Below are 140325 nucleotides of genomic sequence, written 5' to 3'. Positions count from 1 at the left end.
TTAGATGCTGTGCTTAACACGAAGTGAAAGTACATGTTCTATTTTCAGCAAATAATGCATTCAAATTGCTATAACCTGTCTTACTGGAAATGTAGCTTTATTGTTACATTTTGTAATTGGCTGAGTTTTAAAACAGACAACACCCTCATAGCTGCAGACGGTGACATGATGTGACCTACAGTAACTCTCTGGAAATTCCAACCTTATTTCTCCACGATTCAAGTTTATCCATCCGTTTGCAAAGACCAGAAATTAGACGATTTTTCTTTTCTTTCTTTAATTTTGCAAGTAAGTAGCTATAATTATATTTTTTTCTTAAAAATAGTGCAGGAGGGTTCAGTTTCTATAGTTCAAATAAAAAATTAACTGTATTATTCTGAAATGGCTTATAAGCAGGATTTGTGGTGACACACCATTACAGATGCAGTAAACATAAACAAGTGATCAATGATAGTTCAGAAAAGCCTTCAGTTTACAGTTTACCTCCTATTAATCTTTAGTGTTTAAAATGAAAGACATTGTACAATGAATAAATTTCAGCTTTATATATATATATATATATATATTAGGGGTGTAACGATACGCGTATTCGTATTGAACCGTTCGGTACGAGGCTTTCGGTTCGGTACGCGGTACGCATTATGTACCGAACGGTTCGTTGGACTAATTAATTATATTTGCAAAATAAATAAAAAATTGTGAAATATAATGATATGCGTTCAACAAGGTAGCTCAATAACCCAAACGACGTAACAGGCAACGCCCCTGACACTCCCGAAGAAAAAAAAACACCATATGTTATATAGGCTACTCAGTCAGGCGCTCGCTCACTCAGTACGCGCTGAAGGCTCGTTGCAAAATGGCCAATGCGTTTAACAGACCAGAAATATAAGATCCTCCAATAACCAACAGGTCTGGTGTTTGGGTGCACTTTACCAATCGATCGGGGCATCCGAGCAAGCACGGAAATCAAAATGGACTAGTACTGTACTGTATCGGAATTTCCTGAGTAGTACGATACAATTAACAGGCCTGCACGTTATTAGATAGAACAACTGTTATAAATAGAACGTATGCACGGGCAGTTTTGAAAACTCCACCTACTTTGCTCTTGGCATAGTGCAGCCCAAATCGCGTTGTATCTGAAGGGCAACGCTGAGCCCAGGGTCCAGCGCCGCGCGTACTGAGTGAGCGAGCGCGCTCTGTAGTGGAAAACGCAGGTTTTAAGAATATGCTTAATGTAATTGAGCCCCGTTACAATATTCCTTCACGAGCTAATTTCAGCCAGACCGTAATTCCTGCTTTGTGCCAAAAAACAAAAGCCCTATAGAGAACCAATTGAGTAAAAACACACTCAATATAAAGAGTTATAGAGTTCCATATAAAAAGTTACATCTTTGTATTTGTTCATAACTACTACAACAATAATATAAAATTTTAAAAAAATTTTTATAAGGAGCTGTTTTTGTTTTATACAGTATGCTACTAAGAAAACACCATAGAAGATGGGTAAAGAATAGCTCCATCATTGTTCAATGTAAAATAAACATACTTTGTTAGTTTTAATAAATATATTTTTTTTAAATCAAGGAAATGTATCTGCCAATTTTTTCTTTTTGCTGTATCTAAAACGTACCGAACCGTACCGAACCGAACCGAGACACCAGTGAATCGTATCGAACCGAACCGTGAATTTTGTGAACCGTTACACCCCTAATATATATATATATATATATATATATATATATATATATATACATACATACTGTTTTTGCTAATTCATTATTTAAGTTGGTATGAAGATGACGTTAAAATGTGGTCCATTTTCTTTCACTGAGATTTAAGTTTCTCTTGGAAGCCCAAACACCTCTTACATATTTGAGTTAAGGCTAATGAAATTGGGTGTGCAGAATTTGCATAGCTGGCCACAGCCCCTACATATGGGTATAAATAGGACAGCTTGGTATCTGCTCACTTGTTCCATTTTTCGGAGCTGAATGCAGCATCTCTCATTGAGAAGTTGCGATCATTCACCTCCCATTCCTCATCACTGGATCTAAGGCACAGTCAGTGGTCTCTCCCTATTCATACACAGATAAGTGTTGTGAGAGCACCCCTGGGCAAATTTCCTCCAAAAGAGAACAATATCTTTGAAAGAGCTACACGGGTTGAATTGTGTGTTTCATCATGCCTTTCTGTCTGTATGTTTCTGGTTGAGGTTGGCACATCTCAAAAGACGAACAGCATGAGCATTGTATTCAGTGTTTGGGCCATGCTAATCCTATTGCCAAAAATGTATTTGCCAAAAGACCCAGAGCTGCTTGCCACTCTGGTCCTTCTACTTCCTGGTATAAGGCTGCAGCAGTGTAGCAGGAATCTCGGAGATGTGGCATCAGATCTGTGCTCTCCTTCCTCCAAGGAGGCCTGGACAGGCACATGTCTGCTTCTACACTTAAGGTTTGCCACAACTGCAGCTAACCATGACACCGTGGGAGGCACTGTGGGGAAGCACGATCTGGTTATTCCTCAGAGGCGCCCGGAGGTTGAACCCTATGCTTCATTCCCTCTTTTGATCTCACTGTGGTCTTGCAGGCCTTATAGAGAGATCAGTTTGAGCCCCTTCAGTCAGTTGTGGTCAATGCCCTATCTATGAAGACGGCCCTCTTGACTGTGCTCACTTCTATCAAGAGGGTGGGGGATCTCCAAGCCCTTTCTGTTAACAAATCATGCATGGAGTTCAGGCCGGCAGACTCTCACGTTGTCCTGAGACCTCTGCCTGGATATGTGCCCAAGGTTCCCACAACTCCTTTCCGGGATCAGGTGCTAACATTACAAGCTATCCTCTTCCAATAAGGAGACCCCAACCTGTCTCTGTTGTGCTCAGTGCGAGTCCTACGCACATACCTTGCACTCAGTTTGCACTCCATCCATCAGGGAACAAGGGTTTCCATACGAAACAGAGATCTTTTTTTTCTACGCTAAATAAGAAACACAGCATTTATCTGTAATGGAAACCTTCCACAACGACATTATACTTTACTGTCCATTTTGCATTCTGGCTAAATAAGAAGACAAAAAACAAAAACAAGGCCAAACTAGATGAAGACTTACGACGACTCTCGAGAGTTCACCTCGTCTGATGCTCATTGTCAGGTTGTAAATGGTCACAGTCAAATTCTTGATGTTCGAAACCCTTGTATGTTTCTAACCTGCTCATTCTGTGTGTACACAGAAAAATTCACCAACCCTCCTCCAGCTCGATCACATGCATAATCTTAAAAAAAAAAAAAATACAGTTAGTTACTTATGGCAGAAAGTGGCATTTCTCCACGAGTGGACCATGATATTTTGACTCTGACATGCGGATGCGTAGGCTGCCACTGCATCGCACAGCACAATTCTCTTGGTAAGCTCCAGGATCGATCTGCTTATGACATTCTCTGAAGGGCCTTGTCCGGTTTGTGATGATCTCACAATAGCGCTGGGCATTCTCTCTTTGGTTCGCATTGCAGGTTGAGCATCCAGCACCAAGACAACCGGCTGAGGAAAAGCCAGCTGCTGCAGCAACCTGCCAGCTCTGTCCCAGACACATACTATGAATGCCAGGGTGTGACTTTTTTATTATTATTATAGATCAGAACTGACAGGAAGTGGTATGGGAAGGTCCTCAAGTCAGGATTTGGACTCCCATAGTGCAACAGCATTATACAGTATGTTGATGCATTGCCCACAAGGCCATCAGCACCAACCAGAGTATGAATTCTTAACAGAACCAAAAATCAAGTTTTGTTTTATATAATTATATTTATTCAAATATAACTGAATATGAACAAGAATGTTCCTCAATCCTATAGTATATAATGTGAGACTGTACTCACCAGTAATCGATACGGATGTTCTCTGGTCAGTGTGATGGTGAATCCATTCACAGTCACACTGACAGTGTAAGTGAAGCTCACTGCATTGTTCCGATGATGATCATTCTTAACGGTCACATTAAAAGGTACAAGACTCATATTATCAATGCACAGGGCTGCTAACAGGTACATACACGTGCCCTGGAACTCAAAATGGAATCGTTCGAATGTGTGATGATGTGGGTCTAATGAGCCTATGCATACAGTGCATTCACTGGTTGGCAGCTGCGACTTCCATTAACAACTGTACAGCTCTCACAGACAGCACAGGAAGAATAACGACCCACCAAAGCACTTAAGTTACTGTCACATGCGCAAAGCCAATGGCACTGCTCATCTGCCAAGAAAGTTTGGCCTTGCTGGCAGTAGCCACCTTCGTAGAAGCAGCCACATTGATTGGTGGGACAATCTACTGTCACACTCACAGGCTTCCACACAGGTATCAGTGCAATTCGGCTGCTGATTTGGGTATGGACACGTTGCTGGACACGAAGACGGACAGGCCTCATAATGACTGTTGGGTGGGCAACTCATAGCTGTAAAAGAACAAGAAGAGGTCCATGGTTAAAGTTAAGCATACAAACATATGCTCTATGAGAGTTTAAACAAACTTACATCAATTAAATCTTTCTCTCCAATCTGTAATAACGACACCCTCTTGAAGATACTGTTGGACGTATGTCTCCAGAGCCTGACAGATAAATTTTCGGTCTCCGTTATTGAAGAAGAGAGATCGTACACACAGCTTTGCTGGAACACCTGTGGGTACACTTTAGCATGACATGCACTAAACACATTCTGGCCTATATATGTCAGGACACCACAGAAATGTCTGTTTCGTAGAGGGCACGTTGATCAGGAGGGCAAGCAGAGCAGTCGGTCTCGTATGCATCATGACACACTGATGTGATACTGTCTTCTGCTCTCCAGCTCTTTGCCCTCTGGTACAGACTGGGCAGAAGGTTTCCAGCAGGGTCTCTCAGCTCATCTCCACCGTTACCGTTGAAATTACCACACAGGCCACACACAGCTCATAGTAACTACTGGTCAGATGCAGATCAACACTCCGTGCCCCAGATAAAAGAGACGCATACCAAAGTCAGTTTCCAGCATAGCAACTCTGTCTCACCTTCACTCGACCATCATGATGGTCAAAAGAAGATAAAATCACAAACCATCCACCTACATAAGAAACACAGAATGAAAGTGCTTTTTAATGTAAATACATTTTGATAACACTTTACCATAGGGTGTTATTTTATATTTATGATTACCAATTGTTTTATTATTGCGGGTAAAATATTTTTATATCTGTCATGAACTGGGAGACGTTTTTTAGCCAGGACCTCATAAGCAGGAAGACTATTATTTTGCTGGCAGTTCCTGGTGACAGCATAAGTGCAAGTGCTCATGAAGTCAAAATAATGCCAGTCAAATGTGTTATAGTGAGGGTCACCTGTTGCCCAACAGATTCCAAAAGGTTTCTTCACACATCTGGCACTCCTCATCCTCACTACAACAGTGACGTGCTAGGAATTCTACTACAAATGGAGAAGATATACATTACATTTTAAGCAGCATAAACATAGAGTCAGTTAAGCTATTACCAAAATCGGAACATTTAATTATTCTGCTGTAATTAAGACTACTGTCTTACTCATTTAAAAATACATTATTGGATAGGGATTTTCTTAGCTTCAGACTGGTTGTATCAACACATATGTTTTAAAACTGAAGGAAGAATGTTTCATTGACGTACCTGGATCAATGCATGCAGCTGGGGCTCCGTACCCATTCACTTGCTGTTGTCCCACACTATAGACTCCAAAAGAAGCATTTGGATGGGTTAATTTGTGCCCACCTGCCCCAGGTTGGTAAACCAGCTCAGTCTAAGAGTACTCACAGTTTTAATGACCCTCCACTGAAGGTTTCCAGGTAAAGGCAAGCTATCAAAATGAATCACTGCTTGTTCTTTGGTAGAAACAATCAGAAGAGCTTGGATGTCAAAGCCAGCTATCCCATCAAGCGCATACGAAGAACAAAACTGGTCGTTGGGCAGAACATTTATAAGAAACGGGTCATATATGACACCATGGGATGTTTGAACACCATTAAACAGAAAAACACCTGGATTCCATTGTCAGCAACAATGTTGAGACCATTTGGAAACTGGATTTTGTACTCTTGGTTGAGTGTGAAGCTGTGAATGTATGTGTGTTCCCGTAAGATCTCCTTGGCTTTGGATTTATGGATTTTCAAAAGGATCCATAACCACAACTTGTTTACTGCCAGCACTGTACAAATGTCCTTTGAACTGGACCACTCGAAGGAACAGACTCCTTCAGCATGGATGGAGGGGAGCTGGTGGGGGTGAACACAAAATATTCAGTACCCCTTTTGTTCATGGGGTAGACCAGGGACGTATCCACCGTGAACTGCTTTGAGTTTAGCAAGGAAACCGTTATGTCATCAGATGCCTGAATGAAGACCTCCTGGTGCCAGACAGCTCAATTGTTTTGGGGAGAGTCACAGTGAAGCCCTGACCTGCAGTCCGTTGCACATCCTGGTTAAAGTTGAGACTGGGCACACTGACCTTCACCAGGCAATTAGAATTCAGAGAGGTGATGTAAAGCTCAAAGAGCGACAGGTCAGAAGAGGAAACACAGTTCTGCATGAACGCGGTGCAAACTCTTGTCCTGCAGATCAAGCCTGGCCGCCATCTTTAAGCAGTCAAAAGAGAAAGACTGAGAGAATTAATGCAACAACTACAAAAATATGTTTGGAAATTTTTTTGCATTACATGGCAGTGCATCCAATCTTTATAATTTAACTGGTTAAATAATAATAATAATAATAATTTAATATTTTAAAATAACAATTTCATAATTTTCAACATTTCATAATTAATTTGTCTCAATAAATTATTTTAAATAACATATATTTTTACTTTTAGTTTTTTTTTTAAATGCATCATGAAGAAATAGCATCATCCACTAAATAAAAAATAAATAATATATGGTTATATTATTTATATAATATCAATATCAATATCAATCTCTCTCTCTCTCTCTCTCTCTCTCTCTATATATATATTTATATATATATATATATATATATATATATATATATATATATATATATATATATATTCTTTTGAAAAATAAACTAAATTATACTTCTTATGCCACATTTAAAATAAGTTTTTAATGCTGCTTTCTTCCATGGGAATCAATAATTATACAGTCTATCCTATGCAGTTTTTTAAATCAGACATCCCAACCTGCAAAAAGTCATTTCAGGGAGGTATCCCGAAGACACCCCCCCCCCCAACAAAAAAAGGAAGGAAATACATCTCAGCTGTAGTCACCTTCTCAGTGAGACTTTGCCTATCTGAATGGGAGAACTTCCCTGCGCTTAGCCTCCCTAACATGTTGTGGTCCCTAAAATATATAGCATAAAATATTATTTCTATAAGCTATAGGCCTATGTAATTATTTGTTATTTATGTTTAAATATGTAGATTACTTTTACTATTTATATAATCTGCTTATACTATTTATGTAAACTGCTTTTATTTATTTTCCATTGCAACTTTAAACAGGTCTAAAGAGTTTGTTGTTTTCATGTAGCCTTGGCAACTAGCCTGAATAATATGCAGATGAAATGAAACTTGTCAACTCACCTCAACATGCCTTTTGCAATAATTTAACCTCCCATGGGCAATGCTTGAGCAAGACTGTCATTATGTTTTACATATATAAGACAGGGGTACACTTTCGTGTAGTCTGCCGTAAAATGTGTCTTATACTTTTTTTTTTGTGGCACTTTCCCTCTGCCATGGTGCTCCTGTTTCTAGATATACATAACCAGGGCTGTGCAGAGACCTTTGGAGGGGCAGGTGCTCAAAGTATAAAAGGGGCACATGGAACAAGGCTTTAAATAGCACGGTTCAAAATAGCAATACAGCAATATATTGTGATGCATTCCTTGCCGATTTGCGTATTGATATGGATGATTATGTATTGATACAGCAGCAAATGCTGTGATGCAGTTTTGAAAAAGAAAAAGATTAGTAGAGACAATTTTAAGTTTAAAAGGAAAAAAAGAAAAAAAATCCAACTAATAATAGCTCTGGGATGAGAAACTGAAATGTCTTAAATTGTCCCAGCCTGATGGCTTTTTCTTCTCTGTTCTACAGAATAATTAAGAACAGCTGTTATAGTAAAAACTACAGAAAACACTACATTTTCCTCTTTCTAACCAGCCTCTGTCTCCTGGCTTGCTTACCTGCTCTTTCTGTCTTTATTCAAAACAATTCCAAACATGCTTAATATATCAGGAAATATCTCGATTCTCAAACGTGTAAGTAAACGCGTTTTGCACATTTATAGATTGTTATTTGATCAATAAATGGAAAGTAATCTATTAACTACAAATAAAACACCGACTTTTTACTTATGTGCCATATCATGCCATAAAATATTTTTAATACGACTGAATTTGTATTTAATGTGAATTTTAATAACAATATTGTAAGTTACTTATTTTAACACTTTCATTTTACAGAGAGTAAAGAACATTTACATTATCAAATAACATTTTCATTCAGTCTAGCCAGAGTTCAGGCACTCTCAAAAACTACCATTACAATCACTGAAGCACTTTACAGTACATTATGCACATCAGGATTTTTTAAAGTTTTTTCTCTCTCTCTCTCTGAAGAAACATAGACAGTAAAAGAAATGGACACAGCGACCCCATTGGAACTCAATTGAGACAAGTGAAGCCCATTTTTAGCGTTTTTTAGCACTTCCGTTTCTGACGCGCAGACTCAAACGAAGCTTGACGACGTCAGCAACCTGTCTGACAGATGTAAATCTTCTAAGTGGCTGTGCGTGCAAACTGCCATCGTTAATCTTGCAGAGACGGCGAGCTTGAGCGGGGAGTTCTTTGTCGTGAGTGAGCAGGAGTAAGTATTCTGATTAATTATTTTGTATAGTATTTTAAAATGTAACGCCAGTACGCCATATTAAGTTAATTGCCTGCGAGCTTCTCCTCCTGTCTGTACGGTAATGCGACAGAAAGCCGAGTGGTTATGACGCAATCGTTAGCCTATTTTTTACAAAAACTGTTTATACGGGGCCATAGTGTAACATAGAAGGTAATGGAGCCCTTTATACATTGTTGTGTATCTTTAGAAATAAATAATGGACAAACGGAGTCTTTAAACGCCTCAGATGTAAAGTTATTCGCTGTCAAAGTGACGCCAAAATGAATGGGAGTCAATGGGAATGCTAACGCAAGTGAAGTTCTGCTAAAAGATGGCAGCCCCCACCCGACTTCAACTTCCGGTCGAGTTCCTTGCCCCCTGTGAAGAAAGAATTCGCTAAATAATTCAGTCAGCTAGCAAGTGAACAAAAACAGCGCGTTTCATGATGACTCTTCTGCACGTCTCCCATTGGCCATTGTATTCGCGCAACAGAACCATTGATTGGTTATCATGAAGCGTTGTACGAACGTCTCTGGCTCAGCGCCAGCCAGCGAACACAGATTTGAATTTAGCAGCTGATGCTGCACTGAACGATCTAATCACAACAGTGTGATTATATAAAATATATAAAAAATATTATTCTGCTGTTTTTTTTTTTTGGTCGTTTGGAAGCTGCATTTAAAATCAACTTGGCTCAGAAATCTTTGAATGGGCATGAAGCCTCTGCCCTCGATGCCTGTGAAACGTTTCTCCCTACAACAGCACGCTAACGTTACTCTACACTACAGGCTACACACGGCAATATAAACAACATATCTGCATGTTCTCACATCACGTCGTTCTTGTAAAATAATAATAAGTAAATAAATATAAAAATCACTTCGTTGAGAATGAAACACCACTTACCAGCTTCCGCGGTGTTGAAAATATCCTCTGACAATTAAAAAATTCGCGTGCGGCGTGACGAATCGTCCTGGTCAGATGAGGAGGTCGTCGTCGTCAGGTCATAGCTCATCATGTTGGTCATTTTATTGACGGCTAAATTATTATTAAAAATTTTACTAATATTTATATTGGGCATGAGCAGGTATTCAAAGGAAACGTTATGACAAAAAAAAAAATTAGAGGAAATTTTGCTTTGACAAAAGGGCACTTTGGGCACCAAAAGGCAAAGGGGCAGGTGCTCAAGCACCCAACGCCCCCCCCCCCCCCCGGAACTTCCGGAAGACTTGGGATGTTTAAATACCTATTATCCCAAATCTTAAAACCATCAGAGCACTGCCACGTTTGGATCCTGGAACTGGGGACATGACCTATTTATATTAATATATACAAAAAAAAAAAAAACATTTTCTTGAGGAATGAATAATTTGTATTAAACTGCAATATCATTTCTGAGAACATGCGATCTTTGTATCTGTGTTTTATTTCTGAGCACACAACAAATTACACTGTTAAGTCATACAAATAACATGTATGTACACTGTAACACTGATATAACAATTGCAATTGTGCAAATAAACAACAATGCAGAACATGAGAAATGCTATGCAGCATTTCCGAAACATTTGGGCTTGTGATGGTAAATGATGCAAATTATGTGGGTTTGGTTTTCATCAGAATAAAACAATTACATAATATTTAAAATTCACCAGGCTTCTACAGCAATCTGTCTCCGTCTAAAATATTCCTTTACTAAAAGCATCTGTTTGCACCTCTCCATGAATACTTTCTAACAACTGTTGATTAAATTAGGTTTTCTGTTTCTGTCAAAGCCTGCAAACAAGGCAGCATTACAAACTTATAATCTGTCTTATAAAACAAGCATAACATTCCTTTTTCTAAATGTTAGTCTTTTATTATAGTGCAGAACAAGACTAATGGTCTCATAAAAATATTTGCAGGACTCTCATTTTTCATGAGATCTTATTCAGATTTGAAATAGAAACTCATGAAACATGTGACTTTCAACCCAAATACTTTTCTAGATTGCTCCAGGACTCATTTCATGTATTTTTATATCAAATAAAAAAGTATATTTAAGTGTGATATAACTTTTAATATTTTTGAGCATTATCAAATCTGGTTGATAAAAAGGTAAAGCCCAAAGGGTCTTCTTTCCAAAGACACCAAAATAATGTTTGTAACACACTGAAGTAGGAAACTGTTACAATTGTAAGTTAGGTAAAGCACTTCAGCTGTGAGTCCCATAATAGGGGGTGCTTTAAAAATAAATAAAATAGACAATATTTATTATTAATGTTATCTAAAAAGTACTTAACACACACAAAACTACATGATTTTTATAAAAAAATATATAATCCAGAAATATTTTATAGAAAATACAAATGTTTGTTTTCAGTTTTGTTTAATTAGTATTTAATTATATGCAATTTCTCGTAGTTGAAAAGAAGGTGTTTGCAGAAGGCAATGCAGAAGTGTATAATTTCCGTGTGGTTACCACTTCCTGAAGAGCCTTCTGTAGTTTCAACATTCATGTGCATCTTCACACACAGCATATCGGTCTACAGAGAAAGCTTTTTTATTTGACCTTCGTACACACATGTGCACAAATTGCATGCAATGATTAATCAACGCTTCTAGGTTTTCCATAGTTTGATGTCTCTGGAAAGATCAGTGGGTGAGTAAGGAAAAAACTTTCTTTCTAATTAACCTCTGAGTTTTGTTTATGCTTTTGCTGATCAGAGCTGAGAACCAGAAGTTCTGATGCAAGTGGTGAAGTCTGCCAGTTGCAGTCTTATTGGTCTTACTGTCCAGTGTGGATCTGAATAAAGAGAAAAACAGAATCAAATACTGATCAATGCAAAAAAAAAAAAAAAAGGGAAAAGAAAAAAGGCAATTTATAAGAGATTAACATCCAGCAAAGAATAATAAACATACAGTTAGGCTATTTAAAAGTGTCTTTAAAACCTGTAAATCAAAATCAAAATATGTAAATAAAGTTAGAATGCTATTAATTAATAATCACAATAAGTACTTACAAAGAGCCCAAATCCTCCACTTACAGTTCTCAATACTGTACATTGGGCCAACACTGCCATCTAGTGATGATATAGCTTAGGTCTACACAACTCCATTTAGGCTTTATTGGCTGCTCTGTGAATAGAAAATAGATGCCAGGATGAAATTGCTAATCTAAATACTTGCCTGTCAATAAAGGTGGTGCATTAAGAATGCATTGCACAAAGCCGCCAGAGCTCAGATCTGAATACAAATAGCCCAAACATACAGTTTAGTGGCATTTACTCTGCACTAGTGCCATCAATATCATCATATAACACATCCCATAGTGGCTTCCCTTGACACGGTTTCATTTGGCAATATGCCATGCATAAATAGCTCAATATGGTGCAATTAATGCTTCAAACTTGCTGCGGGTTGCATGAATATGAATGCGGACAGAAAAAAAAAGGTCTTGCCATCAATACAGTGAGGAGTGATCTGCTGCATAAGGCTGTTCCTATCTTGTTTACCTTCATTGAACTAATACAAACATCTTCACCATCATTTGTCCAAAACACAGGACCGCCCATCGCTATATGATAAAAAGCCATCCTAGACTGCTGATAATATTAATGGAATAAAACTGATTATTTTGAAGAATGGTAAACAACATAGCAAAAGAGGGAAAAAGAGTTTTCAGATTATTATAAACATATTTGTTAGGTTTTATGAAGGTAAAATGTAGCCTTTTTTTGATTGAGTAAATATCTTGTATGAACAATGCACTTCCAATAAATCTCAATTACTTTTTAATAAATTTTACAATAAACAAACAAACAATCAAACAAAAAACACTTATGTTTTGAATATATCTGCTCCCAAACACTATGCAAATTACTTTTAGTGTACCTTCTGAACACTCTGCAAAGAAAGTTCTCCATCAGTATTTTTGTTTTGATTTCCAGTCTAAATATCTAAAGAAAATACTAAATTACTTGAAGCAAAATGAAATTAGTCTTTTTTTATGATTTAAAAAAAATATGATTTTTTTTTTTTTTTATGAATAATTGATCAAAATGAAGTGTTCATGATTAAAACATGGACAAATATCTGCTAAAGTGCAGAAAAATAAACTTAATTCGAACGGATCCGATCAGAAGTTTCTTCTTGGTTTAAGCATATCTTGCTTCATTTTATTTTTATTTTTTTTACTTTCCAGAAAACAAGACTTCAAATGTTCAGTTTGCATGTCAAGGAAATGTATCTTGATTTAAGGATGTTTAGATTTGTCTTGGAAAACATAATAAAAACACTGAGGCGGATTTTCTCTCTTTTTATGGCAGCGCATGCAGCATTCACATTTTGAATTTAAATTCAGATGTTCCGTTCTGTTCAGATAAAGAAAAAACACACACATTTGACAAATTAAAACTTTTAAAAATATATAATATTTATAATATGCACATTTTATTACACTTATTTCAAAAGTGAAATTCAGCAACAGGTGTAGTTATTCTACCTGCACATGTGTTTCTAGGACTACTTCAACCCTTCAGATTACCTTTACATCAGTTGCAGTTCCCACAGAGGCCACAGGGAGCAGCAGAGCATTAGTTAAAGAACACAAGACTGCCTCTCCGTCCCAGATATTCAAAACATTATACGTCTCATACATCTTCACTATCTCTAAAGAACAAAGACTTTCTATCTCCAGCCTAAACATTTACATAGTAGGGCAAACTGAAAGGTACAGGTTCAGGCTGGAGATGATTAGAATTGCAAACATTCCCTCTAACTATGACTAACTCGTTCCTCCTCTGGCCGTTCACCTGGATAGATCAGGTTAGAGGACATGCCATATTTCACTCATAGTAACCCAATACAAGACTTATCTAAGACAAAATCCTGCCTGAGGAATTTAATATAGAAATAATAACTGCATAAACACTAATTTAAGTTAAAACAAACAAAACAACAACATTAGCAGGTCTATTCATACTTATCCAATAAATAAGGCATTTAATAATTTACATTTGGGAAATGTTTAATCCATTTCTTTTGTTAAATGTTCTTCCTTCTTCTCAGACCTCCGCTGAAATGCTTTGGGCTGTTGTTCATACTTTTGTCTCTAACCGTGAACTAATTGTTTAATGAAGCGCTTTAACATCTGAATGTCAGTGCATTTACCTGTGTGGATCACCTTAGGCTCAGTCAAGGGATCATGGAAATATGTGACCCGTTTTTCAACTCGGCTTTTGAACACTCTGACCCTGTAAACCTTTGTGTTCTTGAACATACAACAAGCCCATTTGCGCTGGAACCTGTTAGTTATGATGCAACCATTGCAATTCGAAACAAGCTGCCCCCATTCTTGCCTCGTCGTCCCTTGCCCACACCTCCACTGCACACAAACACACAATTGAACACATTTGTGTTTGTGATGACGGCGGGAGCATATCCAGACAACACCCCTCTAGCCTACTGAATGGTTATGTGGTCTTTGGGTAATAGAGTGTGAAGAGTTTGCACGGTGGAGACAGTTTTTAGATCCTGATCGTTCTCAAAACAACTGGTGTGCACCATATCAGTCCATCAAAGCTACAATGTGGGCTCTTCGAAGACTAGCGTGTTGCACATCTGTGTACTTTTAGTGCAAGTCCGTTTTGAGGTCATGCTAGTGAACTCCTAAAAGTTTATAAAATTGCTACAACATTACATTATATTATAATTATGCTTCTCATTGTTAAAAACAGACCATGAAGATTCTCATCCTGCACCAAACAGATTTGAGGCCAATCAAAAGTAGTATGGCAATGTTCCACCCATAATGACTAGCAATTGCAAAGAGCAAATAATTGCTTAGCTGTAACAAAAAGCTACTTCTCTTGTTTCTTTTTTTGATCAACTTTTTATTGTCTTTTAACAGCTTTTTCCTGTTTCAGTATCAAATATGGAAGCACAGAAAAGAAAATCCAACACATAAAAAAAACTGTCATTAAGGGTAAGCTTATGCTAAGATATAAAACGGATGTGCTAAAAATAAATAAGATGAGAATAAAATAATACAAATATTATTATGAAAATGTCAATAATTTGAAATCATGAAAAACATAAAAAATTATGTTGAAATTATAAGAATAAAACTTTCACAATATAAGATTCTGATGGAATCTGTAGTATTGCTAAATAATTTTATGTGTCATAAATAAATATACACTATATTTCAAAAGTTTGGGTTCAGTAAGGTTTTACATTTTCTTCCAGCCAGGATGCTTTCAGTTTATAAAAAATAACAGTAAAGCCATTTATAATGTAAAAAAAAAATATATATATATATATATATATATATATATATATATATATATATATATATATATATATATATATATATATATATATTAAGCAAGAAAATGTTTCTGGAGCACCAAATCAGCATATTAGAGAGATTTCTGAAGGATCCTGTGACACCAAAGACTTAAGTGGTCAAAATAACAAATTACATTTTACAATATATTTATTAATTTATATTACTTAATAATAAAAAATATTTTATAATTTAATTATTTTATGTTTTTATACCAATAATACTATTTCCCCCTTTATTTTTCATCAAATAAATGCAGACTTGTACATAAGAGACTTAAATGTAAAAAAAAAAACAAAAAAAAAAAACTTTCCGGTCCCAAACTTTTGAACAGTTATGTATAATTATTTATTTTAATACAACACTAAAACATCATTATATTTAATATATATGTATATATAAAAAACATCAATATGACCGAAACAGCAACAGTATCTAAAAAAAAAAAAAACTTTAACATTATACTAATTTATATCATAGATTCCAGGGTGATTGATTAACTCAGAGAATACAGCAAATATCTCAGATAGTTCCCATACTTAGAGACTTTATTTTATTCCTTTACAAGTCATAAACTGTGCCGAGCACCTTTTCAACTGTCTATCAGATCACCTGTAACTCACAGAGCATGTGTCCAAGAGTGACCAATAACAACGCATTTTGTAAAGTCACCTTTCAAACAAGTGTGGGCCTACCATTACTGGTTATGTAGCTTCACAATAGTCTTCACAAAATGCTAGCAGAAACCAGTCGTTCCTTTGCTGACTTCAGCTGAAAAATCCGCTAGAAAGGGCACAGGCGGAGGCCTCAGGGTAAGTGTTATTTCGGCTCTGTAATGTAGCTAAGGAGTAACACCTTTGCCTACAGGTCTTCAGCAATCCTTCGTCAGCCAACTAGAAGAAAGAGAGACGTGAGTGAGTCAGATACATGACCAATACTCAAAACAAGATCATATGATGCCATCAAGGAGCCAGGTAGACAAATATACAAACCTTCAAGGATCATATTTTCTCAAAGCGTACCATTTAGAAATGCAGATTTAAAAAAAAAAAAAAAAAGAAATAGTTCTGTCATAGTTTACTCTTTCTCATGTCTTTAAAACCTTTTAAAACTTTATTTATCGTAAGCAATACAAAAGGAGAGGTTTAGAGCACATGTTCAAGCAGCTCTTTTACATACATGGCTTGAAAGTGAATGGTGACCAAACATTTCATGTGAGATTTTTAGTGAATAATGGTCTGGGTCCTTACACAAACCTATTGTAAGACTTTGCAATTGTAAAAGTCATATAGGCTGCTTTCATGATCCTTTTGAAGCTTGACAGCCTCTGGTCACCATCCACTTCCACTGTATGAAAGAACGCAATTTTGACACCCTCTCCTTTGCTGTTCTACTGCAATAAGAAATCCACTGCAAACGCTGTGAAGATCTGATTCAGAAGAATCATTTGCTTAGACATTGTGTCCGTGCATATGTTATAATGGGAGTTGGCTGGGCAAGTCAAGGCTTGACTACACATTTGAAGGACATGAGGATTGTTCCTTCGTTTAGGTGGATTATATGTGCCTAATCCAACCTTTAACCTGTTTGTTGACAGCTAAAAGTCAAGAAATCAATCAAACATTCAAAATGTTCACAGCTTTAAATTACTTTCAGGTGTGACCCCTATTTAACATTGTAAAGCCGATATATGAAACAATAGTCAGAAAATTGTGTTATTTACTGGACAGTTTGCATGTGTTTTATATTTTAAACAGCATCATATGATACATCGGGCTCATATAGCATAATATAGTGAGAACATGGAGCTCACACTGAAGAACAGTTGTTATTTACAATAATATATGAATCACATTTGACATGATTTTGAATTGGACTTTTTTTTATCTAAAAGAAAACGTATGTTTGGATAATTAAGTTGCTCCAGTCCTTCATCAAGGTTATGCTTTACTTGGTAGACAAATATGGACTATTTATCAGAAGGCAGAAGGTATGTAGAATATTGTGTAACCTACACATATTTTTCAGCAAAGTTTTGATCACATTAATAATTCAGAGGTCTTGTGAATGAATGTATCAAATATGATACAGAAGGCTTTATATGGGTAAGCATAATTATATAGTTTTTTGTGTGTATAAGTGTGTGTATGTGTGTGTGTGTGTGTGTGTGTGTGTGTGTCTGGTTTTGCTTATTATACAATGCTTAGCCTACATAAGCAAGAGGTTAAAATCAGGCAGCCTAACGCACACTTCAGATTTTACTTGTCAAGTGCACATATATTTTCACTAACACGGTTCTAAATAAACCCACAGAAGTTTCTGACAAGAAATGGCAATGGTGACTCAGTGTAATAAGACATGGTGAGCTAGTTACTGGACATACGACCTGAAAACCAGCCCGAAAGCTTGAGAAGGCCTGAGTAGAGTTTGAAATATAAAAAACCCCCCCGGACAATTCTTCTTTCCGTTTTACAGCTGTGGGTGGCTAGGTGCACTTCCGACACCCGCTGGGCTGGAGCGTGAAACAGAGATGGAGGAAAAAAAGAAAAGGAAAAAAAGACCTCCTATATATTATTGACCAATGCTGACTGACATACTCTGTAAAAGTTCTGAAGAATTTTGTGTTTTGTTCACGAGTGAATCAAATCTTTTTAGTGAATGAGACGAGTCATATGTTCCCAAACGAGGGTCTGCATACTTGTTACAATGTTTTTTCTATATGTTACAATAAGATAAGAGAGAATTTTTTATGTGTTGATGATAATATTTAACTTAAAAAACTCTTAGCTAGTGTCTTTATAGGTTAAAATAATGTCTATTGTTTGCTTAAAGCTATCCAGCAGAGGGCAAAATAGAAGAGCAAATAATACATTTGTTTTGTTGACAATTGTGGGAAATGGTCATGACGCTTAAACACTCTGTCTCTTTTTTAATAAAGGATAATTAGATTAATTTAGTCTGGGACTTCAGAATGAGTTAATGGCGCAATCATAACATGCAAAGGCTTGCAGCCACCTACTGGCATAATGTAGCTTACTGCAGGGTCATTAAAGGGTACTCCACCCCGAAAGGAAAATTTAGTCATTAATCACTTACCCCCATGTCTTTCCAAACCCGTATAAGCTTTGTTTGTCTTCAGAACACAATTTAAGATATTCCATTGACTGCCAAGTAAACTGCCCTGTCAAGGTCCAGAAAAGTATGAAAGACGTTGTCAGAAAAGACATATGACACAAGGATATGTTTTTCTGTATTCACGTTTTGATTTAAATGAAAACAGCGCACGCATCCGTGCAGCGTGGCTGACACAGAAAGGTAAACGCTGCTTGCGTTCAGCAGATGGTCTCCAAAATGACGCTACAGTTAGAGATAAAAACTATTTTGACAATGTCTTTCATATTTTCGTGGACCTTGACAGTGCAATTTACTTGGCAGTCAATGGGACAGTCACAAGCCTCCCGGTTTTCATCCAAAATATCTTAAATAGTGTTCCGAAGACAAACAAAGCTTTTACAATATGGGGGTAAATGATTAATGACAAAATGTTCATTTTATTGTGGAGTATCCCTTTAAATGGATTCAAAAGATTCGAGTCGCTGAGATGAATCAAAATCCTTCCACCTGAGCAACCCGAGTGAATCATTTACTGCTGAATGATTCAGCTCTGACTCCTGCTCAGATCCTTATTCATCGAAAAGAACTGATTCAAAAGAGTTAATCATTTCCGAATGAAACGGGCTTCATTTGACGGAGTACAATGTAAACATGTTTTTATTGGTGAAATATTATCAAAGTGTTACATTTTATTGCTTTACATGCAACACGGTACTTAATGTATATAGTTCACAGTAGATGAAAAACATTTAATAAAACACAATGTATAACAAAAAAAAACAGATAACCTTACAAGTTGTATTACTGGTTGCTAAAACACAAACCAGTGACACCTTTAATATTCTGTAAAAAGTGAAACAATAATATTTTTTAGCATACAGAATCAGTGCATAAAACAGTCAGTGAAATAATAATGCTTTATGTTATTTACTGTTGAGCAAACGAATGACCAATACAATATAATCAGCCAGGTCTGGATCTTGACAGATCTTGTAGGCTACAGAAGGCAATGTGAGGACAGGAAAGAGGCTGGTTCCCCTGAAATGATGTTGAGCAGATGAAAGATAGAAGTAACTCATTGTGATATTCATCATTACATTCAACGCCCGAGGGGTCCAGCCAATCCCAGTTCTTGTCAAACATGTAATTCATACAAAAAGTACAACGCTCCTGAAACATCAATTCATATTCATTTGAGATTCATGGAATCTTTTCCCCCAGCATTTACAACTATACTATATAAATCATTCATGCGAAAATGCTGACTGCAAAAGAGAGAACCAGAATTTAAACTGATATATGATACAGAATAGGCCCCTCCATAAATGTCAATAATGCACTCTGTACAAATCCACACTTTTGCAGTCTGCACGGTGTAGGTGAGACTCATGCAGGTGTCAGATTTCATGTGGAGCGTCAGCCAATGAGACATTCACATCACGGCCCTGTCAAATGCACACAGGGTTAAGACAGCCAGGAAGTTCCTATTCTGCCAGGAAGGTTGACAAAGGAGCTCATGTAAGAATAGAGACAGTCATAAGCGCAAGTGAATGATACCTCCAGCAGAGGACTACAATTTGGTAAGTGGGACTGTTTTCTTCACAGCTTCTTACAGCACGGCAGGAGTAGTTGTCTCCAAAGCTATAGCCCTTTTTATTTCTCTTTATTAAAACATTTAGGTTACCTCAGGAAAATGAAGAATGGTAGCCTATCTCTTGAATTAAAACAGTTTTCAGACATACATTTCTATGCTATGCAATACAGAGTAAATGGAGACATGCTACAAGAATAATAAATGTCTGACAGCATGTTTACAGGCTACTGCAAATTTCATTTGTGGCTACTTTGCAGAATCCTGCAGGTGCTCAAAGAACTGCTAGAGATTGCATCACATGCCAGGATGTATATTTAAAGTGCAATCAGGCAACATGAATGCTCAAATAAAGAAGTCTTAGTTCACTGAGATAAAATTAGTCAGACGTTACATTGCTGACAGTCAGTGGTCTCTGTGACTGTTAACAGTTTCCACTTGCTTTCTATGTCCAAACCATTGCTTTAAACATGCGTGTCAGTATCAGCTTACTGGTCTCAGTTTTAACCTGTGTTTTACATATTGCATGGATTTATGTTTGAATTTTCTGTCAAACATTGACAAATCTATCTAGTAAAAACAGCAACATGGAGAACTTCTCCAATGTCAATAGGCTTTAAAACAGAAACATCCTCATTGCATCCTCTTTTTTTATTATTATTCCCTGTATATGTTTCCACTTGACATGGTGGTGCCACTTCAAAAGCTCCTCTGTGTGTGTGTGTTTGGGATGTGTTAAAATGCTCGACTTAACAGTGGAGCTTTGAGAATTTCTTTTAAATTCTAGTTGCTGAAAGAGGTAAAGACTTGCTATCACACTTAGAGATTTTAACACTTGTTATCAAGGAAATCTAGAAGTGTGCGCGGGAAATGCATTTCACACTGAACACAGAAGTGCTGTTTGCCACACGCACACGCGCCTATTACAGATATATGCATTTTATCATTAATAGCATGTATATTGTTATTATCATCATTTGATATTATGCATGTATCCTCCTGGAGGAATTTTAGATATGACTCGTGATACCCTGGTCCGCGCTCAGTTTCCAAATGTTTAATGCATGAAACTCACATATTGACAGCTTTCACTTATTAGTGCATCAATCTAAAAATAATTCACGGTACAGTGGCACATTTAAAGCTTTTATGGTTTCATTCCGCTGCTAAACATTACTCCCCCACATAAGATTCCCTTTTATGTTCTGCTTCGGCAGGTGAAGTGAAACTCGCGCACACAGAGCGCCGATCTGCAGCTACCTTTGGCACGCTCTGGTATCAAAGGCAACCACTCATTGGCTTGTTGTATCTAATCGGATAATAAATTCGGTTGACACTTACAGATTTAACCACGTTTGAATCTTCAGTTTTTCTTTTAGAAATATCATTATTACTGACAAAACTTTGTGGGGAACTGAAACAACACTGACACGCTATTTTGTTTTGTGGCACCTTGTACAAAATCTACCAAAATATATTGCATTAGACATGGACATAGACATGGTGTGCTTCAGAATATGGTCTTTGCACGTATAAGGACTTGCAGTGAAAAAGTTGAGCACCACTGGTGTCGTTTTTTTTTTTTAGCACATGTAGGATGACGTACATAGTGTAGATCTCACAGAATGACTGTGCTGCTCTCAGCTTAAGTCAGCTCAGCTTCCTGTCCTATTCAGTGCGGCAGTGGCCAAGGAAGTGGTGAGTCTGTGATTAAACGTTTATTATAAATATTTTATGCCCATGCAGAAGGCTTTATAGTAGTTGCAGTGTTTCATTGTCTGTTGGATGTTTCACTAGTGATGTTTATTTGCAGTTGTAGTGAAAGCCATATGGTCTGTGCAGATATTAAGAACAAGAGCAGAGAGAGTGAGAGAGAGAGAGAGAGAGAGAGAGAGAGAGAGAAAATACAAGAGCTGTATATGTTTTTACCACCAATGTGAAGACAGGTTTTTGTACAAAACAAACTTTGTCAGGCACTTTTTTTCCATGTTAAACAAACTGATCCTTCATATTATTACTTCTACCATTACTAGTGATATCACTTTTAGATTTGGGCTACCATTGCGGTTACTGCTTTCACAAGTATTTAAAAAGTCTGCATTGCATGGAAACGAATGCTTAAAGGGGTTTTCTGACTCAAAAGCTCTTCTTAAACAGATTCATTCTGAAAATATACTAGTTTATTTTGTAAATGCAACAGTGCATCTCTGTAAAGCAAGGCAACCTGTGGTCTAGCCACGGCTGGCCCAAGCCTTTATGGGGTCCTAGGCAGAATTTTATTTAGGGGCCCCTCACCCCCTTATTTAGGGGTGTTCCCAATGCAAATGATTATTGTCAATGCTTGACTATTCAGACACTATAAATCTAACTCAGCCATTATCAGTTTTAGTATTTGTTGTGGCTGTGTTGCTTACACACCAATGTTTTTACTGCTCTGTGATTTTTAATTGTCACAGTAGAAAACCCACAAGTGTGGTCAGGTGTTAATTTGGACTTTAACATTCAGTCTTACAGTACTAAGTGGTATGTAATGTGGTGTACTGAAAAGTAGCTAAATAAACCAGCAGACAATCCACAACAACAACAAAAAATTTATAATTTTCAAATCATTAAATGGATGCCACCTGATTGGGACAATAAAGACCTCCCTACTCCTACCTTAACCCTACCCAATTCTTTTTTTGTAACTTTTTGATTTTCGTTGAAAATAAATTCTAATAAAAAATTAATAAAAATAATAAATAAATAAATCAATCAATAAATAAATATACATTTATAAATATCTAAATATGAAATAAGTGCTTTTCTGATGTGATCTGAAATTTTAAAAGGGAGAAAAAAAATTAGCCAAAAGGTGGAATCGCACCCAAGTTGATTGTATCAAAATGAGTAAGCCCCATTTTTACCATCTGTGCCACAGCAAGATGAGGATCGTTGGCTGTCTTTTGTAGTGTTCACTAGCCGAGACACACATTGTTAGGTGGAGTTAATGTAAATAGCTTTGGCCAACAAGGCAGGCGGGCTATTTGCGCTTCGTGTAAATAGATACTCCTAAAAAAAATTCAATCCATTTCATGTACTCTTGGGGTCCCCCGTTGTCCACGGGGCCCTAAGCAGCCCCTACATTTGCTTATGCTTTGGGCAGGATCTCGGTCTAGTAGAGCTTGGTTTGGAGGGAAAACCTGCTATGCAGACTTGTTTCTTTAAACGTTTTCTCTCAATTTGACCAGAATGTTGTTTGACTGTTTGCATATCATGTCAGCTTCCAGATACTGAAGAAAGATTGTGCAATATGTTTTCAAGAACATTCTATCACACGTCATGTTTGTGAACGTTAAGTTTTGTGTTCCGTTCAGTTTCAGCAGACGACCTAAATGACGTCACACTTTCAGAGAATGTCAAACCACTACTCGCCAGACCTGAAGTTTCATGTGAAGTGCTAAACTTTTCAGCAAATTTCCCTTCTACCAGCACCGCAGTCTCTGAGCCGCCTCTTACTTGGATACTTTGGGGGGGATTTTTTTGCATGTTTGCGTATCTTGTCACACGTTTTTGCCAAGACCTCCATCAGCAAATACCGTGTAACATAAACCTTATGCAATCATAACCATATCCTTATTATATGAGCTCCATGTGGTTGGCTGCTGCGGTTAAGTTTGCAACTGAGGATGTGTTTTCATGTGCTGCTTTATAATGTGACCCTATGATGAATGTTTGATGTCCCTACTTTCGTATTGTAGGTCCTGTCTACCATCATTGCTCTTTTGTATCGTCAACCCTGTCAAACCTCAAAAAAAAAAAAAAAAAAAAAAAAAAAAAAAAAAAATTCTGGTACCATTTACTCACCCCAATGCCATTCTAACTTCCATTCTTATTTGAAATACAAAAAGAAAATTGCAATGTATAATGTGCTGGTCACTCTTTTCTATTCAATTTCTATGAATAATGACTATATGATTATTGCATGACTTTAGAAATCTATTAGAAGTAGTAATTTTATACTATTTTTATGGTGCTCTGGAGTTTTTCAGTTTTCAGTGTAGAACAAAGAGACTCTATTTCCACAGAAAAATGTAAAACTAGGGTTAGGTAAATGATGAGAACATTTGTGGTAAAATTTGGCTTTAAATCTCAATCAAACTGTCCGACTTCCCTCTTAATCCTAATAATTTCTCTTGTATCTGTGCATTTACTGAATGTCTCTCACTCACCATTTAAAGGAAACACGATCAAAGCAGGATTTCAAACCTCCTGTTTATCAGCTTCTATCTCAAGCAGTTGCACCTGTGAAACATTTGTTTGTGTGTCTTGTATAAACTATGTTTTTACTACTCCACATGTCTTTCACTTTCAGTTCAGGCCAAATTTAAACATTTACCAAAACCAGCTCCATTAACTTTAGTCACATATCTGTGGCGTTGAGGTTTTTGGTTGACACAAAGTGTTGGCAGTGAGAAACTGTAGATAGATCAAAAGACAGTTGTCTATGATTAGAATCTTTGCTGCGATACATAACAGGTCACGTTAAGCCAGATGTGAAAGTGTGAAATAAAGAAAAGAGCTATCAGAAACAAGAATTCACACTTTGGAAACTGGCATTTAATGGGGAATAAAGCAACAATATGTTAGTTAAAAATAATTAGAATTTTAGCAGCTAATGACTAAAAAGGAAATTCAGCCTGTAACACAGCCTCATCATTATGCTTTGGAGTTTTGAGTTTATAACAAGAAACCAAACCAGCCGTTAACATGTATTGTCTCATGTTTAGGATAGTGGGTACTGTATTTTTATAGAACCTTACTTTTACATATAATGTTGACATTATGGATTTACTGATTCAACTGAGAGACGTTAGTGAGTCTGGCCTATATGTTTTTGGGACTGTTTGTGACTCAGATGAAAGAAACAATCAGAAAAGATTAATTTTGCTCCTGTTCTTAATTCTATGTGGTAAATAGTTTTTTCCACAAAATAATTTTCATATCTGTTTTCTTTGAGCCTTTCCTCATCTGCTTAATTCTACATGAAATCATAGCTTTTTAAATACATATTTCTGCTCGGTTTACTATTGGGGAAGTGGAAGAAATGCTCAAAAATGTTACTTGAATCTTGCCCTCTAACGATGTTCCTTTTCTTTTGGATAATGTTAACAAATAGCTAAATAGTTATTTATATTGCTTTAGTACACTTAAATTTGTTGTGGTCCATTCTAGTATGCAACACCCACTTTTCACAAATAAATCAGTTTCTGGCAAATCAAATTATGCCCCATTTTCCTCATTAATTATCCAGTTTTCCCTTAACCAATAAGTCAATTAAGTGAATTAGTGGGCCCCATCTGATATTGGCCAAACATATTTGGTAAATGCTTCAGTGTGTATTTGTGTAATGGAGAGCCTTGAATGTTCACTCATTGCTAAAATTTGTGAGTTTTTGTCAGATGCAGAGTTCTGCAAGCTTGAGAATCCTCTCATTATAACAACATGTAGATATGTACTCTACTGTGAACTATACTGTGACTTTCTCGGACTGATTTTCCAATGCTATCAACATTAACATACTGAAGAAAACAAAAGAGAACAAAAACTCACCATGCCTAAACATTCAAAAGATTCTAGGTGAGTAAATCATAATCCAAACAAGCAAACAGTAGAAAAAGGCCAGCATAATGTAAAGGAAAACAGACAATTAGGCACTAAAAGTGGTCATGCCATTACCAAAATGTTTGGCGTCTCTTAGTAAAGCTGTAGTTTTTATTTTGCATTTGTATTTTTCAACTTTTAGTGTGGGCATTTTGGCAACTTTTCGCAAACATTGACATATCACAATTGTCTTAACCAATCTACAGTCTGAACGACAGAAGGCGCAGAAGCCACACATTATAGGACAAAACAAAGCTAAAAAAAAAAAAAAAAAGCTCTCTCATACGGTGTGTTGATTTACAATTTTATGAGGAATATAAGTGGTTTTTCATTGATGGCTTTGCTGCAGGCTCATGTCGGGCCTCTTTTGAAGGACTGCACGTATTAATGATAGAGCTCAAATTAGGTGGAGGCAAAACAAGTGCAAAAACCGGGGAATAGACCAAATTCAATTTGAATTCAAATACACGCGAATATATTAGCCAATTGTTCAGCAACACAAGCTTTAGGAGGACTGTCAACTCACAGGCAATGGACTGCACTGATAAATATTTTCAAATTGGTTCAGCTTATTATTTCTCCGAGGCAGCCGGGTGCACCAAATTGGAATTTAGGGAGGGGGTTGGAGGGGGTTTCAGACGGCTGTAGGTTACTGTTGATGGGAGATTCGCTGTCACATTTTTACAAGCTTGGATTGTGCTTGCTCCGACAACCAGTCCCACATCTCCTGATTAACAGCTTAATTGAGAGAATCACTCATGCCGTGATGACCTGAATTGAGCGTGGAAATTCCAAATTACGAGAAGAGTAAAACCACCACAGTCTGTCTCTTTATGGAGAGCCTTTTTCCCCACACAAATACTGCAGTCCCTTATGGATGGGTTTGCCAAGACAGCCTATCATTAAGACAGACATACTAGTATCACTACCGTGATGCTTCTTTCATTTCCACTTATTAACAGTTTTTGACACATTCAAGACATGTAAACCACAGATGAATAAATGACAGAGCAATTAAATCAAGGTGTTCCAGGCTGCTTTCGGCTGTATTTTCGATAATATGATAATTTGCTAATTAGACTAACAAATATAGACTTGCCAGGGTCAAAGCAAACTCTCCTCTCCGCTCAGCACAGCACCAAGTACTCACAGGTTGTTCTGAAAACGAAGCTCTTTTGGCAGCGTCAAAAGCATTACTCATTCTCTTGCTTTTATTGACGTTGTCCTGACCTGTCCCTCATGCTAATCCACCACTTATTTCTGTAATGTGTGCTTCAGAAAGCTCACAACTAGTCATTTTCCCACCTGCTATTTGGAAATTAGCAATGGAATTCCATTCCAAGTCGGAACACCCAAGTGAGAAGCAGAATAACATGGTGGCGTCAAACTGACATGGAACTAAATTGCAACTATTTTTAAAATATACTTGTCTTTCACTGAATTTTTTTTTGAATGATTTCTATAGAGACTTGTGTAAATGGACGTTTTTTTTGTTCACATTTTTTACCTTTATTCAAAATTGTATCTAGGCCTATTCGAGATTGTTCATTCATTCAAAAACATTCACTGTGCCTGCAAAAAATGACTGATTCAGTTATAAATAGGCCTATTATTAGCAACAGTCTTTGCGTAAGAAAAAATGTCCAAAGTGGACATCCAGTTGTGGTAGTATAATGTGAATGGAGAAAACAGGTGTATAATGTCCCAGTGTCACTTCCCTTTGTAAAGTTCCCAGTTATTGTGACATCATAACAGCAACAGGAAGTGGAAGTGGAAGCCCAGCACAATGGGTACCAACAACAATATCTGGATAAAGAGCAGGGTCTTGTAAGATAGATAGCACCTATTTGACTGTAGGGCAAAAGCTATTGCTATATTTATCCATTTGAGGACTGGGGAAAAGGTCATTCCTGGGCTAGTTCCCATTTCCTTATCCGAAGTGGGAACAACAATAAATACATTTAATTTTTAAGAGTAACGGTCAGTGGAGGCTGAGTTCGGCCAGCTGTGTGTGTCAAACCTGGATAATGACCACAACAAGCCCTTCTGGGAAAAATACAATGTGGAAGTGAAATCTTGAAGACATAATAGATAGAAATGTTCCTCCATATGTATCTGTGCCTTAGTTGTATTGATTAAAGTCATTTGGCAGCTTGTCAGATGCTTTCACAATGAAGGATGTTAAATTCACTAAGGTGTGAGGGACACAAATCACACACAAGTCTGAAATGAATCACTTCTTGATTTTACAGGAAATTAGGGGGCATTTCTTTTACAAATTTCTATTTTCTAATTTAAGTTTTAAGATTGCTAAAACTACTGGAAAAGTATCATTCAAATCAGCATTCGGACTTTCTCGCAATTCCAAGTATCTATCTCATTTTTTTTTTCTTTTTTATTCTGGGTTGGCAAGTTTATATTTCGTTTATCTCTCACTCTCACGCTCTCTCTCTCTCTCTCTTTTGCCATAGAATAAAAACTAAAAAAAGATAATTGCAATTTTTCTAGTACAGAATTCAGAAGGTTCTGCATATGTTAAACATAATTTAGACAAAAAAAAAAAAGGTTCTTCTTTGTAAATATTTCTGTATTTATATATATATTTTTTTTAATGTAGAATTGTGAGATTTAAACACAAAATTGCAAGATAAAAAGTTGCAATTACCTTTCTCCTTTTTTTCCCCTTGGGGGAAACAAACTTCCACAGGAACTTGACATCCTATCGCAGCCAAAGCTATGATTAGATACTTGCAATATTAAACAGATCATTTTATTGCAGAGAAACTTGCATACACCCCTGCAATATCAGTATTTTGTGTCATTTTCCACAAAGAGAAAGAAGTACATCCTAAATGCATTTATTTTGTCCACCAGTTTATGTGGACTCTTGGGAGAGCATGGCCTTGAGGCTAAAAAACGTTAAAAAACCCCACCACTAAATTCACAAGGTTATGATTTCAAGGGAACAAAATGGACAAATACCCACACTGTACAGGAATTTACTGTTATGGGAAAATAAACTGCTTAGCATGACTAGCCTGCATGGTCCTTAAAGGAGCTCATGGCACTCAGCATAAGTTTCCTGTCGAGTGTGCTTGTTCAAGTGCTTTGGTAAACAAAACAAAAAAGTTGCATTCACAAGTGTACACCAGACCACAGACCTGAAACCATGAGTCAGCCCACAGTAAATTCATGATGAGATAAGGACTATAAACTTCTGATGAATTTAGAATATTTAGCCTGGCTAACCACAGTTCAGTTTCATACTCGACTGATTATATTTCAAGTTATTTATTAACTCTGACATACATTTTCAACTGTGGCATGGAATGGTGTACAGTAATAGATGACTGTGATCCGTTTGTGATTAGAGAGATAAAGCAGTTCTTCCATGTGAATTTATCTAGGTTACACTAGGCCAGGTTCACAGGGTCGACTATGTATCAAAGCTCTTGAGAAATCTAGGTGTAGCATTCTAATATGTAGATTAATTTTTTCTCCTTATCTTTTTTTTCTTTCCTAGAATAAGAAGATGCTGCGTTTATTCATTCTGTTTTTGATTCTTCGAGGTGCAGGTAAGTTCATTCTATCTAGGCTTACATTATTCTGTCGTACTTTGATCAAAAGTTCTCCGTCCTATTCAGATGTTTATTTTTGTACTCAATCCATCTTTTTCTTCTCATGTCTATCTAAAGTATCTGAATCGGTGACAGGCTTGTGGAACAGTCCTCCTGTAACTCACCATTTAGCAGATGCTTTTCATTCAGCATGCCTTGAACGCTCTCAAAGTTTTGTGCTAACACTAGAGATTTCATCAAATGATGTCAGTTCTCTATCTGCCACTTAGATGCATGACAAATGAAATGCTCTATATATACATACATATGTTAAAATAGCCATTTCACAATGGAGCAGTTTTTACCTTCATGGCAGCTGAATAATCAACTATTATGTTAATTTGACCTCTAACCTTATATTTATTTATTCAAATCAACAGCCGCAGCATCAGAAGATACTTCAGAAGAAAGTACTTCAGGAGACGGTATCAGTATGACATCTCTCGTGTTTTCTGAAAATCTAAATATGTATAAATCTCTTTTTGTCATGCCTGGGTCATATTTCACCCCACAACCACAAGAATAAATAAATACATTCAGTTAATCTCTCAATTAATTACACTTTCTTCCTCAAAATATCATTATTTAAATTAGTGCCCAGTTACTCAAAATAATAATAATAATAATAATAATAATAATAATAATAATATTATTAATATTAATAATTAATTACTAGCCATAATTATAATTGCATTTTCAACAGTGTAATTAGATTACCATACACATTACTCTCTCTAAAATGTATTGCATTACATAATTACTTTCTAAATTCCATATTAACCTTGACCAATGAACAATACAAATATAGACATGGAACTGTTTGTTCAATTCTTTTAAATAAAAAATATGAAACTACATCATTTATTCTTGAGCTGATCAAAGTATTTTGAGGTAAAAGGTTGCATTAAAAATTACATTTTATTTTTAGGTGTTACATTTTGAGGTAAAATGTATTCATACACAATTGTTATAGACTATAAAGCATTCAATGCAATTATATCAGAAACAACTGTAATTCAATTACAGAAAAAGTGAGAGCAATCACTTACTTTAGTTTTTCAAGGGAAAAGTAATCAAATTACAGAAATTGGTTACTTAGCAATGCATTACACCCAACAGTGCTCAAAATATATAATTTAAATGAAGACTATCTATCATGACAGCATGTGTTGTGTTTGCTTTGATTTAAACTGATAAACAAATAAATCATATTATCAATAAATACAGAATTGTATTGTACTATAATACAGAAAAATATGAGAATATAATAAAAATTCTTTACTTCAAAATAACATTAAGACTTATTCTTATCATTTATGAATATTTAAGTGTTATTTTTTTCAACATTTTCTGTCTTTCACTTTTTCTATTTCATCTTCATATTCCCATTTACCCAGGTGGCATTGAGGACGATGAAGATCTAGGTAGGCATTCCTCTCCAGTCGCACATGTAGCATGAAGACAGGTTGTTACTGTAAGACGTGACCAGCTCATCCGCCACATTAATTCCTGAAAGCAATCAATTAGCGTCTCCCAGCAGAGAGGCGCTGATAGCCCCCGCTTCATCCGCTCCACTGTCCGTCCCCTTAATGGACGTTGGCAGTCTCATTCAGCTCTCCTGTGCGAGGAGCTGTCCATCTTCATCAGCCGAATGATTGCTCTCTGATAGAATTACTGAGCTGTTAAGACAAGCCCTGCTCACCAGTTCTGGCCAGAGGCTGATGGGAAAAATGGGAGGTGGGATGGAGGGAAGTAAAAATCTTCAGTATGAGCACGAAAAGAATTGAGATTCATTTCCCATCTAATTTCCTAGAAAAAAAAGAAAAAACGTTAGTGATTAATAAAAAAAAAAATTGGATTGAAGATGTGGCCTATAGAGACATCAAGCTTTCCGGGTTCAGATTTGGCATGTGTTGTGTCAAATGGCATTTATTTATAGTGCTTTATACAATACAGATTTGTTTATAAGACGCCGATTAAAGCAGCTCACAACAGTGCCATCATTCAGCTCAATTTAGTTCAGTGTTGATTAAGTTTAACTGTGTCAATGTTGCAAAGTTCATTAATTATGAATGAACTTGATTCAAAGAAAGCCACTCTACAGAAGATAATAGTGTCATTGTTCAGCACAAGTCAGTTCCGTGTTGATTCAGTTTAGTTCAATAATAGTGCATACAATTTTTACTTCAGTTCAATTTAGTAAGAGTTTTGTTAACATGCAATAGTATCAGTGCAGTCACATTGATAATATCCATGTTCCCACAATTATTAAAACTATTATGTCACAGATATCGCTTTGAAAAGTCATAGACTCGACCAATGGCAGATGGGGATGTGTTTAAAAAACTGACTAAAAACAATGATAATGTTCAGCACTTCAGTTTAGTGCACCTAGAGGAAATACCCACAGTTGCTTTAGTAAAATGGCTTAAAGCAGCCCTACAAAATCATTTCACAAGGCTGTAATGGATCCCTGTTAAAACATATTCAGTACTAACATTAGGAATTTTGTAACTGTTGTTAATGTTATAGCAGTTCATCAATGGATATCATCCTTGTGTCTGCATTTTTTTTTTCAGGGAAGCCGAGGCGTCCTGGAATTGTACATTCTGACATGCCTAGAGCAAATCCTGGATCAGATAAATCCACAGGAGACGCTGAAGCTAATGAAGGTTGACAAAAATGTCAAACTCTTCTATTTATTGATTAATTTGTATTTACAACTTGGAGTTAAAGTATATGTGCACAAATTTAATGCACACCCTCCTGTTTTTTATTGTTAATTTTTAGGTGCAACATTGATAATCATCATATCTGCCGTTAGCGCCGTAGTTCTGCTCATCGGAGTTATTGTAGGTAGGTTGAATCCTAGCAAACTTTGCCACACGAACACAGGCATATACTAGAGACTACAGTTTGATACTACCATGCTATTAGTTTTCCCCAATAATGTGTGTAAAATCTTACATAATCGAGATGAATGAATGATTCCAGCAAATGGCAGCTTGATCATATTAGTATTCATAATATTTGTGTAATGTTTACGTTTTTGTTTATTTGGATATACACCGAAATGCACAATATTAATTATTAACAGTTGCTGCAATTTCATATCTAAAATGCAGTTTAGATTCTTTCAATTCATTAGTAACATACTGTATATTCAGTGCCTAGGCAAATGTATGAAAGTGTGTGTAAAGAAACACTACTACTAATGAGATCATGTTTCAAATATAAAGTTCAGAAATACTTCCTTCTAATTATACAGCAGTTATATAGTTTATGAGATACATGCTGTAAATGAATGTATAACATGTTTGTCTTATTGTAAAACATTAGTTTAATATGGGTGTGTACTTAACAAGAAACGCAGGAGCTAGGCTGTACGCCAATTTTTGTCAACTCCAACATCTCCATTGATGGGTGTTGGATGTCCTGTTTTTTTTTAACATAAATGCAACACAATTTTCCAACGTTGGATTTTCTGTGAGGCTATTTATTAAAGCGTAACATCTCTTTTATCTTTGCAGCTATTGTCCTCTACAGACGCTACTTGCGAAGCCGAGAACTGGGGTAAGACTGATTTAGCTTTGCTTGCAAGCAATTTCAAATGACCTGTGCGTCAGATTAGCATATTTAAAAAAAATAATAATAATTTTTTATTAAAGACCCGAAGCATGCTGGGTTGAATAGAGCTAAATCCATTTGACAGAAATTTGTGTTCACTCCTCAAACTATTACCCATGTTGCTTACAAATGCAGTGTGGATTTGTGCATGCCTTTGTGAATAGAGGTTTGGAAACATCTAATGTACTTCACTCTTGCTAATAATTCAGAAAATATTGAAGCTGAAGCTATTTGCACAAGCACAATCGCTTATGTATTATTTGCTCCACATGGTACCCCTTTTATACTGGATCTAAGAAGGATTTGGCAGCACTTGGTGGAAAAATAGTTTTGTCTCACCTTTAGCTTACTTGACACTTTATGTTGAGTGACACATCATTGCTTAGATTTACAAGGTGGCTTGCACACTCCACCCCGTCAACTTTTTGTGGTGGTCCAACCAGTCGGATAGGTAACAGTTGTCTGAAACCCTGGTAACCCACTAAACACAAGACGACGTGAGTTAAGCGAGACAATAGAGGGCCGCATGCAGGAAGGATAGGCCACCATTAACAGCGGGTTTGTACATGTGCATTGATGACTCCACTTTCCAGCCATCTGTCAAACGCCCCTCAAGCCCTGAACTGTTAGAAACCCAAAGAAAAAAGGACAGAAAACAAGCCATGCGCTGACTAACATGAACAAGATATGACCTGCTAAACCCTGAGAGAGTTTACACTGTTGGAATACTGTATGTATGGCAGGGTTTGAAAACTAAGAAGTTGGATGTAAAATAAGAAAATTGACTCCTTCAATGTCTGTTTGTCATGATGTTTTTGGTCAAAAACAATCAGGGACAAAACTGCTTGAACCAGTTTGTATGTTTATTAGAGACAGAGAAGGAACAAGGAAGAAAATGGTGTTACAATTCATGTTGCATTATTATTTTTTTCCTTGCAAGCACAGCCACACTCCCACACCGCATGTCCTGACCTGAATCAATACATTAAACATTATGACAAATTACATGCCATTTATCTGTACATTGCATTTATAGTGAGACCACAAAAAATATATATTATTTGGATCATGTTCAGGCCATTTTAAAGCCTTCCTTAAAGCTTAAACGTTCGGTCACATCAATAGCTATAACCATATTAGCGTCCACCTGGTTTAAGAAAACAGTCCCATGCAGAGCTTTAATACAAAAATGCACCCAATGAATGGCGACTATGGAAAGCAAAACCTAAATCCCGGAACATTTTTGACAATTTAGAAATCCTGACCAAGCGCATATGTTTTGGTTCGAAAAGAGGACAAGAGTCTCTGGTCACACCCCAAGTTAGATGAATGCAGAGAAATTTTAGGTCAGGTAAAATCTGCAAATTCTAACCCAGAGCTTGCTGGCTCCCATGGCTGTGTTTTCCACCAAATGAAAACCTGGGTTGTCGAAATACTATTGGATAATAATCAACTAAACAATAATAATAATAAAAAAATAAAAAAATAAAATAAAAAACTCGACACAGAACTCACATCTCAAAATAACTAGCTGTAGCATGTTTTTTTCTAAATATCTGCAAACATACTATGATATATTATGCTTTAGTAGAGTGAAACAATACAAATAGCACCTTTTTTAAATTTTTTAAATTAATCTACTTTTATAATGTCTTTAAGTTAATTTTTGAAGAATAAAAACTCCAGTCCCTATTCATTGTACATGTAATAAAAAGTCAAAGAGGTTTGGAACAACATCAGGGTGAGTAAATGAGGACATGTTTTATTTTTTTTAGGTGAACTGTCTCTTTAGGGTGACAACATCAATGCGGTTAAAATATAAGAATGCTTGTTTTCTTTCTGTAGAGAAAAGGAAAGAGCTGCTTTGTTCTCTCTCACGTCCTGTCCCCCCACTTCGTGGCCTATCGCTGTCGTCTTGATAGGTTGTGTAGCTGAATGTTTTGCACAGTAATCAGTTTCAGTGAGTTGCTGAGTATGGTGTTATGTGAGAGAAGGCTGGAAAAGAGCGGAGTTTTTCTGACACTTGCCTCCACACAGCAAGCTTAAAGATCCTCTGTTTTCTCTCTTTCTCTCTCACTCTCGCTTTCTTTATTGAGGTTAAATTCTTCTGCAGGATTACAGGTTACCTCAGGGGAATGCAGTTAGCTGAGCCACAGCTTTTTTTTTTCGGTGTTGAGTGATAGGGTGGCTGAAAGGGGCTTAATCACACAGCAACCACAGGCTCTGTGGATCAACACTGAACCTTTCTGAGCATGTTCACAGAAAGCACACTCAATAAAAAACGATAAAAGCCCCCCGAAAATGCCTCGCGGGGCAAAAATCTTGCCATAGAGTTCATAAAGCCAGGCAAACTGTGAACGAATTCATCACCGAGGCAAATTAAACAGCATTTACCTGAGGAAAGCAAGCGTACGTACATGTGTTTGAACAACATGAACATGCCACAAAGAGCTCCATTCATCTTTCTCCTCAACTATAAACTGAATGTCCCTGTATTCAAAGCGCAAGTCAGGCTTAAGCTCCTCTCACATGTATGTATTTATATTGCCTTAAGTACAATGTGACCCATAGCTGACCCTATTCTTTACAGATATCAGCCTGGCTGTGTAAATTTATCCAGCCATTGTTGGTGCTACTGCTATAATTTCGGTCTTAATACACTGAATAGGTTTTGTAGATGTCGAAATGGGTCACCTCATCAGGAAACACATTTTTGTTAATCTTTGGAGATAACATTTAATTGTTAGATGGAAACTTTGTCCACAGTTCAAAAAGAACATTACTGATGTTTAAACATGGCTTGTTAGGAAATCTTTTGATATCTTACATCATATACACTAGATTGCAACAAAACTAACATTACATTGCATTCTGGAAGTCTCGATTCTGATTGGTCAGTTGCACTTTTTCAGTGGCTTTGGTTCAGCTTTGGCCACAGTAAAATTTCTGTATTATTTTTTAGGTGTTTTTTTACTTGTTATAATCCAAAAACCAGACAAACCAAAGCTACAAGGTAAATCACAACATTAAAGTACACAGTAAAAAGTGTTTGAAAATAAGACAAAAAGATAAAGGTACAAAACTGTGTACTTAATGATTTTAGTGATGAAAATAATTACAGTTATAAAAATGTTGACACAGAAACATTAAAATTTAAGTTTATAGCAAAATATGCATGTTATGCATACAAATATATAATTAGTTTGAAAGCATAAGGAAACGGACTAAGTTTGTCGATATTAATATAGTTCTTTTGACACACGCTTGTTTCAGTTTTCTGATTGGTGGAGATTTTTGCAGAATCATGGGTTATGTAGTTTTCCATCAGGAAATGTAGTTTTCCATTGTTGAATATAATTATTTAAACAACAACAACAAAAGTATGCACCATATATTAGTCTATCTTCAAAGGTATGGGATTTTTATTTACTTTAATGGCCATTATCGATAGATCAAACTGTAACTTCAATGTCTCTCATATCACATCTCAGAGGACTTTAGTATTGAAATTGCGTACTGGAGTCTTGTTGTTAGGTTGATTTGCAGTCAACAAAAGTATCTAATTAACCTACAAAAAGTGAGTAATATTTGACTAATCTCATGACCCGCTCCGTTTAAAAATAACAGCTTTCATTTAGCTTTCGCTTGGTGTGCATCATTTTAAACATATCTCTCATTAATTTAATTATGTTAAACGTTTTAAAGAGGAAAAAATCCTGTTAAGGGAAAGGCAGGAAAAAAATGGAGCATCAAATCTTAAAGATTTAATCAAAGTCTCCATAGTGAACTGACTGTTCTCTCTCTGTTTCTCCAGGGTCTACTCTGTGCCAGCAGAGCAAGGACAGAAAGCTGCTGTCTAACCGTCAGGGCCTTTTCATTTCCTCTCTCCACTGGATCCTTTCAGGGACGTGCTGCAAGCATGTGATTTCTCATCTGAACGTATCTCTATATAGTGGATTCTATAACATCAGTAAAAGAGAATGTGTTGCTATCACAAATTTCTTATGAACTCTTTTTAAATGCACGATGTATACTGTTCATGCACACATGCCGTATGTTGCACTCACAGAGAAAGTGCTTGGACTGTGTAGTACAGCCCACTGGAACTTTTCCCTCTCTGCCTGCAATTATTTTTTATTTAAATCAAGTTCAGACCATTTTTAAACTTGGCTTAAAGAAGTGTAATGTTTTTTCAATCTTTAGATATTCTCCTCAAATGTAAGCCATTCATAGTCATCAAAAATATAAACAAATGGCATGAGTTTGGGGCGGGACTATCTAATTAACTAGCCAATGACAGACAGTGCCACAGAAATCATGAACTGCAGCTTGAAGCAAACATCCTCCTTATTTTTGCTCCAGGTCCTCAAATGTTAGCTGTCCCCAGTGCATTTAAAGTGACAAAATCAAGGCGGTTAAAAGATAAAGCTGGTCTCTGGCTCTCTGATTATTTGACAAAAGAAAGAAATAAGTAGAGAGAGAAAAACGAGTGGAAAAGTGGCTCTGAACACCCACTTGTCAAATGGTGAATTAATCAACCGCTTTAAATAATGACGTTGCTTTCTTTTCCCTCTCTTTCGCCTTGGCCAACTCCTTTAAAGCACAGCAGATTGTAAATAGCTCTGGGATGCTGGGGAGCAGACTAAGTTTCATAGGCTATATACTCCTGGCTTTAATAGGAAGACAATCCGATGGGTGGATGCAATAAAGATACAACACATAGCTACAATGAGGTCCTAAAGTCCATTAGTCACTTAAAAAATTATTCTTCAAAATTTTACATTTGATTCCAAAGGACTTTTAATGTGTAAAATAGTTAACCCTGCAGTTTATCTTGTTTCACATGGCTCATAATTATGAAGTGGCGTGAACGCAGCTTTATTTACATATTTGCAATATCCTATATTGTCACTGATTGGACGAACGCAGCATGTGATGTTAACATCATCGCGCACCCTCATATTGCAGATGTAGGCTCCTAAAGTTGTTTTTCCATTGGACTACAAAGGTAAGAATAAAACAGTCTCTTCTTAAAAAAAAAAAAAAAATATGTGTTTCGAGTCACCCACAGACATTTTTTTCCACTCAATGAAATGACTGTTTATGCAAGATGCAGCATTCCGTGACGGTTTGAAGCAAGTCTATATGAGCCACAGGATTAGGCGTCTATTGCTAAGATTTGTGGCACCGCAATAAAGTGTTAATATCACTAAAGCGGTGTCAACCTGGCTCCTAAATTACAAGTGTAAAACCTTCTATTACTCGGTGTTAAAATCTGTAAGGACAGTAAAGTGGGGTAACGTGAGATGTGAAACCCAAATGTGTAACTTGTGGTTATCAATTTACTAGCAGTTTCTGCGAAAAAAGTACTTTTTTCCCAATTTAACAACATTAGAAACATTTGAAGACATTTGCATAATCACTATAATGAAATAATATTTAGTGTGGACTCAGACTTTTGGACCCCAGTGTATCCACAGAATCATCGACTGAAACTAAGACACTATAGCGAGCTGCATACTTTTATCTTCCTCTTTCTCTCTTTTCTTTTTTTCTTCCATTTTTTTTAGATTAAAATGGAAATCAATCAAAGCCCTTTTAGCCTGAGTCTTGAGAGCTTCTCAACTTTTTACTCTGAATTTACACAAAGACGACAGGCTAGCAAACACTTTTAACACTTCTGAGGCAAAGTTTTTCTGTGATTTCTTGCTATCTTGTTAAAGGGACAGTTCACCCAAGAATGAACATTTTGTCCTCATTTACTGACCTTAATGTTATTCCAGGTTTATATGACTTACTTTCTTCTGTTGAACATTTGGGGTCCAAAAACATTGGACCCCATTGACTTTTATTGTATGGATGAAAACATTGTTATACAGAAGAAAGTAAGTCAAACAGACATGGAATGACATTAAGATAAATAAATAATGTCAAAACTTGAATTTTTATGTAGCTAATAACTGTCTGTCCACCCAGCCTGTGTATAAACAGTACGTAAAACAAGGGAGGGCTGCTAACCCAGATCTCTTTTAAAAAATGTTTCCATTTCCTTTCTAGCTGAATTTTCTGTTTCTTGATTACCTGCTTTTCTTGTGCTTGCTGGTTTTCTATTTAAATCTAAATGAAATCCAATCTTGCGTGCATCAGACAGCTTGAGCTTGTTACTTTGATGCGTGTGGGTGTGTATAAAGGCATTAGTGTGTAATATTAAACAAGATTTGCAATATATCTATTCTGGTTAATCATTCGCTAATAGTGTCCCTTAGACACTTCACACCATTTCAGATAACTGAAATTGGATAAAAAAAAAAAAAAAACATTTCAACTCCTTTGAGTCATTCTGAAAGCCAGTTTCCATCATTTTGACATTTTCCTCCCACTTTTTAATATAGATTTTTATTTTTTTTCTAAACCGTTGGGTTTTATTAACTCCAACAACTTCCTCTTGGGCTTTTTTTGGGCAAAAAAAATAAAAAAATAAATATATATATATATATATATATATATATATATATATATATATATATATATATATATATATATATATATATATATATATATATGATATAAAAAGCTATATATAAAGCTCTGATATTCCCCCATTCATGTTACTCAAAAAATGAATGATGTACATCTTGCTATCATGTAGGATAACATTCGGTTCACATAGATTCACATTTCAGTTCTGTTACCAGTTTCTCTTCGTGGTTGAAGTTAGAACAGAGTGGAACTACAGATGTAGATTTTCCCTCTGAAGGTCGTGCTCAACAGTCTTTGAAAAGAAAACCATAAGAGATTGTATTGTATTTCCTTTCAATAGAGGCTGTTTCTGACATCAGCGCTTATTTTCTTTTATGTTATGTAAGGTATTCTGTCAGCAAAAATGGATACTTAAAAGAGTTTTATGAAAAGTTTATGAGGTATGAACGAGATTATCCATTTATATTCTACTTTTATAAATGTTATCAGTAGTGTTTTGCTTGTAATACTTTTGTAGCACAATGTCACTGGATAAAGCGGCGTAATAAATCATTAAATCATGCAGTAGCAGTCAATTTGTCAGATTTGTGTGATTTCTACTGAAGTTTTATAGGTTAATGCCTGTTGCTGTATATATTTTATAAGACAACCTGTCAACTGTTTGTTGTATGAAACCTATTTTAAATAAATATTATTGATCTCAACAGCTGTGCTAGTATTATACTGCAAACTGTATGCATTTGATTCGTGTGGGAATTGGTATAGAGATCACAAAAATGATTAAAAGCATATTTTACACCAGGACTACAGTTTGTTAGTTTATTCTAATATGCAAAATTTGTTCATCATCATCAGCTACTCTTTGCATTAATAGACTCCATTAGCATGGTGCAACTGTGATAGAAACAATTTCCTTGAAACAGTAATAATACAGTAATAATAAATTTAAATAACAATTGTAATAATTCATAATTATTACACTGAATAAATTCATTTTATTGTTTGATTTTCAGTTTTCACTTTTTTTTTTGTTTTGTTTACATTTTCGTCATTTCATTACTTTTTATACATATTTCTATTCATTATTATTTCAGATTTAGTTTTAGTACTTTTACTACTTTTATTTAAATTATTTGCCAAAGGAACATCATTTCTAATTTTGTTTTTTAAGCTTAAATTTTTCATAAAATATTTAGATTTTCTTTTATTTCAAATTTGTTTAAAATAACTTTGTTTGTTTATTTGCTTGCTTGCTTTAGTTAACAACCATTCAGTTTTGCTGTTCATAAACGAGCATCTACAGATCTTCTTTTATGCACTATGGAAAATAACAACAACAAAAATCAGCTTTTTAATGACCAAATTTGGTTTTTGGGTGAACTATAGAATATTTACATAAACACCTTTTGCAATTTTCCAGTGGAGATATGCTAATGGTACCGGTCACTGTGAGATGGTCTTGATATTTTCATTTTTCCCCTGACATCAGCATATACTCATTTGCCACTGCCATCTGAGCTTATGCAAGATAAGAAATATGAAACATCACTTATATTAAACTCATGTCTTATACACTGATAAAGATTTTTTTTTTTTTATTAATTTTTTTTTACAAGGCCATGATGTAGATGGTGAATTCAGATACATGAATCTCTAAACAGACTGAGCCAAACTGTTTTTATTCTCTCCTCTTGGGAGAACTCATAATAAATGTGTCTGATGGCCTCTTGAGGGCGCTTGTGAGCCACATAACGCTTTTTTCCATTTCCAAAAGATTGACACATCAGAGGATGCACAGAATTGAAATAATAATGACAATAAAACACAAGTACAGCTTTACGTTGTACAAAGTTTGACACTTAAACCGAGCAGTTTGGTGCAGGAGAGCAGAGGGATGAAGGGATTTTGTGTCTGAGACGCGTGATTACGCTGGGATCTGCCGAAGTCCCAGCCGTTGTGTTACCGCTGGCGTTTAGTGCCGCACAATAGCACACATCTTATTCCCCGGCTCCTCTGTGTGACAAACCCAGAGATCAGTTTGAAATAATGAACACACTCACACACACAACCTCTCCATCTTGTCCTTATGATGTTGTTTTCACAAGGGGGAAATGCAAGTCTGTAACCTCTGTGGAAACAGGTCTGACTGGCTCCTTTGTGTTCTCCTGCTGTACTTCTGTTTATTGTCGAGCCAGCTGATCAATGCTGGGAGAAGTGTTAACTTCTGGTCACCTCATATGAACTACATACACAGAAAAAAAAATGGTTAGTAAGAGATTGGAGAGAGAGAAATACACTTTCTCAGTTTTCTCAAGCAAAAACAAACAGACAAAAAAAAAAACTTTAAAGAAAATCAGTTCACCTGGAGGCCATTTTGACACTGAACTAGTTTGTCAACATTTCCAGAGCTTAACTTTATTAAAGATATATTCCACCCCAAAAGGAAAATTTTGTCATTAATCGTTCTGAACTTGTAAAAGCGTCTTTCATCCTCAGGAACACAATTTAAAATATTTTAGATGAAAACCGGGACCCTTCTGACTGCCCCATTGACTGGCAAGTAAAAAACATTGGCAAGGTCCATAATACGTATTAAAGTCGTCATCAGAATACTCCATCTGCCATCAGACGTGCAATCTGGGTTATATGAAGCGACGGGAACACTTTTTGTGCGAAAAACATATAAAAAATATAAACTTTAACTTTTTCTTCGTCTACAGTCTCCTTCTGTGTCTCTCCATATCACTGTATGCTGCTTATTATGGATGGGTGAATCGATCCTGAAGTATCGATATATCGATACTGATGCAAGTATCGAAAGTATTGATACTCATATAAAAATATTGATACTAAGGTGTTTTTATCTACCAGTGATTTTGTTTATTAAACAAAAAAACAATGCCTACAATATGCTTAAATTGGACGAATAACTTATGTTAGCAAATAATTGTGTGGAAGGGATTTTCCTCCTCATCTGAACACATGCAAATGTTGCAAGGCAGAATCAATCAATTACAGAGAGCGTTCACTCACTTCTGACAGTGCATTTAAATAGAGCTGCGTTTCCCAAGAGCAGCCTATAATAAGAAAGCATTTATGTTTTTGGAAAAGGCAGCCCAGAACAATGCAGAAAAAACAGGCTCTATGTTTGAGTTATTTCACAATGAACCTATTGAAATCGTACCCTAGTTTGTGCAGTACATTTATTTAAATCTGCATGTTAAAAGTTCATATTGCTTATGTTCTATTCTGTATTGTTAATATAAATCATACACTCTCCGAATAAAAAGGTTGCATTTTATGCATGCAACAGCCTATTACTGGCAGTCCCTTATGACAATGAACCATGGTTAAGTGAACATAGTTTAACTATAGTATTTGTAGATTTCCTTGGTTACCACTACAGTAAACAAATTTTAACCATGTGTAAACAAAAATATAACCTAATAAGTTGCAATTACGGCATATTGAATGTTAAAATGCATTTCAAATATAAAGTTAAGTTGGTATTATAACCCATTGTACTCATAATAATTAAATACATTTAATAATCTAAAAGTTCAGTTTAGAATCGATATCGATGATACTGGCCAAAAGTATCGGTATCATATCGAAAACAAAATATGTGGTATTGCCCATCCCTACTGCTTATTATTTTCAGCCGCGCCACAAGGGTGTGCATAAGCAGCATACAGTTAAATGGAGAAACACAAAGGAGACTGTTGACAAAGGAATTGCTGAACAAAATTGTAATTTTTGCTTTCTTTGCTTACAAAAAGTATTCTCGTTGCTTCATAACGTTGCGGTTGAACCACTGATGGCAGATGGACTATTCTGATGATGCTTTTCATACTTTTCTGGACCTGACTATGTAACTTACTTGGCAGTCTACGGGACAATCTCACACCACCTGGTTTTCATCCAAAAACATTTTAAATTGTTTTCTGAAGATGAACAAAGCTTTTACAGGTTTGGAACAACATGGGGGTAAGTGATTAATGACAACATTTTGATTTTGGGGTGGAGTATCCCTTTAAATTGAACAGGAATGCAGTGTTACCAAGAAGAAAACTAATTATTTGTCAAATTTGTCTGCACTGTAAGTTGCTTTGGATAAAAGCGTCTGCCAAATGCATAAATGTAAATGAATGGGTGCCATCAGAACAAATGTTCAAATGGCTGTTAAAGACATCACAATAATCCACAAGTAATCCACATGACTCCAGTCCATCAGTTAATGTCTCAAGTAACAAACTGCCGGATTTTTGTTTAAAAAAATCCATCAAGATATTTTTAACTTCAAACCATTTCTTCCTGCTGCAATTCACATCTTTTATCAATAATATTGCTTTCTCCATTGAAATACTCATCTGATCTGAATCAGGAGAGAAATATGCACAGATCAAACACCATTTGAAAGCAGTCCAAAACAATTCTAAACAAATATGTTGGTAGATTTTGATGTGAGAGGACAACAGGTGATGGACTTTTGCGCTGGAGTAAGTGTTATTATGGATTATGTGACCGTTTAAAGTTAAAACACCTTGTTTCTTATAAAACATGCACCTTTTCACTTAACATGATATTTTAAAAAATTGGATTTGTGTGGATTACTGTGATGATCAAATGTAAGAACTCTCATTCTGATGGCACCCATTCACTGCAAGAGGATCCGTTGGTGAAGAAGTGATACTAAATTGATCCAAATCTGTTCTGATGAAGAAAGGTGAGTAAATGTTTTAACAAATTTTCCTTTTCCTTTAAAAAAAGTCAACTGAGAGCGGATTTATTCATTATAATTTTTTTTGCCTGTTTAAAATGACTGCTTACTTACTAAGTTTAACCTTCATTCCAAAGTCATATAAGGCCACTTTACAGCCCACAGGGCATTAAATATTCCATTAAATATAGTATAAATTGTCTGTTAAAGCCTCTAGCGGATTTTTCAGAGCAGCTCTATGAGAGGTACAGTCAAGTCAACAACTGCTTTCTCTCCAGCTAAAGCGTTACTGCTTGTTACAATTTTGCAGAGAAAGAAAATTATGCCTTTTTGCCTTAATAGCCGAGACCATTTGAAAAAGCTCTTTTCATAGAGAAGTGTGTCATTATTCTTCTCTTATATTACTTAAATTATATACTGTTTTGTTGTCTCTCTTGCACAAGTCAATTCGGTTGACATTCTGCCCATGCAATGTCTGTGTATTTTTATTTTTAAATGTTCCATTTTCAAATGGCACAGACAGGTGTATAATAAGCACATTACAGTTAAACTCTTCGCATTCATCATATGCGGCGAGATTGAAATCATATGTTTTAGAACAATCTATATAAAAGCCCTAATGGCGTCTAAACACAATGAAGTCCATAATGATTATAAAGACACATCAGAAAGTTACAAAAGACGGCAAACGTTATTATGCACCCAATCACTGGATGATTCAAAATGCACATAATGGCTATGTACGAACTGAGCAGACTTGCAGACTTTTAAACGAAGTATATAGCATGTATACTATATGCAGCATGCATATGTTCTCAAATTAACTACTACATTTGCCTAAACGGGATGCTTATTAGAGATTACAGCATGGATTATTGTATCCGTTAATAAACCCAATTTCCAGTGCCAAAATCTGTGACATCTTCACACACATAAAAAGTATTAATAGAGCCACCAACTACTTTAGCATATTATTCATAATAGAATGTTATTCATCCATATACTGTATATACTTCATGTAGAAATATATTTAGGCAATCCAAAAGCATTTAAATAGATCTTTGGTCAGTCCAATCAAATACTGAATAAAGAAAAATGTTAAAAATGGCTACTTGTTCTATTTCCAGTTCATTCATCATACACCATAGGTATGCCATTGAAAATAACTTCACAGCCTCACACACAAACACACACACTAGAGAGTTTTTCGCTCACCTTCCTTTGCCAATACGACACCGTGGCATTCGTTTCACTTTGCCACCTTTCAGATGGAGGAAGAATGAAAAAAGAGAGGAGAGAGGTTTGGGGATTTGAAACGCAACGGTTTATAAAAACAATCAGGACTGAGACTTGAAGTTGGGTTTACTTACAACCAAGCACCATGATTCCCATCACAAAGAGAACCGCAGCGATGATTAGCCCTGCATTTCGTACAGAGGAGTAATCTGAAAAAATAAATAAATAAATAATAAAAAAAAAAAAAAAAAAAAAACAGTAATGCTGTCTGCTAATCAAGATGCAGACACACACTCACAGAACAATCCAGTTAAACAGTCTGAAAACATACATAAAGTCACATTTATTTTATATTTCATGTTTATGTGAGGATGTCACAACAAACTTTAAAGTGTGTCTCAAAATGTTGCTTTATAAACAAATCTTTTATCCCACACAGCATAGAAAAAATAGAAATCATTTGCTGTCATTTGCTGTTATCATTTTTGTAATTGTATTGCAGGAAAATCTATCATCTGTGTTTACATCCTACATTCAAATTTATTATGTTTATTAAGTGTTTTTCCTTATGGCTGGCAGATGATTCCTGGTTTTACACTCCGTCTGGGAACATTCGGTACCCACAAAGCAGGCAAAACCTTGCACACACACAGGCTTTGAAATAACACAGAACCAGCATAAAACACCCTTAACTGATGACCCTGAAATACATTCAGGCACTTATAAACGTAGTTCCTGGGGAATGGGTGCAGAACAGAAGCATCTACGGGTCACTGCTAATGAGGCTATTTCCTGAACATCAGATGCCCTGTAGCTGCCCTAACAATAGGAAGTGATTGAAGCAGCGGCTGTCGCCAGGTCATAAGCTTTCAACTACAGCTCTTGAGACAGTAATAGTGCTCCCTGCTCGGCTCCTCTGTGCTTCTTATAAACACAATACTTTCCACTGACAGGGAGATTGAGTTCATCCAGTCTTTGTTAGAATGCACTGTCAGCGGCTCATACCAGAAAAACCAGCAGACAATTAACACCTGAGCTGCACATATGTGACATTAAAAATAAAACTGCCACATTTCTTGATTAGTTGGTAACGAGTTCCACAAGATCCTTAAATATGTGGTCTATTAAAGGTACAATTTTTAAGATATTTAGTAGTGAAATATCCAAAAACTACTAGGCTAGTGTTATATATTTTGTCCAGCTGATTACTAACAATATCTCTAATGTTTTCAACTACTTGTAAATCATGAGAAAATTCCCATTTTAAACAGTAACACAGGGCAGTGCAGTCGCCTGTCGATGACGTTAGTTACCCTTTGTTACTGCCTTTACTGATGTAGAAACCACATGACAATAGTGTCGTGGACAAATGCGGAAGTAGCTTCGCTACAAACTTCAACTAGAAAGAGATGCCGATCTCGCTTGTGTTTTACTCGACAGGTGAGTGGTTTTGATTTGTATCTTTACAGAAAACGTATGCTATTATAACGATCAAGAAAATTAGTATAATGGGGCATACATGCCAAATGCGGGGCATCGCATCTCTAGATTCGTGTGAGGACGCATCTGAGTCTTTGCATTGACTTTGTATGTAACCTACTCGCGCAAATCGTTAAACTCGCGTTAAATCCATGATTTATCTTTTATTTATTGATGGCCATCAGCAGTTGGGTAGAAGACAACAAATCCCATCATTCCACGCTCCTTCTTAGCGTCATCAAACCACAGGATTGTTATTGTTTTGATAGTGCGCCATCTTGTGGCAGGTCCTACAACCTGTACCTTTAATGTTATTGTTAACTGAAACTATTTCAAAGAACAGTTTTTATTTTTGGCTGAACTAATTTTTTATTAAATGTTTAAGATGAAGTACAAAAATAACTTAATATTAAATAAAAATGAAGCTAAATAGAACATTTTTAAAAAGAACAAAAGAACATATTAAAATGAAAATTGAAAATATAAAAATAAAAACTACTTCCAAATATGACATACAATAATGATATATTACTACTAAAATAACACTGCTAATTACCGTGATGTTTTGTCTGTTGCATGCTTTATCCATTAAGTAAGACTCATAAGTCCAGTCACATGATTTAAAGTATCATCCATGTCTGTAGAACAAATGCTACGCCATGAGTTACAGGCCGACATTCAATACTCTGGGTTAGGGGATTGTTCTAGTCGTAATTGTGATGTCTGCATTAGCAAGCACCATTAATTACTGAATGATTAAACAGATACTTACTGTAATGAAATGGCTTGTCCCATTCCTCATCTGTTGAGGAAATTGCACAGTTTAGAGAGGTTTTGACATCATAAACAAGACTTGAAAACATTCTATGTGCCTATAAAATGTAATTGACTTTATCATTTTCACAATATGCTAACTAAGCCAGTAGTATATGTGTGGGTGTGTGCATGTTCATGGTGTCTAATGGGTCTAATGGGATGAAACAATCTTTCACCTGTTCACCTTACATGACCCCCAACACTAATTTTCTCTGAGTTAATCAGAATTGTGTCAATGAGATGCTGTTTATGCAAATGACTTGATGGGTAAAAATACATTTGATGGGTTTTTCATATTTCATTATGTATGATAGACTGGAAAAATTAAATCCTACCCAACAAATTATGATAAAAATATGTCGTTATTTAATATATATATAATAGTGCAATACTAAATTAATTAAATTGTGAATAAAATAAAATAAATATATATTCTAGTTCAAATAAATGAGTTATTTTGAACTTTATATTCATTAACAAAGCTTAAAAAAGTTTCACATAAAACATTTAATTTAAAATGTAATATTATTTCACAATATTTGTGTTTTACTTTATTTCTGAGCATATGAGACTGCTTTTATAATTTCTAAATCTTACTGTTCCCAAATGTTTATTCAAATTAGATTAAAGTGTACATTAAAAAAAAACAATTCCAGTGATTATTAAGGATTGATATGTGTAAATAAAATATTAAATATATATATATATTATATATATTAATCAATTTATATATTAATCAATAATTATTTGACATATTTTAATACTATTATTACTTTTAATATAATATTTTACAAATTAGAATATTAATTGTATTATATGTGTACACTTCTTTTATACTGACGAAGATGTTTTACCCCACACCACAGCTTTGAAGGCTCTGGAGCTTCTGGAGGTGCTGGTGTTATGGGCCGCTGCAAAGAGGAAATGAGAGGGAAGTGAGGTCAAGGAAAAATAGAAGGAGAGAAACCTAATCTAGCATGTACATTCTTTCCCCAAATGTGCAGAATTATGAATAGAAGTGAGCTTTTGAATCCCGTTTTTGTCCATAATGTAGGTTGACAGCAAAGACTTTCAGTGTGAAAAGCAGACGCTTCCTCTTATCGCAGTCCTATGGATTTGTCCGTAATTGCTTCTAATTAAATTCCAGCAGCACTCATTCTCTGTCCAGCCTTGTTTTTCAAATTCAATTTTTGCATATTTCAATGGCGCTGCTCTCTCAGGATATATGGTTGGTTGATTCTTCATAAAGCATATCTGCTCGCCGCGACAGTGCTCCTCAATCCTGTGGAAACGCCGCATTATCTTTAAGCCTCTCAGCATTGAAAGAGCGCTGAACATTTTCTAATTACCTGCTAATTAGTTTCTAAGTTATGTGTGCCCTTGATATGAATTGCATGAGTAAAGAGGAAGCCTCTCAGCTATTCATGCAATCCTCGGCTCTGTAACCCTTTCCCAATCCCACAATCCCTCACTGAAAGTCCTTCCACTGAAACCAAACTTGTATTTGAGTCAGAATCAAGGCTTACGCTGTGCAGGGGGCGTCTTTCCAAAGGTCACAGCGGAGGTCACCGGAGAGTCTGTAGAGCTGTCCGTGATTGCCGCCGTCACGGTGAGGTTAAACTGCTCTGAATCTGTGCTCGTTGTCACCCCTGTCGCATTGGGGTTACCTGGAGGAATGAGGCGAACACTTTCCTGATTGAATTGTATTTGAGATATAAGCCAAAACAAATATCGCTGGCTTTATTATGCCACCAAAAATCAATTCCTTCCGTGACAGATCAAACTTTACAGAGTATGTTATCAAGGTAAACGGAAAACGAAGACATTTTGTACTGGATCTGTAACTCAGTTTAGCTGTAATGGAAACACTTAGATTCAAAGCCGCAAATAAATTGGAAACAAGTATAGAATAAACATATAAAACTTAAACTGATTATTATATAAAACATAACAGGCAATTCTGAAATTTGTGTGGTTCTGGTGGCAAATAAATATGGTAAAAATGAAATAAAAATCCTACCCTGACCCACATTTGTGGGTTTAGAGCTATAAGACATAGGTGTGGAGCGTTCCAGTGGTGTCGGGGTCTCTGTCTGTGTCACGTTCTCAGCTGCATAACCTTTATATACAGAAACACAGACACATTTTGGCTTTAGTGAGTAAAACTTTCATGAAGATGGAAATAGTTTGGGTGGAGAAATCTTGCGATTCTCTTTTGGTAATAAAGAGTAGGCATCTATATATGTGAGGTCATCTGGAAGCTGATCATATCTCGTATATTTTGGAGTTGCCGGAAAATATGCTTTCTGGGATACAGTTCAAGATCGTGGGATACTGATTTCCCAGGGGAATTTTCAACAATGTACCTTGGCCATTTTTCAAAAAAAAAAATAAATAAATAAATAAATAAATATATATATATAAATATATATATATATATATATATATATATATATATATATATATATATATATATATATATATATATATATATATATATATATATATATATATTTGGAATGCTGATGAGTATCTTACCTTATTATTTATAGCATATAAAAAGACCATTACCAGAAAATGGCATTAGCAAACACCCGATTAAAATGGGTGGATAGAAATCTATTGCACTGACTTATAATTTAAGGCCCAAAACTGAATGATTTCAAAGTTACAGAAAGAAATATGGACAAAAAAATAAAATAAAATAAAATAAAATAAGATAATGAAGAAGATGCCAAACAAAATATATATTTTTTAAATTATGAATGCATACATGTACTGTATGTAGCTGGTCATAGAGATATGCTACTATAAGATATGCTTCTTTTTCTATTCTATTCTATTCTATTCTATTCTATTCTATTCTATTTTAAATAGCTTTACTTAAAAATTAATCAAATATTATTTTATTTTTATTCATATACTATAATACAGTTTATATGAACATATAAATATAGACACCATATAAAAAGATAAAGATAATAAAGTAGCAAGACATATGCCACTTACTCTTTTTATGTTATATTATATTTTAAGATAAAATTTAAAAAGAAGAAAATATGTTTTTAATCAATCTAATCTAATCTAATCTAATCTAATCTAATCTAATCTAATCTAATCTAATCCCATATAAAAATAGCTATATATAAATATAGACACCATATAAAAAGATAAAGATAATAAAGTAGCAAGACATATATGCCACTTACTCTTTTTATGTCGTATTATATTTTTAGATCAAATAATAAAAAAAGGAAAAATGTTTTTTTTTAATCAATCTAATCTAATCTAATCTAATCTAATCTAATCTAATCTAATCTAATCTAATACCATATAAATATTTTATAAATATGGATACCATATAAAAAGATAATCTAATAATCTAATAATATAATTAATACTATCTAATAATAATAAAAAAATAAAGATAAAAAACATGCTCTGTTTATATTATATTATTCGCTTTAGATTGTCAAACATTAATATATATATATATATATATATATATATATATATATATATATATATATATATATATATATATATATATTAATGTTTGACAATCTAATATTTTTTTATTAATATAATACAATAATAAACTGATAAAGTAACTTAATAAAGATGACAAGTAACACTTTTTACAAATACATTTTGACTAATATCTAATACAATTTAGCATTCATCCTCAAATCACAAAATTACTAATAAAAGTACAGAAGGAGAGGTTGAATACAAATCTGATAATTTCGTTAAGGACGCAGAGACAAATATATAAGACTTCAACAAGAGCATCTGATTTTTTTTTTTTATCAAGCATAAGCAACAATCTCCTTTTGACACCATTATGACTTATGAATGTTTGAAGAACACACTGAGCACAATGATCCTGGCCAGCTTCAGAGTTCAAGATTACACACACACAAGTAGCAGATTAATGCAAATGTATTCTGAGGCTGGCATAATAACAGTGTGGTGATGTAGAGTGCAGCGGTTGTAATGAAGGCAGGCCTCTCATAGACCCTGCCACAGAACAAGGACTAATTGTGGTCTAACAGAGATGGGTCGCAGCATTTTTGTATGCATTTTCCGGCTACGCGCAGTTTTTCCAATGAATCCCTTCACAAGATAAATGGCCACATGAGACTGAGCAATTCTACTGGCAAACACTGTGATTATTGCACAACGGCTATAATCAATCTTTTATTGGAAGTATTCATCTGAAAAATCCCACATATTAGACCCGCTGGTCATTCGTGGTTTTGGGTAATGTAGGATTTTATTAAAAATAGGCTTTATCAGATTAGGCTGACAAATGTTTATGATGTATACGTGTAACATAATAAAAGACGTATAAATGTGTGTGTGTGTGCGTGCGTGTGAAAGAAAAAAAGAGAGGAGGAAGAATCATGATAACTCACTTCTGAAGATGAGTAACAGAAGAAAGGCGGAACCTTGCAACACGATCTGAAAAAGAGAAAACTCCCACAATCACCAACAGACAAACGCACGTCTCCATGACTGTGGAAAAAGGTGGCTGTGCAAAATTACCCTTTTTTTGTAAATCTTCCCACAAAGCACTGTTTTTTTTATTATTATTATATTCTCTTTTATTCTTTTGCAACTTTAAAGCAAGATGAGCCCTCTCTACTTCCATAATGTAACATTTTTAAAATTTGAGAAAAAAATTATCTATATGGAATTGACTGGGTAGTAAAAAAAAAAAAAAAAAAGTGATGTAGCAGAATAGAACCAGACTGAATAAGAGTTTGTCTTTTTAAGGTCTTTTAGAAGGAAAATTTATACTTTTATTGATCGCAAGGACACCATAATAAATGTGTGAGAAAATACTTTAGCATTTTTACAATAAATAAGTAAATGTCGTTCTTATGAACTTTCTGTTCATCAAAGAATCCTAAGAATATAATTATTTCATAAAAAATTTATTCAGCACACGTTTTCAGCTTTGATAAGGTTCTTGAGAAGCAAAGCAGCATATTAGAATGATTTCTGAAGGATATGACACTGAAGATTTGAGAAATGATGCTAAAAAATCTGCATTGCATCACAGGAATGAATTACATCTGAAAATATATCTAAATAGAAAACAGAAATTCTATACAGTTTTCACTGTATGTTTCATCAAATAAACACAGCCTTGGTGAGCATTATCTTACAAACCCCCAAACTTTTGAATGGCAAAATACTGAAAATAAGTTCTTTTTTGATTTCATGTTGAATATTTAGAAGCCCTGCTTGTGTTACAGTGTTTTACGGTTTTCTCGTGCTGCCGTGAAAATTCTGCCCATGTAATGAGAGCGTTTGAGATGAGAGGTCTTGTCATCTCCCAATGTTATCATTAGCCAATCAATTCTGAGATGTGGTTGTTTTGTTCCTTTTGATCCATAAAAGCCCAACAATAGAAGGCTGCCAGTGTTTTTGAGGGGAGGGGTTACTTAGCAACAGTGACATGAGCAAGCACACAACACAAACAGTGGATTATGACACATCAGATGACAGGCCGGCATTACAGTCACCAAGCTCTCCATTAGTATAATCAAACAACTGCAGCACCAAAAATACCGTTGATCTGTAGGTGTGAAAGAACAGACTGTCGCAGACTGGGCCAAAACTCACTGCTTTAAATGTGCACCAATGACAGCGAGTCTAAGTGTGTCAGCGAGCGTGGGGTAAGATGTGTCACTGGGTAAACTGTGTCAACCCCTCTATCTGGCCAACATTGCACAGAAAACATCTATCACATGAAAAAAAAAAGGTAAATTACTTTTTTTTCCAATGTCAGAGTTTCTAAATGAAAGGCATATATCATCGAAGGTGTAAAAATAAACCATGGACTATAAAAAAATAAGCATTGTTTTTCCATAATGGAAAAATAATCAGCTTTCAAAAGTTTGGGGTCGGTAAGATTTTTAAAAAATAAATTGTTTCTGAAGTCTCTTATATACTCACCAAGGCTCTATTTTACCAAATATACAATTAAAACATAAAAACTGTGAAATATTAGTGACCTGACATCCAGCTAAGTATGGTGACCCATACTCGGAATTCATGCTCTGCATTTAACCCATCCAAAGTGCACAAACAAAGCAGTGAACACACACACCCGGAGCAGTGGGCAGCCATTTATGCTGTGGAGCAGTTGGGGGACCCAAGTTGTGGTATTGCCGACACGAGACTCAAACCCACAACCCTATGGTTAGGAATCAAACTCTGTAACCACTGGGCCACGACTTCCCCTTAAATATTATTATAACTGAAAATAACTTTCTTCTTTTTGAATGTATTTTAAAATGTAATTCACTTCTGTGATGCAAAGCTGAATTTTCAGCAGTCATTCCTCCAGTCTTCTTCAGTGTTACATGATTTCTCAGAAATCATTCTAATATACTGATCTGAAAAAACATTTCTGATTATCATTAATTGTCACTGACTCACTGATAAATAAAACTTTCTTTGATGGATAATTTTTTTTTAAAACATTTATTTGAAATAGATTTATTTACTGCAAAAAAGGCATGTCTTTAATGTCACTTTTGATCGATTTAATGTGCTTGCTCAATAAAATTCAATTTCAATTTATTTATAAGCACAACTAAACACAACTACCATTGACCAATGTGCTGTACAATATAAGGGCATTAACATAATATAAGATACACATAATATAAAATAAGACAAATACTAGGTCACAGTTAAAACTCCAAGACACAAGGCAAGACGAATGCCAATCATTAATAAAAAGTCAGATCAAATACAAATATTTTAACTTAGATTTAAAAATGGATTGTGTAGGAGCAGGTCTGATTTCCACAGGTAGACTATACCAAAGTCTCAGAGCGGCTACTTGATCACCCCTAGACTTTAGTCTGGTTCTAGGAACCACCTTCAATTGGCAGACCTAAGAGCTCTTGCAGGTTGGTGTTCTATCCACAGATCAGACAAGTACAGTATGAGGGGACTAAACTATTTAAAGGCTGTAGTGCACATGCAAACAATGTAAAGACTGAAGGACAGGAGTAATATGCTCACGCTTTCAAGCTCCCGTCAAGACTGGCAGCAGCATGTTAAACAATATGAATTCAGTTTATGGAAGATTGACTAATCCCCAAATAATCAGAGTTACAATAATCAAGCCTCATGGTGATAAAAGCATGGATTACTGTTTGAAAATAATTAAAAGAAAGAAAGGACTTCAGTTTTATTAAGGTTCGCAACTGGTAGAAGCTTGACTTCACAAATTTTTGTAGACTTGTGTATCAAGCTTTAGAGCACAGTCTAAAACCATACCCAGATTTTCTACATATGGTTTGACACAAGGTGCCAGAACACCAAGATTTATATTTGGTATACAGTGTGTATCAGAAGGGGTAAACACCACAATCTCTGTTTTACTCTCATTCAGACTTTAAAAAAATTATGCTTTCATATCCAAGATGCAGGCGGCCACCGGGTCTAATCCATTCTTATGTTTCAAAAGAATATATATTTTTATGTCATCTGCATGACAATGATAACTTAAGTATAAAGTAATTTTAACTTGCATAACCATGATTCTCAAAGATAGATCTGAGAGGAAGCATATCCAGAGAAAATAAAATTGGAGCTATAGTAGAGCCTTGGGGTTCCTCACAGGTCACAGAAGGTGATTGCAGTTACAGGAAGTTACAGAAGAAAAGTTAAATTTGCCAATATCAACTAAGAAACTCCTGTTTGACAGATAAAAAACAATTTAAAATATTAATTTCTTTGAAAAATGTGAGCTAAACTATGTCAGATGCTTCAAAGGTAAGATGTGCCAGTGTCAAAGCGAATCATATTTGCGTTCAAATGCAGAAAAAGTTATTTAATTCATCTCGTTGATAAGTAATAATCATATAGAGAAATGGTATAAATACTGTATTAGGATGAGTAAATGTAACATAACTAAATGCATACATTCTCACCATTATAACATTAAAGATATCATAAAATCAGTAACAACCATCAATTATTATTATTATTATTATTATTATTATTGTTTAGGGTTAAAATTTAATTTCCAATCTTTTAAATCATACATAAATTTAAAAAGTCATCTCTGTTTGAACAGTTTCATGTTGTTTTGTCTGATTTAGTAACAATATTTCAACAAATTGTGCAATGTATTCATCTGTAACAGCTTCCTCTAAGCAAGAAGAGACGTGGCCCTAAGCATGTTCTGCTGAAATCTGCATATGGAGAATGCAGCTCAGCATGGAGCCTTTGTTAACTTACAGATTAATTGTATTGAACTCAATTAAGTTATACATATAATTAACACAAGTAATGACTACTGACATGTCAAAGATAATTAATGCATCAGTTCAAAGCTCTAGGCTAAACATTTTCTGAATAAGTGAGCAAAAAACAAATTATGTTACAATTATCTCCACTTTCTCCTACAACAACAAATATGAACGGTGCCTATTCAGAATTTAAGTGAGTCTTTCGTCACACTACTTCCTGAAAGCGTGAACTTCTGCCACGTGTTACCACTGAACATTCAATTTGTTGAAAGGTTAGATCAAGCCATTTACTCCTGTCTTGTATAAAACCTTTTAACGCAGAGATGATCCTGAGTCATAAAGAAATGTAACTTCATGGAGTGAAAGTGGGGTATGAACATAATTCAATGTCTCGACGGAGCTATCCATTAATATATTCATACTGGCAATAGCTTTCAAAGTAATATTTTTAACATTATAGAACATGGCATTAACTATGCAACTTTATAAGCTGTCATAAAATGAGAATATATATATATATATATATATATATATATATATATATATATATATATTTGCTTATTTTTACATTTTCCTAACTTTCTTAAAAACATTGAATAAATAAACATTTATTGTTAACATTCCACATTTATTTGTTCCTATTCTATTTTATTTTGTGGCCTCCAAGACCTTTTTCATTAGAAGTAGCCACTTTGATCTATGCGAGGGCAAGCATGTATTGAACTGTGGCGGTGTGCTCCATTTTCTTCTGCAGGTGAGTGAGTGTGTTTACTTGTTCCTAAAGACAGATGGTCCTCCGGGTCTTACATGATCGATGGATCAGATAAACGAATAGGCTGGTCCACAGTGACCCCACATGCTTGAATCACGTGTGCCTGTGGCTAAGCATATCATTTTCTTTTCTATCTCTACATCTCTGTCTCTCTCAGACGCTCTATTCTGCTTACCTTGTGGCATCCGTGTAAGCTCTGAAATGCCAAAATAAGCGTATACTTAAATATCAACGGTTTGATTTCACTTACCTTGATGTTCATTTTGCTCCTGCGTCCCACATCCAATCAGAGTCAAACAAAGCGTAGCATCTGCCGGTCTGTCGTAAAAGAGAGAATATGGGAGTCGGTTAGAAGGTTGACCACGCCCTGATGTCACACTTCCTCTCTCTGAGGCCTCTCGCTCTGTTCACATCTACCAGTCCTAATTTATGCTCGTCTCATCAGCTACTGTCTACAATTCAAACTGTGTTAATGCCGGCCTCTCTCACGTTGTGTGTATCAGCACTGTAACTCATTGTCTCTAACCAGCTGGACATTCAAAATCTATCCTGAAATCAGAATAAAGCCTGTATCTGTGTATATCCAATACATACAGGTCAAAAGTGTATTACTGTTTGATATAACTAAAAATACTTTTATCTAGTTATAAATTTCTCTCCTGCATGGCGTGCACTGTTCTCCTTTAAACGATTTACATACACTATGACATACACTACTATGTAGGCTTCTCTGAAAATAAAAGGAAGGAAACCATGTAACCCACAACCAGATGCGGTAACCAAACAGAACACGGTGTTCCAGAGGTTGTCATGACAGCAAGGCCTCCTAAGCCTTAAATTAGGTTAGTCTACCATCACAAAAGTACTGAAACTTTTTTCATTTAATATGTTTTAGCCTTCTCAAAAGAGCTGTAATGAACATCACACAATCTCTGAAAGCCCTCCTCCTACACACTCCAACATTTCTTGAGAAAGAAATTCAATTTTGCAGTTCTCAAATGATCAACGTCCTCATCTGTCCCTCTGATTCAATAGTAGGGTAAAGCATGGTTAACTGAATCCACCTGGTATAAATAGACCACTGCTTTGTCCTCCACATTAGACACCTACACATTATATAAATCACACTGTAAACCTTCTGTTCGGAAACAATAAACAACAGAAGCTTGCCAGAACTCAACAAAGAGGAGGCAGACCACCCCGTCCCCATGTCACGTTCTCAATGCTGACCCCCGCAATCCCAAGATTCCTTCCTCTCCTCTTTTTACAGAACGCTGCAATTTGTCACAGTATTTTCTCTTCCTTTGCCTTGTCTGTTTTGATCTAAAAATAATAATAGTCCAAAGCATTATACTATTCAGTTTCCAAAATATGGAACGTTAAAGCAACACGTTTTTATTTTATTTATTTTTATAAATTTCATACTATAGAAGTCAAAGTCTACCATTAATTGTTTGGCTACAAAACATTCTTTAAAATATCTTCTTTTGTGCCCAAAAGCTGTAAGAAATTCATACAAGTCTATAAATCCTACACCGTTTAGACTTAACATTTTTGCATAGTGAATGATAAAATGGGTGAAACAAAAGATTTTCACTTGTTTTATCATTCATTTACCATACAAAATGTTTAGGTCTAAACGGTGTAGATAGATAAATAAAAAAACTTGAAGTTTAATACTTAAGATAAGAAGAAGAAGAAGAAGAAACAACAACGTATCAAGCTATTATGTTCTCTGCACTATGGTCTCCTTATGTCGGTCCGATAAACGTTGTTCAGACTGCATGAAAAAAAAAGTGTTATTTCCACAAAAACTTTTTATTAACTGAAGTGGAGATGTAGGTCTAGTCAGTTTTTTCCCCTGTCTAGCACTACCTAGCTTAATAAAGAGAACAGAGTTTTAACAAGGCTGATTTGGAGCACCACTTAGCCTTGAGTGCATGTCTTTGCATTTGACAGAAAAAAGTGTCAATTAGGGACCAATGTAGCCATGATTTGTTGCTGGTCATCGCAGGATGGGACAGATGCATCATTATGAAATGATGAAGAAATAACTAGCTGTAAAACAACAGCAAACACAAACAAAATGATGTGTAGAGCATGCATATGAGTCCAGTAAATCTATTCAAGTGCATTAACATTTAGACTTATTCAGTTCCAGACTTTGTGAACTCATTTTAAGATTCCTTTAAGTGAAAAGTCTTCTCTTTAAAGCAGTAGTTCATGCAGAAATAAAAATGCTGTCATTAAATACTCAGGTGGATCTCATTTTCTGTGAAAGAATTTTTCAGATCAGGTTTATGCGCTGGATCAATCAGTTCGTTCAGAGGACTAACCTCCAAAAATGTTTTCAATAAATAATGACTTACATTTTTGTCTGTTCCTCAAACAAAGTCATGATATGACTTCAGTAAAATGTATGATTCATTTTGGAAAAATGTGAGATATATTATATTGAAACTTTTTTTTGCCACAGGATAAAAAAAAATAAAAAAAAGGTTTCAAGGACTTCCTTCTGGAAATAAAAGTTGAAATACGACTAACTCAGATTTGTGAGATAAAAACTCAGAATTAGAATATATATATATATATATATATATATATATATATATATATATATATATATATATATATATATATATATATATATATATATATATATATATATATATACACATATACATAAAAAAAGTAAAAATCGTTAAAAGTTGCAATCACCTTCTTTAATTATTATTTTTTCTTCAGAAACGGGCTGCCATGGCTCCATGGCTTTCACTATAAATTACAATAATTTTCATTATTGATAGAATATCTGTGACTCAATATATTCAGTAACACACTGACAAGACTTTTTTATATTAATATAATTAACCCTTTAACTGCCCCACCAAGAAAAAAGAATTTGAAAAATTTTTTGTTTGCATTTCTTATCTCCTTATGTCATTAGTTACCACACTGTATTTTTTTTCAACACGTCCCATAATTTTTAAAATATCGGCCTCTACCAAATGGTTGATATGTCACTTTATGGCAAAAGTACCGGAAATCATACAAATACTATGTAAATCAGAAAATATGAACTATAATGAATGATCAGAAAGTTATATTTCTCCGCAAATAGTACATTCTGACAGCAGAAAGGATTATCTGAAAACATTAGCTTAGCTTTTCTACGTTTACCATAAAGTGACAAATCAACCATTTGGTTGAGCAGGCAGTTAAAGGGTTAAAACAACAACAACAACAAAACATTACAAATTGATACAATGCACAAATCAAACTTCTTTTGATGGGATAAGTGCAAAAGAAACACCTTTCCAGATGAGTCTTTGATTACACCAATTTGGCTAAAAACACATGCCTTGATTATTATTGCGTGTTTTAGAGGTAATTACCTGATTGAAATCTTCTGAGGCGCCTGTATAGAAACATCTTTTCGGTTGTCAAGTATCCTAAAAAAAAAAAGATGGGAAATAAAGCTGTTCGAGAGTTGGCCTGCTATAGTCTGTCAGTTTCAATCACTTTTTAATGGTACTTTTTGTTGTAAACTAATTAGTGGTTCTTGCATATTTTTTATAGCCATAAAAACGAATGATACATCAAATTGCGCAGCTTGTTGAGGAGCGGTATGTTATTGCTTTTCAAAGCGATTGGGTAAATGATTTCAGCCTGGCACAACAACACAAAAGTCACTGGTATTTTCTTCAGAAAGCATTCAAATCTTGTTCTGTGTATCATGTATCATATATATTATAAACAACTCTGAATCTGCTACTATGTAATGAACATAAGTCTGTCTGAGAAAACAAAGATGAACCGCTGCAGTTGGAAAAGTCACAGCTATTCACACATTCTGCTCTGTAGCTATTCTTAAAAAAAGATTCTGCGCATTGTGAACAAAGCCACGTGGGTAATATCTGAGAATAACCATATTTGCAGAACTTTATCATCGGTGATTATGCAGTAAATTGTGTTTGCTTACTGTGTTGGCCAGCTCCACAATGCTCTGATTGTGAATGCACTGCGTTTTGTGTCATTTTCAAACAGTGAGTGAACAGAAACCAGGAACCAAAACATACTGCAGCCGCAGAGTAATGGGAGATAGACTGCAAGCCAAATTCAATCAAAATTCTTATTACCTTAGTTCGTATTGCTTTATTATTCCTGTAATTTTAAAATCTGCCGTGTGAAAAGACAATTTTGATAGAAAAGTTCAGCATGCAAATTCCATTATAAAATGTTGCTAGTTTGTGTTGAAGTGCTTATGAGCTGACGGCAAACAGTAAAAGGTTGTTTCCCAGCAACCCGCCACCAACCCGAGAGAGATACGGGTCGGATGAGTTACAACAAGCAGAACCGAGCTGGACGTGCAACTAAAACCCTGCATTTGATGCTCAAAACCAATCTTTAAAGCGAGAATAAAGCAACATTCACTGTAGCCTAGACAGAACAGTTTATATCATCCAAAAAGTGCCAGAGAAACACTATAAATTAGCCGGATTCCCCTGCTTCCCTGTCCCTGATGAACAACCTAGAATTGTGATTAATGACAAGTCATCTTTTATATACACATATAAAAAATAGATTAATCTGTCCTCTGCAGAGAAAAGTCATTTTTCACTTTTCAAAGTTAGAAAAAAAAAATGTGCAGAGTCAAGCGTTCTGCGGGCCTTTAACAGCGGTGACATAATCTATGTGTGCACAGCTGCAGCTACTGTAAACCTACTGGATGTAGTTTATTACAGTGCTCTACCCACAATTACCTGCGACAGATTTGTGCATGAAAGCTGGTTGGCCGTCGCTGACCATGCAGAGAGAGCTAAATTTATACAGCGCATCAAAATAAACTGCTTATTGCAGGACACCGGCCCTGATTTAAGGTAGGCTAATGCGTGGATGTAAATGAGTAAATGAGAAGACTGACACTGCAACAATATGACAGTAATATGAGGAAATTTCAATGCAATCAATCATTAACTAAAATTCTAGATTAAGCTTCTGTAGTAGAGTTCGTATGAAAGAAGTTAGTGTGACCCTGCATTGTGGACAATAAAAATTTTTCTAACAAATATGAGCGACGAAAATGAAGCCTTCTACAATTTGTACAATTTTAGCAATCCTATAATATCACTGCATATCACACTTTGCGACATGGATCTAATAAACTTGGATATGACATGCATGTATGCTGTACAATGATGACCTACTGATTCGTACGCTATGATGCACGTTACTATAGAAGAATAAAATGTCATCAGCACGCGCTGGTACACAAACAAAAAGAGCAAGACGTATCACACTTTAGTTTGTATGTGTGAGGGAAAAAAAGTGGAAGGGGATATGAGCTTAAGCTATGCAGTTGTATGTTTTAGCATCATGTTTTGTTGATTTCATTTCGCATTTTTATTGGCTGGTCAATAAACATGGGTCATAGCAGCAACACACTGTGCGATGATCGTGCTAAATTTCTGACACTGTCAGAAAACCAGTGTGGGCTATATTTGGTGGCAAGGCTAATACCATTCACATTAAGTTATGAAAACATTATTTCTGAATGTTCTCTGAACATTCCAAAAATATATATTTTTTAATGTTTTAAAAATGTTTATGCTTATTAAAGGAACATTCTATTTTTTGGAACATTCCAATATTATGGGAATGTAACCTGAATGTTCTTACCACGTTCTTAAAACAGCAGTAACATTTAAAAAATGTCAAACTAATGTCCTAAACTAAAATAAATAAAACATTAGGCTACTTTTTGGTTTAAAATTTTTGCGAACATTATTAATGACCAGACAACTCTAAACAAATGTTGCTGGAAGAATATTTGTTCATAACTTGCCAAAATGTTCTAAAAACATTCCCTGTTACACCGTAAAAAAATGTCATTTTGTAATTCTGCAATTAGTTATAACAAACTAAAGTTAGTTGCAATAAATATCTAATTTTACCATGTTCACTAAACAATGTGTACTTCTATGTTTTACAATATTTAAAAAGTATAGCATGAACACTAAACAACACATTATTACTTTTCCAAATGTTGAATTTAAAGTTGCTGGATTTCACAATTTACGGATCATAATCAAGTATTCTGCATAATAATTTTATTGCCCACAAGATAAACATCATACATCCGAAAAAAATAACAGCACACATTTCCTTATCAAGCAACATGATTTGAGGTTTATGTCCACAGCAGAAATAGAAGAATTATACTCTGAGTTTTAGCACATCTTATCTTGTTAAATCTTACATTTCCCAATATTAAAGCAACATTTGTTAGGATATAATGAACTGTGGCTGCGCTCTAAATCTTAAAAAGCTAGAGCTTTGGCACTTTCACCATCATTAGACAGATATACAATAGAGATCTGAGAGAATTTGCCCTTGGGCAAAACAGTATTTCACAGCACTGGCCAGATGATGATCCAAATGAAAGGAGAGGCAGTTTAGATGGTGTTCTTTTCCACTGGCGTGAGAACACACACGTTGATTGAGTTTGATTGTGTGTGTGTGGGAGTGTCTGTGTACAAAGACTTGTTATCATGTGACAGATTACAACATTCAAGCTCAAGTGGGAAAGTTTTAGTGAGGGCTTTGTGCTTTCGTCTGTGTAGCATCTGTGACACTTTTCATTGCTCTCACTGCTGAAAAGGGAAATGTGAACATACCAGGGGAAGCAGGGATATCTTTTTTTTTGTACAGAACCTTGACTGTTATCATCGCATCTACTATTGTTTACTTATAAAGAATCACATTTCATAAGAAAAATAAAAAATTCTCAGAATTTGTACCTGATGAGCTCAGACAAGCATTTCATTAATAAAGTAATTCCTCAAGGATTATGTTACCAAAACATAGTGTGTAATTTCAGCAAGATATGCTGCTGTTTAATATGTATGTGTGTGTGTGTGTGTGTGTATACAGTACAGACCAAAAGTTTGGAAACACCTTCTCATTCAAAGAGTTTTTTTTATTTTCATAACTATGAAAATTGTAGAGTCACACTGACGGCATCAAGGGCTATTTGAGCAAGAAGGAGAGTGATGGGGTGCTGTTCCAGATGACCTGGCCTCCACAGTCACCGGACCTGAACCCAATCGAGATGGTTTAGGGGTGAGCTGGACCGCAGACAGAAGGCAACAAGTGCTAAGCATCTCTCGGGGAACTCCTTCAAGACTGTTGGAAGACCATTTCAGGTGACTACCTCTTGAAGCTCATCAAGAGAATGCCAAGAGTGTGCAAAGCAGTAATCAAAGCAAAAGGTGGCTACATTGAAGAACCTAGAATATGACATATTTTCAGTTGTTTCACACTTTTTTGTTATGTATATAATTCCATACATAATTCCACATGTGTTAATTCAGTTTAGATGCCTTCAGTGTGAATAAAGAAAACTCTTTGAATGAGAAGGTGTGTCCGAACTTTTGGTCTGGACTGTATATAGATAGATAGATAGATAGATAGATAGATAGATAGATAGATACACGCGCGCACACACACACACACACAATACTTATTTCTATTATGTTATTTGCAATGGTTCAAAGCCAAAGATCTCCTTTGGCACGCTTAGCTCACTGTAACTCTCGGATTGGAGAAATTTACTGAACAGCATCATGGTTAACATATTCTAGTTTGCATCATATTGTGAACAAATGTTCTTTAATAGAGTTTTTTTTAGATCTCTCTCTCTCTCTCTCTCTCTCTCTCTATATATATATATACATTATGTTAATATACATTTAAATACTACTGTTATCAGAGAACATTCAAAAGCAACATTTCCATAATGTTTCCAAAGCAAAAATAATTAATGTTCTCTTAATGTTAACATTACATTTGTAAAACACTTAAATTGGAGTTTTAGGGCCACATTTACTAAACAGGGCAAATTACCGTAGTCATACTATACTAAGGGCAGCGCAAATAAGTGTAGTTGCAAATAAGCAGAGCCAGTCCTCTTATGACAAAGGCTCAGAATAATTTAAGACATGCTCTTTGGGGCATTAAATAATGGTGCAAACACCAGTGATCTGATAAGCTAAAATGTTAGTTAATTGTGTTGGGTGATTAATTTTATTTCTCTCCTCCCATAAATTTTGGGTCTGAAAGGGAAACCCCTACAAATGCATATTCAATAAGGTCAAGCGCAAAAATAACTGTCCACGCTTTCTTCATTGCACATCTTTACAAGTAGTGTGACTGTATTTTGTTTTTTTAAGTTATAATTTTGGGCATTTTTATGCCTTTAAAGGATAAGAGAGTAGAGCACTGACAGGGAAGCACTGGGCAGAGAGAGGGGAGCAGGATCAGCAAAGGACCTCAAGACGGGAATTGAACTCGGGCTGCCACAAGCACAGTTGCGCTATTTGTTAACGCACTCACCACAAGGGTATCGCCGCCAACCTGACAGTACTATTTTAATGACAAAAAATGAAATCTGGCCATAAAATGTTCAGAGAACATTCAGAAATAATGATTTTATAAACTAATGAGAACATTAGCAAAACATTCTTACAATATATTGTTGTTAGTTGGAACAAGACGTTGCCTGTATTTTTTCCTCCAACAATGCAAACCGTTCCAGAGGAAGTCAACTCACATTGCGTCCCTCCAAGCAACACATCACATTCCTAAAAGAATCTGTGTTTATGAATAAATTGGCTGAATGAATGATTCAATGACTCATACTCTCAATTACATTATTGAATCAACAGTGGACTGACTTTAACTGAAATATTGACTTTTGTCCTCTTTTTAGAGCTGCTTTACAGCAGAATTGAATTTTCTTTGCAATATTGGCACTTTGTTTTCCTGTCTAACACTGTAAAGCTGCTCCACAAATTGTACTGTAAAAAGAGCTATATAAATAAAGATGACTTGACAATCTTGACATTCTGTGTCTCATTTTGAATGCCATATTTAGGCTATATTTATTTAATGCAAAAAGTTATATTTGAAAGCATTAAACTGTGCTTACTGTCTATTGCAATGTGTGCTATAAAAATAAATGTACTAATTAAATGTGTCTTTTATCTTCTTTAACCGTGAATCACTACAGTTTTGAACAGTTACAAACAAACCATACCTTGGACGAATTTAACTGATTTTAAGAACCTTTTGATATATCTGCTTCACTGTACAGAGCAGTTGTATACATGGAGAAACAGCATGATGAATGCAAAACAGAAAACTAGACAATAAAAATATACAACATAATAACATTTCTTTTAATATCCTGCTGTACTACCTGATATAATTAACACCCCGTCCTTGATTTGCATAACTTTGCTGAAACAGTTGCAAGAGTGATGTTTGTTTATCTGAGTTTGAGGCCTCTTAGAAATACAACAGAAGAATGAGAAGATAAGGTGAAACACATCTCCCGGAAGCTAAAGATAATCACTAATGGTTTATTTTCAATATAAGCCTTTATCTTTTATTAAAACAACTAGATACCCAGATGTTCTTCAGTATCATGGAAATATTAAAAACACAGGTATTTCCTCCACCATAAGGCACCTGCAAAGTAGACAACATTAAACGTGCCTAAAAGAGGGTGGTAACTATGGCAACAACGATAAGTTCACACCTCCAGACGTCGTGGCTGCTTGAGGCGTTTGACATGGCAGGTGAACTGGTCAATAGGGCAAGTGGATTGTGGGTACACAGAAGAGAGGAGATGAGATCGGCCAACCTTAAGCCATTGGACATCTGCTCCCTGTCACGGCGGAGCCAGGGCAGAGGGTCACGGCCAGGGCTCCACGGACATGAAGGCCAATCTCAGCATTGCACTGGAGGAAAAGGGAGGGAGATTGCAGAGGTAGTTTGCGTGCCAAACAACACTAATAAAATCTCAGAAATTAAGAGCCACAGAAGACAATGGGTTATAGACTACCTTTGATTTACAATTAAACAAGCTGTTTCGGCACCGGACAGAAGCACTGGCGTCCTTCCCAACGTGTAATTCTCCATCCATTCTTGATAAGCCAGCTTAGTTGAAAGCATCCAGCAAATTAAACAGAAGAAACAAGACAAATTTAAAATAAATATTTCAACCACTGAATAAAAGTTGTTAATTTGCCACTTTGACGCTCTTCTAAACTCATACTGATAAAAGACTAATTTTCTTCGTTGGAACACAAAGGAGATGTTTTGCAGAATCTAAAAGCTGTTCTTTCCCATAAATTAAAGATAGATCACCGCCATGGTCTGTCGAGATCCAGAAAGGACTAAAAAGCACAATAAAAGTAGATTTAAAGCATTGTGGTACTGTTATGGACGTGTGCTGAAGTCTGACACCGAAGAGAAAAAATTGTTGAATGAAGTTATTTTTGTTTTCTTTGTGAACAAAAAGTATCCTCGTAGCTTTATAACACTGAGGTTAAGACATTGATGTGACATGGAATATTTCAAAGATGACCTTTCTGGGCCTTGAACATGTCAGTTGCATAAGTGTCTATGAAGAGTGAGAAAACTTTCAGATTAAAAAAAAAAATCTTAATTTGTGTTTCTATAGTTATAAGCAAAGGTCTTATGAGTTTGGAACGACATGAGGTTGAGTAATTAATGGCAGACTGTTTGGGTGAACTATCCCTTCAAGGTAGTAAAGTTTTTTATTATTATTGTGATATATACAAAGACACTTAATTATTTTTTAGAGAGTAAGATTAGGAAAAGCTTGACGGCCATTTTTCCTGTTATATGGAAAAGTGTAACATGAACGTTCTGCAAAACATCTAGTTTCTCACAGAAAAAAAAGAGAATATTATGTGTTAGGAATGACATGTAGGGGAATACATGATGTCAGAATTTTTATTTTTGGGTGAACTATCTCTTTAAGGCAACCTTTTTCTTCCCCAAGCCAGCAATCTTGTCTCAGGCCAATAAAAAATTTAGCCTTTGCCTAGATTTTTTTTTTTAATTCCTCGTGATGACATAAACATGACAATAGCACAAATGTGTATCACTGAAGGCTGCTGTTGTTGTTGTTATTGTTGTCGGCTTCCGCAGGCTCAAGAATTCGAGACTTTTATCCTCGTTCTCACAGTCAGAGACTTCCTCCTGGGACAAAGCTCCACGCTTTCCAAGAATCCCAAGAGGAATGCATGCCATCAGGAAAAACCATTAGACTCAGGGTAGTACCTCATCACTTAAAAACCTGCATTATATAACACTTGTGTTGTTATCAGATTATTATTAGTCTAACTTTACATAATATCTAATTACATAACTAAGTCCTCAGTAATACAAATGAATGACCTAATATGCAATTACTAGAGTAGCTTGTAATTGCACATTGTTATTGCTATTGTAATTGATATTAACGTGCAACATTTTTTCGCATTTTTAAAGGTCATGTGTGCCGACGGAAATATCCTTTCTTCTACACACTGTCTAATATGCAGAGACAACAAGGCTCAGTTTTTTTTACATTTATGAATTTAGCAGACCATTTTAATTTAGTTTGAAATTAAAATTACCAAGGGAAAAAAACTACAAAGATATCCAGTTCAAATAAATGTTGTTCTTTTGAACTTTCAACCCATCCAAAAAAAAATAAACGTAATAAAGCTGAAAATAATAACGCTTTGCATCTAAGGAATAAATTACATTTTAAAGTAGAACATTATTTTAAATAGTAAAAATATTTCAAAATATTACTATTTTCACTGTGTATTTGATCAAATAAATATTGGATAGCATAAGAAACTAATTTGCTAAAAAGGGAACATATTGTATGGTTGAAGCCGATCAAAAATAAATAAATAAATAAACAAATAAATAAATAAAAAAGCTTCTGATTTAGACCAAATTAAAAACAAATTAAATATGTATTTAGATATTTAAATATTTATGGTGAATTTAAAATGCAAAAATAGAACAGCCAACATATTTTAGACAAATAATAAAAAAAGTAAAAGTGAAAATGTTTTATCTAGTGATCGACCGATATTGATTTTTTATAACCGATACCGATACCGATTATTTGCATGTTTATGTACCCGATAACCGATATGCAGAACCGATATTTATTTACTGTTATACTTCTGTTTCTGACAATTATTACAACACAAATGAGCTGAACAAACCATTTTATTTATAACTATCACTCCCTCCTTGCATACAAAAAAAATAAAACTTTATATTTATACACAAATAAATAGAGGGGTCTGAGTCCAAAAAATTAAAGTGCACTGTTACTAAGTGTCTTTGTTTTAAAATAAAAGCTTTGATGAGGTAAAAAAATAAAAACAGGTAAAAAAATAAAGCACAAAAATGATTATAACATATTAACTCCCAGTTAAGCAGAACTAGGTTTTAGTGTAGAAAACAGAGTCTTTCAGCATTCTGCCCTGTAAGCCTGCTTCCTTTGTTTTCATAAATGGCTCGCACTTCACTGAAGGCTCGTTCACTGGGCACCGAAGACAGTGGGGGCAAAGGAACTTTCTTGACAGATGAGCAAGAATGGGGAACCTTTTCTCATTTTGTTTCCACCATTCAAGTGGCTTGCCCATCCTCCTATCAATCACTGATTCCAACTAGTGTTATTAATTATTATGTTTTGTCGGTCTAGATCATGAAATGCTTTCTGACAAAGTGCTGTAACTTATCTATGCATTTACACAAAACTATAAATTGGGCTACTCGATCGCGTGTGGAGATTATAAATAATTTCCACAGAGCTGCATTTATTTATATTTGTATTAACTAAATAATGGTTATGTAGTAAATCAAATGATTCTATAATTTAGGGGGTTTAAACGAGATAATCTTGTCAAAAATTTCATGCAGTGGCCGTGATTGAGGCTTCCTGATTATCAACCCAGTCAGGTGCTGAGCAATATGAACGAACTTTTTTTCCCGACACTATATAAAGTTAAACCGCTCTTGTCAGTTGGCATTTTATGATGTAGATTTAATCTAACGTTAGATCATGAAATGCCAACTGACCAAGTGCTGTTTGACTATAACTTAATCAACCGCGATCGCGCATGGAAATAATAAATAATTAATTTACACAAAGCGGTATATTTATATGTGTATTAGCTAAATAATTGTTATGTAGTAAATGATAATATAATCTAGGGTGTTTAAACAAGATAATCTTGTCAAAAGTTTCATTCAGTGGCATTGCTTGAGGCTTCCTGATCATCAACCCAGTCAGGTGCTGAGAAATATGAACGAACTTTTTTTCCCGAGACTATATAAAGTTAAACAGCTCTTTTCAGTTGGCATTTTATGATCTTAATTTAATCTAACGTTAAATCATGAAATGCCAACTGACCAAGTGCTGTTTGACTATAATTTAATCAACCGCGATCGCGCATGGAGATAATAAATAAATAATTTCCACAAAGCGGTATATTTATATGTGTATTAGCGAAATAATTGTTATGTAGTAACTTATAATATAATCTAGGGTGTTTAAACAAGATAATCTTGTCAAAAGTTTAATTCAGTGGCCGTGATTAAGCCTCCAGATCATCCGTCAGTTGCTAAGCAATATGAACGAACTTTCTCTTCTAGACTAATGGTGAGCAAATACAACAGATAGAGAATTAAATTCAGCGCTTTTATTTTCAACATGCACTCATTCATGTCTGTTTTATTTAATTCATGTAAAGATACGTCTTTATTGGGGCAGGACATGATGAATTACACTACTTGACTCAATGAGTTCGTCTCAATTGTTTAGAAACAAGCTGCATAAATTAACTATATCAGGAATTTATGTCTCAGATCTCATTTGTGCATGTCTTTTATGTTAAATAGAGTTGATTAATTAAAGCAAACCAAGCAGAACATATATTTTACCTGTGCACTGAGTTGTTGTTGACTGATCTCCTCAGACGCCCGGGCTGCAATGGCGGAAATCTCAAAACGGCCACAAGATGGCGCCGTAAATCGGCGAATCCGATATTACAAAACCGATACCCGATTATGGAAAATTGCTTAAATATCGGGAAAAATATCGGTAAACAGATACATCGGTCGATCACTAGTTTTATCAACTCATAAACCCAAACTGGTCTCAGGGTAGAGCTGGTCTAGACCAAAGCACACATCAGCCTCACTATTATTAAACCAGCTCCCCTCTGAGCTCAAATGGCAAGTCTGTGTCTCTTCTGCGGCTGTACACCATAGAATCATAAACTCCTGCTGTTACGTCCACATCAGCTTTACCGTACACTCTTCCCTGTGGAGAAAAGTGGAATAAATGACAACTATAAACAAAAGAGAAACTGCAAACTGTTCGATAAAAAACATTAAACCACTGTCCTACAGTTCCATAATTATGCAATCATAATGGAGCCTGTGTATATCATATCCTTTGAATTAAAATGAATTTAATTTAGACAGAAAATGTAAGCTTTAAAATGACACTATTTAACAAGTGCATCTTTCTAGATAGATCCAAATGCATGTTGGTTCACACAGTCACCTCATGGTAGGAGGATTCTGTTGCTCGTGGATGAAATTGGGCTACAGGGGGCATCAGTGAGTAACCCCGCAGGTCCTCATCCGTCCCCCAGCCTCTCACCTCCTCATAGTCATGAGCGAGAGGGTTTGTGCCGTGTCTGCCATCTGGAGGGAAAGAAACTCAGCACATGATTACTTCAACCGTGTACCTTCAAACTGCAAACACGTTTTAATTCTTAATTAATCCGTAACCAACTGTCACTGGAGGGGGTAGCTCAAATATTGAAAACTCACTTTGCATAAAAACAAAAGAGCTTTTAAAAACAGAAAACTTGAAGTAATCTAAAATGTCTCCCCTTACACAATCACAGAAAAAGAAAATATTTCTTTGTTATGGCTGCTAAGGCAAAGATCACTTTAACTCTCACTCACACTCAGGTTTGTTCATATCCACAACTTAAGTCATGTTGATGATCGATTTGTTCACAAACTTCCACTGAAAGACGGACCTGAACCATACAGTCTCTTAGCACCCACCATCCCTCAGTGTTGGGGAAAGATGCTTTTAAAAGTAATGCATTACAATATTGCATTACTCCATGAAAAAGTAACTAATTGTGTTACTTAGTTACTTTTCTGAAAAGTAATGCAAGTCACTTTTGCTTTACTTTTTGTTACCCGTGTAGTAAAAATTAGTACTCTCCTGCTACTGAGGAAAAAGAGCATCTTCAGGAGTAAATACATAGTTTGAATTCAGGTGTCATGTTTTCCAGTACAAGACAGGAGATGCTGCTTTCAAGTATTTTTATCTGAATGTTTTGCTAGAACAGCCTTTTCCAGATTCCCTGTGTAAAATAAATAAATAAATAAATAAAACGGCTGAACTGTGAGTGTCCAGTGATAATACCCGTCCGTAGCTCTCATAGACGCTGCTGTTGATGAGGAGCGTTCGCTGTACCGAGGCATTGATAAGCTCTCTGCTCGCATAGCTGGTTGAGCGGACCTGCAGAAACATCACATTTACAACATATCACACCTGCGAGTTAGAAAACATGACGAGAAAGCAGAACTTCTGCAAGCAGGGAGGAATTTCTGAGGAGCAGTCAATAAATTCAGATGTCCAGAAAATTGAAAGTATATTAGAACAAGCCAAAACTTTTGATCATGGCTCTGTCACATGTAGGCTGGTGAAGTGAACACTCTGTATTTCTCTGGAGTCTATTTATGGAGATGCAAGCTAAGCAGCGTTTCTATATGCCATCTTGAGGGCTTCCATAGCTACTGGAAGCTGAAAGGCTTCATTCAGACAGGCAGAAGTTGTTCAGAATGCCTTCCAGCCGTCACAGCATGCTGGACTTGCTTGTTAGTGCGGCTCACATCACCATTACTACTGCTCATATTAAAGCACAGGAGTTTGTTCAAATCTCGAGCTAAATATTAAACTTTATGGTACCTAGCAAACCAAGCATCACTGCACTCATGTTTTTAACAGCATTCTTATTTTTTCAGGGTTTACTCACAGAGCACTAACACGACTCTCCTTTGGTCTCCTGTCAAATGCTCCTGGTGCAAAAACCAAAGACGATCGGGTGTTACAGGGCAAAGGTCACAGGAAGGAGAGCATGACGGAAATAAAAGGTATCCAGAACATCAGACAGACAGAACACAAGGTTGTTTGTGTACGAAACATTCATCATACGCCATTTCAATTATTGGTTCCTCCCTACAAATTGTGTTGTGACAGTAGCTTTAATAAACTGATAAAAAGGGCCGTTCAAATTGAAAGCGAGAGGAGAGGACGACAGGTTCATGAATAGAGAGGAAAAAAAAAAACCGGGTGCGAGAGATGAGAGGGGAGAGACAAGACACCTGACAGTTTGAAGGAAGGGGCGAGGCGAAAAAAAGACAGATGGGGTGAGTGAGAGAGAGAATGACAGAGGACGAAAGGGAAAGGGGCGAGATAAGGGGAGAGACGAAGGGAGGAAGTGACAGCTGCCGGGGAAAGGAGAGATGGCGGGATGATGCAGACGGCTGAGGAGGCAGCGAGTGAGATAAGAGGAAAAGAGAGAGATGGATTTAAAAGTGAGAAGTCATATTAGGATTCAGACAGTTCATCCCTTTTGCGCTGCGTGCTGTCGCTGCGAGTCGACCAGTCTAGGACACGCTGTCTAACAGCACAAAGTAGAAACGGTGACACGCTGAGGAGCTGCGCTGTCATTTACCTTTCAGGCTCCGCCTTCTTTTCAACTTGGCCAATAGAAAAGAAACTCAGAGGATTTCGGAACAACAGACGACTTCCCACAGCCAGGATCACCACCACATAGACAGGAGGACCACAACCTGTTGAGGAACACGAGTTGTGAATAAAAACCACATAATATATCGGAAAATATTGTTTTATTGAAGTTATATTCAGTCAATGAATGATTTGAAATTGCTAAATATTACGACAACAATAATTTATTACTACTGTACAAGTTGAGTCATTTAATTATTTATAAACTTGTTTTTATTCATTTTCTTAAATTTGCTAAGTGAATTACATCATTTTAATTCCTTATCACTTTTATTCCATATATTTAACTCTTTGACAGATAAATGTCAAATTTTTTGCATTAGTTCTTATCCTTACTTTTTAAAACTTACACATTCCTCTTAGTTTAAACTGACTAATTAATACTTTTTATTATTGTATATTATTATTATTGTTATTATTTAACATTTTATTATTATTATTTTATAAATTGTATTATTATAATTATTATTAAGCATGTCATTATTTTTATAAAATGTATTATTATCATTATTATTATTATTAATAATGTTAAAACCTTTTCCACCATACTTCTAATTTGTCTAACATGGGATGGTACTCAAATGGTTCAGGTCATACTTAGAAGGGAGTTCTATTATGAGAGTCTAAGAGAACATATGTCCATGACATGTGGAGTCCCACACCGGTCAATTCTTGCACCGCTCTTGTTTAGCCTGTATATGCTCCCACTTAGTCAAATAATGGGAAAGAACCAAATTGCCTATCACAGCTATGCTGATGATACCCAGATTTACCTAGCCTTATCTCCAAATGACTACAGCCCCATTGACTCCCTCTGCCAATGCATTGATGAAATTAATAGTTGGATGTACCAGAACTTTCTTCAGTTAAACAAAGAAAAAACGAAGTTATTGCATTTGGAAACAAAGATGAAGTGTTCAAGGTGAATGCATACCTTGATTCTAGGGGTCAAACAACTAAAAATCAAGTCAGGGATCCTGGTGTGATTTTGGAGACAGACCTTAGTTTCAGTAGTCATGTCAAAGCAGTAACTAAATCAGCATACTATCATCTAAAAAAAACCTAGCAAGAATTAGATGTTTTGCTTCCATCAAAACTTGTTCATGCCTTTATCACCAGCAGGGTGGACTATTGTAATGGGCTCCTCACCGGCCTTCCCAAAAAGACCATTAGACAGCTGCAGCTCATCCAGAACGCTGCTGCCAGGATTCTGACTAGAACCAGAAAATCTGAGCATATCACACCAGTCCTCAGGTCTTCACTCTGCCTTTTCAGTTACATTTAGGATTGATTTTAAAGTACTTTTACTTGTCTATAAATCACTCAATGACCTAGGACGGAATTATATTGCAGATTTGTTCACTGAATATAAACCTAACAGAGCACTCAGATCACGAGGATCGAGTCAGCTGGAAATACCAAGGGTTCACACAAAACAAGGGGAGTCTGCCTTTAGTTACTATGCCGACCGCAGTTGGAATCAGCTTTCAGAAGAGATCAAATGTGCTAAAACACTAGTCACATTTAAATCTAGACTCAAAACGCATCTGTTTAGCTGTGCATTTATTGAATGAGCACTGTGCAATGTCCGAACCAATCGCACTGTATTTTAAGTATTCACTGTGTTTTATGTAAAATCATTTTTTATTTTTAACTGTTTTAAATTCATTTTAAATAAGTCCATTTTCAAATAAATTTAAATAGTTTTAAAATTGCTTGTTTTTATTTTTGTATTATTTTTCTTCATGACTATTTTACTTTATCATTGTGTACGAAATGTGCTATATAATTAAACTTGCCTTGCCTTGCCTAACAATAGTGTAAATTAATCCAATAACATATTATTTTTGTATTCATTTTAATAATTATAAAAAAATATATTCTTATTGACTCTGACATTTTAAAGCATGAAGCGTTCAAATACTTTTTGGGCACAATATATATTAATGGCAGCTGTGCTGAAACTCAGACATATATATGTTCATGATGCTGAAATATGTCTTGGGTTGAATTTGCACAACTATGCATCACTGTCCTGTTGGATTTGCTATACCATATGTCACAGTTTTGTAGAAGAGAGCGTGTGATTGGCACAGATTTGACACGCTCGAGTCATGCCTCGCCGTGTGAAAATACCTCCAGCGCCGCAAGAACCAGTTTATTCACACAGACGAAAGACACTGATGAATCTCTCGCAGAAAAAAAGCTGCCTCACACAGTGTATCATTCCCAAATCAAACTGATGACATAGGAACTATCCGAGGAAATTGAAAACCCTAATGAATCTTTTCTACACAAACCCAATCAAAATGCAAAGCAGTATCTGACGGACCTCGAATTCGCCGCAAGCTAATGTCAGTTTATTTTGTATCCCGATTCAAGGGTCAATAACTGCCACAGTGTCCCATTAAACAGCACCAAAGCGTTCAGGATTATAGCCTGTGCAAAACTGCACCAAACCACAGTGGGGAAAACATTGAGCCCCAAGGCTTTATGAAATCACATGAAACAGGCCGGTAAAGGCCATGGAAACTGAAGTACGAGCTAAGAAATTGATCTGAATTCTGGGGTGTCAGGCCTTTTCTACATTTGATAAATAGCAGCTGCAGTAAGCTGGAGGAAGAAATGCAGCACCTGCAAGAGCTGAGTCCTGGTCTGCTGGGGAGACCCCGTCATCTGCTTCCTCCGCATCTGAGAGAAAGAGAGAGAGAGAGAGAGAGAAGGTAAATCACTTACTGCAGAGGTTACAGAGTGCAGTCGCTTTGTTCTGCTCTGAGTCTATGATCAGAAAATTCTAAAAACTGAAATTGATTTATGCATTTAAAAACACTTTGCATCGAAAACACTACTAGTACTACATATAGCCAAGTCCATTAGAGTGGACTGAAAATATAGAGTAGAAAGGAAAATAATGAATTCCACTGAAAGCACAGAGGTACCAATGTGTAAAATCAAACATTATAGACTTAGTCTAGCCTGAAAAGCCCCATTGTGATGTGTAAAGGCTTTAGTCAGAGTAAATGGCATATTTAATTTCACACAAACGAAAACGAGGCACTTGAATGGACTGTACTTTCTCGTCCCCGTTTTCATTTGCATTAAATTACATATGGCTCCTGCTCGACTGGAGTGAGTTGAAATAAGGTGATTGCGGGAAGCAGCGCATGTACCTGCAAAAAAACATCTCGTGCTTTTTCATAGTCTAGTTATTGCTGAATGCTGCTCAAGCAAAACTATATGCTGTGTGTTCAAACGGAACTGAGGATTTATGGTTTTATTGGGGTTTTAGTTAGGACTGTACAAACTGTTCTGCTAGTTGTTATTCATACTTAAAGGGAAAGTTCAGACAGAAATGCTTTGAGATTTAGTCCGTTTTGATATATTTACAAAATATCTTCATGGAACATGATCTTTACTTTACTAATGATTTTGGGAATAAAAGAAAAATCTATAATTTTGACCGAGACAATGTTCTTTCGGCTGTTGCTAAGAATATACCCCAGTGACTTAAGACTGGGTTTGTGGTCCAGGGTCACATATATTCAAATAGAAAATAGTTTTTTTTAAATTGTAATAATATTTCCATTCTTACTGTATTTTTAATCAAATAAATTAAAAGACTTCTTTCAAAAATATTAAAATACACAAATAATATCTCACTGACCCCAAAATGGTAGCTGAATGGTAGAATAAATGCAATACATTCCACCATGATGAATTTTGCTGTTGTATGACATTCATGTTGCTTTTTTGGACCTTGACAGCCATTGGACACTGTATGTTTTTGTTGTATGAAAAGGACGCTCTTAAAATTATTTTGTGCTCCATGGAAAACACAGAAAAGCTTTCTTATGACACAATAGTAAGCAAATATGACAGAATTTGTCTTTACATAGCTGATAAATGTTAAATAAGTAAGGTTTTTCAGTTCTGCTATCAGTAAACTCTGTGGCAGAGCCATGTTGTGATTTTTCCGTACTTCTGTCAGCTGCCTGTGCTCATGACTAATTTGTTTTGCAAATCAAATGCTATGACATTACAATTGCAGAATTCATTATGTTTGCAGAGGGAATGTAGCTTATCATCATTTATCATACATCACACGGTTTTGTTTTCTGTCTCTCTCCCTCTATCGCTCGATTTTTCTCCCTCTAGCTCGCAATCCCGATAAAATGCAGACTGAAATACGCATTCAGAAAACACACTGGTGCACTGATTGGTGTAGACATTCAGCCATTGGGCTTATTTGCATGAGGCTCAGCCGTGATCTTTGCCTTACAAATGAGATGTGATTGGTGGGATTGATGAATGGCTCATCAAATCAGTGGAAAGTAAAGCCGGTGTCTAAATCTACAAGTAAACCACCATGGTCGGAAACCGAATGACGAATAATTTAGTTTATGTGTCGTAAGCTTTATTATACAGGCTCAAGTGGTGGTGACTGTCAGTATTTTGTTGTTGTCTGTATAGCTGCTCTCTCACATCGTTTTGATAGTGTTAACTGAAAAAAGTTGGAGGTAGTGGAAGGGTCAAGGCCCGTGACTGTATACACAGTGGCTGTCGGAGGAAACACGTCCACCTGCATGAATCTCACTGATCCCGCCCACTGGTACCTGTCAATCAAAGAGATGCTAATGTTATACATTTATTTTTATACATTTCTACATTGAACTTGTGTTTCCTTTAATTCTTTATTCATTTTGTGTTCTTAAATAACACTTGACTTTCAAGAAATTATGTACTTAAAATGAGTTTATTTACTTTTATTTTTGTCTTATTCATTTTTTTAGGATCTTAAATCATTTTCAATTTCACTTTCAGGCAATGGGGTCACTAATGAAAAAGCTCTAATTTTTTTACTTAAATACAGGATATACCATTATTAAATAATTTATTAATGTAATATTAACAGGAATTTCAGAATTTATAATATCTGGGTTGTCAGGCGTTTGTTGACATCAGGAACTGCATGAAATCCACAAGTTTGTGTAAAACATACTGATCACATGATCAGCATAATTTGAAAATAAATCTAAAAATAATCTTTTACAAGAAATATCGAGGATTCTGCATTCAATGTGTTCACCTTTAGTGTACAAATGTTAATATTTCTAATTTAATTTAATTTAATTTAATTTAATTTAATTTAATTTAATTTAATTTAATTTAATTTAATTTAATTTTCGATTTTCAATTTCATCATGGTGTCAAACTTCTGGACCAGACAGGACTGAATTACTGAATGAAAATAAAAATAAACCTGCCTTTCCTATCAGGGAAACATATGGGAATTACAGTGCCATGGACCTAGATGAAAACGTTTATACAACGGCCAACTGAAATGTGTTCAGTGTTGTGACACAAACGAGACTGAGAGATAAAACATATCCACAACACACTCCACATGTTCTAGACACCTCACAGCGGCATTTATGACAACTTCACCTGACACGGAAGTTTTGTGTCAAACCACCATCAAATCCGGGCATCCTTTCCAGAGTAACCGAGTTATGGTCGACACGGAGCAGCTTCAGATCAGGGGTGGTCTGAGACAGGCAGAGAGAGAAACAGAGAGAACACAAGCCTATTAAAAATATAACTACTGCCTAAATCTTATTGCACTGCTCAGAGAATGTTTATTTAAGAGGGGCAGAGAGACAACAAGAAAGAAATTAACAGGCTACTTCACAGTCAGAAAGAAATATGTGTGTCAATAATACACTTCACTGTGAAACTGCTTAATTATCTTGTTGGCTCTACTGGGACGGGGTGAAGGGGTCAATCCAAAATTGCAAAGCGGGGAGCAAAAATCTGCACCATTCCGTTCCCCGGTCGACTGATGATAAGAAGCACATAAAATTTATTATCGCTGTGTCAGATTAATTATGAATATTCGTGGCAGTAAAAACAGAGAAGGAGGTGTGGACAAAAAGAGGCGGATATTGGATTGTATTTCATGGTTTTTATGATAAACATTAAACGTGTCTGCCCGAGTCGATTCCACGGACCTCAGAGAAAGAGAGAGAGAGAGCAACAGCACAACAGAGAGCAGGCAACAGAGGAAAACATTCCAGTTTACTGCAGGAAAGAGAGAATTAAAGTATTATTCCGGGTGCAATACAAGGGTATCTGTTACAAAAGCAAATCATTTCTACTCAACTCTCAATTTATAAAACACAAACAAAAACCTCAGCATTTACAGTTATGCATTAACAATGGAGCAAGCCAATGTACTGGTAACTATATGTGTGTGTGTGTGTGTGTGTGTGCGTGCGTGTTAGATTATATATATTAGTTCTGTATATTTAATACATAGTAAGTACAGTTCATAATCAGAAAAGGAATGCAAACTATTTACAATTCAAACTTTTTATTTTGTATAATAACTTTGATGGAAATCTCCAGTGCAAAAAAAAAGTAACATTATTAGTATTAAAAAGGGACAAAGAGAAGTGCAGTGTGAGCAGGAGGTACTCAGATCGTTCGACCCTATTGTTCTGTATATTAAGGGACAGTCTGAAAAAGAGCGGACGTTGATTACCACAACTGAATAATTAATATCACAATTGCTGCTCCGGTCGAGAAAAACAAAATCTCATTGGCGAGCAGAAATCTCTTTCATGGCTCTGCTCATCATCTTTGTGTGCGTTTATGAGTTGGCGATAAGAAATGTGACACCCAGACGCCGGTGTCTGTTTGTTTTCATTTATTAGGTTTTTATTTATTCATGCATGTATGCTAATTCACGATCACCTTTCAATAAGGGTCAGAGAAGGTGACCTGACCAGTCGGGCGAAGCCGACCATTTAAGCTCGCCATTGAAAGGCTCACTTCCTGTTTGTACTAGTGCTGAGGAGTTGTATGTCTAGAGAGTCCTCTCCCATGCTCCCATCACGTGGTCAGAATGACGGTCAGAATGCTGGACGGTTCCTGTCACCGCCGTCTTCTCCTCAGATAAGGTCACATAAACATTAACATGCTATATTTAGGACTAAAACACAACCAAAACAGCTTTGCATTTCCTAAAAGAATTGAAAACCCTGCAATGCAGCAAAAGCTACAAATCCTGTATAGAGAGTTATAAAGAAAATGCAAATCTGATTTTAATATTAAAATCTCTTCATATTAATGGTGCTTATTGGTGCTTAATGGTGCTTAATATTTTTGTGGAAACGGTTATAGTTTGGGATTGGAAAAAAAATAAACTTCATGCATGAATTATTTAGCAAGGATGCATTAAATTGTGCAAAAGTAAACGTAAAGACATTGACATCGTTGCAAAGGTTTCTATGCTGTTAAGCATCACAGATGTTTTCAACTTTGATAAGAATCAGAAATGTTACTTGAGCACCAAATCAGCATCTTAGAAGATTTTTTCGTATCATTATAACAAACTGAACTAAAAGCTTCCTTTCTGAATGAAAGTACTAATTTCTTTTTAAAAATTTACTAACCTCATACCTTATAACGCTAGTGTTTATTTATTTAATTTATTTTTTGCAATGTTTTTGAAATAGATTATGTTTTAAGTTAACCTGTTTTTAATCCCACCGGCCATTTATAAAGCTATAAAAACCTTACTGACTGATGTATTAGTGTACTTCCTGCTAATATGAAAAGAAGGGTCTCAATTACATATGTGCAGTTTCACATGATTAGTGCAAATTGTCACTTGACCAGAGCAGTTTATTTCCTGTTTGCACCTTGAGAAGATGATGGCTGCATCAAAGCTCCAAAACTAAAGGCTAGTAAAGTGTCTTAACATAAATATATGATCAAGATTTTTGGTACACATGATCTTTAGGGTGTTAATATATGCATTCACATACATTTAGTTTTGTTTAGTGTGGTCATAGAATGAGTAAAAATGTTAATGTCACAATAGTAATATGGGATAACATTGAACTTATAAATACAATATAAATCAAAATGCAGTTGCTTATGAAAATGACAAAATATTGCACTAAATTAACAATTCAAATGTTACAAAAATGTACTATAATGATGTTGTAATACTCTAAGCATTAATATAAAAATTGTTTTTTGTATTTTTTAAAAAAAGTAAAGTTTTTGAAATGCGGTGATGGTTGAGTACACACATTATCCCACCGGTCACAATTGTGACCGAACATAAAACTATTTGTCACACACTTGTCACACTAAATGTCATTATTGATTATTTCAAAGGGTTACTACTAATGACACATCACTTGGATATTTTCATGTCTGGGAAGAATTTGGGAAGACACTGAATTGCAGTCTGCAGTGGCTTCAAAATAGTAATATAGCATACAAGTAATATGCAGTGCTAATCTTTAAAGTTAGTTTTTGTTTTAATCTTCATAAAAACATACAATTTACTCAGTATTTATATTCATTATGTTTTAATCAGTTTCACTCATAATAACATCTAATCTTAGCCAATCATTCATTAAGATGAGATGATGAGAGTTGATGAGAGTTAATTTAAATGTTTCATCATTTAACACCAATTAAATTAAAAACTTTTATAAACCATCAGTGATCATTTTTGTTGACAATAATATAACTGGTAATATGGACTACTTCTATTTTACTTTTATGGTAATTTTTGAAGCTTCCAGGACACACTTTCATCATCCTCAAAAGAAAGTCCAGACCTTCTGGTTAATATCTCTTTTTAACACATTTATGTAATATAGTATGACTAGTAGAACCCACAGTGTATGACGAGCTGTCCTTCCACACCGCCAGGAGCAGATATGTCTTTGTCTGCTGTACACTGGTACACCTGACTGGTCACGGTCATCTCAGATATAATTAATGGGTTAATTCATTCAATAATAAAAATGATTTCATTAATAATTCACCCTTACATTGTTTCAAACCCGTGAGAACTCTGTTTATCTTCAGAACACAGTTTAAGATATTGTAGATTTAGTCCGAGAGCTCTCATACCCTCCATTGAAGCTGTGTGTACGGTCTACTGTCCATGTCCAGAAAGGTAAGAAAAACATCATCAAAGAAGTCCATGTGACATCAGAGGGCCAGTTAGAATCGAAAATACATTTTGGTCTGAAAATAGCTAGAACTACGACTTTATTCATCATTGTCTTCTTTTCCGGGTCTGTTGTGAGAGAGTCCAAAACAAAGCAGTTTGGGATATCCGGTTCACGAACGAATCATTCAATGTAGCTGGAACTTTTTGAACCAGTTCACCAAATCGAACTGAATCATTTAAAAAGGTTCAAGTTCCCAGTAAGCATTAATCCACAAATGACTTTTTTTTATGTGGCTGACACTCCCTTGGAATTAAAACAAACCAACGTTCCGGAGTAATTCATTTACTCAAACAGTGCACTGACTGAACTGCTGTGAAGAGAGAACTGAAGATGAACACCGAGCCGAGCCAGATAACGAACAAAAGATTGACTCGTTCTGAACCGGTTGCATCGGCTTTTTGGATCACCTGTAGTTCTTTCGGACAGTTCGATTCAATAAACCAGTTGAAGAAAACGGTTCACCGGTTCTTTTGCGCTCGACGTAATGGCATCATTGGTGATGATTGTCATTGATTCAAGCCTTCGGTTTACCTGGGCTCATAACACTAGCACAGAATCAGTTCAGAATCAATCACCAAAAGAATCAGTTCAGTTCAGACGCTCTGTGTGTCATTCTGCTTCACGCTGAAACACACATGCGCAATTATCATCAGCTCCTCGGTTCTCGAATCGGACGCGTCTGACAGAAACGGTTCTTGACTCGAGAATGAATCAATCTTTTGTTGGTTATCTGACTCGGCTCGTTGTTCATCTTCAGTTCTCTCTTCACAGCAGGTCTCACGGGTTTGGAACGACATGAGGGTGAGTTATTAATGACATAATTTTGATTGATGGGGGAACTAACCCTTTAACAAACCAGTGCCTTCATCTTCACTCTGCTCTCCCAGATCATCCCTATATAGAAAACACACATACACTTCTAGAAAAGCCACAAACTCACTAACATAAAAGTTAGAAAAAGCCCAAAGAAGGTAATGACTTCACACTAACATTAATTTTCCTATACCTGCACAGAAAACCAGACAGAAAAAGAGGATGGCTTGAGATATCACAGACACTGAGCAAGAACGTGAGCCACTATAGACACAAAAATGGTCGGAAACAGCCCCAATTGTGGCTAACACTGAGAAATGTTGCCTGTGGAAAGGCTGCTTTAATGAAAGCTATTTTTCTCCATTTAGGCCAGAAGTATTAAGCATAAAGGTGAGACATTGTTGTAGTTAGAAGGGTGAAATATAGCACCTCTGTTACAGAGTAGCTGTGACACATGGTATGGTGAGAAAAGAGAAGTCAGAGAGAAAGGGGGAGTTAGAGACAAAAGACGAGCGATGCGAGAGATAAATAGAGGTGATAAAAAGAGAGATAGCGAGCGAGCTGAGCTAACAAAGGACCATATAGTGGGAAAAGGATGAGAATAAGCAAAAGAGAAATGGAGCTGAAAGCAAAACAGGAATGACAAGGACATCGCTCACCATCCACGTCCAGAAAAACATACTGTAGGTGATGGGGTTGGCATAAGTCAGTGTGTCTCCCAAGTTCACTTACACAGAATCAGACTTCATATGAACACTAGGGGCATCTGGAAGTCAAGTCAAAAAGATAACATCAAAACAAGATAAGAATTTACTTTATTGTTTTTTTTAAAATGTATATCATGATTTTTAATTAGGCTACCATTATTATAATATAAATTCTTATAGTAGCAATATCATTTATTATGGTAGTATTAATATTTTAAAATGACTTTTACTTCACATCTTTAGTTGAAGTATTTTTGTGGTTATATCCAAACACACACACACACAGAGAGAGAGGGAGGGAGAGAGAGAGAGAGAGAGAGAGAGAGAGAGAGAGATTTTTGTACCTTTATTTGGGTAAAATGTATTTGTCTAATTTGTTCAAGTTTTTAAGTTAATGTTTTTCATTTAGATTTTATTTGAGCTTTATTTCAAATAAAATATTTTTATTAGTTTCAGTTTTAGTTAACAATGACTTAGTAATATACAATTAAATATGATATGAATAATACATAAATAAATAATATAAATATTATAAATATTATATATATATATATATATATATATATATATATATATATATATAGCATTATCTTTTATATAAATATAAAAAACTCAACTATCTCTGCATTTACTATACATATCACAAACATTATATTTATAAAATATTACAATAAAATCTAAAAATGATTTAAGTGCATTATAACTATATAACACAATTTGTACTCAAACTCCTAGGAAAGTGGACCTAAAATGGTTACCTCATGCACAATTCTTTTTTCAATTGCACATTTTTTCTAAACAATCAAACATTTTGACTATGAATTAATACATTTATAAAATATCAAAATACAAAAACAAATATATATATACTGTGCCTAGAGTCGTTTGTGTCATTAGCGTCACATAACAACAAGACTCTACACTGTAACAAATATTTTTGAGTCAGATAACATACTTTGAGTTGCTGTTGATTAAACAAGTCCCTTTTTCATGTCAAGTCAAATTCTCAATGAAGTCAAGCTTTTTAGGCAGAGCCAATTACTTACAGTTAAACCAACTCTCTCTCTCTCTCTCTCTCTCTATATATATATATACAGTATATATATAAAGTGTTCCCAGTCTACTGTGAACTCTTGTGTTTCATATAAAGGTGTGCTAGATGTGAGAATTTACAGTTGCTCGTTAAAAACATTTTGGTTGAATCTTGCTCACCAGGCATTCAGCCTATAGCAGCGTTTGCTAATTGTAGCACATTTAAATGACGTTCCCTTTTGTTCGGGCCATGACAGTTCAATTTCCACCTCAGCTAATTTCAACAACAGCGCAAACGATTTTGAAGTAAAGTTAACTTGTGGCATTTGACTGTCTAAATTCGGATGTGTTGATGCCAGACTTGCCTTTGTTTAAGTCTCGATACAGTGTGCCTCTGCACTTCCTGTTTGAATTATTCACAGGGCGTGAAAGCCTTAACAATCAAGGTCTATTGTAATGTCATCTCTATTCTGTGTAGAGCAGAAACACTGCTATTTCAAACCCCCCAGTATTCCTCCATGGCTGGTTGCAAACATGTCTTGGAGTCGCTGTCGCTGTCGCTGTACGGCCGCACACGTCTCAACAGAGGGAATGCTTACTGAGGCAAATTAACAATGCACTTGAAAGGCTACAGAATTAACACCCCCTCAAAAAGAATCTGTCACACTCTGTCAGGATAACTGTATTATTAAAAGGGATCAGAGAACACTAATGAAGAAGAGCATCAGCGGATGCAAAGTAGATATAAAAATAAATAAATAAAAAAAAACATTAAGAAGTTGATTTCATTCAGCCATGTATAACTATTTTTATAGCTGAGCAATTACTGCTGACATTTCTACATGCTTGCACTGACCATCTAAGGCCTACTCAGATCATCCGTACTGATACAATAATAGAATTGCTGTATTAATTTGACAATATTAATCACATTAAGGCTGGTTAGCACTAAAGGTTCTTTCTTCCAGAGTTCTAATAAACCTCTATTTCAAATAAATATGAAGAAATATGTGCATTCTTGATAAGGCAACTTACATTCAATAACTAAGTGTATACTTAGTGAGAATGTTTCACATATAACTGCATTTAAACACACTCCGTTTGTACATGAGTAGCAGTTTAAATAAGCTTTTTACGTCAAGAATTAGAATGAGACGGCAGAGAAAATGCATGGCTAATTATTTCATGGTGTGCAATAAAAGCTGTATATTAGGACTAATTTTACACAACATCTGTGACACTCATAAGGTTTTCACTACTAAAACCAATGCTGTGTTTTCCATAACTTGCTGCATAACTCAATTTACATGACGTAATTTAACTAAATGGTCCCAGCGCCATCTTTCTATTTGGTGCTTGTTTTCATGTGTAAACAAACCCAGATGGAGCTGAACCACCAAGTTATTTGTCTTTAGTGGTTTCTATTAATTAAATGTCTAATTAGCGCTTCATTTACTCATCACAGCTTGCATTTTACCTGGAGAAAAAGAAAAGACATTAAAAACAAAACATTCATATCTAAAATTCATAACAAAATAAAACTTGAAAAATTTGAATTCCTTCCGTCAGACCTTTCATCGATTCTTCATCATCATGCAAAAATGTATGATTCAAAAATAAATTAGCACTGCTTTGACCTTCCTCGTATACAGGGAAGTTGCATTGAAGTTCCTAAAAATGTGGTCCTGAAATGGTTGCCTCAGGCACATACAGCAAACTCCTCTGCCTCATCTCCATCCGTGTCCCCAGGAGGATCATATCTTCGACCAAGTGGGCCATTACCACCAGCGTAATCTCTGGCGTGTACAATCCTCTTCTCCATTGTTCCTAACGGGCAGAAAGAGGGGGGCCTACATGGAAAACAGCACCATTGGTAAAAGCTATTCAAATGGCCCATACATAATGAATATCTAGCACTGTCAGATGCTATTGTATGAGAACGTGGAGATCCATTAGTGCAGAAGGATTTGCAGGAACATGCAGGCCTAGATTTGAAGGAGTGCTATTATTAAATCATTAAGGAAGTGGGAGTGCTCTTTCTTTCTTTTTCTCTCTCTGCGCCCTTCTCTTTTTCTTCATTTCACTTTCAAGTGTGTGTACGTCTGTGTGTGGGCTTGAATTGGCTAATAAATATGTGGTACAAATATTGAGAACAGCGTAGATTGGCTTTGCAGAACAACTTTTGTGGTAGTTTACACTGAGAAAAAAAAAATCCATACTATCCTGACTGATGATATATGCGACCCTGGACCACAAAACCAGTCGTAAGTCGCCCGGGGTTTATTTGCAGCAATAGCCAAAAATACATTGTATGGGGAAAATTATAGATTTTTCTTTTATGCCAAAAATCATTAGGATATTAAGTAAAGATCATGTTCCATGAAGATATTTTGTACATTTACTACCATAAAAATATCAAATCTTTGATTAGTAATATGCATTGCCAAGACTTCATTTGGATAATTTTAAAGGTGATTTTCTCACTATTTAGATGTTTTTGCATTGCATCCTCAGATTCCAGATATTGAAAAAGTTGCATCTCGACCCAATATTGTCCTTTCCTATCAAACCATACATCAATGGAAAGCGTATTTATTCAGCATTCAGATTATGTATAAATCTAAAAATTGACACTTTATACTGGTTTTGTGGTCCAGCGTAACATTTTAACCTTGCTTTTCACTCATCCTGATTACATTAATTGGCATTTATACATACAGTATCAAGTATTTGTGTTAAAGACTAAGGTATTCAAATCATGTGGCATTAGTGGTTATTAGCAAAGATGTTGATTCTTGTGTCATCTTTCATGCTAATATGAGTTTGTCTCACAAGCAGCCTGACTGTCAACAGTGTCAAGACATATTGGGTGCCTATTTGTGTCACATCAAACTGGTTAGTTCCACCCACAGTGAAATCTCATTGGTTCCAAGTCCTGCTTTACTAAATCCTTTCTTTTTTTGAATATACCGTGGTCAAAAAGTCAATATAATTATTATAAAAAATCAGTCTAACTGAAAGGTTAAATAAAAAAAAACACGAATAATAATAATAATAATAATAATCATATTTATATTAGAATATACAAATATTATTTTATATTTTAAGTAATGAAAATTATTTTTAATGGTTTTAGTTTTAGTCAACGCTAACACTAAATTATTTTGTTATCATTAAAACATAGTTTAATGCAAAATAATTATGTAAAAGAATTTAACATGATTAACTAATTATATAAATTGTTTTTACTATATTTATAAATATTTAAATAAATAATTACAATATTTTCTTCATTGTACATTTTTCTAAATCCCTATTTGAAGGTATTATATCACACATTTTTAATTTGGTCTTAGATTTGTAAACCTCCCATGTATGTCCTGATGGCTATTTGTTGCTTACTACAGCATTTTGCTTTCAAAACTCGTTGAATCTCTCCTAGTTAGGCTGAGGTGTCAGAGTTAGTTTGAGTTCCTCACACTGTACATCCAGCTTGAGCTTTGTGCGGTTCTTCCAATCAGCGTTGGAACGCTCTATGATGTAATCGCCCCCATCTCACAGAGAAACGTTGATGATTTCCAGGGTCCATTCGTCGAAGTGATAATGAGGATCTTTTTCTGTCACAAACATACAAAGACGTGAAACAACCCACACAGAAGAGGTGAATCACAGAGCTGTGACAATACAAATCCACAAAACCAACCAAAATGTGAACTGCTGCACATATATACACACACACAAACACTGAAACAGCTGTTTTTTCCGCTAAAACCCTTCTCCCAGAGAAAGCTCTTTGGAGGAATACCACAGGGACCTCGACACAAGACTGCTAGAAGCTTTCAACATGAAGATGAAGACCGGAAGTGTTGGGTCGCATTCAGAGCGACAGCAACGCTCATTTAAGCTGCATACATTAGCACAAGATCACATCTGCCAAGCTGCAGTGCCAGAACCCATCGATGTTTTATTCAGAATGCATATGGCAATGTGTGTTTACGTCTGTTTGAGTGTTTAGAGCGCCTGTGAGGGTGACACAGTTCGTAATGTCATGTAGTGCTGTCTGCTACCTTTCACCAGCTTTTCAAAACGCAGGTGATTTCATCCGGATTGGCCGAGACTTTGACAGGAAGTGTGGTAGTTTCATCCTCAATGACCTGGACCTGATCGGGCTGCTCATCCAAAAACTCTGGAGGAACTGAATTTCACACAGTGACACACACACAGATACATCACATTCAAGGTGCGAATATGTAAGCAAACATATTTCTAAACTTGTGAACACAATGAACACAACAATTACACAAAGCAAACTGCTTGTCATACCATATTGTATGTACTGTAAGCAACATATCTAACAAATAAATACATAATACATTAGCAACTCTATTTAAAGACTAACACTAACTCTGCACTGCCATTAACACCCCATGGATTACAGAGATGCATACATTTACATTTAATTTTATAATCTGTTAAATATTGAATATATGAATATTAATATTGGCAAATATTCTTATATATTTAAAGGGGTCATATGATGTTGCAAATAAGAACATTATTTTGTGTATTTGGTGTAATGAAATGTGTTTATGCGGTTTAACATTATTTTGCACATAATGTACATTATTGATTGTCCTCTATGCCTCAGCTTTCTGAAAAGCGGCATTTTTTACAAAGTTCATCGGTCTGAAAAGCAAGGTGTGCTCTAATTGGCCAGCTATCCAGTACGTTGTGATTGGCCGAATGCCTCAAGCGTGTGACGGAAATGTTACGCCCCTTGCCATACTGTGATGCGTGTCCCAGTCAGAACACCGGCGCGACAAGACAAAAACAATAAAACCCATTACAAATGAGCCATTTATTTTACAAACCATTAACTATGACTTCTATCTATCTATCTATCTACACACACACACACACACACACACACACACACACACACACACACACACACACACACACACACATACTGTGTATGTTCTGAAATTCACTACTTACAACTAGTAACATTTTGGCAAAAAGTTAATTTTGCATCATATTTATAAGAATTGATTTAAGAAAGCAGCAGATTTTGAGTCGTTTTCCTCTCTAACGTCTGGCGCGGCACTGGTCTGTTGTGAATAAGGCGTATGATTTATTGTGCTGTTGATCTCTCTGGGGGGCTTCTGTGTCTTTGTCTCATTAATGTACATTGTGTCATTTCAGAGCGAATGAGGATTCAAATGCAGATTTTAACACAAACGATTTGCGTACATCTACAAGCAGACACACAAACACAAGCTCAAATACACTCACACACACTATGAAAGTGAAAGATGAATTATAATCTTAATATAAGACAATAAAGCAGGCAGAGTGATAATTAATGGTCTGTTCTTACACAGACAAGATATTTAAATCAAAAACTGTTGAGGTTTGGAAACAGACAAAGAGTGTGCGCAAACACACACACACACACACACACACACATACACAGTGACATTCCGTCATGCTCACAAAGCGTGTCAGGCTTTGAAGAGGTGGCTGGCTGGATCAGACAAAACAACATCAAAGTCAAACCATAATCATTGCAGACATAAAGACACACAAACACACAGAGAAAAACACACATCACACCACACACTCGCTATACACATTAGGAGGTATAGACTCATTCAAACATACATCAGAATACTTTCCAGAACAAAATAACAGTACATCTTCATACCAGAAAGCTACAGCAACCAAACCCATGATAAAAATACTATCAATGAATGTTTAAAAATTACACACTAGTGAAAAATAACATAAACTAGCAAGAAATTAATGGAAAGAAAGAAAGAAAGAAAGAAAGAAAGAAATAGTGCAAAGGCTTATGATCAATTAAATGTCTTATGTTCAATAATATAGATTAACTTGATTAAGAGAAAAATCAAGCCTCATAAAAGACGTGAGACAATAGATAATGTTATTTCACATGGACGTTTTATAAAAGAAGAACAATTTCAAAAAACTCCCCTTGGAATAACATCGCAAAAATAGACTATGAATATTCGATAAAGGCCTTCACAGAAACAGCGTTCACCTGCTGTGAAATCTTTTTGTTTGCCCGACATGCGTTACGGCTCCGCAGGGACCATCCAACAAAACTGAAAACCTATAAAACTCTAAGCAGACCACTCCTCTGCTCACAAACGCTATAGTTTTATAGCTGAATTTCTTTAGAAATAAAAGCTGAGCCATAACGTTTGGCTTAGCTGGTAAAAAACTACGACTGATCTACTCACAATAGCTTCAAAGATTTTTTTCCTTCAACTGGCCACGTATCGACAGCGCTAGAGACAGACTCTAACAAGGTAATGACTTAGTGATAACCGCCTGCCAGTCGAAACCTAATAGAGACATAAAAAAATAAATCCCAGGAACGACTGCCAAACTTCCCATCAGTCTTTGCAAACATTTCACAATTTCTTGCCTCTCCAAAGAGCTTTTATTGAAACTTCCTGCACAAATTCAGGTTTCTTTTTTTTTTTTTTTGCACAGATACACATCAGAAATCATCAACTAGTGCACACTTCTCAGCATTAAAAAGAACCTGGGTCAGTTTGGAGCCAAATACACCTGAAATGAACATGTATTTGCCTGTGTTTTGTGAACCAAGGGGCAATTCTCTGCAGTCTGTTGATGTGAATGGATCGGCCGGATGGCAAAATCCCCTTAGGAGTGCTGGACTATGTAATACAGTATTAGCTGTGGCTGTGTGTGTATTTGCGCATGAGTGTTATGATGTGTAATGGAGTGTTTTAGTACACGACGGTGCCCAAACTCCAGCTGATATTTGCCATGGGATTGCTGCTTCCAGCCAGGCAGTCCAGATCCAGCGTCTGACCCCTGTACAGCTCCAGCTGCTTGGCCACGATTTTCACACTCACTGCCGGATCTGACTCAGACACAATAACAAGAACAACTAGTTAGAATGTGACTGATTCTTAGGCATATCCACAAAAGACATTGTGAAAGTTACTTTCATCCAATAGACCAGATTCTTTCATCCATACTCTCAAACAAAACAGTTCTGACCCTATCCATTAACATCTCATACATAATTGATGAGGATATTAAGATTAATAGACTCTTTATTAAGAAACTTTTATGCTCAACTCTTTTTTGACAGTTTTATTTGATGCACACGTGAAATAGTTGTACTTGTTGATTTTTAGTATTTTGAAAAAACAATGCAATAAAATAATAAAAAAATGAAAATATATAACAGCATGTTAAACATATATAAAGATATAATATATCATTGTATATTTTTTTTTATATTCACTGATTTATTTTTTGGGAATATTTAAATACACCGAAATATGATACATTTAAACAACAATTAAATGTTTAAGGACGCTAATCCATTTTATGCTCACCAAGGCTGCATATGTTTTATTTTATTTGATCAAAAAATCCTTTAGGAACTGTAATACTGTGAAATATTATTACAATTAAAAATAGATGTTTTATATTTAAAAGTATAATTTTATTCCAGGAGCCATTACTCCATTCTTTATGGTCACACGATCCTGCAGAAATCATTCTAAGATACTCATTTGCTGCTCAAGAAACATTTCTAATTATATACATTTTTAAATGGCTGTACTGAACTTTATCGGCTTTGTTGCAGGAGTCGAAGCAGTAGGTGGGAAGATTATGGCTGGGCTGGAGGATGAGAAGCAGCTCTCGTGACACACCACGCTGTGAAAACACCTGCTTCGATGCAGTCTGCACAACTTTATTGTTCTGTAGTTCACACACAGACATGGCTCTGCCTGACCTTAGTAGTTAAGCAACTCCTTTATGCTTAAATTGATTTATAAGGGATTATTCTACCTAAATGTTAAACGGTCACTTACAGTAAACAGTGAGCTCTTCAGCACGAACCCTAGAGAAGTGGTTGCCTTCACAAGTCAGAAAAGACGTACGTCTCCTCATGTGACACTTTATGCATACGGTTAGACACTGACATCCTCCCACTATTATCCCCTGCAAAACAAATATTACATATGAGAACTTTCACTTTTATTGAGCATAATATATGGTCTATGAAAAGGGCTATTATAAGGAATGTAATGCCATGTTCCAGGCAACTCGTTTTTCCAATCTTCTACTTGTATTCCAGTTCCGAGCTCTGATGTCACATAGCTTGCGAAACAACAATGGCAGCCCGTATGGATAATATTGCCTACGGATACGGTATTTTTGCAAGTGGTACACGGAGACTTTAAGACAATATAACATGTAATAAATTAAATAATCTAGCTAATCTTGCGCTCAGGTAGTTTGGCATGACTTGCCTGGAATGCTACAAAGTCACGAGTCGTTTAAAGTTGTGATTTATGGGCTCAAAAACCAGCCTGGAATGCAGCACGCGTGCTCACTTTGCACACAAGAGTGGAAACATTAAATCATTTGACTGTTATTTGTTTAATCAGAGATACTATAGTTCATGTGTTTGATGATTAAATGCAAAGAAAATCTTTTTGACAAAAGTGGTGGCGTCCAATGTGGCTCTTGTAATCTCACTAAATGCATGAACATATTTCAGTGAGGCAACTTTAGCAAAGCCACTTTAGCAAAGTTTTGAAATGAGTTGAATACATATATTAGAAATTACATCAGTGACAGAAAATGACCATAAAATCCATCTTATTTCTAAATGTTCTTCTGGGGAAAGTATTGAAAATGAGCCTTACAGTACCTCCATAATTTTCACTATTTTAATTGCCAATGTTTTTAATTCTGCTCATTTGCTAAGCTAATTGACACCTGTTTAAATGTTAAATGGTTGACCCTGGCTTCATGGTTAGTTACGGCCAAACTAATAAAAAAAAAAGTAGCATAAAAAGCTCTGAGAGAAAAAAAATAATTAACACAAACTCTAAATGTAAGATCAGATGTAAAACACCTCCAAATGAACAAGTTGGGTTCTGTGAAGCGCCGAGCAGCCTCGGGTCGGCTTTTATTCACTTATGTTTCATTCAAATCAACCTCTGGAGAGGAAGAGCGAGAGATTAAAAAAAAGAGAGACTCTAAAAGCCCCTGATCTCACAGAATATTGTGTAGTAACTAATAGAATCTAAAGTAAAAGCAGAGTCTTGATGGAGACTTTGAATCACTCTCAGGTCAAGGCTCGCTGGATTTATTTCGAACAATAATTGAGAATTATTCCTTTAATCAGGCGCTACACCTCACGAAGTTTTTCGCTGGCAGTGGAATAACTTGTGAGAGTGTTTAGATCAGTCCTGGTCCTGGAGGCACCCAAACACTGCACGTTTTGCATGTCTCTTTTATAGGGGTGCTCCGATCACGATCGGCCGATCGTTATGCGCATCTCGTCAGTAAAGCCGGTTTTCTAATCAGCGGATAATTCCATCAGGTGCGTGATTTCACACAGAGCAGCTGTTACTAAACAGAGCCGTTGTTAATAGAGAAAATGCGCAAATCACCCCTACTCTTTTCTCTGACACACCAATTTCAGGTCTTGGAGTTTCTACTAATGAGCTGATGACCTGAATCAGCTAGGTGTGTTTGATTTAGGAGACATGCAAAACGTGCAGTGTTGGGGTGCCTCAAGGACCAGGGTTGGGAATCAATGGTTTAGATGGTACTGTAGTTTATATTGTTGACGGACCAATCAAAAGCAAGACATAGAAACAGTGTCATAAATAAATAAAAATGTATTAAAGCAACAACAAGGATGAACAAGTGTGATGGGAGATGTTCTTTATCATAAAGGTACACTGATACCTACATTATTTAGTGTGAATGATTCAGGACTAATAATCAAAGATTGTAAAGAACTTCTTTTCTCCAACAATATTATATTCAGGTGTGCAGAATTATACGGCACACTTTCTTTTACAGATAAAATGATCCAACTGAACAGACTGAAAAATTATTAGATGCCCATGAAAAATATAAAAAACTAATGCAATACATAAATTGCAAAGTTAAGACATGACCATTGTACAGCAAAATGCTCATTGGGTCAGATGGGTCAGGAAAAAAAAAAAAACAGGTGGAGAAGAATGTTAACTGCAAAAGATTTGATAATTAATGTGAAAGCACCAGAAACCATTTAGTCTCCAGCGCCACCATTTTACAGAACTGCAACCTACCTGGAGTCTCCACAATTACAAAGTGACAAGGTGAGACTTGGCTTGGGTAAAAAAAAAAATCCTAAAATATTACCCTCACGTAATAAGAATGGACTGGAGGATCACTAGAAGAAGTGTAACAGCAAAGATTGATCTCCTTTCCCTCTATGGCTTCAAATGTACCCAGTAACTTTACCTCGGCTGGCTCAACTATGAGGAAAAGTGAATACCATGGCACAAAGAGAGGCAAGATAAATCGACAGTCCGCTGATCTTTCCAGCAAATTGTTTAACACGCTAGTCATGCCAGAAAATGTTTGAGGCCATTAAGATATGTTCTCATGAATCTCTCACAGTACTGAAAAAATTATCTAGCTTATCAATGAAATTGTGAGTGAATTGTCTAGAGAGATCTTCTAATAACACCCAACTGTAATCAGTATTTGTGTTCACTAAGATATATTCTCAATAAGCCGTACAGGGCAATGCATGTAGATTTGAGATAAGAAAGGGTTGTTTGACATTGGAATTTGTTGTGACAAGACCGTCATGAACCATCCTCTGTTAATGAAAGATTACAGAAAATCCAAGTAGCAGCAAGTATTGACCTGATTTACTTGTCAGCCATGATACAGCCATGTGTAATTGGCTTATGGTAAGTGACAGTGTGTCATGAAAGATCAAGCTTTTGTTTTAAGGCTATTTTAAAATCTACTAGCAACAAGAGGCTTGTGGCCTTAGCAGTTTGATTGGTTTTTGAGCAGAAGATTTTTTAAAGATCATTAGCTATAACATGTTCTGAACTACTCACAAAGGAGGATAACAGTGCGAGTAAGGGAAACTGGTGAACGTGACGCTTGGTTAACGCTCTCGCACCGCAGCACAGCATGATTGTCCTCTGGCATCACCTCCATTTTCAACACACTACTGGACCGACGTGACACAACGTCCTCTTCCCGGCTAGTGGACAGGACTTCTCCATTCTGAAAAAGAGAAAAGCGATAACACAGATAGACAGATGGTGAGAAAAACGAATGGAAGGAATGACAGACAGATAGACAGACACATGCATAGACACATGCATAGATAAGGACAGACATAGACAGAAAAACAGATATACATTAGACAGATGGACGGACGGACGGACGGACAGACAGACAGACAGACAGACAGACAGACAGACAGACAGACAGATAGATAGATAGATAGATAGATAGATACTTTTCTTCTAGAAAAAGACATTTGTGTCTGAGATCAGTCATCCAGTCAACAGTGTTGCAGACGCTAACATTTGCATTAGCTGAAAATTATTAGAGATGTCAGGAATGACACATTTTATCAAAGTAAACTGAGAGTCTCCACTGTGAGTCTGTCTGCGGGACACTACATGAATTGACAAGTAGATTCGGCGGCCTAGACTTCACTTGCAAATGATTTAAAGCTTGACATCTTCTCTCTGTCTCTCAACACAGACGTTTAATAAAGTTCTTGGTTGCAGCTTTCAGCTTTCCCCTAGGCTTGCTGAGTTTAGTCATTCACTCACACGCACCCCCACCCCACCCCACCCAAACTACTACATTAATGGGTGTATTAAAAAAATGAATTTATCATAGTTTCTTAATGTCCTATTTAAGAGAAAAATTCACATAAGGGCAGTCCACTTAACATTACCCGAGAGCCACTCTCTGAGTGTCTTTAAGAAATGTTGAATGGCCTTTATAAAAAGCACTGCTTTTGTTCCTTGTTAACATATGCACACTGTTATCTTGAGGTAGTCCTCCGACTCAGCAGAATTCTCAGTGGCACTGAAGCTTTGCATCACATTTATTAAGCTGTCTGAGATGCCAATGCTTCATAAAAAACAAGAGGTTGATAAAATTTTTAAGAATATAACAACCACTGGTTCACCTGCCAGATTCCACCTAGCTTCAAATTACTTTAGCAATCTACGTTCCACTGTGACTTTACTTTGGCCTTACATTCATAGTAATTGGCATGAAAAGCATTTTGGTAAACAGCTTTCGCACGGTTGAATGATGCAGCCCATCATTTTTCATCTAACAGCTACCTGCTGAACATAACATTTGGACCAATTTATAGTGGCAAATTCCATGAATGCAGTACACTTTGGTGTCTCGTGACTTTTCAGAGGCACAAATTCCATGTTTTTTGGGTTTGGAAACCATCACATATGCTATATAAACTAAAAGAAATTATCCTTATACCCCCTACCCAAAAAGTTCTGTTTTTTTATTTAACCCACCTCTGAGGTCTTCAACAAAAAACAATTAAATTAATGTGTTCAATGCATTCATTAACTTTGAGAGTTTTACAATAAGGTTCCATTTGTTTCCATTACTTGACTATATTACTTAACATTAACTACCAATGAAAAATAATTCTAAAGCATTTATTAATTTGAGTTCATTTTAATTTCAACACTTACCAATACATAATTTAAATCAAAAGTTTTATCTTTAGTATTACTTTATGGACCTGATTTAACAAGAACTAACAAAGAACAGTTATATTTGTATTAAATGTTAGCAAAAAAATAAATAAATAATAATAATAATGTACTGCTAATAGTTAGTTAATAGTTAATGTATTAACTCTTGGGTCCTTTTTGTGAAGGAAGAGGCCAAATGTTTATTCCAGGAAAAGAAAACTGTAACATAGGATGAATTTCTCTCACTTTAGTCCAAAGCAGAGTGGCCAATGGGTTGCCCCCATGCGACATGCACATCAACCTTAGAAAGGAACCAGCTTTGACCTCTCCATTTCTAATCCCATGATCACCAGAGCCAGCGGGGGAACTGAACAAAGTGAATTAAATGTTACGACATCAATAGACAGAAGTCTGAATCATTCCTATGTGTTTGCATGCATCGCAGCATGGCTCACGAGACTCTAAAGAAAGAATGAAAAGAAGAATGTTCGTGTGTAAGGAGGGAAAATATTATTAAAACAAAAGATCTCGCCTTTGTTCTGTGAAGACGGATGTCTTTTCATGTTAGTGCCGGTCATGAAAGATGAAGTAGCGGAAGAAGAAGAAAGAGCATGGTAGAAGAACGACCACAAGTTTGAGCATCACAGCGTCAGGAAGAGCACGACTCTATTTTAGTCCTGTACAACATTATTAAATTGAGGACATTTAACGCCAGTGCAGCGGGAAGACATCGCTTGTCCCTTTGATGAAACCATTAAGTATAAAGAGCGACCCACACACTGGCACTAGTCCATAAACCAAAATAACAGATGTTTAAACCGTAATAAGGCAATGTGGAACATGAATAAATTACAGTGGGGCTCCTGAATAATACATTTGCCATCAAATAAATTATGGGGCTGGGCTGCTCTTTGTTATTGCCCCAATCAGTTTGGAAGCGGGAACGATGGACGGATGAGAGTCTGCCATGACAAAGTGCCGCCTTGCTCACAATCTGCTGCAGATGAAAATGGGCAGTGAAAAGTTGGATTTGATGGGCCAGGCGTGCTGAGTAAGACAGCGTTGCTGGCCATCGGTTCTGCTACATTAGCACTTATTGCACTGGCTGGGCGGTAATGGAACCATGAGCTGGGGTGAGGGAAGGGGGGCCAGTATTTTAAAGCATAAATTTAGTGAGCAGAAAAAATATGATTGGCGTTTCGGTGGAAGCTTATGCCTGTGAAATGCATCATAACACATAGAATTTAAAACGTGCATTAGGCTGCATAGGTTTTCAAAGCTCACCAAATAACATTAATAGATAAGCTTACATAACAGAAAAAGTACAGTATAAGCTAAAACATGATGCTTTAACTGATTTGAAAGGACTTTGATGTTTATTTTTTCAAAGTCAACATGAACCGTAAAACAACTCTACCAGGTAGAACATGGCAAGCCTCAATTGATACCTTAAAGGGATAGTTAAAAATATTTGCACAAAAGATATTGTGAAAAATGTCTGTAGACCATGTTATAAAAGTCTGTGGGGTTCAATGTAATTTTGAATCCCATTTGGAGTACTTTTAATTGTATGGATGGACCCAAAAAAAAAAAAAAAAAAATATATATATATATATATATATATTTATGCTTTTGTGTTCCCACACAAAAACTTATCTCGCAGAATTCTCTCGCAAAAATTCCTCGGAGAACATTTGCTTTCTCTCTTAAAACATTGCATGTTCTCACAAAAGTATTGCTTTCTTCAGATAACCTTTGCATTCAGCCACAAAATATTTGCACTTTCTAGCAAAAAAAAAAAGTGTTGCATTCTACCGAGAAACTTTGCATTGTCTATCAAAACATTTTAAATCTCTTGGAAAAGTATTACATTCTTTTGAGAAACTTTGAGTTTACACACAAAACATTCACATTTTCTAGCAAAAAAAATGCGTTCTCCCAAGAATCTTTCATTCACTCATTTACAATTTTTACCATGTCCCTTAAGGGGCTCCATATAAGAACTCCATCTGATCCAATCCTTACAATTTAATTTTGTTGGTGTAACCTAATGTATTTTTACATTGAATAACAGTCTTACAAAAATCATGCTGCCTTTAGTGGTTCAGGCTGTACTCCTGGTACTTGGTAAGTGTTATCGTCTCAGAGTTAAAAGCAAATTTATTTTCATATTGAAAGTTCAAAGAGTGTTACTCGAAAGGAAAAAGGCCCAACTGACTATGAGTCACAGAGCTGTGGCCATGAACTCAGAACTCTGTGAGAAAATCTATGATTTAAATTCAAAGTCATGGTGATTTTCATTATTTACAGTATGTTCTCCATTTAATCACATATCATCATTAATGATTGATTATTAGGAGTAATTTACTGTAAACACATTTAGTGGGAATTTAAGTCATAATTGGGGTTCTTACAGGGTTCTTCGTTTGACATGTCATCTGTGTGCCGAACCTCGTGCCTTGATAAAGAGTGAGCAGGGTTGACTTGGGTTAACACGTTTCACAGTGTCCCTCTCTCTCACCCCCGATGTTGTCACAATTACCCACAAACCCACTGTGCTCATAACTTTACTCCATTTGCCAGCCTGGAGCACTGCCAGCCTACATTTAACTGTACCTGGCCTCCAAGATTTGATTTGTCAGCAATTCCTTATTCAAGAGCGCAGTGGAATGCAGAAGATATAAAATATATATATATATATATAATTTACATGGACTTCAGGATTTGCCCATAGTCTAAACATTTATGAAATTGCAAAATTTGGGTTAGTCTAGGTAACTACAATGCACGTTAAGAAAAAAACAACAACATATTTTTAACTGCATCACCATAGCATCATACATAGAAGGGCGTACAATGCTTGCGTTCAGCTAATATTCTCCAAAATGTTGCTACCGTCATGCGGAGAGACACAGAAGAGGCGATTTGTTGAATCAAGTCGTTATTTTTGTTTTCTATAATCTTTTTAATTTAAAATAATATTTTGTATTGATCACAACCATAAAAGAGATTTGGGAGCTACACCGTTGGTCAAATAAAAATGAAAAATGTAAAGAAAAAACAAGAAAAGTTTTTCAAAAGGTCCAACACTTCCAACATTTTTGTATTTCCCCGTTTATACACTATATAAAACATGACCTTAGTTATTTTAAAACAGACAAATCGTGAAGGACATAGAATAAAAGTTAAAGGAGTGACAAGAATTCAACTGAAAAGAACTTTCTATACCTTCATTGTTCGCACACAGACATACACGACTTCAGCATGAATGTTCAGAAGTTTATCCTGTGAGCCTGGCATTGTGAAAGAATCGGTTTCCATCAGCTCCTCTCCATCTGAGAAAGAAAAAAAAGACAAAAAAAATAAAAAAAAATAAAAAACACAGCACAGCACACCACAGAAGTTCTAGAGTTAGTAGGCTGCCTCGGGGTACTTCTTGCCAAGGGATGACGTGACACAAACTTAGTAAATGAATCATGAAGTCTCTTGGTTTGAGTTTACAGCTACTGCTTTGAAAGCTCCCAGCGAGAGTTTTCATCTTTTATCGGTGTTGTGTATCTACAGTGTAATTCTCTCATAAGAGCCCCACTTAATGGACGTAATAAAGAGTTGGGCTCTTAAGCAACGGCGTACCTCTGAACATGGTGATTTCTGCAGGAGGTTTTGCATCTGGAGCGATGCAGGTCACCGTGTATTTGTTTCCCTCCACCCACGGCTCATCAGACTCCAGCTGGATGTACGGCTGTGAGGGCGGGACTTAGACAAGAGAGAGAGTGTGGAGAAGGTGAGGAGAGATTAACCGGCAGGGGATTGTCACAATACATTATTTTATTGCAAGCTGTAAACTCATTTGGTGTCTGGTTGAAGAGATATTTCAGAGCTTTAAAGGAACACTCCACTTGAAAAAAAAAAAAAAAATTCCAACTCCCCTAGAGTTAAACAGTTGAGTTTTACCATTTTCGAATACATTCAGCCAATCTACGGGTCTTGTGGTAGCACTTTTAGCTTAGCTTAGCATAGATCATTGTATCTGACTAGACCGTTAGCATCTCACTCAAAATTGACCAAAGAGTTTCTATATTTTTCCTATTTAAAACTTGACTCTTCTGTAGTTTACTTTTTTTTTTTTTTATCAAATAAATGCAGCTTTGGTGAGCATCAAATAAAAAAAAAACAATTAAAAAATTCACTTTGATCCATTACAATAATAATATGAAGTCTTTAAATTAAATTAATTTGGGGACTTTTCTGGGCAAATATTATTGTACGCAACTAGATGTAATGAGTCAGTCTCATCTAATAAATTTAATAACTGTGTTCTATCTAATTGTGTAAATATCTATCAATATTTCCCATCAGTTTTGGATTATGAAGGATGTCGTTTCCGGAAATATTTTTCATCAAAATAAATAAATACAAATAAATTTATTATTAGTAGTATTATTATTATTATTATTATTATATACATATATTTTTTAAGGATCTTTCAAATACTCCCAAAACAAAATACGCTCAAATTCCCTTGAGGGGAAAATGAAACTAGTGATGCTTAAATTTGACTCTGCACATTAAACTGGGATTTGAGAAATTTAATCAGAGAAAACATTACACATTTCAGTGGTAAGGGTAGAGTCAGCATTTGGTTTACACAGTGCCCTGACCAAAGCAATAAACGCTATTTCATTAATGTTAAGCACATTTACAATGACAGTGCTTTGCAGCAACAAAGCGACCAGAAGTCATTCATTTTCCATGAGGGCTGGCGATCTGAGACCGCATTAGCCAGAGAGACAAAGTTAAGCAAAGTTCAACATAATGCAAATGCACAATGACACAACGCAGCGAATGCCAGTGGGAGCGCAGATAGGTTTTGAGCGTTTTTTTAGCATGTTGCTATGTGGCTGCTAAAGCAAGTCAAGAGTCTACTTTCAAGTCTTTATTCTCTGATGCTCTCTATGGCTTAGTCCATCCTTCAGTGTAAATCTGACAGATTTAGAAATGTTTTTTCATCTGCCAGGATAAAAGTCTGAGGGCTTCGAAAAGTAATAACTTCCAACTTTTCAGTGTTCCATTTTTTTTTTTTTTTTTTATCATTCAATATATCAGTATGTCCAGCATATAGTCAACTATATTATTACATATATTTTGCCTTCCATAAAAATATTAAGCAGCACAAGTTATTTCAATACTGATTAAGATAAAAAATGTTTCTTGAGCAGCAAATCATCATATCAGAATGATTTCTAAAGGATCATGTGACAAGACTGGAGGAATGATGATGAAAATTCAGCTTTCCATCATAGGAATAAATGTAACTTATTTTAATATATATATATATATATATATATATATATATATATATATATATATATATATATATATATATATATATATATATATATATTGTCTATGCATTGAGCCGACCAGATGAAACAGTTGTTTCCAGTGCTGACGGTCTTGTGCCAGCTGCTCTGCATCTTCCATATCAACTCCATGTTGTTGGAGGTCACCCGCAAGGACGTCAAGCCATTGGGTGCGGGGTTTACCTTGTGGTGATCTCCAGCCTGTGGCCCTCGGATCAAACTGGAGAATGGCCAGGAGGGAGGCGGAGGACATGGCCGAATCAGCGGGGGCGACGTTGCGCAGCCAGGCAGGATGATCTGCCGGGGGTTTTAGCACTTGATTGGAAATCCGCTGGGGCCACCTGATGTTCTCGATGGTCCTGAGAGTCCTGCTATCAAAGCCGTATAAATCTTGCAGCCAGGGTCTTATTTAAGGGCCAAGTCTCCAAGCCATAAAGCAGGATGGAGAGTACTGCTGAGTTGTAAATAGGGAGCTTCATCTTGCGTGAGATGGTCTGGTGCCGCCAGAGTGGTTTCCAGAGAGACTGCAGGGCTGACGCAGCCAGGGCTCTTCTGCGGGGAAATCTCTGGTTTTAGGTCCCCGTTGTCTGTCACTATGGATCCCAGATACACAAAGTTCTTGACAGGCTCTACAATGTCATCGCCAAGCCGCAGTGAAGGTGGATGCGGTCTGTCACTGACATACATGAACTTGGTTTTTGTCCAGCTCACCTGGAGGCCAAGCTTCTCAGCCTCTTCACTGTGTATGCCCAGAGCGTCTCTCATCGTGCTGAGCAGAACGGTGTCGTCAGCGTACTCCAGGTCAGTCAGGTGGTAACTGCCGAAGGACACTCCGGGGACCCGCTCACAAACACCAGACATCAGATGGTCAATGATACAGTTGAAGAGGTCAGGAGCAGCTACACAGCCCTGGCGAATGCCACTGGAGATGGGAAACCAGTCTGAGTCTCTGCCATTGATGAGGACACAGCTCTGAACATTGCTATAAAGCAACTTGAACAGGGCAACAATCTTGGGTGGTGCTCCAAGGGCGTGTAGGATACTCCACAGTGAAGTGTGGCAGACAGTGTCAAAGGCAGCCTTCAGATCTATGAACCCGATGTAAAGATGGCAATCTTTACGGAATACAGGTCTTCTCTATCAGCAAGCAAACGGCCTGTTTGGTCTGTTGTGGAGTGGTTAGGCATGAAGCCAGCCTGCTGGGGATGACGGCTGCTTCTGATGGCTGGGAGAGCATGAGTGAGCAAGATCCTGGTAAAGAGCTTGCCGGGGATGGAGAGAAGGGTAATGCCCCTGTGGTTGCCCTTACGTTTCCAGAAGGGCAAGATGACTCCTCAGTCGCTGGGGAGCCTCTCTGTCTCCCACACCTCATTGAATATGTGGGTAAGCCACTCAACGATGCTTTCCCCGCCTGATTTTAGCATCTCAGCGGTTATTGCACAGATGCCAGGGATTTCCTGTTGTTAAGTTTTTTCTAGAACGGCTCTGACTTCCTCAGGTGTGACAGGGTCTGTACTGCAGACAGCACTAGGGACTGCAGCATTAATGGCCGATGAGATAGCGGGATCAGCTGGGGTTGTACCGTGCTGTAGAAGGAGGCTGAAGTGCTCTTTCCAGCGTTCGAGGCAGTTTGCTTCAGTTGCTATAAGGTTGCCATCAGAATCTTTCACCAGGACTGTCTTGATGCGTGGGCCATTACGGGCTTGGCGCAGCAGACTAAAGACACGGCTCATATTGTTGTTAATGGCCGCGGACTCTAAGTGTTTAGCTTCTGCTTGCCAGAACTTATCCCTATCCTCGGCTATCGCCACATTGCGCTGGCGGTTCAGTCGCTGATACTCTGTCAGGTCACCTCGGAGCCGTGCCTCACGCCACCGGTCGATGATGTTGAGTGTCCTCTCCGATATCCAAGGCTTTTTCAGGGAAGGTCGAAAGCATCCAAAGACATTGTGACACTTTATACTTTTAACTCACATGACTACTTTATAACTGGACTGAGATGTATATGCTTCCCAGGTGCACTTACATAGACCATAAAAACAGATATTATGGATCCAGTTTATCATAATTGTTTAATGTTTTGAAATGGATTGGAGAACAATACATTTTAGTTGTCTGAAATAGTCCTGCATTGTGTTGTCTGTAGTGGTTCTATGGACCTTTAAATGCTATATGACAACTTAGGGCAATTTTCCCATAAGATCTAACTTTAGGCCACACAAACCCCTACAAGTGGTTATTTAAGATCTTCACGGAGGGTCTTGCCTTGTTCCTTGGTTGCTTTGTATCAGAGCACTTTCTCTTTCCCCGGCCTCAGCACGACACTGTAGAAGCACGCCATCTCATTATCAATTGAAACGCCTGTGTGAATCACAGACCGATGATGAAGCGGCCCCTGCGCTGTCGACAAGCCTGTGGAAATGCACTAAATGCTAATCTAGCATAGCGCTCTGCTTATAGGGAAAAAAGAAAAAGAGCAGCAGCAACAGTGTTGCAAATCACCTCCAGCAGAAGAGATGCGCACGCTGCCGATCAAAGCGCTCCCTCTCACCTCTCTGCTGTGCAACTTTCCCCTGCATTGCTCGGGGCAACAGAGCTCTTCCCGGCACTTTTGACGAGAGAGAGTGAAAATCAGTTTTTGTGCTCTGTTCAAACGAATAGAACTCAAATGTGGCACTGTCCAGGTTTACCCTGGTAGCAGAGTTTACCCACTGTGAGCTCCATATTGGATGGAAAAGTGTGAAACGGGATCATTTTTGGTTGTACAATGTATAAGGAAAATCATAAAATCCTGCTTATGAGCTCAGGAAGCGCTTTAGCATTTAAAAACCTAGACGGTGCGAAACCAAAAAGCTGAACTATTAAAAGGGGGAAAGGAAATGCAAGGCTGATACAATAATTCAAATATGGACCGAAAGAAAGATCACGTCCTGAGTAAACGGTGTATTAAACTCTTAACTTGAAGTCTGAAGGCATTCTGTGTGACAGTCTGAACAGCAACAGCTTAGATCAAAATAGTGTTCAAATTAAACATAATTGTATTGATATGTACAAGATACTTGATTGTTTATAAAGCACTTGAGAGAACTTACTGTTTCTGTTTTTCAATAAAATTAAATAATAATACAAAAAATAAAACATTTATATGTATAAATATAAAAGAACATTAAAACCCTTTATATAAAACTCATGGAAATTCACTATTCACTGCAATAACATATAATAAGAAAACTGAAAATATTTGTAAAATACATAATTAGATGTCAAATATTTATATGCATAGATGTATAAGTATGCACCACAATAAATATCATATTATAAAAATGTAAACAATACACTTTCTATATACTATTACAATAATGTCATTTTTTAAATATATATATATATATATATATATATATATATATATATATATATATATATATATATTTCCCTCATATTTTTCTACTAAATAAATACATAATGAAAGAAAAGTCACAGTCACCTTAAGTCGCAGTCAAATAAGAAAATTTGTGATAATGGTAAACTAATGCTCATTTTTGGCTTGGTGCTTGATATTCAGCAAAGCTAGCAATAAATAAATAATAATAATAATAAAATGAAAAAAAAAAAAAAAACTATGCCAAGATAAAACAAAGACGTTTCATTAGATTGTCACACTGGTTCATTGGATCTCATACTGTTTACCCTTCTCAGTCACATAACATTACTTAATAAAGTCAAAGGTAAATAATATAATTATTGATAATTAATACTTTTGTGGTTTCCTTCAAAGCATACAACATTATGTGGGACATTCTCAGATTACGTGGACTTGGCACTAGGGGGCGTTATTGCTGTGTGCAGCTTGGTGGTGAGGAGAGAGGGGCTCCACATCGAGACAGATGGGGCAAGGCTTGGGCTTCAAACTGATTTAAAGGAAGCAATTGGAGTTGTGTGGACACTGATGGCTGAGGAGAGCACTGCAGAGGAGCCCGCTTAGATAATGAGATGCATTTGTTTTCTCTTCTCTTCTCCTCTGCTCTCCCTCTCTTTTTAACTGCTCGCAATTTCCTCTCGCTGTCTCTTTTTCTCACCCTCACGCCATCGCCCCCTCGCTTCCTCGCTCTCTCTCATTCTCTGCAGATGAAGCCAGGCTCATCACTTGTTGTGCTAGAGAAGACATTGTTCAGGCACATAGATTTCCCAGCAAAGACTGATGGTGTGCTCACAGAGCAGGCAAGCAGGTAGAGCAATTCTCTCTCCCTCTCTCCCCCTCTATGCGTGTCTTTCACTTCATCCCTCATTCTCCCTCACTCAACTTTTGACTCAGTGCTCAATATATAGCAAAGCTAAAAAAGCCAAAAGGTACTTTCCTACAACAACAACAACAACAGTAAAAAACAGAACCAATAGCAAGGCCAAGGTAGGCTGTAAAAACAAAGGTGTTTCATCACTGTGATGTCAAATTTACAATCTAATAGATCTACTGTTTCTTGACCTGAACTACTGGTGCCAAAATTATTTCCCTTCACATAAGAGACTATACAGACAAATATGACAGTGAAAAGTGATTATAAACACATTAAATACAGTAAAAAAGAAAAGAAAAAAGAAAAAGAAACAGCACAGATAATTTGAAGTATTACAGGATATTGAGTACTGCCAAGTAGTGTTATGTTATCAACATTTAATACAATTATCATATGGGCTTTATATTATACTATATAGCATTTGTGAAAATAAATGTAAATGTAAATACATATGCACCTCTACATAAATTCCTTTTAAATTAGGTATTTAACAGAAATAAATAAAAATACTGTAAAATATTGGTCCTGGGGTCATGTCACAAAATGTTTTTAATTCAGTGGAAACTGTATTTAACGTGATCACATTTTAATAAAAACACTGAAAGTTATGACTATTAATTGTAATGATTTCATTTCCACAACTATTCAAATAACAAATAAATTATATACAGAAAGCGAGCAAAAAACACAGTGTCAGTGGAGCTTTCTGACCCTGCAATTATTTTACAATTATTCACAATTTCATTCTTTTTCAAATGTATGTTAGTTGGGCTAGTTTTCTTTTTTTGTAAAATCAACATCGGTTATGAGAATTTTTACATTTGAATGTAATAAAAAATGTTGATATGAAACAAAAATAACTATATCATAACTATTTTGTGATATATATCATTAAAATGAAATAAAATAACTAGGAATGCATCGATCCGATACGGTATGATTTTTCTAGAATAACTTTTGCTGCTGATTTTTTCAATAACCTAGTTTTTAACCGTATTTTTGTTATAGATTATAATTATATATTTTTTTCATTTGTTATTTTTCATTAAAATGAAGTTCTCTATATTTAGCAGATTCTGTTTAACACACACAAGAATGATGATCAGGTCAACCCAGAGAAGTATAGAAATTATACACTGATAAAAAAAAAAAAACTGCTGGTATCGGATCGTATTGGAATTTACCGATATTTCAAATTTTTGGTATCAGATCTAATCGATTCTGAAAAACTGCATAAAAATAACTCATATTTGTCCAAATTTTGACCCTATTTGAAGAGGTTAGTATTAAATACAATTAAAATGTTTGTGTGTGTGTATATCAGCTGACTGGCTGATGACAATCCAATGAGTGTAATTATTTTTATACAGTATTGTTCAAAATAATAGCAGTACAATGTGACTAACCAGAATAATCAAGGTCTTTAGTATATTTTTTATTGCTACGTGGCAAACAAGTTACCAGTAGGTTCAGTAGATTGTCAGAAAACAAACAAGACCCAGCATTCATGATATGCACGCTCTTAAGGCTGTGCAATTGGGAAATTAGTTGAAAGGGGTGTGTTCAAAAAAATAGCAGTGTCTACCTTTGACTGTACAAACTCAAAACTATTTTGTACAAACATTTTTTTTTTCTGGGATTTAGCAATCCTGTGAATCACTAAACTAATATTTAGTTGTATGACCACAGTTTTTTAAAACTGCTTGACATCTGTGTGGCATGGAGTCAACCAACTTGTGGCACCTCTCAGCTGTTATTCCACTCCATGATTCTTTAACAACATTCCACAATTCATTCACATTTCTTGGATTTGCTTCAGAAACAGCATTTTTGATATCACCCCACAAGTTCTCAATTGGAGTAAGGTCTGGAGATTGGGCTGGCCACTCCATAACATTAATTTTGTTGGTTTGGAACCAAGACTTTGCCCGTTTACTAGTGTGTTTTGGGTCATTGTCTTGTTGAAACAACCATTTCAAGGGCATGTCCTCTTCAGCATAGGGCAACATGACCTCTTCAAGTATTTTAACATATGCAAACTGATCCATGATCCCTGGTATGCGATAAATAGGCCCAACACCATAGTAGGAGAAACATGCCCATATCATGATGCTTGCACCTCCATGCTTCACTGTCTTCACTGTGTACTGTGGCTTGAATTCAGAGTTTGGGGGTCGTCTCACAAACTGCCTGTGGCCCTTGGACCCAAAAAGAACAATTTTACTCTCATCAGTCCACAAAATGTTCCTCCATTTCTCTTTAGGCCAGTTGATGTGTTCTTTGGCAAATTGTAACCTCTTCTGCACATGCCTTTTTTTTAACAGAGGGACTTTGCGGGGGATTCTTGAAAATAGATTAGCTTCACACAGACGTCTTCTAACTGTCACAGTACTTACAGGTAACTCCAGACTGTCTTTGATCATCCTGGAGGTGATCATTGGCTGAGCCTTTGCCATTCTGGTTATTCTTCTATCCATTTTGATGGTTGTCTTCCGTTTTCTTCCACGTCTCTCTGGTTTTGCTCTCCATTTTAAGGCATTGGAGATCATTTTAGCTGAACAGCCTATCATTTTTTGCACCTCTTTATAGGTTTTCCCCTCTCTAATCAACTTTTTAATCAAAGTACGCTGTTCTTCTGAACAATGTCTTGAACGACCCATTTTCCTCAGCTTTCAAATGCATGTTCAACAAGTGTTGGCTTCATCCTTAAATAGGGGCCACCTGATTCACACCTGTTTCTTCACAAAATTGATGACCTCAGTGATTGAATGCCACACTGCTATTTTTTTGAACACACCCCTTTCAACTAATTCAACTAATTGCCCAATTGCACAGCCTTAAGAGCGTGCATATCATAAATGCTAGGTCTCATTTGTTTTCTGAGAATCTACTGAACCTACTGGTAACTTGTTTGCCACGAAGCAATAAAAAAATATACGAAAAACCTTGATTATTCTGGTTAGTCACATTGTACTGCTATTATTTTGAACAATACTGTATATATAAAAAAAATAATAATAATTTTAATATACTAACAGAAACCTAAACACACACACACACACAAATATTTGAATTCATATTAACCTCTTCCAGTAGGCAACCATTCAGATCACCCTAAGCCCTAGCAGCCATCCAGAAGACTCTCACAACCGTTTTGTACCAGCAGGCCACACCATCGATTGGGACTTGATTTTTCTCCCTCAGGAATAGAAGAGATCATTGGATCGTTTGTTAGTTGCTGCAATCTAATGTAAGTGACAGCTTTAAGGAGGGATTACTGTCCCACACGTCACCAGAGAAGAAATGTCTTTGCACAGGGGAGGGAATGTTAATGTGTCTGATTAAAGATTATGAAGGCATGCGATAAAAAAAAAGCAAAAAATCAAAAATTTTGAATTCATTTTCACATAAAATAAAAATAAAAATTAAAGCTTAGTATTTATTAGTGTCAACTTTAATATAATTCAACTCATTCATTTCAAGTCTGATGTCATGGACATCCTGCTGTAACAACAAATTTAAATGACTAGGCCTCTCAGCCTGTTTTCAGAAACAACAAGGGGTGCGATGACTGGAACAAGATGTCTCTAGGCCCCTGGTCATTTGAACACCCTCCAGTTACCTCATTCTTCCTCTTTTCCTTTCTGCTGTAGTTGAGCTGTGGTAGAAAGCAGGTGTGTGTGTGTATGTGTGTGTGTGTGCTCAGCAGTCTGTTCTTTGTGACCAAAGAGAAGGGATGATGAGAGAAGGAAAGCATGCGTGTGAGTGTGTGTATGTGTGTGGGGGGGTTTGTGGGGTTATGTCTGAGTTACTAGCAGCATTGGGAGCCAGAGCATGACAGTCAGTGATTAGTCAGGCAAAGATTATGACCTCAGAAAAGCCCACCTGAGTCGCCCACCATACTTCCTGCGACCTCTCCTCCTGAGACAAATGCACGCTCACATGCACAGAGCAAATAAAAACCCCGGACATGCACAAGTACGTGTTCGCATGCACAAGAACAGAGATATGAACACACATGAGCACTCAGGCGGGAAACATCGAGCTGTGAAATTTGATTCATTAGACAAATGCAGACGGATGGAAAGATAAGGAAGATAAGAGGCTCATTAGTGCAGACAGATGAACAAACCCCCTCGGTTCCTCTCTCACATACTCATCAATAAACATATAAACATGCAAATGTTTTCTTCCAAACTGATTCGCACATGCATAAGCCAAATGAATGAAAAGAGAGTCAAAAGGCAATAATTGTATCACAGTCACTCTTTTTCAAGCTCTCTCGCGCACAAATTCCCCGTAGAAATAAACAAAAACAGCTCCCTCCCACTAGTGTTGCTTTCGTCAATGAAAATTATGACTAACTGTCTTCACCAACAAACCTTTATCACATGACGAAAACAAGACGAAACGCAATGTAAATGCTGGTCATGTGACGATGACTATAATTAAGTGCATAATGCAATATTGTTGATGAACAATAACGAGACTAAATGTGGTTTGCAAAATAAAAACTATGTTAAAATGTATCTTCATTTCTGTTGACCAAAACGAGACGAAACTAAATGATATAATGTTATTTCGTCTCGTTTAGTCACGTTATTTTTATTATTTTTCAGTATTTCCGTTTCCTGTGTCTCACTTCAGGGGCCGCATCAGGTCGCACTGCACAGACGCAGACGATGTCACTTTCTCAAGCCCCACTCGTGGCCTTATTTAGAAGACGCCAACAAACAAAGTTAAGTCTGACACAGAGAAAGGGACCAATGTGTGTACTTCTAAAATGTTTGGTTGGTAAAATAAATGTTGTAAATTCCAATCAGAGCATCTTCCGGGCCTGGAATGGATGTATTCTTGAGTCTACAAGGTATAACAATAATATAATAAGATAACCTTCTTTGAAATAAAAGAAGAAAATTTTGGTTTCATCTATACTACTAGGTACTTATACTGTATTGACTGGATTAAATAGAATTGCATTACTAAAAAGAGACTAAAATACAATTTAGACAAAATGTCATCAGGATGGAAAACTCTGACTAAAATAAGACTGAAATGCTCAGACTTTTAGTTGACTGAAACTTGACTAGACTAAAAAGAGTATGTGAACGTGACTAAAACTAATAAAAACTCAAATGACAACTTCACACAAAGTCTAGACTAAAACTAAAATGAAAACAACACTACCTCCTACATGGACTTCTAGATCAGTCAGTCATTTACACATTTCATGTGTAAATGAATGTTGCTGCAGTTTGGTGATCGAGATGTAGCCGCGACAACAGTGATGTTGAGGTACACTCAGTAATTGCTCCCTCATTAAAACGCTTCACACATAAAACGAAGAATACTTTAGAAAAAATATGGTTACATTGTGTACAGTGACACGAGATGAGGACTATAGAAATATAAAAGTGGTTTGATTTTATATGAATGGTTTTACTCAGCGGCAAACACGTCGCGACACACACACACACACACACACGCACACACACACACACACACACACACACACACACACACACATCAGAGCCTTGTTAGACCACATGAGCAAACACAGTCTGTTAACAAGTTTTGACCAGACATGCCCCAAAAGTCTTGAAAACACGCGTCCACAAACACACACATACACACGATTACTCTGGGCTCAGGTGTGAGCTTTGAAGCTAAGAGCCATTGAAGCAGTCCCATTCCTCCTCCTCTGCTCGCTCTCTTTCATTCCCTCTCTCATTTCATCTCATCTTCTCGTCTTCATGCCACTGATCTTTCCACCTCTTCCTTCGCTCCGCACTTCTCCTCTCATCTCCTCCCATCTCGTTCCTGTCTGAAGAGTGCAGCAGGTGCATCTGAGGCAAAAGAGAAAACAGCAATTTCTCCCTCTCTCTGTCTTTCCTGCTCCTATATTCTTCATTTTAAACCCACCGCATGTAACAATAAACATTTTCAACACCCAGCCGAACAAGAGTTGATCAATGTAAATCAGACTGACAACTGATAAACAAAACAGAGTCGAACCAGTTACCAACCATAATCTAGAGACACAAGTCCACTTCCCTACACGAAACACAGACCAAAAAGGCTCTCACACTGTCTGTGTATAGCTTTTCCCACAGAAAAACGGCAGAATTTCTGCTGGTCACATTTAGAGAACAAATGATATTTGATCTCAAGAAGGTTAAAAAACATGACACCCAATCATCTGGTCCGTGAGTGTCACATGACTAATCACTCTGGAGCCGCAGAAGCTGTAATCAGCCGAACGTTGAGACTCTTTAAAGCTGGAGATATCCGTGTTGGATACAGTTTTGCATTTATATTTAGTTTGAGGCTATGCAGAGGACTGAAAACACCTCCAGGCAGTAGGGCCAGGATGTGCGGTTAACTTAATGTGAGTGACAATCATGTATATGTGGCACAATTCATGACTCAGACACTGAACGTGGGTGGCAAAGAGATGCCTGAACAAAACCCAGATCATGGCGACTCAGCAGTGACTCTCATCAGGAAAGAGATTCCAGCTGGCCGAGAGGGCAGAATGTCATGGTATACCTGGACATTGCGTGTCATATCCAAAAGTTCAGAAATGAAGCCTACTTACTGTAAAATAGGTTATATTTTACGTTAAATTTATCCATGCATCCATCCATCTATCCAGCTCTTCATCCATCCATCCAACCGACATCAGACAGGTTTGTTTTCCTAATTAGAAGTTTGGAGCTTTTCTACATCGTAACTTAAACTCGGACAAAGAAAAACATGTTGATACAGAGGCTTTTCTTATTAGATGGAAGTAATTAATATTGTTCTGCATCATTATTACTGCTGCATGATTTCTCAATAATTGTCAGAATAATAAAGCAAATTATCAACATATGGAGAGTTTCTGATTTAAGACACTGATTGGCTGTTAAAAGCATATTCATCAACAATGTGCCAATTCAAAATAAAAATAAAAAATAATAATAATTGAATTAATCATTTACAGTTTTATTTTTCAACTGCTTACTCACATTTTCAAAACTTTGCCTCTCTCTCTTTTTTTTTTACTTCACAGACAAATCCAAGAATTGCACACACAAAATGCAAAATGCCTCATATCTCCTGCAAAATGAAGCACTGTATTAAAAATATCACAAACACATCTCAAAAGCAAACATTTGCAAACACCTTTGGCATATTATTAATTCCTCTAAAAATCAGTCCTTCTCTCCAAACGTACTTGTCTACTTTTCTACATAAAGACCCATCAAAACAAAGTCCAAAAAAGTTTTTTTAAAAACCACTTAAAAGTAGTTTACAGAATAAACTTGCCACAAAATTGTTCAAAGTTAATAATATTTGCTCAAAACTTTCGAAAATAATGTTCATAATGATAAATACAATCACAAAATACTAGTGCACCATTCAACATCCTACATTCATTTAAACCGACTTGCACCTCAAGAGTCAAATAAATAAATAAAACACTTAACTATGAAAAGGTTTAAAATAAGGAAGAAATGTAAGGATCCAATTACAAGAAATTAAGCTGCAACAGTGACAATAAATCACAATTGTAAACTATAAAGTGGTATTTTTAACTCTGATATGGAAACAGATTTCTATAATTAACTTTTTGGAACAATTCAAAGGTTAGCTCCGGAATCAGATTTAAACCTGTTTGTATTCGTGAAATGCTAGCGATGGTTTGCTAGAGCGGCTAGTCGGGATCAAAGGAGAAAAAGGACACGGCTGCATTATTGTTCAAGATTATAAGGCGCCACCTGAAGTGACAGCCTTGGTTATCTTCTGCCTGTGTGTGACAAAGAAGAAAAACACACACAGAAGTGTTGAGAAAGCTTCACAGCAGAGCCTGTGGAGATAGCGATTGATGCTGTGGCTACGCACTTAGCTTCTAGCAAGCCAAGGGTGATTCATCTTGAATTAGGCCATTATAAACCATATCACATGGACAGAGAGAATCCAATTAAGACCCTGCCTCATCTTTTAGTCTCTCACTCTGTAAACCCCCCCCCCCCCCCCCCCCCCCCCTAACTCACAACTCCCCTCTGTAAAGACATTATGCCATTTGGATTGGATTTACTGAGGTAGATTAGAAGCAGACACAGCAAAAATCCAGCCCTGAACGGGTGCAATGGTGAGGTAATGGATGGGAAAATACTGCTGCCTTCAGCACTCGCATTTGCAAACGGCCATTTCAAAACATCATACAAACAAAAATTGGCCTTTAATAGTTTACTTACATATGGCAACACTAAACAATAAGTAAAAGGGATTGAAATGTCATACTTTTTCAAGGATCACTAACAACCCTGTAATCAAACTAATTAAAACATATGCCTATTAATTACATTTATCCAGTCTTGCTAAGACCCCTAAATGTAATTCAAAGACATCAGCCTGTAGTGTTACTGTGGTAAACATGTTAAACAACTAATAGAAAATTTAAAAGAAAAAAAGTCTATGAATAATCAATATAGTGTTTGTTTCATCTCTATTAGACTTGCAGTGGCTTGAATCACTCAGAGGATAAGAACAATGCATATTAGGGAATTTAAGTTTTTGTATTGCATTTTTGAAAATTGTATATATAATGATTTTCTGTATTATTTGCAATATCACACTTGAAAAATATATTATTAAATATATAAAATTAATTTAAATTTTAATTAAAAATTAATTTATAACGTTATTTTTTTTAATTCCCATATTAAAACTTTTTTTAAATAGATTTTTACTTTATTTTATAACAAAAATATATAAAACATTATTATTTTAAAATGTGTGATTTTATACAAGTATTTTTAAAAATATGATATACTTTATATTATTTAATATACAATATACTTTTATAATAATAAATAATAATATTAATGATATGATAATATTGATCATATAATCATTTTAAATAATATATATTACTAATTTATACTAAATATAAATATTACTCATCATTATTTTAATGGAATTTTATTAGTTTTATTTAATTTTATTATTTTATTATATCATTTTATTATTAAACAATTATAATGAATTAAATAAAATACACTATGATCTACTGTTATTATTATTATTTTTTATATAATTAACTCACACCAAATGAATGTGTTAAACTGATAGTCCTTTTAAGCATACAAATGCAAAAGGAACCCATCTGTTGACTGTGATAAATGAGTGACCCAGGCCTGCTCCAGTTGATGCAGAAGCGTGTGTGTGTTTGTGTAAGTGTGTGAAACTGAGATTATGTTACACCAATAACTATATTCACTGTCTTTTCCTTTTTCTTTTTCATCGCTGTCAATAAAACCTGCTGCCTTCCCAGGCAAAAGAAAGGCAGTCACCACAGCAACCACACTCCTTTACAAACACGCACACACGCGCACACGCACGCGCACACACACACACACACACAGACACACACACACACACACACACATCTCTGGGACAGAAGAGGAAGTGACTCCTTGATGACTGGTGAATAAAAGGGGCTTTCAAGACCCCCTGCCTTATACATATGGGCAGACTCCCACCACAGGAGGTACAAGAGATGGAAGGAAAGCAAAAGACAGAGACTCTGAAAGGGACAAGGGAGTGAGTGAAAAAAAGATAGATTGGACAGAAAAGCGAGAGAAATTGTGAAACAGGGAGGATTACATATGTATAAGAAAGTGTGACTGAGAGAAGCCTAGAAAGTGAAGGAATGATACAGTGATGTGACGTGGACCGGTGCTCATGCTCACGAGCATTCGTCTGCCATGCAACGCTGCAGATTAATCTTAAAAGCTACGTTACACAAGCAATAAACTACAAATAAATGTATACATATACTGTATGCCTAAACTAAGAAAAGTGATGGAATATCAAACCTTGAAGGTATGTTTAAAGGGATAATTCACTCAAAAATGAAAATTCTGTCATTGCTGTATTTTTTCATCCTCGTTTTTTCTAGGTAAAACTAAATGTGATTTTCTCCATGCAGCTTTTTTATTTAATACAGCGTCAGTTCATAGGGACTTATCACATTTCTAAAGCCCATAAATGACAAAATAATGGGTGAATGGGGAAGTTGTGGCCTAATGGTTAGAGAGTCTCGCGTCGGCAGGAATTGTAGGTGAGGGGAGTGTATGTACAGTTCTCTCTCCACATTCAATACCATGTCTTAGGTGCCCTTGAGCAAGGCATCGGACCCCCAACTGCTCCCCGGGGCGCCGCAGCAAAAATGGCTGCCCACTGCTCCGGGTGTGTGTTCACAGTGTGTGTGTGAGTGTTCACTGCTCTGTATGTGTGCACCTTGGATGGGTTAAAAGCAGAGCACGAATTCCGAGTATGGGTCACCATACTTGGCTGTAGGTCACGTCACTTTAAATAAAATCATAAAAGCAGACCAATATGATTTATGCATTATATTTAAACACTTACTAAGCCACACAATAGCTTTGTTAAATTCAGGTTGTTAATCTTTATATATATAAATCTCCTATTATTCACCAAACTTTGAAATTTAATTTTTGTTCATGTTCAAATTTCAAAATGGCATGAACATTTGTGTTCTTGAAATAAAAACACATTTGTTTGTAACAACTTGAGAGTAAAATAAAATAAAATGATAAAAAAAAACTATTTCATTAAGGAATCACTCAGATGGTAGGAAAAACATTATTAGTAAATATTATTTTATTAATTGGGAGACATTGTTATTGCATTTTTATTGTAATTATAAATATATAATTTATTTTATAAGATCTTCATATATATATATATATATATATATATATATATATATATATATATATATATATATATATATATATATATATATATATACATACATATATATGTATATGTACACACAATTATAAAAAAATATATTGTGAATTTATACACACAGACACACACACACAAAACTCAATCAATCACTCTTTTCAGTTAGTCCTTTTTTTTTAATCTGTTCAAATCAATTGAACAATTCATTTGGGAATCAACATGTCAGGTCCAAATGATTCTAGATTCATCAGCTCACTCACACAATGATCCGATCGGAGCTGTTCTCAAGTTAGCATCTAACCGACTCCATCTCCCTCTCATGCCTGAATCAAAATGAGTCAAGAACGGTCGAGTAATAACATCCTCGCAGCTTGAGTGCTTAAGAAATTGACATGTTGAAACAGCTCCAAACATCCTCAAATTGAACTCTGATTGGAAAGAACACTAGCGCAGAATTGAACCAATAACTAGCCGGATTCTTTCACCAGAATCAATTTGACACAAAGTCAAACTCCTTCCCCCTGACGTCTTATGAATTTCCTTCAGCTATTCTCAAGGGGCGATTCGCCCTCGAAGGTTCACACAATACAAAGAGAATCACAGCCAAGTCACAAACCCATATATTGCACTGACCTCGAAACTATGGGAAGAAATCCTGCACTTGGTCAAAAGTGTAACTTTTTTAGCTCTTTCCAAATCTTCATTTCCCTCTCCAAAACCATAACAGCATTTGACTACCTTTCAAGAAGTTTCTACAGCAAAGGACAAAGCGAACCCCATCTAGACATGTTATATCTCACTGTGGAGTTTAATTAAATTGCATTAATTTAAAAGAAAAGTTATCACCCACGAGCAGGAGGATCTCTCTTCAGCTCACGTTGCTCACACAGGTATGTCTCAGATGTTGCCCGCTCTAAGTGCCCTATCTGCTGTGGCCAAGCACACTAACTAATTGGCCACATCACTAATGCGTGCTATCACCGCTGTCATACACCTGTGACCAATGGGACATTATCTGAAGTGCAGCACAAGGGATTCTCCACCACACTGCAGAGAAACTCCACGGCTCATTAGTACCCTGAATGTGGCTATGGTGACAGGTTTAGGTTTGCCACCGCGTGTCACCTTTTCAGTGCGTGCGCAGCCATTAGCGGCCTTGGTTGAGCGATCTGTCATGGCTAAAGTTGTCCCACGTGCTGCTTTTCCCCATTTGCAGCCCCCTCCTTGCTCGGTGGTAAAAGATGGGATTGCTTACTCTGCACATTGAGCCAGGCTGTTCGGGACACGATGGCACGGCTGCTCACGGAGCGGCCCACTTGGCACTCGTAGGGGCCGTCGTCTTCCAAACTCACGTTGAGAATTTGAAGATGGTACTGGCCTGTAGGAGAAAGCAGACAGAGCAGAAATTATGAGGAGGAAGGAAGAGAATACGAGAGAAATGTCATCTTACTGTTCACATGGACAATGGAGCGGAAATGGCATGAGAGTATTGCAAGAACATTCAAGGTTATGACAACTTAATACTCCTTATGATATTATTGGCATGAACAAGCTTCTCTCAAAATGTTCATAACTTGTTTTTGTATGCCTAGAAAAGCAGTTAAACCTTTAAAATTTAGTTATACAAACAACTGAACATACACTACAATTCAAATCATTTATTTGACCAGAAATACAGTAATATTGTAAAATATCATTATTATTTAAAATAATTCATTTCTGTACTGCAATGCTGAATTTTCAGCATCATTACTCCAGTCTTCAGTGTCGCATGATCCTTCAGAAATCAATCTAATATGTTGATTTGCTGCTCAAACATTTATCATCAATATTGAAAACGGTTGTGCTGCTGCTTAAGTTTGTGTAGACCGTGATACTTTTTTTCAGGAACATTTGTTGAATATTTTATATTCAATACACTTTATTTTAATGTCCAATTTTCACAATAACAAACAATTAACTATGACATCTGCCTTAATAAACTGCTAATTTGCTGGTTATTAAAGTAGTGGGTAAGATTAGGGATGTAGAATATGGTCAATACTAATAAACAGCCAATATGTTAATAATATTGGTAGCACTTTATTTTACAGTCCTGTTCCTCATGTACATACTATGTACTTATACTATGTAAATAATTACAATAACTATATAATAACTAGGTACTAACCCTGAACCTACCCCTAAACCTAACCCTATCCCATGCAGTTACCTTGTATTACCAGAACTTTCTTAGATAAATACATTGTAAGTACACTATGAGTACATGTTAGTACACCTACTGTAAAATAAAGTGCAACCATAATATTTACGCTAATAAGCAACTAGTTGACAATGAGAACTGGTCTGTATACTGAAGTGTTTTTACTGAGATTTTACGGTCATCCTTGCTGAATTAAAGTATTCATTTATTTCCCCCAAAAAACCTTTGGACCCCAAACTTTTAAACTTTAGTACATGTTTTTTTTTTTTATAATTGAGCCATATACTTGCAATATAAGTGCATTACTAGAAAAGAGTTTTGCTTGTTTTAACAAACTGAGGTTACTTAACCCAGAATATTATTTGAATGCATGCTATTAAAAACATATTTGAAGAGTTCCCACTTTTAAATCCCACTTAAGTCCACTTTTAAATAGCCAGAAACAAATCAGAGTAAAGAAATTACAATTGTCAAATGGCGCCCGTGCACAATTTGTATGCAATCTCAAATTAATGGCCCCAATTAGCGACAAACGCTGACGAGAGAAGAACGTGCTTCGTTCTATTTGATGCAGGCCTTCAACATCGCTCCTTTGTGTGCAAGATTCTTGTTATTTACTAGCAGAATATCATGCCACCAAGGGGTTGTTTGTTCAACTACCATTCTGCCAGGATTAATGGCTGCTCGGGTGAAGTTTATGCATGCTGTTCGAGCTTTGAACATTTTTCTTTTCCTCTTCTTTCCTTTTCTCCTCCCCTCTGAAGAAAACTAATGTGCAGAAAATAGTATCCTGATATGACAACTTCCACGGCTGAAAAAAGGAGGTGTCAGCCAGGATGGCAGGATAATTAACACCAACCAGCAGCAATTTTCAGATCTATGTGATCATAGAAGGAAAGGAAACCACTTTCAAATCATTAATGATTTTCCACTCTCTTGAAATTGCACTCGGTACACGCTGCCGCGGTGTTGCTTTTCGGGTGTTTGTGAACGTGTGCTTGAAGAAGTCCGATAATTACGCCTCTGACAACCAATATGATACGCCAACGGGAACTCTGGCCTGTTCTCTCACTCATTTCCTTTGGCGAAGTATCAGAGTGTGTGTCATGCCGCTTGCGAGAACTCATGTGGATGTGCACCTGCATATCAGTAGGTTGACAGGGTTAATATTAAAGATGCTTTCTGCATGGATTTTTCTGATATTGATTGTCCCTTACATGGCACTCTTTATCCGTCATCCTATCAATGCCTGACGGCACAAGCAGTACTTTCAATGGCGTTAGCATTTTTTAAGCATTTGCACTTTCGTTTGGCACAAACTTCCTCTCTTTCGCAGCTTTTGTCTTCCACAAAGAGGAGCAGATGCTCAGGACTTGTTTAGCATTGTCTTTTAATTGGCTTTATTACATACACAATACAGGCTGGCCAAGCATCGTGTGTTATTCAGTGCCTCAGCCCACTACACAATAATCTCAATTTACTCTCAGTGGACATTAAAAATAGGAGTAATTCAGAGCTGATATTAACTTTTTTTTTATTTATTCATTTATATGGAAGGGAATTGGGGGTGGTATAAAGTCCTCTCACTCAAAAAGAAAAGAAAAAAAGCTAATTTCTTAAATCTGTCTCCGGTGCTTAAATTAGAAGCCCTTTGATAGCATCTCGCTAAGCTGTTTTTAAGAGAGCCGAGCGCATTTTGATGAGGAAGGCTGCATCTAAACTAGAAATCGAGACTGAGGCATCCATAGCTTTTTGCAGATTATGAGAAAAATATTTTCTAATGATTCCTGCTAATAATCTTTCACACTGAAATAAATAATCGTATCCCAAACACTCCAGTGCGTCTACCCAAGACAACAAAATATTAATGGTAATCTCACAAAATAAGTCAATAACATTCTAGGTCACATTTTATCCCAAAACCAAAATGTTATACTGTAATATAAAACAAAATTTCTAAGGAATTATTGTAAATAAAATGATATAAAATATTTAAATATATGTCTGTGATTTACCACAAACTATTTTTTTTTTTTTTACTCATAACAATATTCAATATTATACCTAACTTTTATATATTCATTTATTTGTCCACTGAGGTTGTGAGTAAAACATTTTCCAGTGATTAATGGAATATTGTAACTGAATAATTGTCTGTCTGAATGAATGAATATATACTCACTGGCCACTTTATTAGGTACACTTTGCTAGAACCGGGTTGGACCCCCTTTTGGTTTTCAAGAACATTCATCAGAGATTTTGGTCTATATTGACATGAAAGCATCACGCAGTTGCTACAGATTTGTCGGCTGCACATCCAAGATGTTAATCTCCCTTTTCAGCACATCCCAAAGCTCCTCTATTGGATTGAGATCTGATTACTGTGGAGGCCATTTCAGTAAAGTGAACTCATTGTCATGTTCAAGAAACCTGTCTGAGATGATTTGAGCTTGGTGACATGGTGCATTATCCTGCTGGAAGTAACCATCAGAAGATAGGTACTGTAGTCATAAAGGGATGGACATGATCAGCACCAATACTCAGGAAGGCTGTGGCATTTAAACGATGCTCAGTTGGTACTAAGGAGCCCAAAGTGTGCCAAGAAAATATCCCCCACCATCAGCCTGAACCGTTGAGTCAAGACATGCTTTCATGTTCTTTAAGCCAAATTCTGACCATACCATCTGAATGTCGCAGCAGAAGTTGAAACTCCTTAGATCAGGCAGTGTTTTTCCAATCTGCCTCTGTTTCCTGTTCTTAGCTGACAGGAGCAGCATCTGGTGTGGTCTTCTGCTGCTGTAGCCCATCTGCTTCAGGGTTCGACATGTTGTGCAATCAGAGATGGTATTCTGCATACCTTGGTTGTAATGAGTGGTTATTTGAGTTACTGTTGCCTTTCTATCATCTCTAACCAGTCTGCCCATTCTCCTCTAACATCAAAAATGCATTTTCTTCCACACAGCTGCCGCTCACTGGATATTTTCTCTCCCTAGAGATGGTTGTGTGTGAAAATCCCAGTAGATCAGCTATATTTGAAATACTCAGACCAGCCCATCAGGCACCAACAACAATTCCACGTTTAAAGTTACTTAAATCCCCTTTCTTCCCCATAATGAAGATTGGTTTGAACTTCAGCAAGTAATCTTCACCACATCTGGATGCATTAAGTTACTACCATGTGATTGGCTGATTAGCAATTTGTGTTACCAACAGGTGTACCTAATAAAGTGGCCGGTGAGTGTATAATAAATGCTTTACTTTCTCAAATTCATCCAAGTTTACGAAGTGTACTGTAGCATTTTCCACTCATTCTGATTGGAGAAGAGTTTCACATTCCCGTGCTCTTTGGGGACAGTTGCCCACTCACGCGCATCTAACAACATGTCAGCAAACATCTCAGCAACTTGTAGATGTTTGTTTTTAATCACCGCATGTCATTCTTTCCATCCCTCCGTGTTCTCACCTTTCTGTTCATCTCCTGTCATGCTGTAGCGTGGGTAGCCAGGCAGCGATCTCTGAGGTCCCAGGAGCAGCCCATCTTTAACCCACGGCATGGCCCCTGAGGCCCTCAGCACTTCACACTTCAGCAGAGCTGTGGCCCCCGCCCTGACCGTCACATTACGTGCCTCTGTCTTGAACGCCTGCTGCCCACACACACCTACAAAAAGAGAAAGACAACAGAAGAAAATTGGTGAGTTGATGCGAGTCAAGGTTAGGACGGAGAAACCCTTCCATTATTACCAACACAAGCTTCCGAAGCTGCTGAAGGCTGCCGACATATTTGCTGGGACTAACTAGCTAAGTAGAAGAGCTACTAACTTTACAGCACCCTTTTTATTCCACAGACAATGGCCCAGGGTTTTCCTTTTAAATGCAAAAGGAACAACGGCTATATTGTTTTTTTAATATCACATCGACAAGGTAGATGCCATTTCTCTCTCATATAGATGGAAATTCTGATCATATTAATGAACTATTATGATCCTATCTGTAGTGATGAAAGGACTGATTCTTTTCATTGTATAAGTTCATCTAATTGATTCTTTCACTCATTCATAACAATGGAAAATTTGATTTAGTCAAGAGAATCTCTTGATTCAAAAAAAAAAAAAAAAAAATTAAAACACTATGTTTTTCATTTAAAGAATGAGCCAGTACATCATAAAAATATCACCCAAACAAAGTTTTTGGCTATAACCACAGTGGATAGTCAATAATAATGATTATTTATATTTTAGATTTGCCATGATGGATTTCACAGGAAACTGAATATTGTTATCCGTGTTTACGTTGACGTGGCAAATAAAAAGAATGAACAGTATTAAAGAATTCCATTACAATGTCATATCCATACATAAAAGAAATCAGGTCAGGCTAATACTATATGCAGTGGGTGAACCTCGAAATTAAAATTTTCCAAGTAAAAAGGGAAAGTGAAAGCATCCATAATAAAACATGCATCAACATAGTTTGCATATAAGCAATACATTTGTTTTGTAATGACAATGTTCAAAAAAACTATTTTTAAACTACCACTTTGCATTTTCAACCATTTTTGACAATAAATATCAATAAACCTTTGTGTGATCTCTGCCAAACATTAAAACTGCTGATTTTAACAAGTCAAGTCATCATTATATACAGTACAGACCAAAAGTTTGGACTCACCTTCTCATTCAAAGAGTTTTCTTTATTTTCATGACTATGAAAATTGTAGATTCACACTGAAAACTATGAATTAACACGTGGAATTATATATGGAAATATATACATAACAAAAAAGTGTGAAACAACTGAAAATATGTCATATTCTAGGTTCTTCAAAGTAGCCACCTTTTGCTTTGATTACTGCTTTGCACACTCTTGGCATTCTCTTGATGAGCTTCAAGAGGTAGTCACCTGAAATGGTCTTCCAACAGTCTTGAAGGAGTTCCCCGAGAGATGCTTAGCACTTTGTTGGCCCTTTTGTCTTCTGTCTGCGGTCCAGCTCACCCCTAAACCATCTGGATTGGGTTCAGGTCCGGTGACTGTGGAGGCCAGGTCATCTGGCGCAGCACCCCTTCACTCTCCTTCTTGCTCAAATAGCCCTTGATGCCTTCAGTGTGACTACAATTTTCATAGTCATGAAAATAAAGAAAACTCTTTGAATGAGAAGGTGTGTCCAAACTTTTGGTCTGACCTGTAGTTATTTATACAGTACAGATGGTTTCAAAGCAGCAGGGATGAACAAGAAAATAATAATTCAATTGATGTAAACTGATCAATTATGCTGTAAAAAAAGCTTTAAAACAACAAGAAGTCAAAACAACTGCAACGTATAAGTTACTTACCCAAGAAATTTTTTTTTTTCAGATATCTTTGTTGTTGTTGTTGTTGTTGTTGTTGTTAAGAGAGTTCTGGTGCTGTTAGTGACATTCGCACTGATCCATGAATCCATGAATCTTGAAAAGAGTGGAGCACGCACAAACAGGAACCTTCCACTGGCATTTTTAATGGAGCTGAAGAGCAACTCATATAATTATATAATTATAACTCATATAACTCATATAACCCATATAACCCAAACCATGTATCTCCGAAAGTAACTTTTGGTTTTGAGTTTAAAAGTTACATAGTGTATATTAAATTACTAATTATTGACTTAATATTAATCTATTTTCAGTATATTTACTTCTATGATGATGTTGCCATATCCATGTCTCCATTTTTTTTTTTTTTTTTTTTTTTTTTTTACTTGGTTTCATTACCAGAGCAATTCAAGTCTCAAGATTTCAGGGCCAGTAAAAACTCAGATTGAGTTAACAGCTCTCATTTTCTGAGTGAGATCCAAATAGAGCTTAGACATTTCTCTTCTTTAATTATTTTCTGCCATTGTGCCGAAGGTCAACAACTGTGGTAAGAGATTTTTTTTTTTTCTCTGAATGTTTGAAATGGCAAAGATAATTAAATGTCCTTCAAGATTCCATCTTTTAAAAACTTTGCTTGGCCTGCTGGTTATGCTGGCAATGCAAGTTCAATTCACAACGTGGTTAAAATTTTAACAGTTTATACTCTCTAAAAATCTGATATATTATAGTGAATCAGTTAATTCAGATAATCAATGTATTAAAAAAATCAAGTCAATGCATTTTTTTATAGTGAAATATTTAGTTAAATATAAAATAAATTACAATTAGGCATATTAGCTCTCATTTCACCTCATCCAGATAGTAACTTTCGTATCATGTGACACATTTAACCTCTTTTTCCTTTTACAACCATTGCCAAAATTTATACTGAAAAGTCAAATGTGAGTAAAAAAAAAATAACATTAGCAAATAATTACAAAACATTGCAGGAGGAGAGAGAATCAGCAGGCTTCTGCAACTGTTTAGTGGTTTTGCTCAATAGTTCTGCATTAGATTATGCACAATTTAGTAATTCCAGCATAATTTGGAGTAACATAAATTATGTTATGCTTTACATAAGATTGTCACATATATTACCAGGCTTGCCATGACACTCTCCTTATTGAAGGAAAATTTGCCTCCCACTATGATGTTGTGCTTAAGCATTGCTGTGCTGTTCTTCATCTCTGTGTATGTTTTATTGACGACAGATTGGAGCCAATTCAGCTCTGCAAATGAGTCAATAAAGTAATTACAGAGAATTAAATCTCTCCTCAGTGAGAAGGAGAGCAGGGAAAATGAAGGTATGAAGAGATCTCAAATCCCCTTGCTGTTTTCTCAGCTGTCAATATACCTACGGCTAATATCCACCCAGAAGAATGATGACTGGGCTACAAGAAGACGCCTATTTCCTCACCACTAGGGCTGTGGCATTATGATTTGTGTGACACCCATCTGCTGATCATTCTTTCCAATGGAGTCGGCTTGTACCTGTCATAAACATGATTTAACGGGACATAACACTGACGATGACTCTCCGACGACCCCGTTGGGTAACATCAGGAATGCAATAGTGGAAACTCTGTGTGGGAGATCCTTCCTAATTAAAATAATGTGGCGTTCAATAGTGGTTTGAGATTTAAAGGAACAGGGTGTCACTATCAGTGAACTCATCCAACAATGAAAATTCTCTCATCATTTATTCACCTCATTAAAAACATGTATGGCTTTCTTTTGTCATAAAAAACAAAACACAATGAACGTAAAATGGAGTGCAAAAAAATACTGGACCGCAATGACTTTTACTACATTGAGATTTTCTCATGCAAAGCAATCATATGGTTTCATAAGACTCTTAAAAATGATGAATAAACACTTAAAAATGAAGGTTCTAAAAGAAAGCATATGGTTCCAATTCCATGTAGAATCTTCACCCTCCACGAAATTTTTTTTTTTTATTATTGTGGAAGAAGCTTCATCATATTCCAAGAAATGGAATCCAAAATAGTTCTTTCTATAGGCATTGCTGCAAAGCTTCTTTTTGGAACCTGTACTGCATGCATTAATTTTTTTAACCTTCCATGGGACCTCTCCAGTACACAAAATGTTCTTTATAGAGGAAACAGTTTCTCCAGATTATTAAAATGTTTTATGGAGGAAAATGTTTTTGGATTATTAAAATGTTCTTTAAACTAAGAAAAATGTTTTTCTTTTACTTTATTTTTTTTAAGGTTCTTTGAGGAACCCAAAATGGTTCTTACACACCATGAACTTCAAGGTTCTTTATAGTGAAAAGAAAAAAAAATTATTCTTTAGATTATAAAATATTGTTCTTTACTGGCATTAATGGTTCCATGAAGAAACAAAGGTTTTTTGAACCTTTATTTGTAAGAGAGCTTCTTTGGGAAGTCTTTTCTATGGCATTTCGGCAAAAGCTCCTTTATGGAAATTGTATTTTTAAAAGTCTACAGTACTTTTTTTTGTGTTTTTGTTGAGTTACCATCAATTTGACAGAAGGTTATTTTATAGTGGAAAAGGTTCTTTAGATTATTAAAATGTTCTTCAGACTAAGAAAAATAAATTGTTATTTTAAAAAACGTTTACTGAATTGTTCTTTAGGGTACCCAAAATGGTTATTGCTCTTTTTTTTTTACTTTTTTTGGAACTTGACAACTCACTTTACAGTAATATGGATACTGGCCTTGATTTTTGGGTGAGCTAGTCCTTCAAAGTCATAGACACAAGGTAGTAGACTTTCACGCTTTCTTTGTGAGCCTTAGACGCACTTTCTATGAAGTCGGCGTTAGACTTTTATCAGGCTCCTCTGATCCGATCGAGGCTTCAGCCAGGCTTCAAAGACCCCTTACAGACTATGATTACTCGGACAGTCTTTAGTGTGAAAAAGCAAATGTAACGCACACAAAAGGGTCAGCTATTTTAGGACACATTTTCTTAAAAGGCCGCTCCCGAGAGTACGGCCGAGACTTTTCAAACCCCGACACCTCTTTTGAGCCATTGACAAATATCCAGTGCATCTGGGCACGCTCGACTGCTCTCAGAAGCCCAAACGACAGAAGCTGCAACTTCACATCAAGGCTGCATCAGTCACCTCACGTCAAACTTGAAGGGCACGATTGGACACAAGCGACAAGCCGAAAAACACATTAGCATAATGTTTACATAAATGAATACGTAAACACAGTGGCAAGATAATCAGCATGGCACATTTAAATGCTGCAGCCAGCCGTACTTGTGCGCTCCCTTCCCTTCAGCGATAGGAGAGGAAAGACATGTCAAACACGCACCCCGGTCTGATTCCGACTCCTGATGTGGAGCGTTGACGTCTTATTTGAACAAGATAATGACATGGGATTAAGCCGCAGCGTACAATCTGACTTTTAGTCTATAGTGAGCGACGCTAAACTACAGCTCCAGATCAGAAAGTATCAACGCTAATGCAATGTACAACAATGCATTATTCTGCTCCTTTTGTAGTCTAAATAAACACGACTCTGAGATTATAATCACAGCCTATGTGCATTCCATTCAAGAACTCAACGGAGATGGAATTTCAACGTCTGGATCAAAGAAAAAACTAATTTTTTGCTTTGATTCAGCAGGGAACGGTCGCTTTAGACTGGCAGTTGAGTCATAGCTACAAAGTTATGCATAAACGAAAAAGCACGAGGCGCTTCAACAACAATTTGTATGCTTTCGGCCTTGATGGGTCAGATCTGTGATTCGCAGACGTGCACGCTGGAGACTTCTTGTGCTAGATGTTATATTCAGATGTAATTAAGGCACAAGCAGTGTCTGGTATTTCACATTCTGCAATCTCGAGCAATCTCCTTCCTCTATAAAGCTTGTTGCACATTGCATAATGTATGAAAAGGTTGCAATTACAAGGAAATAATTGGATTTCTAATTATATTTACAAAGGAAACACTGACACCTTTTTATAAACAGTGCGTCTGTGGTTCTCAGTTCGAAGCAGGGCTTTCAGCGGGTTTCAGTTGTAAAATCAAGTGCGACGCAAAGTTTTTAGTGACAAGCAATTTGTCGTCTACACATACTACACGTGTACCTGCTGCAAGACACAACACACAAGGCAAATTAGAAGTTGTGAATTTTGGACCAATAAGTTTCACAGTGGGCAAGGCACAATTATTCACAATTTGTGTAACCATGTGTAACAATTATACACAACAACTCTTAATTTTTGTATAATATAACAATTATATACAAACACTTATTTTAGAATAATTGCAAATATTATTTTTTGTTAAGATTTTGAATGTTTTTATTTTTTATTAATGTATCTTTTTTATGTTTATATAGTTTTATATATTTAAGTTTTTTTCATATATTATAGTTTTTCATTTTCATTTTAGTTAAGGTTTTAGTCTTTTAGTTGAGTATATTTGTCATTTTTATTAGCTTTTTAGTTTTTATTCATTTCATTTCAATTTCAGTTATTTAGTCATATACACCAAGAAAAACTAAAATGAGAAATCCTGCCTTAACAACTAACTTTTCAACTAAGAATTAATACAATTAATTTTTTTTTAAATGGTTTTAGCTTTAGTTTACTGTAATATAACTGATTAAAAGTATTTAATAAAATATTTTGATGAAGCCTTCACTATTTTGTATGACCATTAGGTGTAAGCAGATGCATTTATGGTGTTTATTTTATCCATTTATTTTTTTATCATTTTCTCTGACATATTTTAGTTTTATCTTTCTTTTCTATGGTCGTATTTTGCTGTATTTTACTTTATATATATATATATATATATATGTATGTACAGCATTTTGGTGAACTGTGTTTTTTTTCAGTGATTTATAAATACATTTTGGTTTGATTTTAATTCAAAACTATTTTTAATTTATTTTTTTGATGTATTACATTTTAACTGAATTAAATACATCTATTAGAACTATCTAATTTAATAATTCTCTCTCCTTTTTTTACATAATTTCTTCCAGTCTTATAATACACAAGATGCACACCATTGTACATGAATGCAGACATACAGACCACCACAATATTTCCTCTACACAAGCAATGAGAATGTTCCACAGAAAGCAGATTATTTCCTTTGGTGCCATGCAGCAACATATGCTACCATCCAGTCCAAATTGAGCCTTGGCATACAGTAACCAATTTCATCTCCACTAAACTTGATTGTTGGAGCCTGCTAATATACAGGCAGCACAGTTATTACAGTATGAGATAAAGGCTCACAGTAAGATAGTGAAGAGAATAGGGAGGAAGGCCTGGGATTTGATGTCAAAAGCATCTCGAACCAAAAAGGGTGAAGGCAGGTTGGTGCTCCAGACGGCATCACGTGGTGTTCAGACACACAAATTGTATATATGGAGGCAGAAAGGGAAAATGCAACAAGCAATCATTACAGTAAATTGCCTCGGCCATTCTTTCTATTCAGATGCAGTTTTGTCAAGCAGAGCAGAACCAGAGAGGGAGCATTTACCTCATGCAGCTGTGAGAGTAGAAGATTTGAACATTTGCTCATTGGCCAAATTGGCAAGATATGCATTTTGCTTGACACACAGGAACTACTCAAGGAGATTTTTTATAAGCCGCACCTCTTGTTTAACAAAAAAGTACTTGTGATTTACCAGAGCTTCAATGGCCATGGCCATGACCAGCTCAGCACTGAATGCTTAGAAATGAGTAAAGGGGAATGTGTTTTAAAATAAACCTTGATTATATAGTTACTCACAAAAGAAATAACTCCTTGAATATATTATACAAATATCTGGATATTAATATTAATCTGAGGTGGAATTATTTTATAACCATAACCATACCCATATATTAGTAAAGCATCCACAAGAAAAAAATAGTACACAACATTTCAGGGTTAACTAAAACAAAATGCATAAACTTTACTGAAATAAAATGTATCAAACCTTATTTTATTTTAGCTTTCCAAAGCAATATTTCTCATTTTCATTTATTTAATTTGATGAACTAAAATAATTAAAACTAAAATAAAAAATTATAATATATATAAAAAAAGTTAATTAATTAATTAATTCCATAAGTAGAATTTACATGACATTTCAAGTTTAACAAAATATGAAAATAAAAATAAATTCATAATATTAATACAAACTATAATGGTACAATATTGATACTAAAATAACACTGTTACTTTTATATACTGTATATGTAATTATAATATTAAAATAATCTTACAAATCTTTAACAAAATAATTTGTGCATTTAAAGATGAAGAAAAAAAAATACTGCAATAATCTAGGGAGAAAAATGGATGCTATTTTTAACTCACATGCTTTTCAAGGCTATCTTAGGAATTGTGCTGTGCTTTTTTTTTATTTGCACCTTTATACATAGATGCTCATGCTTTGATAAAGGATTATATTTATTCATTTAATATGGCACCTTTGGCAGATAATTGTACCGGTGCATGTTGCAAATGGCAAAGCTGCAGACACTGTAATTGGTATAATGACTCATGGGTTTCATTACACAGTTTAGATGAAATACCTTAGTGTAATTATATTGTAAATGTATCCATAAAATGAATACAAAACAGTTGCATTTGGCCTGAGTTTCAAACTGTAACTTGTAACTCCAGCCAAAAAAAAAACTAGTCACTAGAGAGGTTGAACGAAAACCAGAAACCCATCTCCTCCAATCACATGCCAACAAAACAAATCTGTAAAAAATAAGACTGAAAGGTACATATGTAAAGAGACACACACACACACGCACTGAAGAAGGTCTAGGACGTTACAATGGCTCCTCTTGATTTTTTTCTCTTTTTTACCTTCACAGTCCATTGAAGCACTCCCTTTGAATAAGTTCAAGTTTTGAAAGGGAACCTTAGGAACACTTCAAAGTGAAGCCCAGGGAGTGTTTCTATACTGCATGGAAAGAGCTCTCTCAGGTTCACGGCCATTATGCCACGCTTTAGCCTCCTCCAGTACTCTCTATCTCTCTCTCAAAGCCAATAGCACTTGCATTTCAAGTCAGGTTGCAATCTCTTCAAATTACCAACCACACTGGAACAAATAATAGTGATTTACTTAATTAAAAACTAAACATTTTGCCATCTAAATAAACAAAAGAAATTGAAAGCACTGGCTCCTTGAGGCATCTCCCTCGGTCCATTAGTTGCAGTCCAATGGGCTTTGATAGGAATTAACTCACACTCAATTATACTCCGGGCCCGCAAACAGTCCCAGACGCCAAACCGTGAACGCGCCGACTGCAATCTCCGTGAATGGATGGAGGGCTTTCGGTCGGAGCGTACGCACACTGTATTTAGACGTTCTTTAAACATATCCCTTCATTTTCTCTGTCTATCTTCTTTTTAATCACACGTGCCTATAGAGGTTTTCAGCCTTTCATCAGTACTGCAGCACAAGCTCCCAGCATTCCTATGAAAACTCAGTTATTTTGCATGGGGGCACTTTTATGTTTAATTCTTTGGGAAAAACAATTTTTTACATATTCTTGAGTACTGTTAATGGGCCTTTTCTAATGGGCCTTTTTCGGACATTTTTGTAAGATTGCATTGTGTCATCTCAAGCTCAACTGATTATTTACATTTATTTCTAATATATTTATGCCTTCAAGAGGGTAGCTTAGTTTTGCGGTTTAATTTAACATTTCAATGCTCAAGGTTCATAAAAAAACACTAGACTTATAAACAGTGTTCATGATTACGCGTCTTTCAAGAAGTGAAATGTCATCTTTATGTCAGCTTTATGGAATATTTCATTAAATATGTTTAATAGGATACTGTTACCTGAAATCGAAATATATACACAGTCATCGGAAAGTTTTATTAATTTTCTTATTCAGCAAGGATATATTAAATGAATGAAAATTTATTTGTAATATTGCAAAATATCTAAAATAAATTCTGTTCTGTTGCACTTTCAAAAATCATGGTTTCCATAAAAAAATGGAAAATCATGGTTTTCATCTGTATCAAATCAGCATGTAGAATTATATAGACAAAGATACTTCTGAAGGATCTTAAATTAGGTTTTAAAATAAGAGACTTAAGAAATATGAAAGTTGCACTGGTTTCAGTTGAGCAAAATGGGCAACAGTGAATAGGAAATATATAATAACAAATAGAATAATAGTATTACTTCTGAAGTATCATGTGTCATTGAAGACTGGGTTAATGATTACTAAGAATTCAGACTTGCATCACAGAAATTATATTTTGAATCATATTAAAACAGAAAAGAGATATTTTAATTGTAAATATTACTGTTTTACTGCATTGTTAATCAAATAAATGGTGAGCATGAGCATAAGAAACTTTTTGAGCATAATAAACTTTTTTCAAAAACATAAAAAAAAAAAAAATCCTACTGATACCAAACTTTTGAAGGGTTGTATATAGGGGTGGGCAATATGAACAAAATCTTATATCACGATATGAGCAATTTTATTTCATAGTAATGATATATATCATGGATTACATACTTTTGCTTTAAATCAGGTCAAAGGTCAACATTTGATTTCATAACAATTTAAAATTTTTGTTTCCAGCGTCAATATCACACACACACAAAAATACTAACCTAAATTTAAAAAGTCACAAGTAAACAGTCAGAGAAGAAGAAAAAAAAGACTTAAAAATACAATATTTCTTATTAAAGTTACAAAAGTAATTTAAGTCAAGAGCAGTGAGAGATTGTCTCTCTTTTGTTGTTTGATTAAAAATAATTAATGGAAGTAATATTAGACTGCTGTCACTCTAAGAGCTGCCCGGATCCAATATACTGTTACACGTTTTTCTTTCTTTTTTTTCTTAGGCACTTCTGTCCCACTTTTGCAGGGTAAATTTTTGATTATTCCATTGCTTATACAGTACATTCAATAACTACTCTTTCTCTCATTAACTAGCTACTTGTCAGTTTCCCTGCCGCCTCTTCTGCATATACACAACGTGATCTCTGAACAAAAACTTTGGTTCTCAAAGAAAACTACGCAAGTATGATCATCACTACTTTACTTGGGCTCATGCCCCTATAAAAAAAGACACTAGTGATGTGCCTCGTTTTTCTCCTCCTCATTCTAATGTCCCCGAGTGCAGTGTGGACTAATCAAAAGAGAAACTCACAGGTTTTGTTCTGACTTCACTGCTGTGCTAGTCGCTGCTCGTTGAGAAAATTAACATCTCCCTTCTTTTCTTTCTGACACAAACCTCATTTTGGTGCGTCGGAGCTCTGTCAGGGAGATGTGAAGAGGGTTCGAAGTTATGTCTGGAGTCTGGAGCTCTTCTGAATGACTCAGCGGTTCCTGTCCAGGTCTTTAATGAGATGTTCTTCAGGCCTGTCTAACCTTCCTTCTCCACCGTCCCCAAAGACAAACAAGTACCTTAATTATTGCAGGGAAAAACATCAGCACGGCACAGGAAAGGGAAATTAATTAATTTTCTCAATTTGTTTTGCTCATGTTTCCATGTCTTGACAAGTTATGCTACTGCAACAGTAACGTTCATTTACCTGAACAGAAAAAAGAAGGTAAAACACATGGTGTGGATTTGATTTTAAATTTATGGATATACTTTTCAGATATAACTACGAAAAGAACTAGGAAATAATTGGTCTAAATCGAACATATGTATGTATGCATGTATGTATGTATGCATGCATGTATGTGTATTTCTTTTTTTCTTTTTTTTTCTAATCAAATATATATATATATATATATATATATATATATATATATACTGAATTTGAGATTTATAACATTAATTCTATTTAAAATGAAGATAGCATCAAAGATAAAACAAATGAACTGAAAGAAACAAACAAAATCTTTATAATGACTTTCAGTACTTTTTTTCCCCTATATATTAATGTAATATAGACATTGCAATGTCTCTCAGAATAAGAATTATCGTCTCCCTTGGTATATTGAACAGCGCTGTAATCTGTGCACATACAGACTGCTACATCGGCATGTCAATATGATTCCTGCACGCTGTCAAGGATGCCATTCCGCTCAGTGACAACTGATGCTTGTGCTGCAGTTTGTTTACATCTCATATATGTCCTTGTCGGTCTCCTTGTGTCTTCAGAAGTGTGAAAGTTGAAAGATATGAAACTCGATTCCCTGTAGGTATAAACTCAGTATGGTTCCTGGCTGGGCCAGAGAGGCATCACAGGCATTGACCCTCTCAGGTAAATGTTAAGGTTATTTTTTTTTTCTCATTACATCATCAAACAACCCAACGCTCAAGCCTGGACTTACTGGAAGCAAAAACAGCATGAAATTTTCCCAGTGTGCAGAAAATGAGATCGGCTCTCTGCTCTCTGACTGGGACATGCAGATGTTTTTGCAAATCTGTTTCACAACTAGCATCTCCTGGGTTGGCAGAACTCAGTTGTACATTCAGAGCTTTGTATAGTAGCACATACATTAAATATGCATACAAATATTAGAGGCCTCTTTCAAACACATTTACAAATCTTACCTTGAAGAGTAGACTGTGAGATTGTTAAGATTTTAAATCTTTTTGAAAGAAATCTCTTATGCTTACCAAGGCAGCATTTGTTTGATTCAAAATACAGTAAAAATTGTTATATTGTAAAATATTATTACAATTCAAAACATCTGTTTTCTGTTTTAATGTATTTAAAAATATTAACGATTCCTGTGATTTAAAGTTAAATTATCAGCATCATTTCGCCAGTCTCCAGTGTCACATGATCCTTCAGCAATGATTTTAATGTCAATTTGCTGCTCACAAAATATTTCTTATTACTATCAATGCTGAAAACAGTTGCTTCATATTTTCATGGAAACCATTATATAAGGATTTTTGATGAAAACAAAGTTCATAATGTTTACTTAAAATCTTGAAATCTTTTGTAACAAATATTTACTGTAATCTTTTTTTTTATATTTTTTTGGATCAATTTAATTCATCTTTGCTGAATTAAATTATTAATTTCCATTAACAAAATAAGAAATCATCCTGACCTCAAATTGTGAATGGTAACATAAAAACGAACTATAATTGCGAATAACTGTTGCAAATATATTTTTATCTTAATTTCGAACTTGAGATTAATTCAGATGATTTTAAATAGATTATGAAGATAATTTAAGATACATTTATATTTTTATATAAAAGTAATGTTTTAAATTGTCACCAATTTAAGTCTTTTTTTTTATTACATACATACATACATATATATCTTTAATCCAATGATCATTTGTTTAATATCGACATCTGTTGAATGAAAATCAAATCTTCAAATCCTGGTGAACACTATATAATGAACACAAAAATACTAATACAGGAAGTCATCAACAGATTGCAGTATTATGCTGGTAAAAGCAAGGAATTTTAAGGCCACTAATGGATTTCACCCCATTTTAGCTTCCCGAGGTGGCAGCACTATTAAAATGTTCTTTGTTTTGACTCTTTGTCATACCGTTTCAACTTAGTATCTCAGCTTCCACACAAAAATACTTCTCCTTCTCTCCCTCATCCTTCCCCTTGACACAGAAGTCAACTTAAAACTGATGAGAGAGAGAGAGAGAGAGAGAGAGAGAGAGAGAGGTCTGCTTTCAAGCCTCTATCTCCTCACTCTTACTTGTCTTCTTAAAGCCAAAGAAGAGATGCAGAAAAAGAGTAAAAGTACATAAAGCCGAGCAGAAATAAAAAGCCAAGGTGTCTTTGAGTGTGATAAAACACTTGCATGTGAGAGAACGCGGCTTACCTGTTGAGCCTCACCGCTCGCCTTTGTCTCGCCTCATCTGGAGGTTCTCCTCTGAAGACGTTCACCAGTTCTGGTGAGGAAATGCCAGTGGGGCTCCCCTTGTCCTGACACTTTCTGAACAGCCTGACAGTGATGGAGGAGTGGAACGAGGGAGGATGAGTGAATAGAAATGAGGTGAGGCGCAAACTGCTGACTGCAATAATGCAGAGGAACTCCATCTCCCGCTCGGTCTCTGCCCCTTCATCTCATCATATTCAGCCATTAGCGAGCATTTAATGAGCTTTAACGGTGCTCCAGAAGGGTGTGACACATAGGACACGGCCTTTCTAATGGACTACATCTAAAACAACACCCAGCCGTATTCCTTTCTAGCTGGTTTCTTGTTCATTTTCACTCTGTTTGTATGTTGAGGGCCCTCGGTACCCTTGTCGACACCGAAGTGAACGCAGCAGTCTCAACAGCCACCAGTTTTGTAACATTTATGCTCATGCATAATAAATACGGCACAGACTGTTCACTTTATTTTATATAGTGAACACTCCTTAGGGGCCGCCTTGGCTCTCTCACTGCGCACAGCAACAGATTTTAAACAGAATTCATTTATACAACTGAATATTTGATTCAGCTGAATATTTGATTCAGTTGTGTGCTCAAAACCGTTTTTTATATTATTTTATGCCACATAATGGAAAAAAAAGAAAACTCAAGATGTGGACCGACTTTCTGGTGTCAGCAACAAGAAAAAGCAGTTGTAATTTTGAGTGATTCTAGACAGTGGGTAAAGATTGTTTTCTTCTTTAGAAATGTCTACACTTATCAAAACAAAGGACAATGTTTTTATTTATTTTTTATTTTTTTATTGATCAAATAAATGCAGCCTTGGTGAGACTAAGAGACTTCTTTTTAAAAATACAACCAATCCCAGCTAGTGTGTCTCTATATTACATTATATTATATTATATTATATTATATTATATTATATTATATTATATTATATTATATTATATTATATTATATTATATTACATTTTACACATGAGGGATAAGAAAAGTCATCTATTTGTGCTATGAAATCTCAAAACCTGAGAAAGTAATTGAATAAAGGGTGATCTTTTTCACTTACGCTTTCTTTGGATCAATAATGTCAAGTTTTCTTTGCAAGAGAAGATCAGACTGTCTTTCATAAAATGGAAACACTACTGTCTATCAGAAAATACATGCATTAAATGCTACAAGGTCTCACATAAAAGCATTTTCACTGTATCTGGGCGACTGAGAAGTACATTGAATCTGAATGTGTAAACAGCAAGAAGTGAAGCTCAGTCACGAGAGGAGACAGATCATAGATTTCGGCTGAACTGGGTGGAGTGCTCTTATAGCTGTATGTGCCTCGATCAAGGCCGTGGCCTTCAGCACACGGACAAAACTACATGCACACATACAACAGACACACACAGTGAGGCGCGCTTCAGAAGTGGAAGGAGGCATGGGGTAGGTGCTTCACAGAGAGCTGGAGAGACAGATGTGAACAACTGGGGCCTGTTGCTCAGTCATTATGTTGAGTGGCCCCCAGGCACAGGTTAATGTGAACCCACACACTCAAACACACACACACACACACACACATACATGCAGCATCAAAAACTAAGCCTTACTAATCAAGGAAACGTAAGCATGGCCACAAACTACTATAATGAAAAAATTTAAAAGTTGCCTGCATATTTACATTGAGATCTGTGATAAAATTGAGATTTCTGCCTCATCTGAAAGCTGAATAACTACGTTTTTCAGTTGATGTGTGGTTTATTAGGATCGGACAATATTTGGCTGAGATACAACTATTTGAAAATCTGGAATCTGAGGGTGCAAAAAAAAAAAAAAAAAATCAAAATACTAAGAAAATTGCCTTTGAACCATACAATGTTCTTTTTGGCTATTGCTAGAAATATACCCGAGTGACATAAGACATAAGTTTTGTGGTCCAGGGTCACGGTCACGGTCACACACACACACACACAAATACAAACACGCACACGCATACACACGCACGTGTCCTCCCGTGACAGTTTCTCCTTCTCGTTTTGATTAGTCATTTGGTCCAGATGTGTCCCATTAATTACCCTTGTTTAGCTCTGTATTTTTGTTCATGTTGTCTGTCCCTTTGTTCCTCTTTTCTGGTGTTGTCTATATTATGTGCTTCGTGAGTGTTCCTGAAACTGTTACTCATGTACTCACATGTTAGGTAAAAACTGTTAGCTTGAAAACACTGTATGCTTTGGATAGAAACGTCTTCTAAATGCATAGATTTAATTGACTCCATCATGTCTGCGTTCCTCGCCTCCTCAGGAGCATCATGACATACATACATAAGTATATATATATATATATATATATATATATATATATATATATATATATATATATATATATATATATATATATATACACAGAGAAAAAGAGAGAGACACACACACACACACACACACACACACACACATATTACATTATTACATTTTAAACTATTTAATTAAATGTGTATAAAATATATTTTAAATATAAACTGATATACTAATAATATTAAGAACAACAACAATAACAATTTTATTTATGTGTTTATTTTTTGATGACAGCCCTGGTTGGCAGTCACTCTTGTCTTTACTGTTAGCATACAGCAAGCAGTTTCTATTTGGATTTGTTTATGGACCGTTATTCTTGTAAATAACAAGTAATTTCTTCCAATCAATCCATCTTCATGTACACATTAATGTGGAAGAGTTCCCTTTGCACAGGTACACACTCCAAAACACATCAGCGCGCACACACCATCCATTCCCTTTTTAAAGCTCAGTGAGGGGGAGACAGGAAGTTTAATCACGGAACGCAAACAGTAGCTACAGGTTACACAGATAAAAGATGGGGGAAAAAGGTTTTATAGACACTAATAACCAAATTCATCAGAGAGAATTTAACTCTCCCAGCAGCTCACTTTTAACAGAACTGTATTTAATGAAAAAGGACCCCACTGACCCATACGCTCCTCCGAAGGCCCGA

General features: G+C 35.9%; 2 protein-coding genes and 2 long non-coding RNA genes across 5 annotated transcripts; all 4 read right to left on the bottom strand.

Moving 5' to 3' along the window:
- Positions 1–40887: 40887 nt before the first annotated feature.
- LOC127972130 (FXYD domain-containing ion transport regulator 5) lies at positions 40888–66379 on the bottom strand. 2 transcript variants are annotated; one of them, XM_052575436.1, is made up of 10 exons: positions 66214–66379; positions 60008–60064; positions 56863–56930; positions 49579–49677; positions 49085–49225; positions 48413–48469; positions 47515–47544; positions 45398–45472; positions 45243–45288; positions 40888–41549 (listed from the first exon to the last, which is right to left on the bottom strand). In XM_052575436.1, the coding sequence occupies exons 1-10, from the start codon at positions 66333–66335 to the stop codon at positions 41525–41527; spliced, it is 720 nt and encodes a 239-aa protein (XP_052431396.1). In that variant the 5' UTR covers positions 66336–66379; the 3' UTR covers positions 40888–41524. The 2 variants fall into 2 exon arrangements, with proteins under 2 accessions (XP_052431396.1, XP_052431397.1); XM_052575437.1 differs by lacking the exons at positions 60008–60064; positions 66214–66379 and adding an exon at positions 51977–52022 and having other exon boundaries at positions 56863–56936.
- A 4037-nt stretch (positions 66380–70416) lies between these two features.
- Positions 70417–123913, bottom strand: LOC127973028 (uncharacterized). The gene is made up of 14 exons (XM_052577065.1): positions 123880–123913; positions 123598–123792; positions 119187–119309; positions 101146–101268; positions 100741–100847; positions 95875–96046; positions 89009–89129; positions 86646–86784; positions 78787–78887; positions 77824–77954; positions 75976–76032; positions 73341–73385; positions 71068–71225; positions 70417–70821 (listed from the first exon to the last, which is right to left on the bottom strand). Exons 1-14 carry the CDS (start codon positions 123911–123913, stop codon positions 70705–70707), a joined length of 1623 nt encoding a protein of 540 aa, XP_052433025.1. The 3' UTR covers positions 70417–70704.
- On the bottom strand, positions 77005–83093 carry LOC127972133 (uncharacterized). The gene is made up of 3 exons (XR_008157013.1): positions 82042–83093; positions 78787–78887; positions 77005–77954 (listed from the first exon to the last, which is right to left on the bottom strand). It is a non-coding gene; the product is annotated as an uncharacterized LOC127972133 (long non-coding RNA).
- LOC127972131 (uncharacterized) lies at positions 84531–89886 on the bottom strand. The gene is made up of 3 exons (XR_008157012.1): positions 89002–89886; positions 88414–88551; positions 84531–86784 (listed from the first exon to the last, which is right to left on the bottom strand). It is a non-coding gene; the product is annotated as an uncharacterized LOC127972131 (long non-coding RNA).
- Positions 123914–140325: the final 16412 nt, after the last annotated feature.

Source organism: Carassius gibelio, chromosome B15 (genome assembly GCF_023724105.1).
Source record: "Carassius gibelio isolate Cgi1373 ecotype wild population from Czech Republic chromosome B15, carGib1.2-hapl.c, whole genome shotgun sequence".
NCBI lineage: Eukaryota > Metazoa > Chordata > Actinopteri > Cypriniformes > Cyprinidae > Carassius > Carassius gibelio.
The sequence above is the reverse complement of the archived record's forward strand: the minus strand, read 5'-3'. Positions and strand labels throughout refer to the sequence as shown.

Excerpts from the sequence above, each read along its gene's own strand:
- LOC127972130 (XM_052575436.1), bottom strand. The coding sequence starts at position 66,335 with ATGTCCAATGGCTTAAGGTTGGCCGATCTCATCTCCTCTCTTCTGTGT. Across the intron at positions 47,545-48,412 it reads CTTCAAAGCTGTGGTGTGGG|ATGAGGAATGGGACAAGCCA; the intron begins GTAAAACATCTT and ends TTTCCTCAACAG. Across the intron at positions 45,473-47,514 it reads GGACAAGCCATTTCATTACA|ATTACTCCTCTGTACGAAAT; the intron begins GTAAGTATCTGT and ends TTATTTTTTCAG.
- LOC127973028 (XM_052577065.1), bottom strand. The coding sequence starts at position 123,913 with ATGTCGGCAGCCTTCAGCAGCTTCGGAAGCTTGT. Across the intron at positions 78,888-86,645 it reads ATGAGGCAGAGGAGTTTGCT|ACCACCCCTGATCTGAAGCT; the intron begins GTATGTGCCTGA and ends TGCCTGTCTCAG. Across the intron at positions 70,822-71,067 it reads CAGAATCCTCCTACCATGAG|GGAAGAGTGTACGGTAAAGC; the intron begins GTGACTGTGTGA and ends TTTTCTCCACAG.